We start from the raw sequence: 121,896 nt of genomic DNA, 5'->3' as shown, positions 1-121,896 counted from the left end.
ATAGACAGCTAGAAAGTGGTTTTTTGCTATAATAATACGTAATATACCAGAATACTTGAGAATTTGGTTTTATTATAAAATACAGTACTACAACATTTTGTGATATGGCAAAATATCTGACAGAATGTTCTGCTCTAAATTTAGATCTAACTGCTACAGATATGTCTTTGAAAGCGCTTCAAAGTACCCCTAAAGAAATATAATAATTAGCAATAGGTCGTAGAACCTGTTTTTGGCAAAAAAGGCATTTTTGAAGAAGCCTCTCATTTTGTGTGCAAGACTTTAAACGTTTTAGTTATATACAACACATAACTGGTGTGGGATTTAATGCTATTGGAAATTAGAATTTTAAAGTCATGATAACTAATCTGTAGTATTTGGTGTATTTTAAAATAAATTTATGTTTTTAACTGCATTTGTGCTGAGGCAAATGTATTGTAAAGAGTACAATTTTATTAATAATATGAATTTATTGAGCAGTTCTTCAAAATTCAATAGTACTTTAAATAATAGTATATATTCGTTCCTAAATACAGTTAGGAATAAGCAGTTATATTCTATGGACAGATTATTCTTTTGCATCCCCCCCCAAATAATTAAGGAATTACACTAGTTTACTAGTGAATGTGAAATGTATCATTAGAGAGGTGAGCTTTTTTTTTTCTCCAAAGATACAATCATATTTCTGTAAGTATTGTGAATTGTGCAGAAAAATCTTTTTGGTGAAGTAAATTCTATTCACTTGGGAAATGCACATTCCAAAACTAGCACGTGGTGTTTGACTATTCCCCAGTATATGGCTTTGCTAAATGATTTCCCCTAATAATTGGATTCTACAAAATCCATTTTAAAAATTTGTGTTAATTTAGCGCCATTAAATCCATGAGATTAAAATTCAGACTTCTTTTCCAAGTAGAGCTCCCCCAGATGTTCAAAGTTGGGAAGGCTGTTACCTGTTTAGGGAATGGACTACCCTTCCTAATCAGACAGATTCTAAAGCCAAACTTTTGTACTTAGAATGTTCCACTCCTACTTCTGGAAAGTCTATATGAAACTCATGGTATAATTTGCGTTTTCAAGAGCAAAGGGATTCTACTGCTGCTAGAGTCTTCAGAAGACATCTCTAATATTGAAACACTAAAGTGCTAAAAAACAGAGACAAAACAGATCATTTAAATCAATCTTATTTAAATACATCCACATATAAGCATTACGACAGTCAACGTGGACCAAATTCAGCGACAGAAGTTGTTTAACTGGTAATTGCCACTTCAGTACAGATCGTAAAACAAAACTTACGGGGGCAGCGTCAGAGGTCCCACTAAAACAAAGGCAAAAAGATCATTTGCTAAAGATTGACAGTTGTCAAGTATAGTGTATATCTTCTTCAAACTGACTGCTGTCACAACTACTTTACACACTTTACAATAACAGTATACATTAAAGCATGTAAATTAACACCACACACAAAATATTTTTTTAAAAAGCATTAGCAGGAACGGTATTACTCTACTTATGAAACTGTATTCCGTGTTTACACATACACACACTCAGATGTTTCTCCCCTCATCTTTGTAGAGTTCTCATCATTTCTGAAAGAATGAGAGGAAGGTGTGTATTTGGGTACTTTCTGAAAATCTGGTCCACGTACAAGACATTACAGCCATCTGCTGGTTTCAATTTAGTAGGTGGTTCTAGATCAAGAAGACATATCTTGGCTCTCGGGTGATTCTGAATACAAAGAATAAGTAGAGATAGGCTCTGAAAAGAGTGGAGGAGGGGAAGACACAGTTTTCCTTACGCAGAGACACTTGTGGCAATTTCCAGAATTCTTGTCCCCAAAAGTGTAGTAAAGAATGACCTCAGGTTTTTGTGAGGGCAAGATAATTAATGGGGATAAATACTCAGGGACAGAACCATTGTTCTGGTATCTTTCATGGGCCTGGCGGGGTGGGCGGGGGGAGGCAAGGGGTGTTAGAACACCTCGGTAGGAAAAAAAAATATTATAAGCATACCATAAATGTACCATGCCAGACTAACCATGTTGTTATAGTGGTAGCTGGGTAACAGTCACACTCAGGAGGTGGAACCTTACAGACACAGAACTCAACTTCCAAATAGGTTCCTTTACCCAAGAGAGTTTTCTCAGAGTCTGTGCTATGTTAGCACACCATGTAAATCTCCAAAAGGGGGTACAACAATAGAACTTTCCTAACTTATTTCATCACCGAATCTATTTTTCCACAGGGCAGCTCTTGATCCTAGTGTCCTGCACTTGGGGAAACACCGCAGTACTCAAGTAACATGTAGCGTTTGGTTTCCATTTTCTCTTGTAACAACAAAAATACACATACACTGTAGGAGGACCTTCTCAATACTGTGACACAGCAGAGGGACACTAGCCCTGCTGTCCAACGCAACAGCCAACCCACATGTGGCTCTTGAGCACTTGAAGTGTGGCTAGTCCGACTGGAGATGTGTAGTAAGTGTAAAATACACACCAGATTTTGAAGAGTCAGTACCAAAAACTGTCAAATATCTCATTAATAACTTTATATTGATTACATGTTGAAATGATAATATTTTGGATAGACTGAGTTAAATCAACTACATCATTAAAGTTAATTTCACTTTTTTCACACTTTTAATGTGGCTGCTAGAAAATTTTAAAACTACATATGTGGCTCACATTGGCGGCTCTATTTGTGAAAGTCACATCTGTTCTCTTCTACAAGATGGCTACTAATGGCTTTAACCTGGCAGCAGAAGTTTTAATGAAAATGAATGCTTAAGATAGACAACTCGAAGTATAACTAGAGCCCTCATTAATTACCTGGTAATTTATTAGAGAGCAGTTAACACACAATGAAGAGCCACTCATTAATGTTTACACTTGCATATATCTGTTCATTCAGATACATCTCCGAGCTAAATGTGGGGTTTTATTTCATATGTGATTCTGACTCTAAGTCAGTCTCTCTCCCTCCCTCTCTCTCTTTCACACACACACAGACACACCCACAAACTATTTCCTATAGGGACAAAAACAAAAAACCCAAACAGGAAACAAACAGGAAGTCCTTGCAAACTGTGTTTTCAGAGTCTTTGGCAGTCAAGGCTCGTGTATCTTTTTCCCTCTCTCCCTCTCCTTCCTGGATATTGTGTGTGGAGGAGAAAGGCAAGGAAGAAAGGGTCATCTGCTCTTTTAATCATGCTATTCACCAACCCCCACCCCGGGCAAAGAATAAAAATATGGATGATTTGGTTTTCATTTTAAATTATTTTTTCAAATTCAGTTCAGGGGGGGTAATGGGTACACAAACGCAAAAGAGGTGCAGGAAATTCTGCAGATAAGGGACTTTGTCATTTGTGGAGAAGTCCACGTGGAAATGACAAGGTTCAGTACTTTGAGAAAATAAAAACAAATATATTTTCCACCCCAAAGGCCTCATCCATCAGGCCTCAATTCATTACCACTTGCAATTAAAGAAACAAGGAGAGGGCACCCTCCCCCAGTATGAGATTTATGATAATGCAGGAGGCCCAGATATTTAATGTAGCATGAACTTTGTTTTTTTTTTATTTTCCCCACAGCAGTACAAATAAAATGACCAGGTTTCTTTATGGAGGAGAAGCAGGATAAACGCAGCCGTTGTTCTCCTCTCGTGAACAGCTGCACCCCGGCTAGCCTGTCTTGGACCTGTGATGTGACTGCAGAATGGGTCCAACTCCTTCCGCTGCTGACCTTGAGATCGGCCCTTCCACCCAGAGGGGAGTCCAGCCTTCCTGAGCCTGGAGCTCTTAGCTACCAACTGACGTGGATGGAAGAGATAAGGAGAAAGCCTGCCCTCCAGGTGACAGGAGGTCACATGATTAAGCAGACACAGGAAAAAAAAAAATCAGAACCTACTATTTAAGAGGAGAAGGAGAACAAGAAGTTGCTGAATCAGGGGTGGTTTGGGATTAGTGGTCCCAGGAAGCAATAAAACCCATGACTAAGATGACTGGTTTTTAGCAGCAATGAACGTGCCTCCACAACTCACGCTGAGATGCTGGGCTGAGGCAAGCTTTCCTCCACCCACCCCCTTGTCTGCCTTCTCATTTGCTTTCCTTGCCAAGTTTATGCCAAAATCACCCGGCCTTGGCGAATATGAGGCTTCGTCATTTCTCTATCGATTTGGGACAGTGTTTCCTTCCAGGTCCCCAAAGGAAGGCCTTATAATGCCGTGGAGAGTATATTTCTATTGCTCTATGTCATGCAGTTCTGAGGCCTGAATCAAAGTGCAGACCAAACTCAACTCCAAATTACTTTATTCCCCAGTTCATGTTTTCTCTGCAGACCTAGCCTGCAGCTCCTTTTCTCAAGTTACTGGCACTGTAATCCTTTGTTTCCAGTGAGCAAAATAAATATTTCCATTAAAAGGAGCTCCTCAGTGAACCAGCCTATTCATTTGTACTCAGCCCCAGTGAATCAGAACTTTCTGAGGCACAAATGCTATAGTCAGGACTGGTTCTAGAATATAAAGAACATACTTTGTGTTTACCCATCAAGTGATCCAGACTCCAAGCTCTGCATCCAGACAGGGAGATTCCATTTGGCTGAAATGCTTACTTGAAGTCATAATTGAGCATGGTTTTGTATGCACGTAATAGGTACTTAAAATATAGCTTCCCTTTTAAACATATAAAGGACCTGCCTATTATAAAACTCTCTTATATCCATTTTATCACTGACTACCCTGTGAGGTGGAGAGGGTGATGATGGTGATTATAGCTGCCCATGGAGGTCACCGAGCAAGGATTTGAGATTTCCAAAACAGGGCTCTTTGCATTACTAATGTTTTTTCTTTTAATCATGTGTTCCCTGAACATGGCTATAAATCACAAACTTACATTTGTTGCATTGAAATTAGTGAGATTTGCTCTCTACAGAAATTGAAACAATTTGAACAGTGTCTTGATTAAAATCTTAAGTGTGTCAAAGAAAGTTAAAGATACAAATTGCCATGGAAAAAGTTCCAATTTAGCACAGGCCAAGAAAATGACTCTGTTTCTCAGAGTTATCAGAAAGTGAATACAATTATCTTAATAGTGTAGTCAATTACCTAAAGAAGCACAGGGGAATATATGCTCTCAAACCTCTGTTCTCAGTTACCAGGTTACAAATGGAATAAAAAAGTAAAATCTGATGACTGAAATGGGATTAGGCAAAATAAAGATACATGGCAGGGGGTACATGAAGGAGAAGGTACATAATTGTGTTAATGAAACAAAATACACGGAGTTGTAATATTTTCCAAAACTTCCTGTTCTCCAAGTATAACGCAGTCTCCCCCATTGTTGAGAGATTCTTTCAATCTATCCTCAAATTTCCACTGTTACGTTCAGGTTTATAATTGTTCGCATCACATATAGTAAATAACATTAAAGTTATACTAGTGGTGGTGAAAATCCCCTCATAGCCTTCAAGAGGCAACACACTTCAGCGCTATTCAAAAAAGAATATTACATTGAAGGGAACAGCTTGGTTAATTAAACAAGAAGTGACATGCCACACTTTTCTACAGCAACACTAAAGGGTCTTTTTCCCATTTCTTGGGAAAACAAGATAGAAGAAGACCTACCCAAAGTTGTAATTCTACTCTCTCAGGAAAATAAAAACGTTCAACATGTTTAAGTGCTAAACAAGCTTACCCTTGTTTCTAATTTACTGAGGTGTCAATTCATAAAGATACAAACATGGCCTTTTCTTGGATTTGACAAAATGGTTGTCTTTTCACAACGATTAGCACAACAACATCCTGAGACTTTGGATCAATTACGTAAATCACCTTGAAGTGTTGCTGGACGATGAAAAAAGCATGCGTTCTATATAAAGCCCTGTATATTGAATGCTTATTACCGTCAGCCTATAGGGGTCAGATGAAATGAATTTAAATCCAGATGGTGGAAAGCAGCTACCACTCTCATTTCAAAAGGAGACTACTTTGTAGAAGGCATTTTGTCTTAAGGCTTTCTGAGAGGTCCTTGACCATTCATGAAAGAACTTGTAGAACCCAACTTTGGGAGTCACCTGAAAGCTGCTATTTATGTGGTATTGCCCCAATCTGAGTATGTTCAAAGATGAACAATTGAGGCCAATTTTATATACTTATATCTGAGGATGTGAAAATGAAACAATGAGCTACAAACGTGCATGCTTTTCAAAACCACTTTGTCCTAGTTTGTTCTGATGAGTGCAAACATAAAGAAAGTCAGAAAATATCCAGACAGTTCTTACCTTTCTTCAGCCCCAGATTCTTTGAGAATCTTGTGAATGCTAGAGATCCTCTTCCCAGAAAAAAAAAGCGTGCGCGTGCGCACACACACACACACACACACATTTTTAGGCAACAAAATATTCCCCAACTCCTCCCAAAGTTCATCTACGAATCAAGAAGTTAGGAACTACTGAACTGAATAAGCGCTTAGGTATCTATCTATCTATATATCTAGACATATCTAGATATATATACATCCTGATGTAAACCTAAGCACTTAATGATACATATTCTACATCTATCACGTATATCCAAATATTTAATGACTATTTAAATAATTGTTAAATCTTATACAGTATGCAATTTCCTCCTCACTCTGATATATGTAATTGACACTGACCAAATTCTAGAAAATGGATAAACTCATGTTCTGAGTATTGAAGTGACAGATGCTCCCACAATGTTCTGGAAACCACTATTTACTTGAAGTAGTTTTACAGCTTCTATGTGTTTATGGCAGGGCTGAATTTAATATGACAACTTGGCTCACTGGGTACTGTAGACAAATTCTAGTGGAGCCTGTGTCTTGGAGGGTAAGGTGATCAGCCAGGGAGTTCACGCATCTCTTAATCTTACAGTATAAAATTGAGCAGTGTTCTTTTCATAATCACTGGTCCCTTTCTAGGCCACTGGGTGCCTGTCCCAGGGGACACAGTATTCCATCCAAGGCGGAAATGACCCACCTTCGTAGTGGTTACCCTGATCTTTGAGATGAGTGATTTTTTCCACGAGTATATTTTACAGTTCAGCTAATAGCTTCATAGGGATTACATAAGCATTTAAAAAATTACTAACAATAGACAGTACACAGCTTATGCTTCAAATTGAGAAAAACACTTGACAGTATAACACTTGCTACAGTATTTGCTAGCCTGTGAATTTTGCTATTCTAATTGAGCTTTCGGAAAGAAAAAGGAACCCAGGAAGAGAGACGCTCTAAGACCTAAGGGAACTTGGAATTTGGGGGTCTAAACTAAGTTATGATATGATCTCTTTAAAGTGCCCAGGGTAATGCTAAAAAATAGAGATTCATATGCAAATTTCTCCATTCATTAAAAATCATGAATTTCAATAAGTAAAGGCAAAGGACAACCAAGAGTTTCCCTTTTTGTCCTTCGGCAACCTGACACGCCCCTCCTAGCCGTTTTAGCTGGGCAATTACTTTAGTTTTCTGATCGTCTTTATTTCTGAATTTAGGGGTGGAGGGCACCCACAAATGGTCAAATTCTCTCTCCAATTGCAAAGGTATTTTTGGCATTTCATTGCCATAGTCCACATTTCAATTTTGTTTTCTATCCCGCAAGTGAAAGACAGATGATTTCTCTTTCCCTTTTTCCTCTGATCTCTGGTCTCACATCTATTCCCTCAACTATTCCATCTCCAGGGGTTTTAGAAGAGTTGTGGTGTCTTTATGTTTGCAGGTTCTCACACTGTTCTCCCTTCAATCAGGTATCATGCTGCCTTCACCTGCTTGCTCCCTCCCTTCCTTCCGACAGCCATGTTAAGGTTCATGGTTGTAATACCATTGAATGTGGCTTATGTGGAAACTGCCTCAGGTAGTAGGCTCAGGAAATCTCAGGAACCTTCTGCAGGGCCACGGTGGGACACGGAGCCTTCTAAACAAAGACGCTGAAGAGAGGGAACTCAGCCTGGTTGGGCTGCAGCAGATCGATCAGAAAGCACACCGTCCCGGAGAAGCCTTCATACAAGCTGTATATACTTTCAAGGACCCGGGAACCAGCCTTGAATTCCTCGGTAAATAAAAATTCAGCAAACCTAAGAGAAGGAGAAAATATGAACAGTTTTCACATGAGTGTTTCCATATTATTGGCCCTGGGTTGCTTCTTCCTCCTCTCCGCTAAGTTCAAGTTTTAGCATCATTCTCTTTCCAGACGTGTATAATACCTGAAGGAAGCCTTCTTCCCTGTTAAAAAACGGAGAAGCCATTATGCCATTGTGTATGTTTCACAACAGATCATGCTGCCAAGTAAATTCAACTATTTTCAGCATTTGCAAAGCAAAGCAGTTTCTGAGGATTTCATTCCTTCTGTCATCCGATAATTAAAAGTAAAAAAGACAGATAAATAGCCATACTTTTATTTATCTTGAATAGAAGCAAGCTGATATAGGCCTCTGCCTTTAGAAAACATAAATATGCTGTGTTTCTGCAGGCATACTTTTTCTGAGCTAGGTTTCATTTATATGTGATACAGAGCAGAGACTGAAAATAAATGGGCAAGATTTTATACAATCTGTGCTTTGGGCAAACAAAAGAATAAGATGAATGGGAAAAGGCAAGCAACACTTTATAATCATGACATCAAACAGCAAACTCAGCTACAAGATAGATTATTTTTAGGACACCTGCCTTAAAAATAAATCACTGACCTCTAAATTCTCTATGAGAGATCTTTTTTTCTTTTACCTGTATTTGCCACAAAGCCTATTCAAATCATTTATAATGAGTAACATTTTTAGTAGCTTACAGGTTTTAAAGTGCTGTCACCTCTTTACAGACTTGCTCTACCCATTCCCATCAACAACAAAAATAATCACTAATTCAGAGGCTAGAGCTCACAGGTTGAAAAGGCCTGACAGCTGATTCTGCCGTAAATTTAGATTATTGCTACTACATAGGGGGTCCTATGAAGAGTAATTACTTGTTTGATCTTTTTAGGGCTCTTAGAATTGACGCTAGCTTAAAATAAATCAGCAGGAAACATACTGCAATTCTGTCTGGGACAATTTTTCTCTCAACTGTTTTCCTGAATATGCAACAATTTTTAATGGAAGTCAAAATTTTAAACAGTAGAATAATGATGCATCTTAAGAGTTAATTCAAAATTTGTAATTACACACTGAAACTTCGTGGTACAGCTTCAAGAGTCTTAACTGTTTTAGTGCTATGGATCCTTTGGCAGCCTGGACTCCTTCTCAGAAAAAAAAAAAGTCTTCAAATATGTAAAGAAAAATACACAGGATTCCCAAGGAAATTAATTATATTAAAGCATGGTTAGCAAAAATTTTTCAACCGAATTTGTGATACAGTGATATATGGATTCTTTATTAAGACATTAAATAACAAGATCTAGTAGTGGGTCTAATAACTGCTGACATTTCTAAGTAGTGATGGGAGTAAAACATATTTCACAATATCTGCAACAAGACTAATAACATGAGAATATCTATGACATCTATTGGTGACAGAGTCACAGCTACTGCGAATTCAGAATCGAAGGAAATGCTACATTTCAGCTTGACATGTAATACTTTTCTCAAGTAAATTCACGAATCCTAGATTGCGAAGCCCTGGTGTAGCAGGAAGAGGAAGGGCTTTGGGGTTGCAATATGCAACTCTGATAACTTCAAGTTAGATGACCTTTGGCAAATTTCTTAATCTGACTTTAAAACGGTGAAGTTGCAGAATTGCATAAGATTATCTGTAAAGATCAAAGATACCATATATTACGGCTCTGAGCAAAGAGCAAGCATTCCATACATGGTAAACAGAATTTTTTCACAAAAACATAGTATAGCAGAATATTTGTAAAATAGAGACACCCATCCCACCACATTTTAAGAGAAATCCACAGTTAATTTTGCTCCCTCCTCTGACCTTTTTCCCCCCAGGGTTAGATTTATTTATTACATTATTGAAATCAGAGTCTATAATATTTAGTATCCTACATTTTTTTATTTAAAAGTAATATGATGGGGTTTCCCTGGTGGCGCAGTGGTTGAGAACCTGCCTGCCAATGCAGAGGACACGGGTTCGAGCCCTGGTCTGGGAAGATCCCACATGCCGCAGAGCAACTAGGCCCGTGAGCCACAACTACTGAGCCTGCGCGTCTGAAGCCTGTGCTCCCCAACAAGAGAGGCCGCGATAGTGAGAGGCCCGCGCACTGCGATGAAGAGTGGCCCCCACTTGCCACAACTAGAGAAAGCCCTCGCACAGAAACGAAGACCCAACACACCCAAAAATAAATAAATAAATTTAAAAAAAAAGTAATATGATGAACATTTTTTGTGCTTTTCAAAATAACTTCTAAATGATATATAGCAATTTACAAGAGTACCAGCAATGTGTGAGAGTAGCAGTTTCATTGTATTCTGACCTATACAACATGTTATCATACTAAAGTGAAAATGATTGTTTCCAAAATCTACCCAATGGTGCAAAATTCAAACTAACAAATTCATTTTTCTAAAAAACTCTGTCAAAATAGAAGTCAGAATGGTAATTATGGAACTAATAAGAATTACAGACACTGATAACATTACATATCAAAACCTATTGACTATGACCAAAACTGAACTCAGAGGAAAATTCATTGATCTGAGTTGTTGTTGATGTTATAAAGATGGAAGGTATTCTAATTAAGCACTTTTTAAAAACTGTAGAAAATAACAAAATAAAGGGAAGGAACACTGGAAAACCAAAAATAAAGGCAGAAAACAATGTATTAGGAAGCAAAAGAGAAAAACAAAAATAATTAATAAAAACCAAAAGCCAGTTCCTTGAAAGGATAAGCAACATAGACAAAATGCTGGTGTGTCTGGCCAAAAAGGAAAACCATTAGGAATGTGAAATGGCATGTAATCACAGACATGGGAAATTTTAAATATTATGGAACTATACTGTTAGAACTTTATGTCAAACATTCGAAAATACATATGAACTAGATGCTTTTATAGTAGTTTATTCACTACCAAAAATAATTCAAAAAGAGGTAGAAAACCTGAATAATTAAATAATCATAGAAGAAACTTAAAAGGTGGTCAAATATTTTTCTGGAACCATAAATTCCAACTCTGTGTTAAAAGAGTAGTAGGCGATGACCAAGTAATGTTTATTCCAGGAAGGTACATATTGTTTGACTTTATTGTTTTAGGAACGGCCAAAGGAAGTCTCCCCAGTTTGGACCACACCATATTTAACTTTGAGTTATGATGAAGTGGAAATTTCAGTACACTAAACAATTAAATGCAATGCCCAAACAATATTCAGATATTACCCGCACATTTTCAGTCTTTACCTGTAAGTGAGAAATTTAAGTTGTCTGAAGGGCCCTGTAATCCCAGACTTATAATTAAGACTCTGTAAACTAGGACCAGTCTCCCAGAAAAATAGAGGGGTTGTTCTGATTCTTTTTAATAGGCTTTCTAGAGAATGACAACCCCGATGAAATTTATTCCAAAGGTGATATCACATTAGCCTAAGTAAGATCCCAAATGACTTTTTTCCCCTATATTTGGGAAATAAAGGGTCAGGTTGCAACCTAAACAGATTAGGGAGCCATGAGTCAAAATATATTAACAGACTTCCAAAACAATGGAGCTACAAATGGGGGACTCACATATGTTAGTATTTTTCCTTCTGTGCATACATGCAAATATCATAAAGGGTATTTTATGGTTTTTTTTAAAGATCGAATATTAGATAAATTGCCTTGGGAAGACCTCTCTGACAAAATGACTTTTGAGTGATGGTCTGAATGAAGTGAGAGAACTGGGACATATACGTAGAAAGTGAACATCACAGGTGAAGGAGACCAAAACTTCAAAGGCCTTGAGGTAGATTGTACCTGGCATCTTAACAGAGTCACAAGGAAGCCACTGTGGTGCAAAGAACCAGGAGCAAGACAAGTAGGGCATGATATCAGAGGCGTAATGGGAGGCAAGATCCTGGATGGCTTTTTGTTCAGAGAACAGACTTTGGCTTTTACTCTGATTCATGTGGGAAGCCATCAGATTATCCTGAACAGAGGAGTGTCATAATCCAACATGACACACATTATAAGAAGCAAATTTAAAAGATCACGGTGAAACACAGACTCACTCTTAATGAAATCAGCATAAAGGCAAGGATGTTTATTATCCTTATTTTTATTGAACGTTGTTATGGAGATTCTGACCCATGTGATAGGAAATGAAAAAAAAAAGAGTATATAGTTGAGAATGGAAGTAACAAAATTATAATTATTTGCAGATAATATGTGTGCCTACTTAGAAAACCCAATGGAATCTAATAGAAAGATTAATGGAGTTCAGTAAGGTGGCCAGATATATCATTTTGATATTTATCAAAACTAAGATGTTTGTAAGATACAATGCAGATTTATATGAGAGAAGGGCATCTTAGATTGCTAAACTGCAATAATATGTATGTTTTTTAAAGTCTTCATAAATGCCAGTAATAAATAACCTGAAAATATAGGGGAGGAAAAGATTCCACTCACAATCCTGGAAACATAAAATACATAGTAATAAAATTAACAAGAAACATACAAGTCCTTCTTCATAAGATCAAAACTTTACCAAATGACATTTTTACAAACTTAAATAAAGGGAAAACATACCATACTCTTGGATGGAAAAACTCAATATTCTAAAAATGTGAGTTCTCACTAAGTAACATATAAATTCATTGAAATTCCAATCAAATGTCTGTAGGATTTTTTTAATTTTTGAAAAATTGACTCTAAAATACAATTGGAAGAATAAATGAGAGAGAACAGCTAAGAAAAACTAGAAATAAATGAATAATGAAATATAGAAAGTCCAGAAACAAACCCACACATTTATATAAATTCAGTTTATGATAAAACTGGAATTTCAAATGATTGGGGTAATTGGCCAACAGATGTTATGGGAAAGTTTTGTTTTTTCATTAGAAAACACAAAGATAGATATCCATCTGACACTATTTTAAAAAGTAAGCTCTAAACGAATCAATGATTTAAAAGTTAAAGTAACTTCTAAATTGGTGGGAGAGATGGGTGAAGGGGTACAAATTTATTTTAAAAATGAAAATACATTGTAAGGCAATTATACTTCAATAAAGATGTTTAAAAAAAAATGAAAATAAAATCATAAAAGTATTAAAAGTCAATGTAAATTAATATTTTTATAATCTTAGAGTGGGAAAGGTCTTTTTAACTATAACACAAAGTCCAGAAATCTTGAAAGTTTGTCAACTTTATCAAGAAAAATACTTAAAATTTTCATCTGGCAAAAGACCATGAGCTAAGTTGAAAGAAAAATGGCAAAGTAGAAAAATATTTACATCATATATTAACAAAGAGTTACAGTCCTCAAAATAAGCATCACAATAGGAAAAAATGGGCAAAAGACAAAGACAGTTTAAAATGCCTCTGGATTTAACGACTTCAATTTAAAAATTTTTCTCATAGTGCACAGAAAGGTATGTGTTGGATATTTGGGACAATTTTGTTTGTACTAGTAAAGATTGCACATATACCAAGTGTCCATTACTTAAAGATTGGTTAAATTAATCATGGTACAACTATAATAAATAACTATATAGTCATTAAAACAATGAGATAGATCTATACAAACTGAAATAAAGGGTGCCCCTTAAAAACTGTTTATTTAAAATTATAAACTGCAAACAGTATGTATAGTACTGTTACACATACATAATTGTAGGATCTTATTAATATGTACATATAATACATACATACATATATATATATATAGGAATATGCATTCATGCATAGAGAAATGTCTAGAATGATATAACTCAAATTGTTAGTGATAGTAACAGTGAACACTTACATTGCAGTTACTATGGGCCAGGCACTGTTCTAAATGATAAATGAGGCCATTATGCTAAGTGAAATAAGCCAGTCACAAAAAGACAAATACTCCATGATAACACTTATATGAGGAATGTACAACAGTCAATCAAGCTCATAGAAGCAGAGAATACAATGAGGGCTGCCAAAGGCTGGAGTGGGGGAGGGGAAATGGGGAGTTTTTGCTCAATGGGTATAAAGTTTGTTACTGAAGGTGAATAAGTTCTAGAGATCTGCTGTCCAACATTGTGTCTATAGCTAACAAGATATTACTGTACATTTTAAAATATGCTAAGAGAATAGATCTCATATTAAGTGTTCTCACCACAATAAAAAAAAAAAATCACAAATATACATATCCTTTGGCCCAGTAATTCCACTTCTAGGGATTTACTTACAGATATACCCATACGTGAACAAAATGATATATGTACAAGGTTTTTCATCATAGCATTATAGGTAATGCAAAATATTAGAAAGAATCCAAATTGCCCTCCATATGGGCCTGGTTAAATAAACTATGGCTCATTCAGAAGATGTAATACTATGCAGCAATAAAAATGAAAAGTCCTTTATTTACTGATTTAGGGTGATCGTTAAGATAGCGAAGTGCTACCATTTGTAACAAAAAAGAGGGATAAAATATTACATATATGCCTATCTGCTTGTGTATATATACAGATATGTATATCCCTGAGAAGATAACTAAGAGACTGGTAACTATCTCCTGGGAAGTGAACTAAATTGCTATAGTGCACAGTGGAAGTATTTCTTTTTACACTTTAAAACTATGTGACTCTATTACCTGTTCAGAACATTAATTGTATTAACATTTGGAGAAAAAAAAAAACATGCAAAGAAAGGCTGACCTTTGGGCTCGGTAGATGTATTTAGAGTTTCCCGTGAGCCGGTATAGCAGCAGGAAGACATAGGCACTGCCAGCTACCCCGTGGCAAATCCCTGGCCCCTTCTTTAGCAGGCCCTTCTGCCACGTGAGTTCCCCACACCGGATACATGTGTCCAGGTACTGTGGTTTCTTGGAAACCAGATAAGCTTTTGCAAACAGATAGGCAATTCCTGTGAAAACATCAAAGACATTAGAGGTGATTTTCAGGGCTTAATACTATAGAGCGGAACTTCTCAAACTCTAAGAGGCTCACAAATCACCAATGTATTGGTAAAATATCCACTCTAATCTAGTAGGTCTGAGGTGGGCCCAGAGATACTGCATTTCTAACGACGGCCCTTCCGGGGACCACATTTTGAGTAGCAAGGCTATAGGATCTTCTCCAAGGGAGTCTTACTTTACCTGTGAGATTTAGTTTACGTTGTTTGAATTGTATGGTGATACTGGCCCTGAGAGCAAGAGTAACAAGTATCTAGATTGATAAAATCCATAATTTACAAATGTGTTAATATTTGATGACGCATACCCTGGTAAGCATTATGCATATCTGGCTTTTGGGAATGGCTAACTGTTTACACAGTTTGCCCATTCCCCCACGGATGTTCAGAATTTGTAATGTTAAAGTACTTATAACTACACACCTTTTCTTAAGAGCCAAACTGGGAGTCCTTCCAAAAACAACAATGATCCCAAGTGACCTGGCCAAGACTCTGGCTTCAGCTGTGAAGTGAGGCCCTCCCCACTTGATTGTTCCAAGGAAAGACACGTTCCTTCAAAACTCCTCAGCCAAGGCAATCTCAATTACACAGGCAGGAATGGAAACAAGAGAAGTGACAGCTATTAATAGAAACAATTTCCCCCGCGTTCCAGGTGCTCATATTCAGAGAGGAGATTAATAACACAAGATCACTCTCTCTCCTGCCTCGCCTACCCTTCTCGTATAGAAAGTGGGAAAGACTGGAATTTAGTAGATATTTTGACTAGCTCATCCATCAAGGTTATCTCTGCCTTTGTCTTTGACTAGCCTATTTTACAACTGTGTAAAGACAGAAATTACCTTGTAGAAAACTGACAGTAATGTAAATAATACCTGTCTCTAGAAACTCATATTCTGTCCGGTAGATGCTGCATTGGCTTCCCTCAGTCTTCGTGGAAGCAGCTAGTTTCTGCATCTATTAAGTAAATTCATGTCAGCGTTCCTAATAGCCTAGAAATATGTCCACTCTTTGGATTTTCCTTTGAACCAGTTGTAATACCTTTGTGGTTCCCTCATTAATTTATGAGTTAAAATTGTTGACATATGTTTATGTCTGTATGAGAGTCATGATTTTATTCTCTTTTAAAAATGTATCCTTTAACACTCCCTATGACGAACACGTAACAATGGGCTCTCCTCAGCCAGTGCTTTCCAGTCAACCACTGACAATGGTCACCTATGGCACTGTCCTCCTTCAGTTCTAGGAAGAAAGTGTCATTCCCACAAAGAATGATTTTTAAAAGAATTGAACTTAGTTAATTACACATTCATTCATTCACTGTATCCATTCATTTGAAAGTGCTCATTGATGATCTGCTGTATGCACAGCCCTAGGCAGGGCCAGCTTCATGGGCATGTGACCTGTACAGCCTCACAAAGGGCCTCCAGAAGGGCCCCACCCTGGATTGAATGCTCTGTTGTTGCCATCTTGAAATTCTTAATCATTTTTTAAAAAGGGGTCTGCATGTTTATTTTGTACTGGGTCCCCCAAATTATGTTGCCACTTCTGGCCCTGGGTGATATACAATAAATGCTAAACACGATTCCTGCCCTTCAGGAAGGCACTGTCTAGAAAGGGAGAGAAAAATATGTACTTTTGACTGATACATAATAAGACATGTAGTTCATGATGCTGTTGGGACATAAAATGAATGGCTCTGAAAATAATACTAGAGGGATCAGAAAAGTGGAAGTTCCCTGAGGGGAGACAGTCAGGGGAAGCTTTGATGGGAGTAAGGCTTTCTTCAGGACTGTATAGGATGCATAGGAAACTGCAGGCCTGAGGAGATGGAGAGAGAACATTCCAGGCATCAAATCAGCAAGGGCAAAGTTTCTAAGCCACAATAAACAAGTCACATGAAGACCAGTGGGGCAGTGTTCTAAGCAACAGGACCATGGGCTGGAAGGGTAGATTGGGCTCATATTTTGGATGATTTTACAAGTCCAGTTGGGCAGCTTGGACTGTATTCGTGGGCAGTAGGGAACCAGTGGGAGTGTTTTGTTGTGAATTGGTTGGTTTATATTTTTAATGATGTGATTAGTATTATAGACAAAATGCCCCACTGTGGGGTCAACCAAGACTGAAAGAAGGGCAATAGGGTAGCTATGAGCTGATCGTGTCAGCAGAAAGATGGCAAAGAGGCTAATGAAAGAGACAGCTCGCAGGATGGGTGGCTGTTTAGATATTAGTTGAGCACCTACTATATACCAGGACAGTAGTAGGTGCTAAGGTTTTTAAAAGCCCCTGCCAGGGCTTCTCTGGTGGCGCAGTGGTTAAGAATCCTCCTGCCAATGCAGGGGATACGGGTTTGAGCCCTGGTCCGGGAAGATCCCACATGCCGCGGAGCAACTAAGCCCGTGCGCCACAACTACTGAGCCTGCACTCTAGAGCCTGCGAGCCACAACTGCTGAAGCCTGCACTCTAGAGCCCATGAGCCACAACTACTGAAGCCCGCGTGCCTAGAGCCCGTGCTCCGCAGCAAGAGAAGCCACCGCAATGAGAAGCCCGCACACCGCAACGAAGAGTAGCCCTCGCTCCCTGCAACTAGAGAAAGCCCGCGCGCAGCAACGAAGACCCAACGCAGCCAAAAATTAAATAAATGAATAAATAAATAAATTTATAAAAAAAAAAAAGAGAAGCAGATGGTTTAAAAAATAAATAAATAAATAAAAGCCCCTGCCTTCATTAGTCTTTACAACCTAACTGGGGCATTCATTAGGCTACGTGAGGGGACAGAGGGGCGTTGAGGAAGCACAGAGGAAGGCTCCTAACCGACACCTGGAGGTAGGAAAGGCCCACTGGTGAAATGACACCATCTAACCTGGGTACCAAAGGAGGAGGAGGAACAGGCCAGGTGAACCGGAAGCCCTTGGTGCTCTATTGGATCCCTTTACTTTACTGGCAGGTGCCCCATCCCCCAGCGGCTGTGAGTTCACTGCTGACAAAGCTCACTGCTGCCCTCTTCTTGGGAGATATGGCCTCAGCCAAAGGGGCGGCTAGGCTATGCACCTCCCCCAGCAGGTTTTGGCCAATGATTGGCTGCCTCAAGACAGAGCAACTCTGTGGGGTCATCTGTGCCTCTTAGCTTCCCCCCCACTCAGAATCCAGGTGAAGCTACTCTCCAGGTGAGACACAGAGAGCCCTTTGCCACCCAGCTCCTACTCTGTCCTCCTGCCACTTCTCCCCCAGCCACTCATTTTAGTAAGGGCCTTCATGCCCTCCATGAAGCGTTTACTTCAGTGAAACCAAACCACCCCACAGTTCCCCTTCCTTCACCATGTGGTTCCATGCCTCTGACTGACTTTTCTTGGAACAAACTAAGAAAGGTGGGAACCTTTCTTAGTCTAACTTATCTCAGGCATCACCTCCTCCAGGAAGCCTTCCCAGAACCTGGAGGAGGACCAGAAATCCCTCCTTTGAGCTCCCATCACTCCTTATACAAACCTTAGCACTCACACAGTATCATATTAAAATTACCTGTTTTTTAATATAATTTTTAAATTGAAATATAGTTGATTTGTAATATTATATTCGTTTCAGGTGTACCGGATAGTGATTCAGTATTTTTACTGACTAAACTCCATTAAAAGTTATTACAAGATGACTATAATTCCCTGTGCTATACAATATATCCTTGTTGCTTATCTATTTTATACATAGTAGTGTGTATTTCTTAATCTCCTACCCCCATCTTGCCCCTCCTCCCTTCCTTCTCCCCACTGGTACCCACTGGTACCCACTAGTTTGTTTTCTATACCTGTAAGTCTGTTGAAATTACTTGTTTTCATGGCTGCCGCCCCTAGTATTGTGCCAGCTACCCAAGGGCAGGTACTCTGTCTTGTTCATTTTTGCTCCCCGATCTGTGGCATGGTGTTTGACACATGGCAAGGCCTCCACAAATGTCTGCTGACCCTATAATGTCCCATTTCTCACCCCAGCGCAGGCCGATGCTGAAGCGGAGGTGAAAGATGTGGAAGGAAGACGGGTTGAGATGGTCTAATTGCTAAACCAGGCCGTTAGCCCCAGGCAGCTTAATGGGTATTGATCCTATGGTTCTGGCCAGAGACAAAGGGCCTCTTCCTGCAGCCTGGATCATGGAATGGTACATGGACAGGACCTTGAAAAACTTCTACACCTATTGTCTCCTTACCTAACCTAATGAAATCCACAATAAGGTGGCTTAATCTAAAAGGAAAGGACGTTGGATTTCTTTGCTTTTGCTGGGAACGGTGTCATTTCATCCTGGGAACACTGATTATTGTGCTTTGACATGAAACCCGGAGGCAGCAATGATATATGTCTTTGTCAAATGCAAATGGGAAAAGGAATTATTACTTAAGAAGTATGGTTTGAGAGGCTAAATCTTGGAAACATGTGATCCAGCAGAGCCTCGTGATAGCCAGACTTGGCACGTTTCGTTTCAACATCCTAGAGAATCAGCGCACAGGTCCATTCTGGGATCCGGAATTTGACCGAAGCACGCATTGTACGGTGTGTGCTACAAAGCTTAGTGATCAAAGACACCTGCACTGTACAAGTACTTACTGTTCTCTATTCAAAGTCACCTATCCAGGAGCCCTCATGAAATGATTTAAAAAAAATATAGCTACACCTGTGTTTCACCCAGAGTAAAGGAAATGCGCTGTCAGTGTGACCACAGTAATGATGTAACATAATGCGATCTAGAGTTTCTTTTAGCTACAGCATTTGTTTTAATGATTTTGTAAATGACTTTTGCCCTGTACTGCAGAATCTTTAAGGCTAGGAAGGGGTCAGGTGAATCTGCCTGCTATACTTCGTTGTATTTAGTGAGAAAAACTCTACGCCGCACTGGGTATTTATAAATGTGGGTGTCTGCAAATCTTTTGGGCCATATCCCTCAGGAACGGTAAGGGTCCACAGGATTAAAGGGGTCTGTGGTGAAAAAAAAGACTGAGTTTCACTGCTCCACCTCAATACACTCCTTTCACAGATGAACAAAGGCACAAAAGAAACAAAGTGGTTTTCTCAAGGTTACTTAGTTGGTTAGTGTTGGAACTACAATTAGAACCCAGAGTTATTAACTTAAAGAGTCCAGAAGTATATTCACAGCGCATAAATGATAACCAAGGCTGTCACCTGTAGAGGTGGGTTGAAGGGAAGTCAACAGGAAACAATTATAGTATCATTGATGAAGATAAGGTATCATTGATGAAGTTCCACACTGTGGATTATTTCTGGCAGGTTTTTAATCACAGAATCAGTCTGCCGCCCCAAACCATCTGCACTGTTCATAAATCTACTCTCAAAAAATATTCTCCTCACATAAGTGAGAATTATTTTTCTAGGTCATCTCTTGTTTTAGAATTTTTGGAGAGCTTACTGTTGCCAACTTCAGAGGCATCTTGATGGTCTTTAACCTGCACTTATCAGATTTATAATCACTCTTGATGCTATTTTTAGCGCATCTCTTAAAAGGAAGACCAATACCCTTGAGATGGAAGTGCGGGTTGGCAGACATAATGGGCTCCATTTGGTTCTTTATTCATTTGTGAATTAGTTTATTTTTGGCAGTCCAGTGAATATGTGGATTGAATGATTTTGCCCTGCAACCTGCGTTTAATCTAACCAAGATACTGAACATGAATGATAAATGAGGATAAATAAAGTCCCCAAGGTGATGAATCCTATGCTGTACTATTATGGTCCATGATTTACAAAGACAGATGGGATGTGATGTACAGAGAGAATGGAATAACTGCCCTTCAAGAGCCCCACATCAATTAAGTGACCCAGCCACTCATTTTAGTAAATTATCTTCCCACTCTTCACAGGGCTTTTACTATACATTGAATCCTTTCAAAATAGGCTGTATTTAATTTGGGACATCTCCAAAATTCAAGGATCCTGGGGTGCTTGGAGGATACCCAAAGGCCTTTGCTGAAAATGATTAAAGGGAATAGGAAATGGGAGTGTTGAGCGTAACATGAAGAGATATCATTTCCAGAATGGTAAATAACTGCTGTTTTTCTTCAGAAAGTTCAAAGCAAGAAAAAAGTGGGCTCAAATGATCACTGGTGGGAATTAGCCTGGACATAGTGCACAATGCCCTGGCGCCGGTACAAGCACACATGGGGGCCTTTGAAGTCCTTCCTTCAGTAAAAATGGCAGGCAGAGAAAATATGGCCAATGGACTAAGACTTCTATTATTCGTCACCTCAAACTGTACTGAAGAAAAAATGAAATTCCAGTTGGATTAAAGAACATTAATTAGGTAAGGCGGGGAAAGGAAGTAATAAAAATCAGGTAACAAATGAAAGAGAAATCAAATATATTTTAAAGCTGTACTCATGGCACTGAAGCATAGCCTTGAAAATTAAATACACTCCTAATCAAAAAATGTGTGTGTTATTTTGGTATTTTAAGTCTCTCCTCTGGCCAATCGACCAAAATGCACTGTCTTTTTTGAATTGCCCCTTCTCTAAGGCCTAATTAGCAATGTAATGGGATTGAAAAAAAAAAGGAAAAGATGGGGTCTGATAAGTTTCCAGGCTCGATTCCAGAGAGTTCACTGCAAATGGCTTCTCATTTCTCTAGACTTTTCATTAGGTGATAATGGAAACCCTCATTTGGAGAAGAATTACAGAACAGTCCATCTTCAACCTTAATGTGCGTACAAATCACCTAGGGATCTTGTCGAAGTGCAGATTCGGATTCAGTGGGGCTGGGGTGGGGCCTGAGATTCTGGATATCTAACAAACTCCCGTGCCACTAATCCAGGGACCGCGTTTTGAACTGCCAGGTTCCAGATCCGCACTGTCCCATGAAGTTACTAAGCGCTTGCAACGTGGCTAGTCTGTATCAGGATGGGATGTAAGTATAACAGAGACACGGGATTGCAAAGACTGGATATTTAAAAAATATGAAGTCACTCGATTTTTAAATTGGTTGCATGTTGAAATAATATTTGGCGTGTATTGGGGTAGATCTATTATTAAAATTCATTTCACCTGTTTCTTTCTATGTTTTTAATAGGGCTACTAGAAAGTTAATTTCATATGTGGCTCGTATTATATTTTGTTGGGCAGCACTAGTTTAATTTGTATACAAATACTGTAGATAAAGATCATATAGTTTTTAAACACAGGATCATTTCTGGACATCCTTTACTGATGGAGACTTTCTTGGCTTTGAAAAGTTTCATCTTGACCTTTTCATCTCCCATGGTAATGGCATAAGATGAGAAATACCCTCACTTCTCAGAAAAGGCACCCATCTTTGGCTAAGCCCAGTGAAAGGCAATGCTATCAGATAATAACAGGAGTGAGACCTGGGGCGCCGTGGCACCAGTGCACCAGCTCGTTCTCCCTCTCGATGGCCTCGCCGAGCTCAGGTGGCCAGTTGCAGTTCTGTTCCTGCTCCATAAGGAAGTCCACGCTCTGCCACACCAGCTCCTGATCTGAGGGCTTAAGGTGCTCATGGTACGAAAGAAGCATCTGGAGGATGGACGACAGGCCATGAGCTGCTCCTATATAGACAAGCAAAGCATCATTAATTCACACAATTGGGAGGAGGACCAGTTTGAAGTCTGGGCGTTAAGTATTACAGATTGATGAAGGGGTTGGGGAAAGCCAGGCATTCTAGGCAAAAGGAACAGGCACAAAGGTTACAAAGGTATGAGAACACTTTGCCTGCTGGAGAATATGCTGGACAGAACCAGGGAAGGGAGAGATAAAGCTTGAGTTTGGAGAGGGAGGCAGGCAATCTACAAAGGGGCTTGCAAGTCATGCTTGCAAGGAGTGATGGGGAGGCACTGAAGGATTCAAAGGGGTAGTAACTAACTTTCACTTTACAAGCCTCGTATCTCAAAAGTAGTCATTGTGATTCAGTAGTCTGTTATTAATCCACTAATGTTAAAAACTCGAAACTGTCAGTGGCTGAATCCTGCTTCCCTGTGCAGAGGTACTACTGGCAGTGAGCATATAAGCTGTTAAACTTTCAGCAAAATTAGGCCAGTGAATTCACAATTGAGAATAAAGGATTTTAGTCTTTAGTGAAAGTCATTGTTAAAATAGCTCCATTTCTTTTTTTTCCTTTTTCTTCTTTTTTGTTTTAACATCTTTATTGGAGTATAACTGCTTTACAATGTCATGTTAGTTTCTGCTGCATAACAAAGTGAATCAGATATATGTATACATATATCCCCATATCCCCTCCCTCTTGTGTCTCCCTCCCACCCAAATAGCTCCATTTCTGACAGGTAGACTCTGAAAACAAATATGAAATTGTGCTTTGTAGTATCCAGCGATATTTGTTTTTAAATGGCCTTTTAAAGGGTTCCCACTGAAAGCAATAGTGATGACCTATGTCAAAAACAAAATCTTCCAGTCTTTAGCCAATGCTGCTGTTAGAGACTGCCTTCCTCCTCCAGGCCTTTGCCAACACCCTTACTCACCCAAGTATTCGGTTCCATAGTAAGAATACATCAGTGGGAATGGTTTCCTCTTTTTCATGGCATATTGCTTCCCGGAGTCCAGGATCGCCTGGCAAATTGATTTGATCTGTGCTGGGGTCAGCACCTGAGTAAGGAAAAGAAGCAGAGGTCAAGTCAGGATCTTCATTATTCCTCAGACACTGGATTTTCTTGCTTAAAAAGTCCATCAGCATATCCCCCCGTCCTTTTCCTATTTGTAAATAAGCTCAGCCCACCATACCTTTTTTTTAAAACCACTGATTCTCTCTTCATTGTCAAGTTTATCTCCCCTCTTCAGAAAATTTGCAGTTCTGATGGGAAACACACACCTTTACTGCTATAGGTTTTACTAAATGGCAGAGACCACCTAACAGCTGTTATATCATTAATCTTTGTCACAGGAACAAGAAGTTGCTCAGGAAAGAATTAAGACTGGTCCTAAGCGACCATGCTTAGCAAAGCTGTTACTTCTGATGTATGGCGCGGGTCTGGCTCAGACAATGGGCCTTCAGTTTGTGTCATTTCGACTGTGCTTATAAAGCCACAATTCTATGACAAGCTGCTGCATGACAGACCCTCTGGAGCCTTTTGCAGTCCATGAAGGAAACCAAAGTCCAATAAGGACCAAGGCAAAAGAACTTTTACTATCAAAATGATGCTGAATAGAGAACAGCTAAAAGGCCGTCTCCCATATTTTATTCAATCTAGGTACCGTAAGTTTTAGGGCTATACAGGTTAAAATGTTCTCAAGCCTACAAAGCATCATTGCATTTATCAGGGTTCTGCTCACGTTTGCAATGCTCTCTGTCTGCCACTCTGCCTCGGGGCACACTGGATGCTCCCTTTGGCACAGCACTTGTCGCCTGTTGCGTTCTGTCTCTTTCTACTGGATGATCAGATGCAAAGACTGTGGTGTCTCATCATTTTGGTATCCTTGGTTCTTGACTCTGAGCCCAAGGGGGACTTTGGTAACTGATGAGCGAGTAAGTGCCAGGTGGACTGCCATGAAAAGCAGAGCCCCCCCCCCCTCTTTTCTTTATTCACCCCTCCCTCCCTCTTCCCCTTCCTTCCACAGTTATTTCTTAAGCCCTTACTATAAGCAGGAAAGCCTGTTCTAGACGCTGGAGACACAACAGTGAACAAGATGACAAGACCTTTACTCTCATGAAGCCAACCTTCCGAAAAGGCAGACCTACACAGGAAGAGTACTAGCCAGAGTAACCAAAAACAGAAAAAATCACCTAAAGTTCAGCCTTGGCCTGACTGGATGAATCTGGGATCAAGGAACAATCTATTGGATTTTGGCCTTTCTCCGAAGACTCACACATCAAATTTTCCTACCTGATATCTGCCATTAGACTCATCCATTCCTTTTGAAATAACTAATGATTTCTTAAGTCATAACTTGCTCCTCTGATTTACACAACATTAGAAGGGCAAAATATAATCCAGGTTGTGGCCCCTTCAAATCTAGCATTTAATTTGGAAAAATAATCACATGAAGAGGAAGTTGTTCATTAATTAATTCTGCCAGTTAACATTACTGAGCTACTATTCCAGTGAGGCCCTCTAGTAGGTATTGTGGGGGAAACTCTAGAAAGCCTAGGACACATTTTTTTTCCTACAAGGAACTTACTATCCAGCACTGGAGATAGACATAGACAAAAGTCTACAGTAGAGTGATTAAAGTTCATGAGCCCACCTCACACCAGTCAGAATGGCCATCATCAAAAAGTCTACGAATAATAAATGCTGGAGAGGGTGTGGAGAAAAGGGAACCCTCTTGCACTGTTGGTGGGAATGTAAATTGATACAGCCACTATGGAGAACAGTATGGAGGTTCCTTAAAAAACTAAAAATAGTACTACCATACGATCTAGCAATCCCACTACTGGGCATATACCCTGAGAAAACCATAATTCCAAAAGGGTCATGTACCACAATGTTCATTGCAGCTCTATTTACAATAGCCAGGACATGGAAGCAACCTAAGTGTCCACTGACAGATGAATGAATAAAGAAGATGTGGCACATATACACAATGGAATATTAGTCACCCATAAAAAAGAATGAAATAATGCCATTTGCAGCAAGATGGATGGACCTAGAGATTATCACACTAAGTGAAGTAAGTCAGACAGAGAAAGACAAATATCATATGATATGACTTATATGTGGAATCTAAAAAAATGATATAAATGAGCTTATTTACAAAAGAGAAATAGACTCACTGACATAGAAAAAAACTTGTGGTTACCAAAGGGGAAAGGGGGGGAGGGATTAAATTGGGAATTTGGGATTAACAGATATATATTATTATATATAAAATAGATAAACAACAAAGACCTACTGTATAGCACAGGGAACTATATTCAATATCTTGTAATAACCTATAAGGGAAAAGAATCTGAAAAGGAATATATATATATATATATATATATATATATATATATGTAACTGAACCACTTTGCTGTACACTTGAAATACTGTAAATCCACTGTAATTCAATTAAAAAAATTTTTTTAATTAAAAAAATAGTTCATGAACCCAGGCAGGGGTGGAAAGAAACAGTAATGCAGAATATTTAACACATCAGCTTCACTAAGACTTCATCTCCTCATTTTCCATCTGGTTGCTCAGAAACAATTACGTCATGGGTTCCAACTTAAGTTTCCCTTTTATTAGGTACCTATCTTTGCCTCTTGGGTTTACTCCTCCTTTCTGCCTAGAAATCCTAAAGACCCTATCTTCCCATGCCTTCCCACCATCATTTCAGGGCTCAGCCTCGGGTCTTTCCTTAGCTGGACGGCACATTTCTCCTAAATGATTTCCTCCTCTGCATCCATTCGAATTGTTACCAAAGTTTCATTTGCCACTGACAACATCTTACTCTCTCTGTACCTTTATCAGCACCAACTGATCTCACATTTAGTCTTACTCTATGTAATATCTTGCATCATCGGCCTCATATCAACCCCTCCATCCTGGCTTACTCTCAGAAACCTGCCAAGAGCCTCAAAGGGCATGCACTTAAGAGGAGTCTATCCTGGTCCCATCCCATAATTTCCTGGGAATATATCTGGCTCTTCACCTGAACTGAGGTCCTGTATGCCACTATTGGTCTTGAATCCATGTGACAGAGGCAGTTTTTGTGATAGGAAAAGGCAACTGGATTTTCAGGGTACATACTCATTTGAATGACTAAAATTCTCCCTATTTGACTGCTGTGCTGATAATTGAAAACTGGATTATTCTTTCCTCAGCTGAACATTTATTCATGTCTGCTTTCTCTCCCCGCCCCACCTGCTTGTTTTTAACCCAGAAAAGGAAAATCAACTTTGGTTCTATGTGGTGCCCTCTTTCTTTTCATCCCTGATCCACAGCTCAGAATAGAGAATGAGTTTATAAAATATTTCAAAACTTCCCCGGTCATGCATCATGTCTGGGTGGTTTCCTCTTATCTCGCAGAAACACTGTGAAAAACAAAGAGAAACAGCGCTTGTCGGGCCGGATAAAGACCAGTTATGCGTGCAGTTCTTTATCGCTGGGAACAGACAAGACCTACCCTTGGTTTTATTGATCAGCAAATAAAAAGGGGAAAAACAGTGTACATGAAAAGTGTGCAGAGGAGAGCACTGAAGAAGAGGGTACTGGTCCCCGCCCAACACACAGTACGTTAGGAAGAAAGGAGATGAGATGCGGGGCAGGGGCTGCTTCGTGTTCTCTCATTTGTCTGCCCTCTCAGACATCCCTCCAGGCTGCACTCCCAGCACAGAGGAACACACGAGCGCACACACTTCCAAGAAGACGGCCTCCGTCTGTGCTGCTGAAACACTCTGAGGCCTTGGGAATGAGGAAATGGCATTTCCACTGGGGAAAAAAGTGACTGGGGATGGCAGAGAGCAGCTCCCTGCGCGTTAGGCCTTTATCAGAACAAACCCAAATTCCCTCTCCTGTATCTGTAGCACATAAGGCTATGCATGTGTTGATGTCTTGGATGGATTTGGTTCATTTTTTTAAAAGTTTTTAAAATTATAGTTGATTGACAATGTTGTGTTAATTTCAGCTGTACAGCAAAGTGACTCAGTTATACACATATATACATTCTTTTTTTATATTCTTTTCCATTATGGTTTATCCCAGGATACTGAATACAGTTCCCTGTGCTGTACAGTAGGACCTTGCTGTTTATCCATCCTATATGTAATAGTTTGCATCTGCTAACCCCAAACTCCCAGTCCTTCCTCCCCACCCCACGTTCCTCCTCCTTGGCAACCACAAGTCTGTTCTCTGTTTGTGAGTCTGTTTCGGTTCATTTGTGGTATATTTTATTTATTTATTTATTTATTTTTAAAAAAATATTTTTTTAACATCTTTATTGGAGTATAATTGCTTGACAATGTTGCGTTAGTTTCTGCTGTATAACAAAGTGAATCAGCTATACATGTACATATATCCCCATATCTCCTCCCTCTTGCGTCTCCCTCCCACCCTCCCTTTCCCACCCGTCTAGGTGGTCACAAAGCACCGAGCTGATCTCCCTGTGCTATGCGGCTGCTTCCCACTAGCTATCGGTTTTACATTTGGCAGTGTATATATGTCCATGCCACTCTCTCCCTTCGTCCCGGCTTACCCTTGCCCCTCCCCGTGTCCTCAAGTCCATTCTCTACATCTGCATCTTTATTCCTGTCCTGCCCCTAGGTTCATCAGAACCATTTCTTTTTTTTAGATTCCATATATATGTGTTAGCGTATGGTATTTGTTTTTCTCTTTCTGACTTATTTCACTCTGTATGACAGACTCTAGGTCCATTCACCTCACTAGATTCCACATATAAGTGATATCATATGGTATTTGGATTTGGTTCTTTAAATAAAAATTTGTTTTTACACTGAATTGAAATAAATTAAGATATCTCAAAAATACAAAGCAAGTCTCTGGTGGTTTGGTGTAAATATTTTCATTAGTTTAATCGATTCCCTTCGCTGATCCTTGAACGGAGGTGTTTGCTGTGAAATAGTCCCATTGGGCTGGGCTCTGAGTATGAAGAGCCGAGGGAGCAATAAAGCCCATTCTATGTTTCCTGGCCCCGCCTAAAGGTTGTGTTCTGATGGAACCAACTCCCTGCTGAGGAGAGATGACCTTTGTTAAGGAAATGAATGAAATGGGCCAAGCCACAGAAAGCCTGCCTCACCACAGACCCCTTTCCAGGGTTAAGTGTCCCGCCCACAGGCCCTCTGAAGTGGCAGTCTTTGCTAGCTTGATATCAACCACTGCCAGCATTAGCAAGCAACAGTCCAAAATGCCCAAAGTATGTGACTGCCCACTCAGATGGAATGCAGAAGGTCACTCCAATATCACGCCAAACACATATGTAACAGAGCAAGAATCTGACATTAACTTAGGTGATTTCCTCCAGCAATTTATTTCATCCACTCCTTTGCCCCGCCATTCTGGTGGTAGCACAAGCTTCTGCCTGAGAGAGAAAAAAGCCATTTGATGACCAATGAACATCAAAATGACTTTTTTTTATGTTAACTTTCTAAAAAAATTTTATTGGAGTATAGTTGATTTACAATGTTGTGTTACTTTCAGGTGTACAGCAAAGTGATTCAGTTATACATATATTCATTCTTTTTTTGAGACCCGTGGAGATAATAGCTCTGAGGAAAAAAGGCTGTTGAGTTGTTAGAAACTGGGTATTTTAGTACTTAAAGTTGATAATACAAAAAACAGACTTGAAGGATATGTAGAGTCAGGATGGAGCTAAAGCTGTTCAAGGTGGAAAGAGGCGAAACCAGGAAACTGAAAGTCAGTGTGGAGTTCCTGCTCTCCTAGCTCCACTCCCTTGTGCTAAGCATTAGGAGAGATCCTATAATCCCCCGAAAAGGTTTGGGGATCTATAGGTAGTTAGGATGTGTGTCCCTCACTCCCACCTGGAATTGGGGAGATGGCAGCCTCAAAGATGTGGCTCTTGTCTCAGGGTCTGGGGCCAGTAACAGAGATACCGCTGCACGGCATGTCCACAAGAGAGCCAGAGACAATCCTGAGTTTCCTGTGGGTACCATGGTGGAGCAGAAAAACATCCCATACCCTAAAGTAAATTTTTCTAAAAAAATTCACTACCCAAATTTAAAAGTTAGGGAAACTTTTTGGGTACAAAGTCAACATAAACATATGGTTAGAGTTTTACTTTTGAGGCCTGTTTGGGGCTTTGATTCAGTTGGAAGCCACTAGGTTACAGGTAAGAGCCAGGCCTTCAGGAAATCTCTGGAGTGGGTGGAGATGTACTTCAGGTGTCTGAAGTACAAAAACTCAGGGGAGCTGCTTTGATGCAGAAGAAGCTTAAAGAGATAAAGTAGGGCTAAGGGAAGGCTTTCAAATAGGAAACAGATCTTGATGAATCAGACAATTCATATTATGTGCCAGGCACTTTGAGAGAAGATATCATCTTAACAGCTGAATCATTTAAATAATGAAATATTTCGCATTTGTTTAAATTCTCAAAGTTATGATCTATAGGGGTAAGGTGGAGGGAGTGAATATTAAGGGCTTCACAGAGGGAGAGGGACATGAGCTTAAGCTTTGAAGGACAATTAGGAAGTGGATAAATGAAAGTGGCGGGGGGTGGGAGGGAGAGAGGGTATTTTAAGCTGTGGGATGATGGGGAAAACCCTGTGTATTAGGGCAATGCTTCTCACACTGCAATGTGCACACAAATCACCTGGTGCTCTTGTTAAAAATGCAGATTCTGATTCAGTAGGTCAGGGCCAGGAGAATACAGTTCTAACAAGCTCCCAGGCGAGGCTGCTGCTGGTCCCAGGACCACACCTGAAGTAGCAAGCGATGGGATTATAGGCGCACAGAGGCTGGTTGCAGCAGAGGATTTCTCTTGGGAAGGGTGAGAACTTGGAAGGAACTGTAGGAAGTTCCCAAAGACATTCAAGGAAGCAAGAGGCGGCACCAGGCAAGAACACTGCATACCATAATTTCAATGATCAGATTACCCAGAAAAGAGAAGCAGCGACAATGGGAAATTCTCTTCCAATATGCCATGTGTAGGAAAAGTGTGGCTAAATCTGCAAAACCCATTGGGGAGCTCTCTTAGCCAATGAGGCCAGGTTTATTTTCTTAATTAGTCTCCAAATGGGGCGCATGTGCTGGTGGAGAATGAGCAAGTCCCTTCCATCTGGTTTTCCTGATGCTCCCCGACCATCATTATGCTGGGCGATGAGGAATCGGAAGGGGGTTGCTCTACTTAATGATTATCTTCCAATCTTTTAGAGGGATTCAACAGAGAATTTCACTTATAAACACTTGGTCCCAGATACCATTTCAAAGTTGTTTCTTTTCCCTTCTCATGTCAAGAAACCCAAGCCAAGAAAACACTGGAAACTAGAAAAGAAAAACAGGTTTTACCCCATTCTTGCTGACTGACTGCTGGCTTGAAAGATTTATTACAAGTACCTGGTAACCCAGTCTGCACCAAGTGTCACTAGATGATTTCCTGTTCTATTTCTTGCAAGACAGGAAAGGTCTCAGAGCCTGAGTTTCCTTATCTACAAAAGGTGGATCACAATGACTTGCCCCACCTACCTCCTCAGGTGATGGTGAGACTATTATTAAAAAAGCAGTTCCCATTTGGAATTAGCAGATGCAAACCAGTATGTATAGGACGGATAAACAACAAGGCCCTGCTATACAGCACAGGGAACTGTATTCAGTATCCTGTGATAAACCATAATGGAAAAGAATATGACAAAGAATGTATATATATGTATAACTGAATCACTTTGCTATACAGCAGAAATTCACACAACATTGTAAAACAACTATACTTAAAAAGAAATACTTTACTTTCTTGTTAACTTTTATATTGGCTTTCTATTGCTGCTTAAACTTGGTGGCCAGAAACAACATGAATTTAGTCTCTGACCACACCCCAAATCGATGACATCAGCCTCTCAGGGTGTGGGACATAGGCATCAGTATTTATGAAAACTCTCCAGGTGATTCCAGAGTGCGGTCAAGTTTGAGAATCACTGAGAAACTTCGCTTCATCACTTTCTAGCAGTGTGGATTCAGGCAAGTTACTTATACTTTCTAAGCCTCAGTTGACTCATTTGTAAAAAGTATCGCTAATAAGACCTCCCTATCTCACTGGATTGTTATGAGGATTCCATATAAGACACTTAGCACAATTCCTGCCATGAAGCACGTGCGCAATGCAGTAAACTGGGGTTAAGGCAGACGTTGCAAGTCCAGCAGTGACTCAACCCCACCATTCAGCAGCACGGGCCTTGGAGGTCTGCGCTCAGACTCCCCCTCATAAAATAGCCCTGCTGTTGCTGCTCACCTCCCGCACCCCATCTTCCATCCAAGGACCAGCTTGTGTCAGCTTGCATTCCTAAGTCACCGTAACTTGTAAGTCATAGACTAGTAACGTATGGCTCTTCATGTCTGTGTATTTACTTTTCTTTCCTCATCACCACACTTTGGGCGTTTCACTGTCCCACTATCTCCAAACCACATTGCTTTGCTCTTTCAAAACTACTTCTCAAGTTTACCTGGTTTCTAGACAAGCCTCTGTCACTAACTTTGTTACTTTAGACCAATCACGTAACCTCTCTGGTCCTCAGTTTCCTCACCTGAAAAAACAAGGAGTTAAGCTGAGGTGGTCTTTAATGTGTCTTTCAGCAATAGTATCTTGTCATTTTGTGATTCAACACTTTACGGCAACCATTTACAAATCTATAAATACTTATTTGGGCATTAATTCTGGGACGTGGACGGGATGGGATGTTTCAGTGGTTTCATTTTGTACAGGCTAGGCAAAAAGCCCTTTGCAATGAGATTATAGCGCATGTTTAACTTGACCTCTATTCTAGGCATTTTATTTTATGAAGATGCATATTCTCCCATGTGATCCAGCAATCCCACCCCTGGGCATATATCCAGACAAAACTATAATTCAAAAAGATACATGCACTCCTATGTTCATAGCAGCACTATTCACAATAGCCAAGATATGGAAACAACCTAAATGTCCATGTACAGATGAATGGATAAAGCAGATGTGGCACATATATACAATGGAATATTACTCAGCCATAAAGAGAAACAAAATTGAGTTATTTGTAGTGAGGTGGATGGACCTAGAGATTATCATACTAAGTGAAGTAAGTCACACAGAGAAAGACAAATATCATATGATATCACTTATATGTGGAATCTAAAAAAATTATACAAATGAACTTATTTACAAAACAGAAGGAGACTCACTGACATAGAAAACAAACATGGTTACCAAAGGGAAAAGGGGGGGAGGGATAAATTGGGAATTTGGGATTAACAGATATATATTACTATATATAAAATAGACAAACAACAAGGACATACTGTATAGCACAGGGAACTATATCCAATATGCTGTGATAAACCATAATGGAAAAGAATATAAAAAAGAATGTATACATATGTATAACTGAATCACTGTGCTGTACAGCAGAAATTAACACATTGTAAATGAACTATACTTCAATTAAAAAAGTCATAACTTCTTACTAAAAAAAAAGATGCATACTCTCTTATGTGCTTTCTTCCTAGTAGAAAGCTTAGGGAACTAGAAGTTGTTTTAGCCTCTTGGCATTGGTTACTTGACTATCTGGAGTCTTTGTCTCCCGATGCCTCCAAAGTGAATGACTACGTTATTAAGGCCTGATGCGTAATTGACCATTTCACGTCAGACCCTCCTCTAAGCCACGGTTATGTCATTGCACTAGTCTCAAACCATGGTTCAACAGACATTTTTCAAGTGCTTGCTGTGTGCATGACACTGGGCTAGAGATTACAGGAATATAGAGGTGAGTAGTTGTGTATAGTCAGGTATCGAGTAAATGCCTTTCTTACTTGGAAAGGTCAATTCTGATTACATACTTATGGCTTATACTATTAGTTAGCCAGTCAACATCCATTCTCCCCTTATTCCTTGTTAACTGGGTCTCAATTTTATTAGGCTGACAACTGTGTTTAACTCCAGGTGATAGATAGTGAATATCAGCTTCAGCCAGTCATGTCAATCCTATTGTCCCTTGCCAGATATTCAGTTCTCAGACTTCCTTGAAGCTCGAGTTGGCTATGTGACCTCACTTTGATCAATGGAGAAATCTGCTGAGGTGGGAGCTTCTTGGAAAGCTTTTGATTTCATGATAAATGGAAATAAACTGGACAGACTTGGCTGTTACCTGCCTTTCCTCTTTTTGGTGCCTTGAATGTTTATGTGAGGTCTGGAGCTGTAGCAGCCATTTTATATCCTGAGGTAATAAGCTTGTGGATGAAACACCAACATTCACAGAATGATAGAGGAAAAAGATCTTGGGGGTTGTGGACATCGTTGGGCATCTGTACCACAACTAGGAGCACCTATCTCCAGACCCTTGTTATGAGAGAAAAAGTACTTCCTTTTTTAAAGTCACTGTTCATTGGATTACTTACAAACTCGCATCAACTGGGCAGCTGTAAAGTGCCAACCTAACAGCACTGCTAGCGTTCATTTCCCTGTAAAGCAATTTTTGCCCACATATTTCTCTGTTTCCATGGAAACCTCTAGCTCCGGAGCTCTTTAAAGTGAGGCTGACTGCCTGAGTGGACAAATTCAAATGCAGTTTTCAGTGCTGGCTGTACTGAAAAAGGTTGTGATTGATTTTTCTTAAGTGCTATCCTAGAGCCCAGAGACAAAGCCTGGCAAACACACTGTCACCTTGCTGCCATCGCCCTGGGTGACCTTCCTACTCCTTCCACTTATCTTGCTCCAGGTCAGGGACAAGGGACACTCTCCAATCTGCCCCCAGGATAGTAGATCCTCCAATCCTCAAAGTCGATTTGGGGAGACAGAGAGGAGACTTGCGGGAGCCTCAGCAACAAGTGCTGTGAAGCAATCTTCTTCTTTACCAGGAACCACTGTCACCCCAACTTAAGTGACAGTATTATGTACTACCTGCCCTGTCACTTGAGAGAGCTAGTCACGAAAATGGTCCTAGAAGAACAATATCTGAGCCATTTGTGACATTTTAAGGCTCAATAACTCTTTCACCTAGATATTTTTGACAAAATAAGCTAGGAGGGTTTCTTTGCCATGGGCCTGTGGGATTGATGGGTGCCCTGAAGGTCACAAGTGGGGGAGAGAAGGCAGATTCTTTAAAACGGCTTACATCTTTTTGTCTTTTTTCCCCCAATACCTTAAAATACATTTTAATAAATGTGTTCCTGGGGGGTGGGATGAAATGGGAGATTGGGATTGACATATATACACTACTATGTATAAAATAGATAACTAATGAGAACCTACTGTATAGCACAGGGAACTCTACTCAATGCTCTGTGATGACCTAAATGGGAAGGAAATCCAAAAAAGAGGGCATATATGTATGGCCGATTCACTTTGCTGCACAGCAGAAACTGACACAGCAGTGTAACGCCAACTATACTCCAATTTAAAAAAAAAAAAAGTGTTCCTTGGGGCTAAAGGAAGCTAAGGCCCTGAATAGTACCTTCTCTGCATGCAAAATAAAACCTAAGCCTATTGCGGGGGTGGGGAGGACTGGGTGACTGTGGCTGGGAAATTTGGAATTTCTGGCTTTGTCATTATATGGCCCTGAACGAGTGATGTAACCTCTCTGCCTTCACAGTCTTCATTGGTAAAATGAGGTAGGTGACCAAGTAACTTCCTGAGACCTTTCTGGTTCATGATGGTTTATAAGTATGTATCTAACTTTCCTTCCTCCTCTTGTATTCATTGAGGCATTGGAGGGAATCCTCTGTGTGATCCTGTCCAAAGTAGTTTCGTTATGGTGACACCGTGCTTTCAGGTACTTCGAAGGGAAAATGATTCTGGTTTTTTGTTTTCTGGTTTCTTTTCGGAAACAGTTGTAGCCAGGGGTCTTTAGGAGAGCTAGCTTATAAGATTCCGAAAGAATCGCTTTCTATATAAACAACATATCCAAAAAGGAGATTTGAGGTGACCTGGGCATGCAGGTATGCTGAAGGGAGTGGCCACCCCACAACCTCCCCGCACCCCACCCCATTAGGGACCAGGCAGCCAGGATGAACAAAAGCGTCTCTGTGACTGCTTTCAATTTTCATTTTAGGCCGAGGGGAAGGAGGAGAAGAGAGGGTCTCAGGAGGAGCTGGCTCTGTGGCTGAAGAGGAGAGAAGAGTGAAGTAAATTGACACCTTTGCTCTGTTAAGGACACGAAACTCCCCAAAGCCGCTTCCTTAGATTTCAGTATCCACAAGTTCCACGTGGTTGCTGTGGAATGAACACAGCTAGGGAGGCTTCGTCCTGGTCCTTACAAAGGCTGGGGTGAACCACCGGGTTATATAACCAGTACTAAGCAAAGCAGGATTTACAGCCTTGTAAGTTAGTGACTAAGGTCTTTGTCTTATATAAGGTTTATCCTGTAAATGTTAATCGAGCCCTACTATGGCTCACTCAGAGAATATCTGTCAACAAAAGAGAGAAAAACCTCTGCCACTGTGGAGATGACATTCCAGTCTGAATAAATTCATATTATGCTCCATATTTTATTGCCCCCAATATGCCTTATGCGGCCACTTTCCATAATTTGTTATTATTTTAATGGGGCTGTCTTCATAAAGAAATCAATGTTAAGTAAATTGTGTGCCACACCTCAGGTTGCCTGGGGAAAATTTAACAGGAGATGAAATCCATTCACAGGCTCCGATGTTCAACTGAGGGTAATCACCGAAAGTGTAAGGATGTACATAGGAGAGAAATGGCCAGCTGGCCAGTTGCTATAGCAGATGATTACATGGAAAGGTTTAAAAACAGAGCTCCCAGTCTATATGAAGATTTTATAGGAGGTAGGACTGAACACTCACCTTTTTTTAAAAAAAAGCTCCACTCAGGATGCTGGGACACAGACATTGCTTTACATTGCAAATCCAGCATGATTTAGTATTGCAAATAGCACAGGTGGTTGGAACAAGGAACTCAGCTTAATCTTATGTGGTTCATGTAAGCTGTGCTGTTGCTATTCCTGGTCATGGACTAGACTCTTAATTATAAGCTTGATGCCAGGAACCATCTCTATAAATATGCTTCATGAGTTGTAACACAAAATACTACTGACCATTTACCAATTTTTCAAAAGCACGCATCTCCATGATACTGAGAGAGGAGCCCCATGTTTAATAGGTAAAGGGGGAGATACATTAAATATATAATTAGTTATGAAGAGGCACTTACAAAATAAGGTCTCCCAACTACACGATGATGGAACAACTCCAGACAAAACTGATCCACGTGATAAATGCATGTGAGATAAATAGATTTACTGTGAAAGATGTATAATTTGGACTTCTACTACAGTACATCAGCGTCCAAAGGAAAGAAGTACCTAGGTCCACTAGTATAAGAATGTCCACAGCAGCTTAATTCATAAGCTTTATTCATAAGACCTGGAAACATCCTAAATGTCCATCGACAGGAGAATGAATAAATTTGGAATATTCACACAATGGAATACTACTCAACAATAAAGAGAACAAATTACTGATACATACAACAGGGATTGGATCTCATGAACATGCCGAACTAAAGGAGTACTTGCTATATGATTCCATTTATGTGAACTTCAGGAATACGCAAACTCAAACTATGGTGACAGAGGTCAGAAGAGTGGTGACCTCCAGTATCTTTTTTAAAAAATTAATTAACTTATTTATTATTTATTTTTGGCTGTGTTGGGTCTTTGTTGCTGTGCGCGGGCTTTCTTTAGTTGCGGCAAGCGGTGGCTTCTCTTGTTGTGGAGCACAGGCTCTAGGCGAACAGGCTCAGTAGTTGTGGCTCGCGGGCTCTAGAGCGCAGGCTCAGTAGTTGTGGCACATGGGCTTCATTGCTCTGCGGCATGTGGGATCTTCCCAGACCAGGGATCAAACCCGTGTCCCCTGCATTGGCAGGCGGATTCTTAACCGCTGCGCCACCAGGGAAGTCCCTCCTCCAGTATCTTTTGTGTGTGTGTGTGAGGCAAGTGGTACTAACTGGGATAAAGGGACTTTCTGGAATGATGGAAATGTTCTTTTTCTTAATCTGGGTAATAAATATATGAGTCACAGTGAAATCATTGAACTATGCAGTTAAGATTCATACATTTTGCTATATGTAAACTATACTTCAATTTTAAAAAGCAAAATAAATCAAGGTATTGAACAGCTTATCTATCAAATGATAGAACAAATGGTTTAGCTGTTCATTAACACATTTTGTCTGAATGTCAAGGTCCTTTGGTCGGAAGACACGAACTTTGCTAGGTATCCTGAAGAAGGGCCTTCCTAAATCTTGTGTGAAATTAAAAAAAAAAAAAAAGGTGGGCTCCCTTCCGGGCAGATGAATTGCATAAAGTGGCACATTACCTCTGGGCTGATGCAGCCCCAGGCCAAGGCTTAGTGACCAAAACACTGAGGCTGGATTTCACTTCCCTTGCCCTTTTGGCCAGGTGCCCTTGTGCAGGGCACAACCCTGCCAATCACACAGGGCTGCCCAGTTCTCTGGAAGGAAGCTAGGGATCTGAGGGCAGCCAGGCCTGAGAAGGGAGTCACACTGGAAGCCAGAAAGCTGCCAGATCCCAGGCAGTGTTCTCTCTTTTGGTGACACTGGTCTCTGCCTCTCTCTTTCACCTTCTACAGACCCATTTTCTCTCCTTCTCTATGGCTGAAGGTGACCTCCATCACACCATGATACACACCACCTTCCAAGTCTTATAGTGTCCCTCAGGTTTAGTCACACTTCAGGATCAACTAGAACCACTGAAACCTAATTTCAAATCCCTGAGAGAGAATCTGATTGGCTCAGCCTCGGTCAGGTGCATTCACCCCAACTGCATCAATATGGGTGCAAAAATCCACCCAGAGAGGGAGGGGTATGGTGTTTCACAAAGAACTGGGATTATTTTGAGCTAGGCAGACTTCCCTAAAAGGGTCTACTACACTCTTAAACTACTAGAAAATCCGACTTCCAGTGGCTTAATCAAATAAAAGGTTATTTTCGCACATTAAAGAAAGTCTAGAAGTGGCTGACTGCTGATAATGTTTACTGGTTTGTGATGTCACAGCCAGGATGTCACAATTCTCTCTTCCTTCCCTCATAATGGCTCATAGGCACAAAATGGCTGCTGTAACTCCAGGCGTCATGTTTATATTCAAGGCAGGAAGAAATGGGGAAGCCAGCACCAGTCATGCCCATTTTCTCAGGAAAGCAAAAGGTTTCCCCGAACTCCCGAGCAGACTTATATTGACATGTTATTAGCTAGTACTGTTTGACATAGCCACCCTGACAGAGAAGTTGGAAAACCAAATAATTATCCGAGAACATTGCTATGCCAAACAAGATTAGGCTTTTGTTAGTAAAGACAACGTGGAAAATGAATATCTGGCAGGCAGCAGTGTCTGGCACCAGAAAGAACTATAGGAATCCACATTCTCTGAAAAATTTATGTTAGCCATTCATGATCATGTCTGAACGCAGGTGATGGAAAGCACACTTAATTCCTTTTTTAAAAAAATTCACTGCTTCTCACCACACGCTGAGCCACTCGATTTTGCACTCCACCACCTAGGATCCTTCGGCTAGGATTGGCATTCTCTCTCAAAAGCTGTCAAGGCAGGTAATTGGTCAAGGCAGGTTTATCAGCTCCCAGTCTAACGGTCCAAGCGCTACACAAATGCCTTTTTGACACCAAAAGACAATACAGGATTACAGGAAGCATGATTAAAGGAGCTCTGCTTTCTCTAATTGTACTGCTATTTCAGAAGTGATCTCAAAGATAATTATTTCGATATATGCAAATAGATCCTATTCCGTTTAAAATCTGTTCCTTAGTGTGAAACAGGTGTAGGAGTTGAGGTGAGAGTGAGTAGCCAACCGCAGGCAGGCTCACCTTTCAAAGGAATGGGTGGGACTAGATGACTTCTACGAGTCCCTACATGCCTGATATTACGCTTTCTAAACGGTCGGCAATCACAGTCTCTCCAAACCACTAGGGACATTTCCAAGAATCAAGTGTAGATTAGCGTTACCTTTCCACCGACAGACAATGTATTCTATGAGGTGAGAAAAGGGGCATGGGAAAGGACAGAATGTACCTACCCACATGGCGAGTGGAGAAATTCAAATCTTCTAGCTGATTTCCACATACAAATAGAATTGTGTTCAAAGACAACGACATTGCTTTTTATGTTTAAATATTGTACTTATCATATATACATTTAATGACAAAATTGGGGGAGAACCATGTTAATCATGGGGGGGAATCTTGTTTAGATATTTGTTCATAAAACCTACATTCATGTTATTGCATACTTATATATGTTAATCTTGTTCTTACTTCAACTCATATCCTAACTTCAAAGTTTAAGGAAAAGAATAAACTTTGGGGATCCATTTATAAACCAATATGAAGAGGAATTCTAAACCTCTACAGTTGGAAACTGAAGTAATTATCTGTGATTCCCAGGGCAAATCACTTTTGCTGTCTGGATCTCAGTTTTTTCATCCATGAAATGGAGACCTTAAAAGCCCTTTCTTGCTCTAAATTTCCAGGTTTCTATCATTTCGTTAAAGAAATTTACCAAGGTCAGAGTTTGCTCTGGTGGCTTCACTTCAAGTTCCCAAGGTCCCCATGCTGCCCTGAGTCTGACATCTCTTCATTTAATTCTGTGAAGTTCCCCAGGATTCTGTTAATAAAACCCCCTTTTAATTTTATTTTTGTAAATGTTCAGTATAGAATTCCAAAGGATTATAAGAATGATGCAAAATTTCCCATATACCATTTACCCATAGTCATCTTTTGTTAACATTTTGTCACATTGGCTTTATCATTGCTTATTTTCGAAGGGGGAATTTTAGAGTAAGTTGCAGACAGGATGCCCCTTTACCCCCCAATACTTCAGTGTATATTTCTTACAAACAAGGACATCCTCTTACCTAACTACAGTGTAATTATCAAAAACCAGGAAATTCAACATTGATACAAATATTTATTGTGTAATCTATAGTCCATATTTAAAATTTTCCAATAATCCCACTAATGCCCCTGAAAGATATATATATATATACACACACATACATATACATATATGTGTGTGTGTGTGTGTGTGTGTGTGTGTTTTCTGTTACAGAACCCAATCCAGAATCACACATTGCATTTAGTTGTCATGCCCTTTAGACTTCATTAATCTAGAACAGACCCTCAGCCTTTCTTTGTCTTTCTTGACTTTGACATCTTGGAAGAGTACGGGCAATTTATTTTATAGGACGCCCCTCCATCTGGATGTGTACAGTGTTCCTCATGATTAGATTCAAGTTATGTATTTGGGGCAGAAAGCTCCAAGAAGTGATGTCATGATATTTGATCCATACTGGTGCCCACCTCCACCCTTTTAGAATTAAGCTACTTCAACTTGAATTTCCATCGTCTGAGACTTTTTAAGTTACGACTAATTTAAGGCTTGAGTTGCTGAACACACACAAGCTCTTTTAATACTGTCTCAACAGTAAGGTGTGTCACCACTTAGGCCTGGCTACATCCCAGCTGGACAGGACCAGAACTTAGGCATCTGGGCCAAAGAAGACCAGCTGTTAAAGAGACTCCGGGAGTCATGTGAGTCAGCTAAGTTGGTGGAGAGCAGACAGGTACAGGTCCAGGAAGTCGGAGTCCACGAGGTCAAAGTCGGCAAGCGCCAGTCAACAAGGAACGTAAACACTGATTGCAGGGCAGGGATTATGGGCTCATTGCCTGGCATTATAAAGCTGATGGGTGGAGCTGGCCCTGGGCCCATGGGTGTTAGTCACAGACCTCAGATGAGGGCAGGAGTAAGGTGTTCCTGCCCATGGCAGCTTCTGAGGTGCCCGCACTCTCTCACGTACCTCAGGCTGGGCATTACCGTGTGAGTCCCCTTACTCCAGACCAACGCTTCTCGCATTTGAACATGCATCTGGATTCCCTGCGGATCTTGTGAATGTGCAGAGTCAGATTCAGTAGGTCTGGAGGGAGGCCTGAATTTTGTGCATTTCTAACAAGTTCACAGGTGATGCCGGTGGTGCTGGTTCAGACCATACTTGGAGTTCCAGAACTGTCGGAGAAGACTGTTGCTGGCTGTGGCAGAAATGGAGGTGCCAACACGACCACACGTACCTTGGAGTCATCATTATTGTGAGATTCCCCTCTACTCTAAACACCATCACACAGAAGCTTCTTTGAGTCTACTGATTCAGAATTCACTGAATACCCTACTGAGTCATTTAAATCCAAAACGTGACTCCCAAAAGATAGAGAGGTGAAAAAGAAGAAGACGACATATTTGGCACCCTGCCAAGCCAGAAATAAAGTGGAACTCCATAAACGTTAAGCAGTGAACAGTGGCTTTATAAAAAATAACTTCACATGAAATCTCCTTTTGATGGCCCTGGAAACATGTGTGTCCTGAGAAAGGGTGGCTCCCGCCCCTGGCAGGGGCCAGTGCTGGCTTTGCAGCAATCCTCACTTTTTCTACACAAAATTATAGTCTACCTCCATAACATAACAAACCTGGTGACTCAGGTTAATTTCCTTTTAGCAAGCACCTCTAAATAGGCCTGTCACAGCCTTCCCATAATACTCCCAGATGTTCTAAAACTCAGAAGGTTAGAATTGAAGTAGCAAGGGCATTACTCACAGGACACAAGAACCTGCTTATTATTAACAAATCAATAAGTGGTGCTGGGAAAACTGGACAGGTACATGTAAAAGTATGAAATTAGAACACTCCCTAACACCATACACAAAAATAAACTCAAAATGGATTAAAGACCTAAATGTAAGGCCAGACACCATCAAACTGTTAGAGGAAAACATAGGCAGAACACTCTATGACATAAATCACAGCAAGATCCTTTTTGACCCACCTCCTAGAGAAATGGAAATAAAAACAAAAATAAACAAATGGGACCTAATGAAACTTAAAAGCTTTTGCACAGCAAAGGAAACCATAAACAAGACGAAAAGACAACCCTCAGAATGGGAGAAAATATTTGGAAACGAATCAATGGACAAAGGATTAATCTCCAAAATATATAAACAGCTCATGCAGCTCAATATTAAAGAGACAAACAACCCAATCAAAAAATGGGCAGAAGACCTAGATAGACATCTCTCCAAAAAAGACATACAGATGGCCAAGAGGCACATGAAAAGCTGCTCAACATCACTAATTATTAGAGAAATGCAAATCAAAACTACAATGAGATATCATCTCACACCGGTCAGAATGGCCATCATCAAAAAGTCTACAAACAATAAATGCTGGAGAGGGTGTGGAGAAAAGGGAGCCCTCTTACACTGTTGGTGGGAATGTAAATTGATACAGCCACTATGGAGAACAGTATGGAGGTTCCTTAAAAAATTAAAAATAGAACTACCATATGTCCCGGCAATGCCACTACTGGGCATATACCCTGAGAAAACCATAATTCAAAAAGAGTCATGTACCAAAATGTTCATTGCAGCTCTATTTACAATAGCCAGGACATGGAAGCAACCTAAGTGTCCATCATCGGATGAATGGATAAAGAAGATGTGGCACATATATATACAATGGAATATTACTCAGCCATAAAAAGAAACGAAATGGAGTTATTTGTAGTGAGGTGGATGGAGTTAGACTCTGTCATACAGAGTGAAGTAAGTCAGAAAGAGAAAAACAAATACAGTATGCTAACACATATATATGGAATCTAAGGAAAAAAAAAAAGTCATGAAGAACCTAGTGGCAAGACGGGAATAAAGACGCAGACCTACTAGAGAATGGACTTGAGGATATGGGGAGGGGGAAGGGTAAGATGTGACAAAGTGAGAGAGTGGCATGGACATATATACACTACCAAACGTAAAATAGACAGCTAGTGGGAAGCAACCGCATAGCACAGGGAGATCAGCTCTGTGCTTTGTGACCACCTAGAGGGGTGGGATAGGGAGGGTGGGAGGGAGGGAGATGCAAGAGGGAAGAGACATGGGAACATATGTATATGTATAACTGATTCACTTTGTTATAAAGCAGAAACTAACACACCATTGTAAAGCAATTATACTCCAATAAAGATGTTTAAAAAAACCCCAAAAAACAAAAAAAACCAATTCACAATTCTGGCAAATTCTTTAAAGTCAGTCTCTTTTGTAAGGCTCTGTTTTGAAAAGGCAAGAGTGCCGGTTGGTATTATAGCTCTGTGGCAGGTAAATTTAGGACGTGGCAGCAGAAACACTGGGTGAAAAGCCAGTCTAGCCATGCAGCAAATTGTTGATTACATTTGCTTTCAATTAAAGGGAAAGGATGTTCAAGTCTTGAGGACAAAACCTGATGTTTTATTCCAGCAGAGGGAGCCTATGAAACAGCCAAACATCAACCCTAAAATACCAGTGTTTGTATGCTCTTGTCAGACTGAATTAAGTGTCATGTGCCAAAAAAAGAAAAAAAAAGTTACGGTTTATTGAAGCATGAAAGCATGACAATGACCTTGAAATGATGGTTTCAGGTGTTCAGTGAATAAAGGGATTGCCTCCTCTCGCAGGGAGCCTTGATGTTGACTTCTCAATCCACTCATCAACCTCAGGGGAAGCCAACATTACATCACATGCCACACCTGACTTGGGGGAGGAACTCATTAGTGAACAATCAGAATTTGGTTGTGGGGGCAGGGGAGGGCCACCTACGGTACATGGTCTATGTTTAATCTTCATACCAATCCAGAGCAAAGAGCCCTGTGCCATCTGGAAGATGAGTAAACGAAGGTTCTAAGAAGCTAGTGATTTGTTTACGCTTACACGTCTAGCAAGTGCGAGAGGTTGGATTCTTATTCTAAATCTTCATTCTACTCTTACAGGATTATACACCCACACCTTTGTCACATAACTGCAGTACTTCCCATTGTGGGCAGAGCATATTTCACTACCTTATTTATTGATGGTCTTGGCCATGTGAACTGCTTTGGTCAGAGGAATGTTAGTGACATAAGTAGAAACTTTAAACATGCTTGCATAGTTTGTCTTGTTCTGAAACACATGAAGTGGGCCTAAACCCTACTCATGGCCTGAAGCAGAGCCACCCCACCCCCTCCAGATAACCTGCAGACCATTAGCAAGAAAAATCAATATATGTTAGTTATTGTAAGTTACCGAGATGTGGGATTGTTTGTTACAAAGCGAATCTGACTAATACAACAACACTGTGAAATATATCTAGCCCCAACTTGCAGATAAGAATATGGAGGAGTTGAGGAATTAAGTGGATTACTCAAATAGGAAAATAATTTCCCAGGGGCACCCAGCAGGGTTCTCCTGATGTCTCATTGGCCAAAGCTGTGTAACATGGCTAGCTACAGCTGCAAGAGAGGCTAGAAAAGCATCTGGTGTTATAAGCCCGTACTGTGGGGACTAGTGTCCACCAGCATGGAAGGAAGAGGAGATAGTTTTTGAGCAGGCATTCAACAGTGTCTGCCGTCCCAGTGTTGTCAGGCTCCAATGTCCATTATCTTCACTAGTTCCCTATATTGTGTTCTATCAGAGGTAGGCAGAAGCTACTTGGAAATCCCTTCAACTTGACCTTGGTGAGCTCAATATGGTAATGTGACTTGGTCCGTCCTTTTGCACTTGCCATGAGAAGAACATCTTCCAGGTAACCGACAGCCCAAGGAGAATGAGGACACACACGGAGCCAACTTGAACCCACACGGAGCTGCCCCAGGAGTGAGGAAAAATAAATGTTTGTCATTGTAAGCCACTGAGATTTAGGGGTGTTTGTAAGAAATTTTAAAATGGTAACAATGTTTTGAAGTTCACCCAGTACCACCTTGCTATCAATTCCAGACTCCAAACTAACGGTAGAGGTGAGCTCCGATGTGTAACCACCCAGGGGAGTCTGCACATGGCAGTGCATGTAGCTACCTTAGTCAAAGCACATTCCAAAGAATCTTCTAGGACATCCCCCTCTCCCCACTGCCCTCAGTTTGACTGGTACACAGTACTGTGAGTTTTCTTCCACTCAGAGACAGTTGAAGGTGACCAAATCTCACATGGGAGTGCCAGGAAAGTGCTGAATGTGGGGCGATACACTTCTGGGTGCTACCCAAGGCCCATCATGAGGAGGAAGTGACGGAGGTCAGGGTGGAGGTCGACTCCTTAACCATCACCATCACCATCATCTCCACCGCTGTTGCCCAACTGCTGCTATTTCAGTAAAGTGTGGTATGGTATGGCTTATCCCTCCCAAACTTCAGGTCAGAGAATCTTTTGAGAGAAAGTTGGTAAAAAGAGCAAAGAAAATGCCAGAAATGTGCTACCCATTGTATCTTGGCCACAACTGGTACTAAAATAATGTGTGAGATATTAGGTATACAACGGCTAATTTAAAACTTGGCCTCTATTCCCATGGAACTTACAATCATTTAGTATAATAAAATAATTTCCAGATGGATAAAATATTTAGACAACATTTAAAAAGTAATCAGAAAAGTTGTAGAAGAACACACATTAGGAATGATTTTACATATGTTGGCAAAATATATGACAGACGATATTAACATTTAAAATTTCACAAACCAGTCAGAGAAAGAGTAACAATTCAAAGGAAAAAGGAAAAGGACATGAACAAAGAATCTGCATATAATGATATGCAAAAAACTTAATAAAACTTATGCAAAGATCACCTTTGCACATAATTAGAGAAATGCAAATTAAAATTAGATACCATGTTTAATCTAGCAGAGGGGCAGAAACGGGTGAGTAAAATCTGTAGCACAGGCAACTTGTGGGGAAACACTCATACACTATTAAGGGGGAAAGTAAATAGGTGCTGCCACTTGGGAAGGAACTTCACAACACTGATCAAAAATTGTCTTAGCAATTTCAACAAATATTCGGTCCCAGGTGTACGAAGATATATGTATAATGCATTGTAGTGTTATATACAATGGCAAGAGACTAGAAACAACCAAAATGCCTGTTACCAGGGTACTAGTTAAATGAAGTGTGGTACCACCCACTCAATGAAATATTATTCAGTAATGAAAGGTATAAAGTAGATCTAGGTGTGCTGATATGGAAAGTTCTCCAACTTATCTGGTTGGATTAAAAAAAAAGTAGAGTGTATAACAGTGTTTGTAGCATGTTCCACTCACACGTGCATGTGTGTGGTGGAGATGTTAAAATATTCCTGGGAAGATTTACAAGGAACAGGTAAAATTGTTCACTCATGGGGATAACTGGAGACTGAGAATCTGAGGTGAGAGGAGGACTTATTTCTCATTTTATGTAGTCGTCCCTCGTATCTGCAGGGGACTGGTTCCAGGACCCCCGCAGATACCAAAATCCTCGGATGCTCAAGATCCTTATATAAAATGGTGTAGTACAAAAAATACGGTCGGCCCTCTGTATCCCTGGGTTTCCCATCCCCTGATACAACCAACCGATCTGCAAATCCGTGGACGAGAAACCTGCGGATACGGAGGGCCCAATGTGTACCCTCTGTACACTTGGATGTGTGTGTTTACCAAGTACATGCAATATTTTTAAAAATGAAAATCTAGTTAATAAAAGTAAAAACCGAACAGTCGGGGGGCTTCCCTGGTGGCGCAGTGGTTGAGAATCTGCCTGCCAATGCAGGGGACACGGGTTCGAGCCCTGGTCTGGGAAGATCCCACATGCCACGGAGCAACTAGGCCCGTGAGCCACAACTACTGAGCCTGCGCGTCTGGAGCCTGTGCTCCGCGACAAGAGAGGCCGCGACAGTGAGAGGCCCGCGCACCGCGATGAAGAGTGGCGCCCGCTTGCCACAACTAGAGAAAGCCCTTGCACAGAAACGAAGACCCAACACAGCTAAAAATAAATAAATAATAAAAATTAAAAAACAAAACAAAACAAAAAAAACTGAACAGTCCCTAAAGGTATACAGGAAAAACAAAAACAAAACCTAACTGCCTTTCTATTACTCTAGAAAAATTGATTCATTTAAAGGGATAACCTTTTTTTTTTTAACAATGATCTAGTGATTAGACTGCAGAAGGCTGAATTCCCAAGGACTATTGAATTTCATTCAGTAGACAGAGAATGACCTGAAAAGCAAACTAATGACAGTTTTTCAGTCAGCAAGGAAGGTAGGGTCATTTACGTAACTCTGAGGACACATGAAAGATAATGTCTGCATTATCGTCATGGCTCAACTTCTACTGCAGAGAGGCAGAAGGAACAAGACCCTCAGGTTACCACTGTGGTATGACTGGTCCAGGGAGAATTGAAGTGTTTCTTAGGCACTGAGCCATTATGAAATTTCTAAGCCGTCACGTCTGTTAAATCAGGGGGAAAAACTCCATAACATTCATTCTCTCCTTAAAATAAAGTAGAAATAAGTATGCTAGGCTTTCATGGGGGTAAATGCAGGGCAGCTGCATTCTCAGGAAGAACTGAACTGTACCTGGTTAAGGAAACCACACTCCATGCCCCCAAAACTGCAGATCAAAAGGTGCCACTTGTATGGTACCTTGTTATCCATCAGTCAACGAAGAGGTGGTTAGTGCGTTTTTTACATCCTCAAAAGAAGCGAAGGAGAAACAGTGCAGTTGGATGTGATACGGTCATGCCTAATGGGAATGTACAGTTTCATTGCTGGGAGAGAATTAGGCCTTCACTTGGTGCAGGACTGGAGACAAAGCGTATTGGCAGTTGGAGAGGCTGGAGAAGGCTTCACACGGGATTTGGAACATAAGCTGTGCCTAAGGGTAAAAGTATCCAGGTGGGTAAAAAGGCACGAGCGAAGGCCTAGAGGTGGAGCGCCAGCAAATGGAGAAAATGGCCCCCGGTGGCATAGTATATCACACTCTGAAGGAGAGACAGAGAACATTTGGGCTGAGTACAGAAGCTCTGTCCACTTTGCAGCAGGCTTGGAAACCATGCGGAAGTGTGCAACTCATGGGTTACCCTAGTGTTTGCAAAATTCTGTCCTACTCGATGATAATAGATGATCTATGGTGGGGGGGGGAGGGGAGGGCACGGTCCTGGTCCTTGTGGTTAAATATTTGAGAAGTGTTAAGCTAAAAAAAGTGGGGTTTTTTTTCCCCCAACGTAGAATTTCTCAGTGTAGCATGGATCTCCAAGAGTGGGTCAGAGTTTGCGAAGAAAATATTTGACCAAAAGTCCCCCTTTTTGCACAACCTCCAATTACATCACGACTCTGGGGAACACCAGGGAGGCAATGGGGAACCCCTTCCAGAGAAAGGGAGGGATCCAAGGACAAGGTCTATAAACTATGGCTTGTAAAATGAGTTAAAGCAGTGGTCCCCAGCCTTTTTGGCACCAGGGACCGGTTTCGTGGAAGACAATTTTTCTACGGACCAGGGGGCGGGGGTGGAATGGTTTTGGGATGATTCAAGCGAATTACATTTATTGTGCACTTTATTTCTATTATTGTCACATTGTAATATATGAAAGAATTATACAACTCACCATAATGCTGACGGGAGGCGGAGCTCAGGTGGTAGTGCGAGCGATGGGAAGCAGCTGTAAATATAGATGAACCTTCGCTCGCTCGCTTGCTCGCCCGCTACTCACCTCCTGCAACCTAACAGGTTGCGGACCAGTACCGGTCCATGGCCCGGGGGTTAGGGACTCCTGAGTTACAGTATGGACATGGAAACTTTGGAAGCTCTCCGTGATGAGTACCCAAATTTCTCCCCAACTTGAGTTCCCCTCTCACGTACATACAATCCTAACGCCTTTTCACCAGCCTAAGAACTGGTGAGATGCCATGTGGGAGGTCCATCCTGGGAGGGGGGTGGCTCTTAGAATAAAGAGGGAGCTGAGAATTAGGAGGTAAAACAGACGGTGAAGAGCAGCAGGGGCTCTGGCAATAATGATGTCTTGGGAAAGACAAAGGAAGATGAGACCAGCCTTGACCTCAGAACTGGAAACTCTCCTTGGGGGCACTGGAGAGAGATGCATGTGAGAGGAGCTGATGGCAGGTGCTCTGGCTTGGGCTTCTGGGGGCGGGGCTGAAGGGATCCCACCAGTTAAGGGGCTTGGGGCAGGAGCTGAGCTAGATCCACCCCAACAGAGCTTTTTCCATCTCAAGCTTCCAAGGGCCTCCACATCCCTGGGATACGGTGGCTCGCTAAGGTGGACCACTTGAAGTTCAAGGTCAACAATTTCAAGTCCTAAAATCAGAAGGACTGAAATGCTGGACATAGGACCAGACACAGGCCAAAACTGGTTTTTCACACATGAATATTTTCTGCAAGAAAGCAAATCATTTTCTTGCAATTGGAGAGAAGACATAATTCTCACGCGAGCTGAGGAAAGTAAAAAAAAAAAATCACCAAATATTAACTGAAGGTGATAAAATGTTATTAATATTCTATTTAGAATGCCGCTTTTAATGTTTTGATTCAGTGAATGTGAAAATATCTGTAATGGGTTGCCATTGAGCCACCCACCCTTACCTCTGCCGTAAAGATGACCTTCAACCAGGATTTCCTTTAGCCTCTGGGTTTTCTGGAACTGAATGCCTACAGCTAGAGAAAGACTACATAATTGATCTTCTTCAGAATCAACCAAACACCTTGAATTTACATGTTAAGCAATAGTATGTCTGTGTCCGGCAAATACTGTGTCAAGCTGTGCGTAGAGTCTGAAAAACTAATAAAAGACACAGTGCATGACCTCAAAGTATGTGTAATTGGACAAAAGGGGCAGGGCTACACAAATACTGTACTACCCACCAGAGCTGTAGACACTGCCTCAGGAGCAAAATAATGGAATGAAAAGGACAAAGGTACTTGTTACTGAGATACCCAAAGCCGGCCTGGTCCAATCTGGAAACGATGAAATCTTGTATTAAGATTTTCTTCATTTGGATTTAAATGAGACAGGGGAGCTACTGATGTGACAGAAACTAGGATGTGATCTGTGGGGATCAGCGTCGAGAAGTTGTAAGCTAAGGGTCGGTGCCACTTCACTGGCCCTTTTAGGTCATTCCAGGAGTGCTCTAGAAGAACTCGTGTGATGGCAAGGGCATCTCAAGCATCTCTGGCAAGGACACTCCTTTAAGTCGGGCATGTGGGGTTCAACATTAAAGAACAGCCAAGGATCCAAATGATTGTACTGGAGACAAGATCTCATTTACCAGTTTTCAACAGTTGCTATCAAGGGTCTGAAGGTGTTGAAGAATATAGGTGAACTCCTCAGTCCTGGCCATAGTCTCATGGTTAGTTCTATAGTCTTGGCCCCATTTGCAAGTGCCCTGGTGGCACTTGGATGCAAAATGGCCATAGGCATGCTGGGATCTCTGGTTCTGGATGTGGGGCTACCAGCAATTAAGAACTGCATGGGCACAGAAGAGTTTGTGTTCCAGTGGTACCCAAATCCAGGCTACACTGGACTTAAGTCCTTGGAACTTCTCTGCAACTTGCCCCAGCTTCTGTAAGACCACACAGACTCTGGAGCTGGTCCCTGTTTCCCTGGACTTGATGGGAACTGGGTAGATGAAATTCACTGACTCTATCACAGGTCTGAATATCTGCCTCCTTTTCTTCTTTAGGAGAGGTTTCATCCTTCAGCAGCCAAGTGGTACCCAAACCTCCAAGTGTGCCCTGTTGGTTGTAGTTGTCTTCCCATGTCTGAGACCTCAAGAGTCACCTGCTCTTTCGCCTTGGGCCTTCCTTCTCTGGAGACACCCACACACTGCATTTCATCCTAGAAGTTAGCTGGGTTTTAGGAAAGTAGAGATCCAGAAAACCCCAACTGGTCGATAACAATGAGCACTTGAGGCATGGCCGATTAGGAGGGCTACAGGGAGAGATGAGGAAGCCAAGCTGCGTCACCTCAGGATGTGTTTACCTGCCTTTCTGGGGCTTCCCCATTTTACGCCTTCCCAGATGTGCTCCAGAACTCTCTCCTCGGCTAAGTATTCAATGAAGAAAGGAGAGATTTTGGCAGAAAATTCAGAGGGAAAAGCATTCTAGGTAGGCATGACAGTGTAAGCAATGGTTTGGTGTCACGCTTCAAGTGCTCTGATGAGGAGAAATGAATGGAGCTTGTTGATGGACTGGGATAAAGGAGAGAGAAGACGTGATGACACGAATAAGAATCTCTGAGTACAGGGAGGGCTGAATGGAGGTTCCGTGCAGCTGTTTTTCATTTGCAGAGAAAATGGGATAAGAGGAAATTTCCACTGAGTAAGAGGAAATGATCGTAACATCTGACAATTGGTCAAATGCAAGAAAGTGGAGAGACCAAAGCCAGTGTCGTAACTTCCCCTTTTTGCTTCCTTGATCAAGGGCAGATTTTTGTCACTAGTAACTAGTATTTAATTAGCAAGTTTCCAAGTTTAAAAAATAAAGCATGTCGCCAAATGAGGACCATATAACCTAAAAATAACTTGGCTCAACCAAATTTTGACCCCACCTTTGTCAGTGTCCTTACCAAAAAAAAAGTGATTTTTTCTATAAATTCTATTTCACATTTCTTCAGTGTCTCATTTACTCTCTCTCCATCTTCCCTTACTTGGGTTTCAGCTCAGTGTGGCATGAACTCTGCTAAATTTAGGAAGATCCGGTTACATCTCTAAGTAAAGGGTTTTCTGCAGACAATCCTGTCAGAAAACATCCTCAAGGAGAACTTATTATGAGGTAAAAGGGGATGGGAACAAGGGATCTTGACCACTGGCAAAAAAATGAACGTGTTTCCAAATGAGAATCTGTGTGAAAGCGCTATATAAATGATAATAGTGGTAAAATTATAATAATTATTATTCAGTCTTTTGATTCCATTCTTTTTTCTTCAAACTTAGGATCCCATGCACAAGATTGAATATAGGTATATAATTTAGTCCCAGAGTTTCTTTTAATACACTATTCTACACAATCATCCCTTCAAACAGAACAGTGAGGTTGAAATATTCCTTGAAATCACCCACCTTCCCCCACTAAATTCCAGTGGTGTAAGAGTTAAGTGACTAGACTGTGACCACTGGGAACAAGAGTGGGAGGGGAAGGCCCCAGAGAAAGGGAAGTGGAGGTTTGGAATATGGGATGTGTTATGGACTAAATTATATTGCTCCGAAAAAGAGATGTTGGCAGTCCTAACCTCCAATACCCGTGGGTGTGACCTTATTTAGAAATTGATGGTTAAGTTGAGATCATTATGGTGGGCCTTAATCCCATGTGACTGTATTCTTATAAAAAGTGGAAACTCGTCATTGAAGCACTATTCACAATAGCCAAGACATGGAAGCAACGTAAATGTCCATCAGCAGAGGAATGGATAAAGAAGATGTGGTATTGTGTGTATATATATATATATATATATATATATATATATATATATATATATACACACAATGGAATACTACTCAGCCATAAAAAGAATGAAATAATGCCAACTGCAGCGACATGGATGGACCTACAGGTTTTCATACTAAGCAAAGTAAGTCAGACAGAGAAAGACAAATATATGATATCACTCATATGTGGAATCTAATTTAAAAAAATGATATAAATGAAGTGATTTACAAAACAGAAACAGACTCACAGATTTCAAAAACAAACTTATGGTTACCGAAGGGGAAATGTGTGGGGGGGAGGGATAAATTAGGAGGTTGGGATTAACATACATACACTACTATGTATAAAATAGATAACCAACAAGGACCTACTGTATAGCACAGGGAACTATACTCAGTGCTCTGTAGTAACCTATATGGGAAAAGAATCTGAAAAAGAATGAGTATATGTATATGTATAACTGAATCACTTTGCTGTACACCTGAAACTAACACAACATTCTAAATCAACTATACTCCAATAAAATGTTTTTAAAAAGTGGAAATTCACACACAGATGGACACACACACAGGGAAGACAACGTGAAGGCATAGAGGGAATACACCACGTGAAGATGAAGGCAGAGATCCACAAGCCAAGGAGCGCCAAAGACTGCCAGGAAACCACCAGAAGCTATGGGAGAGGCCTGGAACAGACTCTCCTTCTCAGTCCTCAGAAGGACCCAGTCCTGCCCACACCTTGGTCTTGTACTTCTGACCTCCAGAATGGTGAGACAATACATTTCTGTTGTTTAAGCCACCAAGTCTGTGGTGTTTTGTTATATCAGCCCTGGGAAACTAGTACAGGGTGGTAAGGGCAGGAGGTGAGGAGGCAAACCACTTCCCACAAGGAACAGAGCTCCCCTTCCTCTGGCCGTTTCCCCACGAGGCTCTCCTCAATTCCTGTTCTAGCGACTCAGGGTCAGGAATAGGATTAAGAGGTGCGGGGCCCCATGTGGCATTTTCAAAGCCCACCACCATAAAAACAAGCACGTGGACCCAGCCTGGATCATTGTATTTCCCATACATACCTGTGAAGTTCCAGTTTGAGGCCAGATGAGGGACCTTGCTAACTGTGCCTCATGGTCTCCTGCCAGGAGAGGGTCCCAAGGAACCTCGGGTGTGGCAGGGTCAAAGGAGCAGGGCCTGGGGCATCGTTTCTCAGTCTGGCCTTCAAGAGGCCCTTTTGGTACAACATGGTGACTATAGTTAACACCGCCGTATGGTATATTTGAAAGTTTCTAAGAGAGGAGAATCCCAAAAGTTCTCATCACAAGGAAACAAATTTTTTTTTTTGTAACTATACGAGGTGATGGATGTTAACTAAACCTATGGTGATAATCATTTCACAATATATGTAAATCTAATCATTATGCTGGATACCTCAAACAGTGCTGTATGTCAATTATATCTCAATAAAACTGGAGGGGGGAAGGAGAAAGCAGCAGCAGCCCTCTTTCAGCTGGGGTAGGCCAGAGGCTGAGCAGGCCAGCTCCAGGCCTCCCATCCTACTTCTGACCAAAGCAGCTATGCTCTCCTCTCCTCTGTGAATTGGGCTTCCACAGAATAAAAATAAATGTCTGGAAATTCCTTTGTAAGACCCCTACACTTCAGTCAGACTCATCTGGTAACTATTCTTCACACACCCTCCACTTCCCCTCTCCTGGAAACGCCCGTACTCCTGATTTCACCCACTGAAGTCCTCCTGTGCCATACAGTGTTGGCGGATTACTCCAAAGCTCTGTCACTTACAAATACTTATTCCCTGCTTGAAACAAGCCCAATTCTACATAAGTATTGGGCTAGGATTCCTAGAAGCCACGGAGGGTAGACCAGCCCCTTGTGGTCATCTGCCCCAGTCCTAGTCAATGGGGCGAGGGGGGAGTTTGCTAGGAGGCCTCTAGGAAACAGCTGCCTCCTTGATAAGAAAGCAGAAGGAGAATCCTTTGGCCCCAGGGCCCTCTGCGTCTTGCATTTGAATACAGTAGGGTGAGGATGGGATTCCTAGCTTACCACAGCCACCTTGTGACCGTAAGGGGGAAAAAAAAGAGGGCAGACATCCTTCAGTACCTGAATCAGCGCTGGAGGCCACCTACCTCCAGGCTACTTCTTCTGTAAGAAAGAACCACCCCTCTTCCTTAACTCCCTCTCAATCAGGTTTTGTTACTGACAGCCCAGGGCCTGCCTAGCCGATACATTTCCTATCCTCCAAGGCCCTCTCCAGGAAGCAGATTTCCCTACCTGCCGTCAAGCAAAATTTTGCTACCTCCCGTCCTTCTTTGTTCCCACAGTCACATCTGTTAACGTTCCTTCTTATCACATTCGGTTATTCATATTCAAATTTCATTTTTTCCTTTAAGTTGCAGACCCTTGAGGACAAGACCTTAGTGTGTTCTTCCTCTGATACAAGTGATCTTTTAAAACAGTGCTTCTAAAACTTTAATGTGCCTACAAATTACCTTAGGATCTTGCTTAAAATACAGATCCCTGGGTCCCAACCACAGAGCTTCTGATTCAGTGGGCCTGGGGTGGGGCCCAAGAACTGTATCTCAAACAAGCTCCCAGACGGTGCTGATGCAGAGCCCAGGGCCATTCTTTGAGGAAACACTGCTCTATGGCACTGTGTACCTTTTGTATTATCCTTGTCACACACCAGCTCTTGCTGTTAACCTCTTTCCTTTTTGTACAGTATCTTCAGTAATTTTGTGAACACCTTGAGGGCAGACACCATGTTTTATGTTCCTTGGGACCTTCAGAGTACCTAACACAGTGGCACTCATCAACTTTTATTGAGTAACTGAATGAAATGAATGAATGAGTGAGTGAGTGAAGTGAATACAGCCACTAATCTTCAGGTCTAATTTCTCATTCCCAGCAGTGACTAATATGAGACAACTAGTACCTCAACTGACATTTCTGCAGAGAGAATAACAGCTTCAGAATTCTAGTCAATAAAATACAGCCAAGAGTCCTTTTCTTAACACTGGACCCCATTACAATGTAGAGATGCTAGGATTTCACCCCTGATTTCTGTTGCATGAAATCACATATTTTTTATAAGTCACATATTTTCTATTACACAGTTTGTTCCCTCCAGTTCTGAGCCAAGAAGTGTCTCTTAAAATAATCTAATAAGTAAATACATTTTCTTCCAGGTAAATTCTCTTTGTCACATATACAGTCATCCCTCGCTATTCACAGGGAATTGATTCCAGGACCTCCCACAGCTACCAAAATCCGAGGATGCTCAAGGCCCTTACCTACAGTCAGCCCTCCTTATCAGCAGACATGGAGCCCATGGATACGCAGGGCTGACTGGATGCATTATCTAGCTGGAAAACATTGTCCAGGGTGGTGGGAGCGCACAGAGAGCTCTTCCCGGAACCTATAATTGTTGAATTGTTGCAAGGAACATGAAATTTCATTCTTATTTTGTTCCGACGGCCTTGTTCTCAGGAGGCCCCTCAGGGAGTAAATCTCTGTTATCAGGACAGAGTGGCCGATGAGAGCTTGAATCTCATCCACCGCACAATTGCACTGGGCCTGGCTGGGGGCAGGGGTCAAGGCTATTCGTGGAAATATTTTCTTTCCTCCAAAAAGTGGAAAACAATCGCTTTGCTGATGACAAAAGCTTAAATAGTGGCATTATTTCCAAATGAATATTGCTTCTACATCTACTGATACTGCTGTTCAGTTTAGTAAGAAATATTCATGTCAGCAGGATGCCACATCTGTGCCACTTTTTCCAAAGCAACAGACACACGGAAAGGTAACCCCAGTGAACACTTGCTGAGCTGTTTCCTTTATGTTCTATCAACAGCAAAGGTGGAAGGACTTGCTTAGGCCATGAGAAGAAAATGCGGTCAAGATAAAAGCTGATAGTGGATTCAGTTCCAAGGTGTAAAAAGCACCGACGAAAGATATGTGATTACCTCGGTTCTATTCATTATATTCCAACCTCTGGCTACACAGTGGTGATCTGTTAGACCCAGCACCCAATGCTTACTTATGGGTGCATTTTACTGAGTGCAAGTTATACCTTTACTTACTCACTCAATAGCTGTATACCAAGGACCCAAGCATATTGGTTAAACCACCACCTTTGAGACCCCATTGCATGAATTCTAATTATAGCTTCACTGTGTATTTTCTGCGAGAAGCTGGTGAAACCACTCTCCTCTCTGAGCCTCGGAGTACTCACCTGAAAGTGGGGACAGAAATAGAAACAATCTCACAGGGCATGTCCTTGCTACTCAAAACGTGGACTATGAACCTATAGCATCGACACCACCTGAAAGCTTGTCAGAAATGCAAAATCTTGGGTCCTACCCCAGATCTAGGGAGCCAGACTGCATTTTTAACAAGATCCCCAGGTGATTTCTACATGCGTTAAAATTTGAGAAGCACTGGGTAGATGATAAAGAAACAGCCTCTGAGCCCAAATTTCTTGAATCCTGGCTCTACCAGTTACCAGCTGTGAGCCCTTGGTACGGAACTGAACTGATGTGTGCCTCAGTTTCTTAACCCATAAGATGGAGATAATAATAAAAACTCAACTCATAGGGCTGTTGAGTAGAGTAGATGAATGAATGCATGCAAAGAGCTTAGAAAAGAGGACAGTGCATAAGTGTTCAGTAAGGCTGTTGTTACAGTTGAGGATTAATTAAGTTTTAAACGCCGAGTGCAGTAAATAACAAATGTTAGCTGCAGTGGACAAAATACTGTTGGGTATTGTCAGGAAACAGATGATTAAAAAATAGACCCTGACCTCATGACACTTCTGACCTGGTGGGACTAATTCTGTTTACATGTGGTGCCCACTTAAAAATAAAAATAATCACAAATAACAGTCTTTCAGACAAATACCATATAATATCACTTAGATATGGAACTGAAAACACAACACAAATGAACCTATCTACAAGTCCGAAACAGACTCACAGACATAGAGAACAGACTGGTGGTTGCCGAGGCAGAGGGGGGTGGGGGAGGGATGGATTGGGAGTTTGGGGTTAGCAGATGCAAACTGGTATATATACGATGGACAAACAGCAAGGTCCTACTGTATAGCACAGGGAACTATATTCAATCTCCTGTGATAAACCATAATGGAAAAGAATATGAAAAACAATGTATATATATGTATAAGTGAATCACTCTGCCATAGAGCAGAAATCAACACAACACTGTAAATCAACTATACTTCAATAAAGTAAATTAAAAAAAAAAAAGTAACAGTCTTTCAGAAGTACCCATCCAATAGTGCTCAAGGCATCTCTGCCACAGCCTGGAGTTTAAATGATGGATCTCAATTGTAATACATGAACCAAACTTGAATTAATACTGCTCTAGACACCATGGAGTGACTAATATGGTGGAAGAAAAAGCCACATTCCTTGACTTCTTCATTTTTAAGCAGTTCTAATATAAATTGCTCCCTGCAATTTACAAAGCTGACAACATGCAAACGAGCCCTATCTAGAAAGTCCTGTAGAAACAAGTTGATTCTGTCTGATGGGGGGAAAGGGGCTGAGCTGATTCTACACATCTGCACCATTTCCTATGATAAGATGTGTCCTCTAATGGTTCTCAAACTTGGCTGGCTATTAGAATCATCTGGGAAGCGTATCTAAAACACTGATACCCAGGCACCACCCCTGCAGAGACACTGATTTAACTGCTTTGGAGTGGGGCTCAGGCATGGTGGTGTTCAAGGTTCCCCAAGTGATTGTAATGTGCAGCCGTGGTTGAGAACCCCTGTTATAACACACATGAAGCCCAAAGGTGCCCCCAGTTATTGGAGGGAATTAGCAGAAAGTGAACAAGAATCAAGGACAAAAGAGCAAGAGAAGGGAAGGCCACCAGGAGGGATAGCTAATAGCATTTTGCTTCTATGTCTTGGGAATCAACCACCAGGAATGTGGCTTTGCTCTACCAGGCCAAGTAGGGGTTTTGTAAATTTGACTGAGTTCCAGGCAGACATCACAGGTCCAAGCAAAATCAGAACCCTGACGAAACGGGAGGAGGGGTAGAGTTCCAGAAATGGAGGACTGAGAAAATGGGGTAAGAGTAAACCATTCAAAAAAGTTGCCATGACATTCATGCCCTCTAACTCACAGAGCCTTGCAGGACCATTCTCAAAACTTATTTTCCTTATCAGCCAGACCTGGAAACAATCCACATGTGAGCAGAATGGGTTAAATATATTGCAATAAATTCACTCAGAACATTGCAAGTAATGAAATAAAGCATGAGGTGCCGCTACACTCAACAGCATGGATGAATCTCACAGGCATAGTGTTGAGAAGGCTGACACATTAGAACACAGACCACATGGTTACATTTACATGAAATTCAAGAATGAGCAAAACTAATCAATGGTGGTGGAAGTCAGAAGAGTGGGTACCTTCTGGAGGAGGTGCTGACTGGGAGGGGTCTGAGGGACCTGCTGGGTGGGTGCCACAAAGGTGCTGTATCCTGCTCTGGGTGGGGTTACAATGTGTGCACGCACGTACACCTGTTCGTTGAGTTGAACACGTGTAAGATGGGTGCATTTTACTGAGTGCAAGTTATACCCTGACAAAAAAGAAAAAAAAAAGAAATTTATCTGCTATTATTATTACTCACTCAATATTTATTAAAAACCTATTCTGAGCCAGGTCAGGTTCCAGGTGCTGGATACAGAGGTGGACTAAGCTGCCCTCTTGGCACTTACATCCTAGTGAAGAAGGCAGACCATCGGACATAAATGCATACATGTAACATGTCATCAGGAGGTGACAAACGCCACGAAGGAAAGTCAATCAGGGTAAGGGGCTGCAGACCGTGTTGGGGGGAGGGGGGCACACTATTTTAGACGGCAAGGTCAGAGAAGGCCTTTCTGAGAGGGCAACGTTCCAGCAAGTTCAGGGTATCCAGTTTCCAGCCCACAGCAGATTAGAAGCAGTGCATTAGATGAGGACAGGAATGTCATTTGAAGGCAGGCAAATTGACAGAAGCAAGGAGTGTCAACTGCCAGCCAGGGAAGGACGCAGGAGCATCAGCTAGCAGGACCAAGCACTCAGAGGGCCCAGCATGAGGGCCACATACCCCCCGCTCCCACTTCCACAGCCTTTAGGACATCCCTGCGACAAAGCTCAAAACCGCCTTCTGTCCTATCACGCCTCTTACTGCATCAGCGCCATTTCCTGGCCTTTCCGTCACTAGACGGTGAGCATCTTGAAGGCAGGGTTTTGGTCCTGTTTGTCACTGTATCCTCAGCACCTACCACACTAAGGGACACAGCAAGGCAGTCTATAAATATTTACTATCTGCATGACTGTCTCCTCCCAAAATACTGCTAACAACACTACTATTTCCAGAATTCTCTGTGCAAGCGTGTACTAGAATTTAGACTTCAGGATGAATAATACATCAAGTTTTAACTTTTATGACTGGGTGTTTAAAACAAGAGAAAAGCTCCAGACATCTGGGAAACTGACTTACAGGAAACTCCTCATTTCCCGAAGTTGCTGGGAAATGAGATGCTCCTGGGCTAATCAATCTTGCCTTGACATCACCTGATAGCTCTCTCGGTCTCTCAGCCTGGAGAAGTGGTGTTCAAACTTCAGGATGTATATGAATCACACACGAGGGGCTGGTTTGAAATGAAGGCTTCCAGGCTCTATCTTTGGTGATTATGATCCACTAGGTCTGGGATATGGACAAGAATGATAATAAAAACAACAACAAGCATCACTGAGCACTAAGTAATTGCCAGGCATCATTCTATATGCATTTCATGTTCTCTCCCATCTAATCCACAAAACAATCATATGACACCCTTTATAGATGAGGAAAATGAGGCACAGAAGGCTCAGGTAACTTGCCCAGCGTCATACAACCAGTGAGGAGCTCTGGGATTCAAACTCAGGCAACTGGACCCAAAGCTCGGAAGCACCCCAGTCTATTGCCACCCGGCATGTATTCACATCAAGCAGGCCAGGTATATTGGTGCTGGAGGAGCATCACTTTAAGAACACTGGCCTGTATCAGTCTTCTTCAATTCCTTCATCCTCTAGCTATAATTACTATGACCTTGACCCGGGCCATTCAAGGAACCCTTCCATTTCCCACATCAGAAGGGGACGACAGGCCCTATCCTCTTTGTTTTAAATGAGAGGATGACTCAGATGTAGAAAACAAACTTATGGTTACTGGTGGGGGGCGGGGGAAGGGGGGAGGGAGGGATAAATTGGGAGACTGGGACTGACATGTACACACTACTATATATAAAATAGATAACTAACAAGGACCTACCGTATAGCACAGGGAACTCTACTCAATACTCTGTAATGGCCTATATGGGAAAGGAATCTAAAAAAGAGTGGATATGTGGATATGTATAGCTGATTCACTTTGCTGTACACCTGAAACTAACACAACATTGGAAATCAACTATACCCCAATAAAAATTTTTTTAAAAATGAGAGGATGACTAGGCCTGCCTCCATGAGAAGGATGGAATATGACACAAACCATGGTGAGATAGGTAAGCAAAGGCATCCTTCTAACCACAGTTTGGGATGGGAGACAAAAAATTAAAAAAAAAAAAGGAAACCACCAGAGCCGTGGAGCAGAGGAGATGCACAAGGGCTGGGGTGCTGCGTGGGAAGAGGAGGAGAGGAAGCTAGTCGGCATTCAGCAGTTTACTTTTCTGTCTTGGGCTGAAGCACAGTCTCATGTGGGAGACAATGTCAAGATGGGTACTGTCTGCCTGAAGCCTTCCTTTGGCTTCGTGAGTGTGTTTGGTCTGGGCACGGGGCAGGCTAGAAGTGTCAGGGTTAATGCCCCCAACAAACGAGGGACAGGAACTGGTGGATAAACACTCCACTCTCCTCATTCCTCCTAAGGGACAGCTCTGGGGTGTGTCCTACACCATCTATCAGAAGTCCCCATGGGACTGTGCCCCAGAAGCCCACGGGGGAAGCGGCTCAGTATCATACACTTCGTTGGCTTTCCTCCCTTCCCTCCCTTACTTTCTACTCCCTCACTGTGCTTCCTGAGATCATCTCCCGAGTAAACTACTTGCTCCCAAATCCTTGTCCCAGGGTGCACTTTAGTGAAACCCAAACTAAGACAAGGAGTATATACAATTAATACAGTGCCCACTACAGGTGAAGTTCCAGAATCGGTGAACCTCTTAGTGTGTTAGGGAGGGCCACTGCTGGTCGGAAAGGCTGCTGATGAACACTTGCAACTTCCGCCTCTCTTGTGTAATTCTTTTTGACTCTCTCCTTCCCAGCTCTGTGACCTGAAATGTTTAAAAATGGCCCAAACTGTCCTCTTAAAAAAAGATGGGAGAAGATTAGGGTTGCTGCTTCTAGGACTGGACTTTTAGTAAGGGCTAAGCATTCTGTCTACAGGGATAAAAGGAGGAAAAGAAGCAAGGTGAGAAGCACTGAGACATCTGTTTGACTTTTGTAAACACCAATTCAAAGCCTAGACCATGCCTTAGGTTTCCCTGTGTGGCAGATCACCCAAAAATGTCTATCCACATGCTTTTCCAGGGCCTTTCCATTCCCCTTCTCCTTGAGCCTCAAAGGACACCGTGATTTGTTTTGACCAGAGTACTTCAGAAGTGACAGTATATGACACCCGAGGCTAGGTCATGAAATGCCATGCACTTTTGTCATATTCTCTGAGGATGCTCACTTAATCCAGCCACCATGCTGTAAGGAAGCCCAAGCAGTCCATGGAAAGGCCAATGGGGAGAGAAACCAAGGCTCCAAGTCCAGATGAGCTCCCAGTAGAGAACCAGCACCAACTTGCCACCCATGTGAGTGAGCCATCTTGAAAATAATTACTCTAGCCTCAAGTTGAGCCCTCCCAGCGGACAAAAGCAGAAGAAAAACAAGCCCTCCCTGCTGAACCCTATCCAAATTGCACATTTTTGAGCAAAATAAAAGATTGTTATTTTGAACTACTGAGTTTTGAGGCAGTTTGTCACACAGCAATAGGTAACTGATACACTCAGTTTCCCCAGAATGGAAAGGTGACTCAGAGTTTTGTTTTGTTTTTTTTAAATGTTACTTTATTTATTTATTTATTTTTATTTTTGGCTGTGTTGGGTCTTCGTTTCTGTGCGAGGGCTTTCTCTAGTTGCGGCGAGCGGTGGCCACTCTTCATCGCGGTGCGCGGGCCTCTCACTATCGCGGCCTCTCTTGTTGCGGAGCACAGGCTCCAGACGCACAGGCTCAGTAGTTGTGGCTCACGGGCCTAGTTGCTCCGTGGCATGTGGGATCTTCCCAGACCAGGGCTCGAACCCGTGTCCCCTGCATTGGCAGGCAGATTCTCAACCACTGCGCCACCAGGGAAGCCCGGTGACTCAGAGTTTTTACCAGAACCTTTTTTTTTTTTTTCTGAAACCACAGTATATTTTTCCCTTTTTGAGGCCTGTAGTCTCAAGTTCTCCCCGGTACCTCCATGCCCCTATTTCTTTCACCACTTCCGCTGGAGCAGTGTGGAATGTTTCCCTTCTCACCAACAGCAAGAGCCCTCATGTGACTGTAAATATTTGTTAATTGATAGATAGGCATAATGTTCCTCTTATCCCATCCAGGCTGGTTTCCTTGGAAACCTAATTTTCCATGGATTCCCTTGACTCCCTCTTGCAAACAAATTTTATTAGAGCAAAGACTGAATCGTAGGTACTTTGAGTAAACTTAATAAATCCAAGGACCCATGTGGTCTAATCTTGGAGCAGTGTCTCTTTTAGTAGCTACAGACCATCGAAAAAGCAGCTCTTTTCTTTGTCTTTCAAAACATAGTAATAGAGATCCCTTCATAACCCACATAACACTTTCTCAACCCCTTCCCCAATCACTAGTTCCTTTGTCTCTCACAGCTGCTTTGGAACCTTTTACACACAAATGATCTCTTGAGCCCCAGAATCCTTTTGGGTTCTTTTCCTCCACTCTGTCTTCTCTCCCCTTCTCCCAAAACCTTGATTTAGTCTCCAGGCCAGCAAGGAATAATTTCTTCCTACTCTAGGAAGGTGAAGGGGACAATTTAGAGGGATTCTGAGCAGGCAAATATGGGTTTCTTTTCAGCAGGTAGGAGATTTCTGAGAAGAGGCAGGAGGAAAGGTTGCGACCAACAATTTTGATTTTGTCTCAATATATTATAAAGCATCCATTTCAATCTAACTAGCTAATGAATACCGACAAAAAGATAAAAAGAAATAAAGATAAACTTTATATTAATGAAAAGATGTGCTTAGAATCTACCATGAGAACTTGGTTTTTAGATATCATCTTACTATCAGACAGTCTTCACATTCTGTAGCACCAAGGAAAACGTAAAGCACACTTCTGGCAACAAATTTGTTAATTGGCCCAGAAAAACAAAATTTGGAGGGATAAAATTCCTGCTTTAAGTTCAATTCTCTTTGTCAGCTCAATTAACCAATTTTTTTGTCTGCAGTCACCATTTCTGGCTCTCTTTCTTCCTATGTTAATGGGAATGCTCAAGATGAGTAAAGGCAACTCGATGATTTCCTGGTAATGATTTTGATTCTGAAGAGGTATTTACAATCAACCATTATTCCATATTTTAAAATACCTCTTAGGGATTTTCTTTTCCTTGGCACTGATTTGCTGTGGTCCCTTTTACCCATTACCAGGCCCGCAATGGGTCATAATTCTGAGTCAGGAAAGAAATTTACCACTTGGGCTAATAGTAGAAACCTTATTTAACAATAAGTACAAGTACAATAGGAAAAGTAAAATTACTAACAGACCTTCTATTCTCTGAGTATGAAGATACTCAGGAGTAGCTAAAATCAATCAGTCAGTCATTCCCTCTTCCCCTGCAGAAAATTCCACATTTATTCTTAGTTTCCTCACTATCCCCTCCAACCCTTGGACCAGGACCAAGAGCATCACCTGGGAACTTGCGAGAAATGCAAATTCCCTGTCCCTATCCCAGACCTATGGAAACAAACTCTGAAGTAGGACCCAGGAAGCTGTGTATTATCAAGCTCTCCAGGTGATTCTGATGCCCCTAGATTTTGAGAACCACTGCCTTAGACCAGCGGTCCCCAACCTTTTAGGCACCAGGGACCAGTTTCACGGAAGACAGTTTTTCCTCGGACGGGGGCAGGGGTGTGGTGGTGGTGGTTCAGGCGGTAATGCGAGCGATGGGGAGCGACAGGTGCAGCTTTGCTCGCTCGCCCGCCGCTCCCCTCCTGCTGTGCGGCCCCGTTCCTAACAGGCTGCGGACTGGTATCGGTCTGCGGCCCGGGGGTTGGGGACCCCTGCCTTAGACCATATCATTGGATCAGAATGGCACAGCAACCTGAAAGTGAAAGAACCTGAGTTCTCTTCTGTGCTCCGCTTTAGTTTACTGTGTGGCTGTAATCAAGTCCCTGCACCTCTCTGGACCTCAGTTTTCTCATCTATAAAATGAAGGACATGGAGCAGAAATTCTTTTAGGTCCTTACCAGCTCCAGAAAGTAACAAAGTCACTGTCCTCAAGAGCTCTGGCCGAGTACTGTAATATCCTGCCGTATGATTCCCTTTTTTCGAACATGTCAGTTTTGTTTTGTTTTTTTTAAGTTTCAGGAAAGGCTAACCCAATCTTGTCAAGATGACTAAATACTTTAAACATCTAGAAGCTGTATTTAAAACGTTTCTGTCAAGACCAAGTCATTTGTTAAAGTCGCCGGTGAATGCTCCCTGACAGTTTTCTCCCCCAGAATTTACCATTTCTCAGCCAGAAATATTAATTCATCTGATCAGTCCGGCAATCTTGATGGGCAATTATTTTTTATTTGCCCTAAGAGTAGATTCATAATTCCTTCCATTCAGAAGAATATTCTCCCTATACAAAAGTGACTCAGCATTAGTTAGAACTGTTATTAATATGCCAACCTAGCCTATTCTATTGGTAGGAATGAAAGATCAACACATTCTTGCAATAATATTAAAACTTAATTTTGATGACAAATGTTACATGAGATTTATATTCTCAGATGGTACTATGATATGCATTTTTAAAACCCTTCATTCTTTTTTCCTGCTGATAAATGCAATTTAGTATTTTTGAGCTGAGACCAATCTTAAGCCGAGACATAGAATATAGGGCTGGGCGTTCTTTGCTGAATTTCAACAAATGATTCATTCCATCAATTTGTCAAACTTCAGAATGTGACAAGCAAGCCTTCTATGAAACAGATAGGCTTTCCAGATGGGATGAAATCCTGACACAAGTAGTTTTGAAATTAGCTTAATCTTTCATTTACTGAGGGAACGAGGAATGAAAAACTGAGGTTTTTACCCTGAAGAGTCACTGATGATAGGAAAACTACAGAGCTTACAGAGTCACAGTGAAAAATGGTTCAGGATCTGGAAACAGAGAAGGAGGAAATGTATATCGTGTGAGGGGAAAGTCCTTTCACATGGCCATTTTGCCTTTAAAAATAAACACTAGAAGAAGAAACTAAGACATTGCCTGCATAAATGTCACAACCAGATGCAGGTCAAGTCAAATGGTCCACAACTAGGCCAGTTTTCATTCCAACCCTCGGCACCGTAGGATGGCAAAAAACAAACATGGGAAGAGGAAAGCCAGGATCAAAGGACCTGGATCCTCCCGGACAAATGGACTTGTGAGGGTGTGGAGGCCAGGCTTGTTTCAGGTCCCCTGGACAGGGGCTGTCTGGATGGGAGTCATACGTATATGGGCCTGCTGCTTCAGGTAAAGCCCCGTAGGGGTAAATCAGGAGACTATTCCTCCTTTGTGAGGTATTTCTGCCACAGGGAATAGTCCACCCAAGGGCCTGTGTTCCCTCTCTTTATTCAATAAATATTTGTTGAGCACTTAGAGCACTTACTATGTGTCAGACACTGCTCTAGGGGGCGCATGATGGCACAAAACAAAGATCTCTGTCCTCAAGGAGCTTAGATTCCTGCGTGCTATGGAGAAGAATGTTATCACAGCAGGCCCGAGACTGCCATTCTTAGAGAGGCCTGTTTGCAAGGCTGGCCTTGGCTGGCATTTGAGAACTTGGATTTCTGGACAACCACGCCCAGGGCTAGTAAAGGTGTGCCTCAACTGTTCGTGCAAACAATATAGTTTATTCTGAACACCTGCTTTCCTTCTGGGAGTCTAGAATTTTGATACGTGCTGGGCAGAGGGCGCCTACATGACCAGCCCCTAGTAAAGACCCAGAGTGCTGAGTCTCTAATGGGCTTCCCTGGCAAACCACATCTCCCATGTGTTGTCACAACTAGCTGCCAGGGGAATGAGGCGTGTCCTTTTTGACTCTGCAGGGAGAGGACCCTTGGAAGCCAGTGCCTGGTTTTCCCCCAAATTTCACTCCGGGCACCTCTTCCCTTCGCTGATTTTGCTTTGTGTCCTGTCGCTGTAGTAAATCATAACCATGGTTATGACTGTGTACTGAGTCCTTTGAGTTCTCTGAGTGCATCAACAATCCTGGGGTGGTCTTGGGGACCCCCAAAACACAGGAGGAAGAGGTTCAGAAAACATGAAATTAATATGATAAATGAGTATCTAGTATACTAAAAGGTGATGAGCATTAAGGAGAGAAGAGAATGTAGAGCGGGGAAGGAGGGTTGGGAGGTTGTGGGGAGGGGCACAGTATTCTGTATTAAATAGGAGGGTCAGGGCACGTTTCGTAGAAAAGGCGCCATCTGATCAAAGACCTGAAAGAGGTGAGGACACTAGCCAAAGTGATGTGTGAGGGAAGAGTTTTCTAGGCAGAGGGCACAACTCATGCAAAGGCCCGAACGTGGGAGGGTATCTGTGTGTCTAAGGAACAGTATAAGGAGGCCGGTGTGTCTGCAGCAGTGAGAGCCAGGGGGAGATAGGCAGGAGATGAAGTCAGAGAGGTGAGGCCAGGAAGGGAGGATGCCCAACATATACGACCTCGTAGGCCACCATGAAGATAACGTGAAATAAAAATGAGCAGGATAACTAAGATGAAGTCAAGGGTGGGTAAATACACAAAAATATGTACACCATGGACCTTCATAGTTGGTAAGTAGGCTGTGTATTTGTGTTGGTCTGAGGGGAAAAAAAATCTCAGGTGTTGAGTCACTGTATTTCAATCTTAAGGCAAGAACTATGGCAAAAGCAACCATATTGGGTTGACCCTTGAACAACATGGGTTTGAACTGCACAGGTCCACTTACACGCAGATTTTTTCCCAATAAATACGTACCACAGTACTACATGATCCGAGGTTGGCTGATCCCATGGAGGTGGAACTATGGATATGGAGAGCTGACTGTAAAGTTATAATGCAGAGTTTCGGCTGTGCAGAAGCTCACTGCCCCCAACCCCCATGTTGCTCAAGGGTCAACTGTAATTGCTTAATAATTGGGTTAAATAATCACTATCCATTTTTGGCTCTTGATGTGAACAGCAAACAGCAAAAGCACATTACTGAACACCACCACACTGTTCTGGCGTCATTCTGTAGTTATATACATTTAATACCTAGCATTGGCCTTCTGGGAAGGGCAGGAGGATAAATGGCCTATGATACCCGTGAGGTGAAGGAAGCTGTTGGGGACTGTTTACGGCAGCCCTAATGAGAGATGCTGAAGGCAAGGGGATGTGGAAAGCTCCTCAGCACCTGCCCCACCCCCTCTCCAGCACACCCACCTCCCCACACCTCCCCAAAGCCTAGAACCCTGAGAACACACATCCACACCCAACACACGACTTCATGCTGCCTCTGACATCACACACTGACAGACTGCAAGGCTGGCCAAAGTCTTTCCCCCTCTGCATCCCGGCCCTTGCAGTTTTACTTTGTAGTTCCTCTCATCAAGAGGTGGAGGCCAGCTGACTACCCTTTGACAATGACTGCCCATGTGACTTTGCTTCAGTCAACAGGCGTGGAAGTTGTGATGCAGCACTTCCGAACCAAAGCCTCCAGAGGCCTTGCGTACTTCCGTCCTCACTCTTGGAGTTCAGTCACCCCAATCACCCCAGCCATCAGCTAGCCAATGGAAAGACGTACGAGTGAGGCCACCCCAGACCAGCCAGTTCCAGCTGACCTTTCGCTCAGTGCAGACACGTGGGCAAGCCCAGCCACGATCAGCCAAGCCTGGCCCAGACCAGCCAAACCACTAGATGGACTCGGAAGCACTAAGTCATAACCAAAACAGAAGCCAGGAAGTTTTAAGGTTCTTTGGCAGCAACAGATAACTGAGACACATGCCCAAGCTTGAATGTCTCTGCAAAAGCTCTCCAGATGCCTCCTGACAGGGGCTTCAAAGTTGAAATCACTGCAGAATCTCTCACGGGCTCTCTCAGGACAAAGGCAGGTCTGACAACCATTTCAAAGCCGGAAGGACTTGGAGGGAGGCCACTCACTTTAAAGATGGGATGCTTAGCTTCGGAAAACCCTTACATTTTGGCTTGAGAGTCAAACAATTGTCACGCGGCTTCTCCTTCTCCTCCCTAGGAGAAGAGCAATTGAAATGTTGGAAACAGTCCCTGTTCAAGTACAACAAAGGGCAGATTCTCTCACAGCTCAGGGAGGCTGGCCTTTGGCAAAGCGGGGAACAGCAGGAAGGGCACAGACGCCAGAGCAGCTGAGAAAGAACTCAAGGCCTGGGTGAAATGCAGGCAAGCTGCCCAGAGGGGAGACTGGCAGCGTTTCAATATCACAGCCTCATTTTGCAGAGCTCAGAGAATATTCTCATCTCCCAAGAATAACAGAGCTGCCCACTTCACTGTATGCTTCTTGGGCAGCGACATGTCAAGTTAATTGAAAACCTGAAGGTATCCATGCCCATCAACCTCCATGCTTTTTTCATTCTCCTCAACTCCCCACGTTTTTTTTTTTTCGCTTGACTGCTGCACCAGGTACCCCCTTCTAATCATTGTGCTCTGAAAAGAAAAGGTCAAGATATTTTGAGTGCCTTTTGAAGTCACACCAAGAACTCTCTCAACATGAGTCGAAGAAGTACAGTGAAAGCAGGCATAATGTTCCCATGAAAATGGGGATCATAAGATGAGAGACGAACTCAAATCGAAGCATCACAGTGGGCTGCTTCAATCTGCGTCTGTTTACTCGGTACCATGCACGGTGAGGAGCAGGACAGGACACACTCCTTGCCCTTTGGAGTCTGAGGCCTTGGGTCTACCCTCAAAGAGCCCTCTGCCCTGGCAGAGCTCTGGACCCAAAGTGCCAAGCGCTATGATGGAAGCAGGTTCCAGGTTCTAGGCAAACACAAAAGAGGGAGTCGTGCTTACAGGTCTGTCAATAAGGGCGGAGGCACTGATGTGAAATCAGAGCACAGCACTCCGACGTTCACCTCTTCCAGGGTGTGTGAGTTCAGGTCATCCATTTGGAGGTACACACGGAAAACCCTAAAACTCTACTTTGTCTTATCTCTGCCACACAATCCCACCAGGACCCCAACGGGCCTTTAGACCTGACACAAGCTATTCCGCATTCTCTTTGGAAAGCAGGAATGGGAAGTCTGTGTAAGAACTAATCTCCTGATTCGAGACAGAGCAAAATAAGCGCACCCATCTCTCTTCCCAATCTCCATCTTCTGCCAGACTTTCTATGGGAATCTGTGAAACACTTCTATAGCCTTTAGACGAATGAAACAAAATGAAAAGTTGTCTTTTATTGCACTTTTCTCCTCCAAATTCTAAAATCTGCACCACACAAATCATCATTCCCTCTCACCCAGTGACCAGGCTACAGATAAAAATGTATGAGCTAATGCAGAGCCAGAAAGCACAGAGAGAGAGGATTAAACAAGGCAATCACCTTCAAAATGTTACAAAGCCAAGGTGAAAGGCCTGATCTTGACCATATACACACACTGTTTTTAATCAAGAAGGAGAAATACATCACCCTCTCCCCCACCAAACCGTATTTTCCTTCATCTTCAAAATAAGAATGAACTCCTAGCAACTAAATTATTTTAATAAGGTTAAATGAAGAAGAATTAAAAAAGCAGTTACCCAGCTCCACAGTGGGCAAAACCCTAATCTAATGCAGGTCTAATTAACTCTAATTGATGCAAAAGGTCATCTAAAAATCAACAGAAAATATATAGTAACATCATTGGAAAGATAGTCATTATTTAAGAATCAATGTCCAAAGAACGTTTCTAAAAGGAATATAATACCCCCAATATGTTCATGTTCCATGTTGCTTCATTCTTTATCAAAAGACCTTATCAACTGCTCCTTATCAAGAACTGAATCTTGAAGTGTCCCAAGAGGCAGTCTAATTATAATTAATAGTACAAGGGTTTTTTTCCAAATCTTTAGGGATTCATTAAGCTGACAACAGAAGCTGTTTAATACCTGAACTGTCAAATAGAATTGCAGGATAAGGGGTACCACCATATTTATGACTTTGGAAATTCTGTTGTTGAATTTCCAAACTACTCTGTGAGTACAGTGTAATGTCCATTACCTTTCCTTTTGATTTTAGGTGTAATTTGTGCCTTCAAAACCCAATATGTATATTTATCTCACCCGGAGGAAATGGAGTTTGGATGTTGAAAGGCTGTTTGACCTTTGCTTCTTCACTCTACCAAACCCACCCCCTACCCCCAGCAGACAGTGGCTCTCTCTCTTAGTAGTGAATATTGGATTCTGCTAAGAACAAAGTTGAATCACAGAGGCAGGGACATTTTACTTCTAGTTACTTTAGGTGTGGCATATAGTTAGTTGCTTACCCAATATCCATTTATCCTTCTTTCTTCCTAATAGAAACCCAGCAGTTTTCAAGGTGGCCCAGATAAATGAAAGCTTTCCCAGTCTCCCTTGTGTGGCCATGCAACCGCCCTGGTCAACAGATACAAGGAGAAATTTGGTGATGTCTTGGACAGCTTTTGCTTCCCTGGTCAGTTCAGACATACTTAGTACAGCCTTCCCTCTGCTTCCTACCTTGAATATAATCATGGTGTCTGGAGCTTCCCCACAGATTCTGCAACTATGACCTGGGAAAGACCCTGACAGCACCAACTCATTTTACAAATACCAGCAGCCATCTAATGCCAGACCTCTTTACATGTTAGAATAATAAGCCTAATCTGTTTAAGCCACCGTAGTCAGGTTTTCTGTCACCTACAGCTAAAAGCACTGGTAAGTGATACATTTGGCCAGGAAAGGAATCCAGCTTCCACCCTCAGATCTGAGTAGATTTCGTTGTTTGAAATAATCCCTGTTAGGTTATGGTAATTTGCTCCTTGGGAATAGAAACATATGAGCGCCTCGCAGTAAGCAATGGCCGCACACAGGCTCTAATAATATCTCTTATCACTCCTGTTTCACCCAAGACCAAAGCAAGCAATGAAACCGTTTTATTAAAGCAGTACTTGGTCTCATGCACCACTGATCACTGATCACAAGCTGAAGTTTAACAAAGGAAAGCTGTGGCCTTCTGAGGACATCATTAAGTGGCACAGCACAGAGTCTGCATCGTATCTCTTTCCTTGGGATTTGGGGTTTTCTTCTGATACAACGCTATGGAATTACTTTCAATATGACATTCATGACAACTCTTCCCTCAACAGCATTTCTTTTTTTTTTTTTTGGCCGTGCGGCGCCGCTTGCAGGATCTTAGTCCCCTGACTAGGGATCGAACCCGTGCCCCCTGCAGTGGAAACGTGGAGTCCTAACCACTGGACCTCCAGGGAAGTCTCCCAACAGCATTTTCTGATGAAAATAAAGTTGACCTTTCTAATGACCAAGGTAAAAAGTTCTTAAAGGACACAGACATAAAAGCAGTAGTTGCTAATGTGAATACTGTCCACGGAGTAAGCAGAATGTTTTTTACTAAATGAACATAAAGAAGCAGGCAATGCCTTTAGGTGACCAGGCTGAGCTTCTGGGTGAAGAGCTATACCAGTACCCCACTTGCTAGTTTGCAAGAAGGGGTACTCTATGAAAGCACACTGTTCAAAAGTGTTCCGCAAAGGACCATTCAGTGGAACACTGGCATCACCTAGGAGCTTCTAAGAAATGCAGAATCTCAGGCCCCATCACAGACCTTTAATAGATTCTCCAGGTGATTCAGATACATTAAAGTTTGAGAAGCACTGGTTTAGAACACTAAAAAAATGTTCCTAACATAACACCTGAAATCAGGAGATGTTAATTACTCCCACCCCAGCGAATGGCAGGCATTGCCCAATATTCAGAGGGTCACAAATGTTGCCTGTGGACCTTGCAAGGATTTACGGCACTTGCCATGGCAGCAAGAAGGAAATTTACTCTGCCTGCGGCACCAATGATTAACATATTTGGCTCACCTAAGGATATTAATTTTCCCCTAAAGGGTCATTTATCAAGGTCTCTGAGGTTAATACATATTCTTCGAGACGACAGTGATAACAAGAGTTGTTGCTGGGAACTGTGCAGTGGATATGCAATACCAAGTTTTCATGAAGATGCTTCCTCCTGTCTCACCTCAACAAGGCAACACAAATAGCTCAGAAGTCTGGTGTGCGGTCTGGTCTATACCACTGGAAAGGGTTATCTTGGGCACTGGTGCTATTTGATCAGACCCTAAAATGCTGTCAATGGATTGTCCATGGCATTATCAAAAGAACTGGGAGCTTATTTACGCCCAACCATGGCATCAATTCACTGAAAAAATAAAATGCACATTTTGCTCTTCTAAGGAGAGTGTGAACATCTAACCAAATACGATCGCATATACCTTGCAGCCTACGTTGATTGTGACAGCCCTGAAAGTCAGTGGTGTTCTGAACGGTGTACCAAGGAATGGAGATTAAAGAAACTCAAGTTTAGAGAAGTTATTCTAAATTCAGTAAAAAAAAAAAAAAAAAAAAAGTGATCACTGGAAGCAGGAACTTTCCAAGAGAGCATCAGGATTTCTTGTCCTACAAACCAAGCCGGAAATCCTTGGCGATAAGCTTTCTGCTTCCAGCAATACGGTTGTCTAGGGCAGTGGCTCTGGAACTGTGGTCCCTGGGACAGCAGCATCAGCATCATCTGGGAACTTGTTAGAAATGCAAATTCTCACACTCTATCCCAGGCCCACCTAAAACCTGTTTAATGAGCCCTCCAGGTGATTCTGCCCGAAGTTAAACTTTGAGACCCGTTAAGATCAAGGCTATCTACCAACTATCATTGGTGAAAGACCAATTTTGTTTATTTCTAATACATCATGAACCGATGTTTTTGTAAAATAACATATTGATATATTGCCAGAAAATAAAACTAAAAAGACATATGAAATATGAGTCCCAATTTTTTTTATTAGATCCAACTGACAAAAAAATTACTTGGTATGATTACTAAAAAACTTCCTAAATGCTTAACTCTCCATTTCTGTACTTATATCCTTTTAGACCAGGAACAAATTTGCAGAATGGCACTGGCCTGCAAGCCACACTTTCAGTAGCACTCATCTGGATACTCAGAAAGGCCTTTCCCTATAACAGAGGAACTGCATAATTTTATTGATTCTAAGATGCACCATTTAAAAAAAATTTTTAATATCTCTGTAATTAAAATGTATCTCAAAATCACTATCTGCCTAGATGCAGTAGGACTTAGCTCTCCTGGTCTGTGCATGGTGCATCAAAACCTCCAAAATGGGTGTCAAGCACTTGGAAAAATTCCAGAGACAAAGTGGAACACTTTTTAAAGAACTGCTGCATCACCAGTGCTTTTGACAGCACAGAGGATGATATTTTGCAGAAAAATCACAGATGCTAGTGACTCTAAGGAGAAAGTAATTAAAGCCTGTTGTAGTATGAATGTAAGAAAGTGTTGTGAATATCATAAACCAATTTATTTTGCTTATATTTTTCTTCTAGGTATACACAAGAGTGATATATGATAAAAATCACTGTCTAAATAACTCTAAACGAGCTCTTTCAATAAGTGTAAAATGCTAGTGATAAGAAGTATTATGTCAGTTTAATGGACCTTTTTTTTCTTTCTTACTGGTACACAAAAAATGCATCTTAATTTGGCAGAATCTTGTAATTGATTAAATACCGCATATCCTTTATGAGACTTATTCACCAGTATATAGTTAGGCTCAAATACAGCAAGGGGAAGCCCCAAGTCCCCCTAAAAAAGCAAAACGAAACAAAAAACTTGAGCAGAACCATATGTGATAAGCCAGGCAAGGTCGCCCTGAGGGCAAATGTTGCTATCTCCTGCATCAAGCTGGGGACACCAAGGAAAAAGGCTAAAATGGTTCCAGGCTGGCAGTATCCCTGAATCCCAGAAGCAGCGAACACAGATCTCTGCAAAGAAGCATCCTCAATTTAGACACCACATATTAAAATCAACCAAATATATGTACATGGTAGAAGATCAAGGACCCAAGGAAACATGCCCCCATAAGGGACAGCATGCAGAAACCACAAACAAGAAAATGACACCATCAAGGACTTCCAACATTTACATTACCAGATATGAAGTACCCCCCAAAAATGCATTAAATGTTCCCCCAAAAAGGTCAAATCACAAAACTTAACAAGCAATATGAAACCATGAGAAAAGCTCAGCTGGAACTTACAGAAAAGAAACAAAATTGATAGATGTAAAACTCAACAGATGGGTTTAATGGCAGGTGAAACATGGCTCAAGGGAGAACTGGTGAACTGGAAGATAGATCTAATGAAGTTACCTAGAATGCAGCACAAAAAAATAAGTAAATGGAAAACATAAAAGAGAGGATAAGCAACATGAAGTGATACAAAGATGGAATATACGTGCATCTGGATCTCAGAAGGATGTAGAGCAGGGGTTCTCTACCTTGGTTGCACTTGTGGAGCTATAAAACTATTGATGCCTAGGTCCCACCCAGGACATTCTGATTTAATTGTTCTAGAGCATGGCCTGGGCTTCAGGAATTTTTAAAGCTCTTCAGGGGATTCTAATGTGCAGCCAAGGTAGAGAAGCACTAATATAAAAAAAAAAAAATGGCGAAGATCACTAACTTGATTTAATCACTCTTCTTAGAAGTGATGTCAAAAGCACATCTGGCAAAAGAAAAAGTAGATAAATAAGACTTTATAAAAATTAAAATTTTGTGCTTCAAAGGAAACCATCAATACAGTTAAAAGATAACCCACACAATGGTACAACATATTTGTAAATCATATTTCTGATAAGGGATCTGTATCCAGAATATATAAAGAAATTTTACAACTCAATAATAAAAAACAAATAACTTAATTAAGGGCAAAGGATCTAAAAAGACATTTCTCCAAAGATGTGCCAATAAGTACATGAAAAGATGTTCAACATCATTAGTCATCAAGAAAATACATATCAAAGCACAATTATATACCACTTCACACCCGCTTATGGCTATAATCAAAAAGTCTGATAATAGTAAGTGTTGGTGAGGGTGTGGAGAAACTAGAACCCTTGTATGTTGCTGGTGTTGATGGAAAATGGCACAGCTGTTTTGGAAAACAGTCTGACAGTTTCTCAAAATGTTAAACATAAAATTACCATATGACCCAGCAATTCCATTCCTAGGTATACACCCAAGAGAAGTGAAAACATTGCAAAGAGATGTCCACAGCAAAAACCTATACAAGAATGTTCACAGAAGCATTTTCCATAGTAGCCAATAGCTTTTAATAACTCAAATGTCCATCAACACATAACAGGATGAATAAAATGTGATATATCCGTACAATGAAATATATTTGGTAATAAAAAGGAATGAAGTACTGATACATGCTCTAACATGGATGGACTTTGAAAACATTTTGCTAAGTGAAAGCAGCCAATCACAAAAGACCACATAGGGTATTGTTCCATTCCTATGAAATGTCCAGAACAGGCAAATCCATAAAGACAAAGAAGTAGATTAGTGGTTGCCTAGAGCAGTGGGAATAGGAGGAGGGGTTGGGTGGAATAGAGGAGTGACTGCTAACGGCATCAGGGTTTCCTTCTGGGGTGATGAAAATCTTCTAAAATTGATTGTGGTATACATATAGCTGATTCACTTTGTTATACAGCAGAAACTAACACACCACTGTAAAGCAATTATATTCCAATAAAGATGTTTAAAATAAATAAATAAATAAAATCGATTGTGGACAACCCTATGGACACATTAAAACCACTGAATTGTATACTTCGAATGTGTGAATTGTTATATCTCAGTAAAATTGTTAAAAAATGAAGAGGTGGTATTTGAAGGGCCAATGACTGAGAAATTGCCAGAACTGATTAAAGACACAAATCCATAAATATAAGAAGCACAACCTATAACAAGGAGGGTTATTAACATGAAATCTACTCTAGACACACTATGGTGAAACTGCAGATAGCCCAAAACAAGGAAATCCCTGGCAATCAAAATTCAGAGGGCATTGCGAACACACTGAAAGCATCATAGCACCTCAACTGCCAGAACTTCAGGAGAAGAGACTACTCAGAAGGTAGCACCTTTGGCCTGAAATCTCTAGAAAAAACAAAACACTAGGCAGTAACAGAAATCAAAAGAGTATTGTTCTGTCTTTGATTCACATTTGGCCAGGAACACGGCTTGCCTAAAGAAAAAAGAATGCCTCAAGCTTGAAAGCTAAATGTCAAAAGCCATTTTACACAGTTTTAGTTAGAATCTCTAAGAAGTCACCTGCACCAAGAAGAATTGGGGACTTTTCTCTGACTGCTAAAAATACTGATGGGGAGTTAGTTACGTGTTGGTCAATATTCAATAGTATACATCAGAAATAGCTGTGCCATACAGGGTACCGCCTTGCTAATTAAAAGCTCATGCTATCTAAGATGAAGAGAAATATTAAGTCACAGTATGCTGTAGAAAAATTCTGAGGGTACATTTTTCCTTCTAATTTCTGATTTAGTTATTTCTTCAGGTATCTGTTTATTCACTATGCGACGGACGTGATGAGGTATTCATTTCTTAGCTGTAGTAAAAGTATACTTACTGAAAATTGGCTTTGATTCTTCTACTCCCCTACATATTCTTATTCATAAATATTTACTTTAACAGTTGTTTGAGGAACGGTATTTCGATATGCAATTAAAGGGACAGTTTTCTACATTCAGTTCTCCTTCTCTGGAAAAGCGTAAGTCCTTCCAAACAAACAAAAAAGAAATTCTAACAGCTGATTATGTGTCTACATCTGTCAATGGTTAATTTATCAAGAGTGAATGCAAGTTTTAAAGAGAGAGAGATAAAGGTTGAGAAACACACGCAAGTTTTTATCACCTGCATGAATGTAAAAGTAACAGATTATTTTAAAAACAAAAACCTTTTTAGATGTCACGTACTGTACAAGTCCAGACATAGAGTTTCCTAAAAAGTCTATTAAATGTTAACAATCGGACAGTTCTGTGTGTCAGCACAGAAATGCATAAGTGGATCATTTTGACCTATCACAAGCTGGGCACTGTTCTCATTTTGTAATGTAAAAGTGGTAGAATTTTACCACCCCTTGGCTGTCACAAGGCTGAGTGCAAATGAAAATATGACAATATGCACGACCAATCAACTATCCTGTCCATCAGGTATTTCATCCTACGTGGCTCTGCTGTCAGACCCATAAAAGCTAAAACACATTTCAATAGGAGCTCCTTTTAAAATGTGGGTTGTCCCTTCTTGAGCCTCAAATAAAGGGGATTATTTAGTTTCATGAAATTAAAAACAGTTCATCTTCATTCCTTCCTTCCTTCCGTGAATATGTATTAAGAATCTTCTGTTTGCCGGGAGTCTGCCTATTATTCAGCTCAGTAGTAGTAAAAACGGAGCGGAGATGAAGAGCTTAGAGCTGCCCCAGTCATGCTGCAGGCAAGGCTCCCTCGGAAACATGTAGGATGGAAACAAACACGATATGTGCATTGAACAGTACACCCAAAAAGGGCAGCCAGAGGTGCCAGGGAAAGGGATCGATTGAGAAAAAAGGCTTGTGAGAAAAATAACAAAAGATCCCACATGCCGCGGAGCAAGTAAGCCTGTGCACCACAACTACTGAGCCTGCGCACCACAACTACTGAGACTGCGCGCCACAACTACTGAAGCCCGTGCGCCTAGAGCCCGAGCTCTGCAACAAGAGAAGCCACCGCAATGAGAAGCCCTCGCACCGCAACGAAGAGGAGCCTCCGCTCACCGCAACTAGAGAAAGGCCACACGCAGCAACGAAGACCCAAAGCAGCCAAAATAAATAATTTTAACAAAAAATAACAAAAGAAACTCAGGTGGTGTGAGGCACTTCCTGCTGAGCACCCTTTCCCTCACCGTTTGCCATCCACTTTCAGTCCCCACACTTAATCATCCATGCTTGGCTCCAATATCACACCCCCAGTTTTTTTTTGCCATGTTCTATTTGGGAACTTGTCACCTGTACCTGAATGCCTTCCAGACACCTCCTCTCTTTGAGTTTTCAAGCTACTATGTGGAATCTGGGGTGAGAGTGAGCAACTAATTTGGTCCTGAAGCCCCAGAACTGATTCAGAAGCTCCACCTACTCCCTCGAGGGTTCTCTCAACAGAAACAATTATTTGCCATTTATCAGTCAACATTTATCGGTATATCTAGGGAATGGGGAACTTTGTTTAACACTAAGGGTACCACCAGCCCAAGGCAGCAGAAAGAGCATGAGTTTGCAGAAGAACTTGAGTTCTAGACTAGATTTAACCCCTTATCAACTGGGGACCATAAGTCCCATAGGTAAGTCTTGGTTTCTCTCTTTTGTCTTAGATTCTCAACTGGCTGGTTCCTACCAAAAGTATCCTGCTTGGGCAATAAATGTTATTATCCTACTTCTCGACCCTACGTCCTCAGGAAAGTTACTCAACCTCTCTGCAATGTTTTTTATTTTCTGTTCAGAAAATGGTAGTAGTAATAATATGTAACTCGAAGAGATATTGTGAGAATTAAATGGGACAGCTTACGTAAAAAGTACTTCGCTGACTTAATGTTCTATATAATAATTAGTTACCACTGGCTGCAATGACTTGGAAGCATTTTAGAATCTTGGAGCATCTTAGAGCTACTGCCTCGAAAAAAAAAAATTATTCTTATTCTGCTTTACGTAAGTGGTTCCACCAGTCTTCATTGTATTCTAACCATCTATCTTTTCACTTTTAATTTTAACTGGGCTCTCTCCTCCTTCTTCTTGGGTAGCAGCTTAATAAATATAGCTCTGATCCTCATTATTTTACTCAATACTTTATTAAGGAAGGCACAACTATTTAAATTAAACCATATGAAGATATTGACACAGAGCTATTCGACCATTCAAACTAATAAAATGTCATCATTAAATCCTAATTTAGTATTATTTATAAGAATAAAACGCATATATCAAGCTATATTTTTGATGGGGAAATATCTGTTGACAAAATTTATCTCTATGTGACATCAATTCTATTATTAGGAACATTCCATAGATGTTCTCTGAGAACAATCATCGAGCAGGAATAAGATATATGTGAAGAAGAGAATATGGAGAAATCACAGCTAAAAAGCACAGGTGAGATTAAGAAAAATAGTTCTTATTTTCTTGGCATTTATATTTCTCAAAGAAATACATGTGCATAACTTAAAAAGTGAAGAGTTCTTTAAAATAATAGCAGGCTCCTGCCCCACCCCTCCCCATCCACATTCTGACTCCTCCAAGGCAAAAACTGAAAACACTTTTTTGGCATTTTTTTCTAGCTACTTATCTTCATATTTCTAGATGAGATGCTTGTACAGCTATTTCTTGACTTTTCCATCAAAGGTGTTATCTATTAATTTCCTAACATGGAAGATGAAGACTTAGCTCTCTTATAATCTCTCCACACATACATTTCCTTTCCCAAATACCCAAAACAGTTACATCACTTTTTTTCCCCAAACAATATGAGGTTAAATCAATATTCATTAAACAAAGCCATGTGCAGTGATTACCATTTCCCTTCTCCCTGTGTCCCCCGCACAAATTAATAATTTCCTTTTTTAAAAAAAATTTATTTTATTTTTATTTATTTTTGGCTGCATTGGGTCTTTGTTGCTGCATGGGCTTTCTCTAGTTGCAGCGAGCAGGGGCTACTCTTTGTTTTGGTGCGTGGGCTTCTCATTGCGGTGGCTTCTCTTGTTGCGGAGCACGGGCTCTAGGCACGCAGGCTTCAGTAGTTGTGCCACGTAGGCTCAGTAGTTGTGGCTCGCGGGCTCTAGAGCACAGGCTCAGTAGTTGTGGCGCGTGGGCTTAGTTGCTCCGTGGAATGTGGGATCTTCCCGGACCAGGGCTCAAACCCGTGTCCCCTGTGTTAGCAGGCGGATTCTTAACCACTGCGCCACCGGGGAAGCCCAATTTCCTTTTCTTATTATATTGTTCGGTTTTCTATTTTGTCTACACCAAATTCATGCCCGAACTTTCCAAAAAATTTGCAAAACTCCCCTAAAAGCTGTTTGGCACAGCCAAACATATCAGGTAAGCCGCCTGTTCTATTTTTTGTTTTTTCTCTTAGCATCATCCTGGCTGTAGCTCTGCTTCAGTACTTACGAGCTGCCTTCAAGGCCTGATACCCAGCTGCCATCTCGGGCTGTCCTGTACCATCACTCTCGAAGTTTTCTGATCCCACCTGCATTGGAGCTCCAGGTTTTGAGAGCTCACATTTTCCTATTTCTTGGTTCATTCTCCCATCGCAATGGACCCCCCTCAAAAATGTTTTACCAGCTCTTGCAGTGTTCCACATGGTGGCTGGTTCATTTGGAACGTCTGGCCCCTAAGTTTTTTTAACACATTCAGTGAAGCTAGATTACCTCTGCCTCATGCTTTTGAAAGAAAAAAAAATGTTTTGTTTTTTTGAGAACTTGCAAAGATTTTTTTCTACTCTCGCATTTGATAGTTTTGGCTGCTATAGAATTCTAGTTGAGAATTTTCTTAGTGAACTTTGGAGGTCTTGCTCCATTGTCCTGTAGCTTCTTAAGTTGCTATTCAAAGTCCAGTGCAAATCCTTTTAAGGAAGCAGTTTTGTTTTTCTTCTTAGAAGCGTTTAGAATCTCTTTTTATTCTTTTTCCATCCAACATGCTGGTGGGCCCCTTAAATCCAGCAACTCATGTGCTTCACGTTTGCCCCACTGTTCCAGAAGCCTTGAAGTACCCAAAGGGTCACACCCCCCACGCAGCTGTAGTGAATTACTGGTGGGAGAGCGACACCTCTAGTCAGGACAAACTCTGAGATGTGATTTACACTCCGGAGCTCCCCTACAGAATGAGACAGAAAGCTGGGGCTTAGCCTAAAATCACAGCTTTGTTTTGGCTTCTGACCCTTCACTGTTTCCCCCACTCCCATACTGGTTTCTCCTGAGAGCTCCTCCTTAATGGAGCGTGCCCATATCTCAGAGTCAGCTTTTGGAGAACGTGGCCTAAGACCATCATCTAGTTGCTCGGGTTTGGGAAAGGATCCGGGAGTCTACCCACTCTATCAAACTTGTAAATGACCGAGTTGAAGTTGAGTCTTACGGGCTTCTGGAACTTTGGGACCAATGTACAGCACTCTCCCGTGCTGCCATTTTTATTCAATCTTAAGCTGAACTTCAGAAACACCCTGAGGTTCAGAGAGCCAAGTTAAAACTATCCTTCCAGATGGCTTGGGGTACAACTCACTCTCCTCTTGGCAGTGTATACGTTACTAGAAAAACATGCAGAAATCTAACCTGACTTAAATCTCTAAAAGAAGCTCTGCAGTCTGAAAAATGTGGCTTTAACTGCTTGACCAGCTGTGTGATGACAGGCAAGTTACTGAACGTAAGTCCCAGTTTTCTCCCCTGAAATGGATATAATATGTTAACCACAGTGCCTGTAATATAGTGAGTCCTAGCTTTTTATATATATATATAAATTTATTTATTTATTTACATTTTATTTTTGGCTGCGTTGGGTCTTTGTTGCGGCGACCGGGGGCTACTCTTCGTTGTGGTGCATGGGCTTCTCATTGCAGTGGCTTCTCTTGTTGTGGAGCACGGGCTCCAGGCACACGGGCTTCACTAGTTGTGGCGAACGGGCTCAGTAGTTGTGGCTCACAGGCTCTAGAGCACAGCTTCGGTAGTTGTGGTGCACGGGCTCAGTAGTTGTGGCTCACGGGCTCTAGAGCACAGGCTCAGTAGTTGTGGTGCACGGGCTTAGTTGCTCCACGGCATGTGGGATCTTCCCGGACCAGGGCTCGAACCCGTGTCCCCTGCATTGGTAGGCGGATTCTTAACCATTGCACCACCAGGAAAGTCCGAGTCCTGTCTTTTGAGTTCTTTTCTGGTGGTGGTGATAAGTTTGTGGTACTACCACCACATGCCTTCACCCAGTTCCCACATTTCAGAGATGCTCGGCCAAGGTTAAGGGTATGGTCTAAGGCAGTGGTTCTAAAAAAGTAGTCTCCAGGCGAGCAGCAGCATCAGTGGAACTTGTTAACATTGCAAAGTCTCAGGCCCGACTCCAGACCTACTGAATCAGAAACTCTGGGGATGGAACAAGCCCTCCAAGGGACTCTAATACACCCTCAAGTGTGTGAAACACTGACCTAAGGCCACAGATCAGAGAAAGATATAATAGACCCCCATGGAGATGAAGGCCACAGACCTAGAGCCACTTGGTATGGTATTGAAGATTGTAAGCAGAACTAACGATTATACATGACAATTCAATGATTAGGGATAAGAACTCATAATGATGCCTGTACTAATAGAGTAGTATAGTTTATACATATCAAGATCATCATGTCATAAATGAATATGAACAGCAGCTAAAGAGTAAAACATAGATTTAAGTTTGTACAATTGACAGTGAGTCTATATGACATAGCCTTGAAATGCAAATAGAAAAGTACATTAATGCAAGAAAAACATAATTTCTGGGCCCAGAAGCTGAAGAAACACTTGGAAGAATCCTTAATTGTATTAATCCTTTTCTGAAACAAGCTACCGACTGTACATGATCTGGAACATTTGCTGAGGAAAACTCATTTGAAGTTGTCATTTCGCCAGAGGCACAACTACTGAAATTTGTCTGAAATTCTGAATTAGCGCCATGCAAGCAAATGATCTTTAGAAGCAAAGAAGAGAACTTAAGAGCAGGAAAGAGGTCCTTGAATCTACCACTCAGATTCTGGGGGAAGAGAGCAAAAAGCAAACATTCCAACATCACCTGCATAGCAATTTACTGCCGATAAAGCCAATTAGGTGATTTACTCTGAGGAGTACAAATCAGACACAGGAAAGCCAATTCCTAGATTAAGTTTTCAAGGAGCCTGAAATTTTAAAAAGAGAAAAGAACACCCTCCTGGAGGAAGCAAAGTGCAAAGGGTAACTTGCATGGCTTCGGGTTTCAGGGGTGATGACCAGCCACTAATTTACTTTGACACATAATCTCTGTGAGCTGCTCAGCTTAATCTCCTGTGTGGCAGAGCAGAGGATATTTCCCTCCAGCCCTTTATGGCCTCTGTTTGAAGATCTCAAAGCTTTGCTGATGTGTTCAGGGGCATAGCAGCTCTGACTACCACCACAGGGAATATTAGACGGGCTGAATGTCCAAAAAACATACTTGTATTATTTAGTCAACACAGGGTCTCACATTAATCACAATAATACTCAAAATACTAATAAAACAAGGACTGACTTATACAGAGTCTTTACTCTGTGCCTAGCAAACCCTCTGCTAAGCATGTTACATGCACATTCTCAGTGGATCTTCATACCACACCTATGAAGTGGGTGCTGCTTGTGTTACATTTTGCAGATGAGGAAATCAAGCCTCAAAGATGCTAAGTAACAAGGCTGAGGTCAACCAGCTACTGTGATGGAGCCACGATTCAATCCCAAGGCTATATGACTGAAAGCCCTGTTCTTTTTAAGTAATCTCTTTTTTTAAAAAAATATTCATTTATTTATTTAATTTCGGCTGCACTGGGTCTCAGTTGCAGCACACAGATCTTTAGTTGCGGTATGCGGCCCTGGGCTTCTTAGCTGCCGCCTGTGGACTTCTTATTTGCGGCATGTGTGCAGGATCTAGTTCCCGATCCAGGGATGGAACCCAGGCCTCCTGCATTGGGAGTGCAGAGTCTTACCCACTGGACCACCAGGGAAGTCCCAAAAGCCCTATTCTTAACCATCATCTTTTAATGCCTTCATTGAGACGCTAACCTATTTCAACAGCTGCAACTGGTGATACACGTGCAATTCTCTTTGCCTTACAAGGAAAGAGGAAACATTTTAAAGAGCAAAATTATGTTACTGAAATGTGCATGAGAACAATACTTCCTTTCTGGTTGAGCACTGGTTCTCTTCAGCCTTAGATAGCTGTAAAGTCTGTTAGGAATGTGACTCCCTCCTAAAGTCACTGTAGGAGCGGAGATTCAGCTGGTCCCCACAGTATTTGCTTTGAGATTGGTGATGCTTCGGTTGCCATGGACACCAGACTTCAATACACCACTGAGCACGGGGAATCCATTCCATGCAAAGCAATGGAGCCAGCAGATGGATACAGTAACAGCTAACTGCACATAATGCTATGACCAATATTTGTTTTGCCACCTCTCATTCAGATGATGTTCTCACCCATGAAGTCTGTAAGACTGCCTCTCATCTGGGAAACAGCTTCTTTATGGCCCAGGTAGCAATGCTCACACTTCACAGTGTCAAAGGCATTCATTTGTCTGGGTTGCTGAATGTGTAAAGCTATTCAGAAAAGGCAATGTGACCTTACACAAAACACTTCTTTGTTCAGCTTGCTAAAAGAAAGAATGGATCAAATGACTTCTTGAAAATTCCATTTGTCCAAGTGGCTAGCACCCCAAGAATAATGAGTCTGTTAACTTGGTAGGTTTCCTTAGTAGCTAAATCCATAGAGAAAGTAACTAGGAAAAGATAAGAGGTACTTAGATATATATAAATAACGCATGAGAACAACATGTTTTTCTTTGAGACAAACCAAACATCCAACGTCCAAGGCATTGTACTTAATTAGTGAATGTAGGTCAGAGAGTAATCAGTAAAAGTGAATCACGAAGAGAAATGCTTATTTGGACACATCATGGACTGTTGGCAAGTTTACTAAGAGACCATCACCACATGGGGATATTAAAGGACCCCCTCCACACATGGAGGAAATCCACTGTGTGTTGTGTAGGAGCCAGTCGAGTGACAAACATCTCTCATTAACCAGCAAAGAGGAAATTAGCCAAGTTAATGAGAAATTAATACAATCTATCATTTTCACCTTCAGAAGTCAATAAATATAGTGAAATTCCATTAAAACCACCTTCTTATGGAACACTGGGAGGTCAGGTTATTGGCAAAACAAATAATTCAGTACATTTAAAATAATTTTGGAACTTCCCTGGTGGTCCAGTGGTTAAGACTCTGCACTTGCGATGCAGGGGGCACAGGTTCGATCCCTGGTTGGGAAAGTTCCGCATGCCACGAGGTGCAGCAAAAAAATAATAATTTTTACTATGCACATTTCCCCAATTTACTTCTTCAGTAATAAGAAAATTATGAACCATGCTCTCTCCAAATAATTACAATACGAATGATAAGTTTAGGTTTTAGTGGAATGTATATTAGTAGATTAATTAAAAGGGGTAAACAAGTTATCTCTAAGGAAATCCAGATTATTCTGTGTTAAATCACTGTATCAGAAAAAAAAAAAAGGAAAAAAGTCTACGCATCTTCAATTTAATTTAGGGTTGGGGCAGCACTCCTTTATGTCACACAGGTAAATTTAATTGAATGATTCTAAAATGAGAGTAGTTCTATGAGCATCATGTTTTCGATCTGATCTGCGAATGATAGTGTCTCTTATTATGAAAGGATTTAAAACTGCTGGAGCCTGGTCTATTTGGGCCTTTAAAGAAATGTAAAAAACAAACAACAGCAGCAACAAAATCCTTGTGTATATAGTGCAAAATTACATTTATCAGAAAAAAAGAAATCCATGTAGTCACCCAGAGTCCTTAAACCTGCAAGAAGACGTGCCAGGCAGTGATTCTTTCCTTCAGCGTCACCCACGAATTGGAAAGCTGATACTCTGGCATTTGTGGAAGAAATCATTTTCAGTACAAAGGCCAAACGATGAAAATCATGAAGTTTGGCGGAGGCGGGTGGGGGGCATCAGTCAAATCTGTTGACAGGCAATCCCATAAAATTGAAAAAAAAATTAGTGATTTTAAGCTTTTTACTCAAATCTTCTCAATGAACCAGCAGCAGCAGCGTTACTTGGGAGCTTGCTAGAGATGCAGTATCTTGGGCCTCACCCCAGACCTGCTGAATCAAAACCTGATTTTTACCAGGATCCCCAGGAGATCTGCGTGCACGTTAAAGTGTGAAGAGTGCGCACTGAAAGCACAGATTTGGCGACCAGCCTGTGGGGATGGAACCCCCCTCTGCCACTGACTAGCTGTGTAACCTGGAACAAGTTCCACAGCCTCTCTGTGCCTCAGTTCCCTCACTGGGGAGGATGGAGATAGTACTGGTGCCTAGGTCATAAGTATTAAATGACATAATATCTGTAAAGAGCTTACTACAGTGTGCACAACAAGGGATCAAGCAGTGCTAGTTCTTATGTCCTTTTAGCCATCACAGGGTTCTGGATCAAGAGTAACAAAGGATCTAAGATGCAGCCCACAGAAGTGCCCCATTTCCTGAGAGGTCTATAATCGAGCAATTAGGAACTGGACTCAGCTTACAAAAATCCAGCTTCCCCAACCCGCTGTCATTTCAAGCCAAACTGCAGGGTTTACTTATGCAATGAACAACACACAGCTGCTTACAAAGCAGGGACCACTCAAATTCAGACTGAGTGAAATCTTGCATATGCATTTTGTTCAGTGAGTGCTGAATGGAACGATAAGAGGACACATTTCCTATCTGAGAAATTTCCATCCTCATTTTTTACCCATCAGTTTGTCATATGCTAAAAAGTCTCATGAAACCTAGTACTGAAAATAATGTGGGATTGCAACAAAAAGAATAAAATACCTAGGAATAAACCTACCTGAGGAGGTAAAAGAGCCGTATTCAGAAAACTATAAGACACTGATGAAAGAAATCAAAGATGACACAAATGGAGAGATATACCGTGTTCCTGGATTGGAAGAATCAATATTGTGAAAATGACTATACTACCCAAAGCAATCTACAGATTCAATGCAATCCCTATCAAATTACCAATGGCATTTTTTACAGAACTAGAACAAAAAACCTTAAAATTTGTATGGAGACACAAAAGACCCTGAATAGCCAAAGCAGTCTTGAGGGAAAAAAATGGAGCTGGAGGAATCAGACTCCCTGACTTCAGACTATACTACAAAGCTAGTCATCAAGACAATATGGTACTGGCCCAAAAACAGAAATATAGATCAATGGAACAGGATAGAAAGCCCAGAGATAAACCCACACACCTATGGTCAACTAATCTATGACAAAGGAGGCAAGGATATACAATGGAGAAAAGACAGCCTCTTCAGTAAGTGGTGCTGGGAAAACCAGACAGCTACATGTAAAAGAATGAAATTAGAACACTCCCTAACACCATACACAAAAATAAACTCACAATGGATTCGAGACCTAAATGTAAGACTGGACACTATAAAACTCTTAGAGGAAAACATAGGAAGAACACTCTTTGACATAAATCACAGCAAGATCTTTTTTGATCCACCTCCTAGAGTAATGGAAATAAAAACAAAAATAAACAAATGGGACCTAATGAAACTTAAAAGCTTTTGCACAGCAAAGGAAACAACAAACAAGATGAAAAGACAACCCTCAGAATGGGAGAAAATATTTGCAAACGAATCAACGGACAAAGGATTAATCTCCAAAATATATAAACAGCTCATGCAGCTCAATATTAAAAAAACAAACAACCCAATCAAAAAATGGGCAGAAGACCTAAACAGATACTTCTCCAAACAAGACATAAAGATGGACAAGAAGCACATGAAAAGCTGCTCAACATCACTAATTATTAGAGAAATGCAAATCAAAACTACAATGAGGTTATCTCCTCATACCAGTTAGAATGGGCATCATCAGAAAATCTACAAACAACAAATGCTGGAGAGGGTGTGGAGAAAAGGGAACCCTCCTGCACTGTTGGTGGGAATGTAAATTGATACAGCCACTATGGAGAACAGTATGGAGGTTCCTTAAAAAACTAAAAATAGAATTACCATATGATCCAGCAATCCCACTACTAGGCATATACCCTGAGAAAACCACAATTCAAAAAGACACATGCACCCCAATGTTCACTGCAGCACTGTTTCCAATAGCCAGGACATGGAAGCAACCTAAATGCCCATTGACAGACAAATGGACAAAGAAGATGTGACACATATATACAATGGAATATTACTCAGCCATAAAAAGGAACGAAATTGAGTTATTTGTAGTGAGGTGGATGGACCTAGTGTCTGTCATACAGAGTGAAGTCAGAAAGAGAAAAAAAAATATCGTATATTAACGCATATATGTGGAATCTAGAAAAACAGCACAGATGAACCAGTTTACAAGGCAGAAATAGAGACACAGATGTAGAGAACAAACGTATGGACACCAAGGGGGGAAAGCAGTGGGGGTGGGGGTGGTGGTGGGATGAATTGGGCGATTGGGATTGACATGTATACACTAATATGTATAAAATAGATAATAAGAACCTGCTGCATAAAAAATAAAATTCAAAAATTCAAAAAAAACCAGTTTAGATTATAAAATGTAAAAAAAAAAAAAGAAAATAATGTGGGAAAACAGGCACCCCCAAACGCTCATGGAGGGAATGGAAATTGATGTAACCTTTTTGGAGAACAGTTTGATAATCTCCATCAAGTGAAAAATATCTATAAACTTTGACTCAGCAACTGGGTTTTAAAAATTGATCCTACATATATACTTGCAACAGAAAGCAAAGATACATATACAGACATATGTATGTATGTATATGTTACATGTAGATGTTGTATACGTATATATGCACATTATATGTACTAGTGTGTATACTTTAAAGCATTAATTTTGATAGCGAAAAAGGAAAAAAGTTTGAATCAACTTAATGTCCATCAATAATGGTTAAATTATGGTATAGCTATTAAATCAAACCAGTATAAAGAATGAGATCTCTCTACACAGTAATGTGCAAAGATGCACAAGGCACATAAGAGAACAAGCTGTAGTGTGTGTATGTATATATTGGGTTGGCCAGAAAGTTCGTTTGGTTTTTCCATCAGATCTTACGGAAAAACCCAAACGAACTTTTTGGCCAACCCAATACACACACACACTCACATACACACAACACACATACAAAATATCACATAAATGGATAAAAATATAGGTATTTTATATACCCAGAATATTTCTTTAAAAATGTTCAAAGAAGACATTTTTTTAAACATGCATACCTTGTTTTATGCACTTCATTGTGCTTCACAGACATTGCCTTTTTTTTTTTTTTCTTTACAAATTGAAGGTTTGTGGCAGCACTGTGTCAAGCAAATGTATCAGAGCCATTTTTCCAACACCATTTGTTCACTTTGTGTCTCTGAGTCACATTTTGGTAATTCTCCCACTATTTCAAACTTTTTCATTATTATTATATTTGTTATGATGGTCTGTGATCTCTGATGTTACTATCATGATTCGCTAATGTTAGGCTGAGATGGTTAGCATTTTTTAGCAATAAAGTATTTTTTAACTAAGGTGTATACATTGTTTTTTTAGACATAATGCTATTGCACACTTAACAGACTACAATATAAGAGTAAACATAACTTATCTGCACTGGGAAATCAAAAACTTCATGTGACTTGCTTTATTGAGACATTCACTTCATTGCAGTGGTTTGGAACTGAACCCACAATATCTTTGAGGTATGCCTGTATATCTTTCTGTATCCTCTTATTGTTTGTGTTTACCTTGTGAGTACGACAGTGATAATTTTTAAGAACAACTCAGGGAAAAAACTCTCAAACAACCTAACATTTACACCTCTAGGAACCAGAAAAAGAAAAAAAACTAAGCCCAAAGTTAGCAGAAGGAAGGAAATTATAAACAAATATTAGAGCCAAAATAAATGAAATGGAGAACAGGAATACAAGAGAAAAGAATCAATGAAATTAAGAATTGGTTCTTTGAAAAGCCAAACAAAATTGACAAACTTTTAGCTAGACTAAGACAAAAAGAGAGAGAAGACCCAAAATTAGACATTAAAGAGGAGACATTAAAACTGTTCTCACAGAAATACAAAATATAAGAGACTACTATAAACAATTATATGCCAACAAATTGGACAACCTAGAAGAAATGGATAAATTCCTAGAAACATACAACTTACCAAGACTGAATCATGAAGAAATAGAAGTCTAAACAGACCAATAATGACTAAGGATATTGAATCAGTAATAAAAAACCTCTCAACAAAGAAAAGTCCAGGACAAGATGGTTTCACTAGTGAATACTACCAAACATTGAAAGAAAAATTAATGTCAATCCTTCTCAAACTCTTCCAAAAGAAGGAGGGAACATGTCCGACTTCATTTTATGAGCCCAGCATTACTCTCATACTAAAGTCAGACAGGAACACTACAAGAAAAGAATACTACAGGCCAATATCCCTGATGAATATAGATGTAAAAATTCTCAACAAAATACTAGCAAACTGAATTCAGGAGCACATTAATGGGATCATACCCAAGGATCAAGTAGGGTTGATTCTTGGGATGCAAGGATGGTTCAACAAATGCAAATATGTGAGGTGATGGATGTGTTAATTAACTATATGGTGAGCATCCTTTTACAATGTATACATATATCAAGTCACCATGATGCACACTTTAAACATCTTACAATTCTGTTTGTCAATTATACCTCAGTACAGCTGAAAAAATGAAAATAAAAATGTATACATAGTACAAAGGACACTGCATGGCACATAGTCTGTTCAATAAGTAATTGAATGAGTGAGTAAATAAAAAAATGTTTTCCTCTAAAAATGTGATACATCACATTAATATAATGAAAGATAAAAATCATGATCATCTCAATAGATGCAGATAAAGAAAGAATCTGACAAAATTCAACATCTTTTAATGATAAAAAGTGAACAAATTGGGTATAGACAGGATATACCTCAACATAATAAATACCATATATGACAAGCCCACAGTTAACATCATACTCAATGGTGAAAGGTTGAAAGCTTTTACTCTAAGATCAGGAACAAGACAAGGCTGCCCACTCTCACTCTTATTCAACATAGTACTGAAGTTTTAGCCAGAGCAATTAGGCAATAAAAAGAAATAAAAGGTATCCAAATCAGAAGGGAAGAAGTAAAATCGTCTGTTTGCAGATGATATAATCATATATATAGAAAGTCCTAAAGAGTCTACCAAAAAACTGCTAGAATAAATGAATTCAGTAAAGTTGCAGGTTACAGCATCAACATACAAAAATCAGTTGTGCTTCTGTACACTAAAAAAACTACCTGAAAAATAAAGAAATCCCATTATAATAATAACATCAAAAATAAAATACTTCAGAATAAATTTAACCAAGGAGGTGAAAGATCTATACACTGAAAACTGTTAAGATTTGGATGAAAGAAATTAAAGATAAATAAATGGAAAGACATCCTGTGTTTGTGGATCAGGATTGATATTAAGATGTCCATACTACCCAAAGCCATCTATAGATTCAATCCAACTGCTATCAAAATTCCAATGGCATTTTCACAGAAAGAGAAACACAGTCCTAAAATTCATACAGAACCACAAAAGACCCCGAATAGCCAAAGCAATCTTGAGAAAAAAGAACAGAGCTAGAGGCATCATACTTCCTGATTTCAAACTATATTACAAAGCTATAGTAACCAAAATGGTTATCGTACTCACATAAAAACAGACACACAGACCAATGGAACAGAATCGAGAGCCCATAAATAAACCCTCACATATATGGTCAACTAATACTTGACATGGGAGCCAAGAATACTCAATGGGGAAATGGTAGTCTCAATAATAAATGGTATTGAGAAAACTGGATAACCACATGCAGAAAAATGAAACCGGACCCCTATCTTACACCACTCACAAAAATTAGCTTGAAATGGATTAAAGGCTTAAACATAAGACCTGAAAATGTAAAACTCCTGGGAAAAAACATAGGGGAAAAGCTCCTTGACACTGGTCTTGGCCATGATTTTCTGGATATGACACCAATAGCACAAGCAACAAAATCAAAAATAAGAGGAACTACATCAAACTAAAAAGCTTCTGCACAGCAAAAAGGAACTACTAACAAAAAGAAAAGGCAACCTATGTAATAGGAGCAAATATTTGTGAACCATAAGAGGTTAATATTCAAAATATATAAAGAACTCATACAACTCAACAGCAAAACAAACAACTCAATTAAAAAAATGGGCAGAGGAATTGCATAGACATCTCTCCAAAGAAAACATACAAACAGCCAACAGTTGGATGAAAAGGTGTTCAGTATCACTATCAGGGAAATGCAAATCAAAACCACGATGAGGTATCTCCTCACACCTGTCAGAATGACTATCACCAAAAAGGCAAGAGATAACAAGTATTGGTGAGGATGCAAAAAGAGAACCGTTGTACACTGTTGGCAGGAATGTAAGTTGGTACGACAACTACGGACAGCAATATGGATGTTCCTCAAAAAAGTAAAACTAGAACTACCATATGATCCAGAATTCCCACTTCTGGGTATTTATCCAAATGAAATGAAAACAGGATCTGGAGGAGATATCTGCATCCCCATGTTCATTGCAGCATTATTGACAATAGCCAAGTGGGAGGTCATGAGACAGACCTTGGTAAGGGAGCCAAGGGGCAGACACTTTGGTAACCACCCAACAGCCATTGCCCTCCCCTTTCTTCTTGTCAGAACCTGCATCCGCTAGAGGTCAGAGGTTAGAAATGAAGGATATTAGCCTTTTCGGCATCCCCAGAAACTAGAAGTGGCCGGTGCTGGGTTGTTAACCAAGTGCTGGGTAATGAGGCAGAAGGGAAATTCTTCAAGGATAGAATGTTCCATACGATAAGAAAAAAATTCAAAGAAAAAAACCTCAGACCCAGTTGTATGGGAACACAATGCTTGGAATGGCAGCAGCCATCTTGCAATTTTGAAGAGTGATACAGCTCACACACCCAGAATAGCAGAGAAAAAGGTTGGAAAGGGCTTGGGTTCTGATGATTTTCCTGAGTTGCTGAACCAATCCTGTAATGACCTAGCTCTACACTCCTTGTCAAGTGAGGTAATAGTGTTCCCATTATTTAGATCAGCAGTCCCCAACCTTTTTGGCACCAGGGACCAGTTTCGTGGAAGACAATTTCTCCATGGGGGGGGGGGGGGTGGAGGGGGGAATGGTTCAGGTGGTAGCGAGCGATGGAGAGCAGCAGATGAAGCTTTGCTCTCTCGTCTGCCCGCCTCTCACCTCCTGCTGTGCGGCCCAGTTACCTGATTTAGATCACTTTCTACTGGACATTCCATTATTTGCAGCTAAAGGCATCCCCGCTTAGACAGCTGCCAACCACCTGCCTTAGGAATGAGCTAAGGACACAACTAACAATCTGGCAAAAGGTGTTTTCCTTTAATCATGGCAGTAAGATAGATTCCTTGTATTGGGTATAATTTTCTATGTGATGTTCAGAATCACTTTTGATTTTTTGTTAGTAGGTGCAAAGGGAAATAACACTGATTTCATTAAGCAGGTACTTTGTGCCAAGCACTACACTAGGCACTTTATCTAGGGTGAGTCATTGCAGCAACTTCCAGAACAGTCCCCTTTGGGAAAAGAAAATCACATCTGTATTTTCTTCAATCTTATTTAAACAGCTTGACATTTCCTTTCATTATGAATGCAGACCACGAACCACCAGGAGTACTTGTGACTTTGCCACCTATAGAAATCAGATATATTCATGTCACACTGCAGTTGTTGAAGATATCTTGAAATATCATTGACCCTCATGATACAAACGTACAATAACCCTTAGGCCCCGCTGCAAAACCTTATTGAATGTGTTAATCAAGCAGCACATATGCTACTGCATCACACATTTTTAAAATGTTTTGGTAAACGAATGTTAATATAATTAGCTTCCTTTGTAATCCTGTGTATTTTATGCATCTAAAAATGTTCTTCTAAAAAGAGGTACTGTAGGTTTCACAAGATTTACAAAGGAGTCCTTGGCACAAAAGGGGTTTAGACCCCCTCTAATCAGCCCCCCTTGTGAACCTTCTTAATACTGGTCAACCCATTACCTACACAGAAAACCAGGGAAATCTTTTTTTGAAAGGTGAATAAGACGAAGACATTCCCGTTTCAACCTGAAACAAATGCGAACTCCTGACTTGGACTGCCCCGGCCCTGCAGGATCTGCTTTTCCCCTGCTCACAGCTCCTACCTGGTCTCTAGCCCCCTAGCCCTTGCGCACTCTGCTCCAGCTGGGCAGGCCACCTTCCTTGTCTTGGAAATCTCTAAGCAGTTGCCCACCTCGGGGGCTTTGTCCCTGCTGTCCCCTAGGCCTGGAATGCCTGCCCTTAAGGCAGCCACTTCACTCTCATGCTTCAGTGATGAGCTAGGACGTCACCTCCGCAGAGAATGCTTCCCCGCTAATGTATGTCAGGCAGCACCCCTCCCCTCTCCCGCCCCGCCTGCACTTATTTCCTGTTTGCCTCCTTCCGAGCCCTTCTGACAACATAACTATATATTGATTTTTGTTCACTCCTCAATCCTGGCATCTAGCAAGGTGCCTGGCACACGTGGAAACCTGACATTCACTGAATGAATGAATGACAGACTAAGCGAAGGAGGAAGCTATTATTAATCCATTTTACAAGTGAGGAAATTAAGGCTCCAAGATGTTAAATTATTTGTCCAAGGTCACCCGGGGGCAAAAGTTATTATTTTAACTGTGGTCCCTAGGCCTCCCCCTTAATCCCTCCACCATACTTTCTAACTTCCTTTTCCCTGCAACATTTCCACCAATCTGGAAAGAGAATAGACCCAATGCAAGTTTTTATGGTGTGATTTCTTGAGACTTTAGTGCTCCGTTGCTCAAGGCTATCTGCCTAACAAACCCTCTAAGCTATTTCCCTTGAGTATTTCCAGGAGGGCCAAATTAACCAAAAATATATTACCTGGATAGAGTGGTTCGTTCTGTCTCTATGTATGTCTCTCTCTCTACATACACACACTTTTTTTTAATGTATGAATCTTATAAACAAATACAAATGATAAAATCAAATGTAAGGAAGAAAATTCAGAAAACGGTAAATGAAAGACGAAAAACAATTAGACAAACCCAGGGCAAAGTTTAGTACGCAAAAACACACGTGATAAGGTATTGTACCTAAGCTGTGTGGACCACAATTCTGCCATATGCTTCCTAGTAGCCAACATAAAGTGAGAAACACAGTTACACAACTTATCCTGGAGATTTAAAAAATTCAATCAATTTCCAGGAGGAGCACAACTCTTCCTGTTTCGAAGCCTTGACAGAAATTCCTCTTGTGGATCCTTATAATGAAAGCATGGGAGGATACAGCGATCAGTCTTCTAAACTAAAACCTTACAAATAAATATATCAAGCTTCACAAAACGGTGTCTTAATAGACATGGCTGGTGTAATGCCGAAATCTATGCAGCACTGTATTGCCCTGCTGGTCAAAGTGTGGGCCCTGGACCAGCGGCATCACCTGGGAACTTGTCAGAAATGCAGAACCTCAGGCCCAGTCCCAGCCCTGCTGAATCAGAATCTGTATTTTATTAACAAGATCTGCAGGTGAGGCCTATAATGTTAAAGTTTAACAAACACTGGTCTAGTGGTTAAGTTTGATTTGAGGTCAAATTTGTAAGAAACTAGTATTCATTTATTCACGCATTCAACCAATATTTACTGATATCCTGGCAGTAGGAAAGGATTTTTTTAAAGTTTTTATTGAAATAGGAAAGGATTTTTTAAAACATTAACACCAAAAGCAGCACCATAAAGGAAGATATTGATAAATGGGATGCCATTAAAACTGAGTGATGAAGCAAGCCACAGAGTAGACAATATTTGCACCACCACCAAAACAAGGAAAGCTGAGTACCCAAATATACACCAGGCACTGTCTAATGCTTAAGTACAGCAATAAAAGAAAAACCCTCTACTCTTAAGAAACTTACATTCTAATTAAGAAGACATAAACAGGGACTTCCCTGGTGGTGCAGTGGTTAAAAATCCACCTGCCAATGCAGGGGACTCGGGTTCGAGCCCTGGTCCGGGAAGATCCCACATGCCACGGAGCAACTAAGCCCGTGTGCCACAACTACTGAGCCTGCGCTCTAGAGCCCGTGAGCCACAACTACTGAGCCCACGTGCCACAACTACTGCAGTCTGGGCGCCTAGAGCCTGTGCTCTGCAACAAGAGAAGCCACCGCAGTGAGAAGCCCACGCACCACAACGAAGACCCAATACAGCCAAAAATAAATAAATAAATTTAAAAAATAAAGTATGTTCTGTTATTTAAAAAAAAGACAAACAAAATAAGTAAAATGAAGTAAGAAAGGGGCATAAGTCAGGGGACAGGTGGCAGTTTTAAATAGGGTGGATAGGGAAGGTCTCATTGAGGAGCTAACTTGGACAAGGTCAGGGAGCTTACCATAAAAATACCTACGGGAAGAGTATTCCAAGCAGAGGGAACAGCGAGTACAAACACTCTGAGACAATAAATACCTGAAACAGCAAGAAGGCTGGTATGGTTGAAGCAGAGTGAGCAAAAAGTAGAATAGGTAAGCAGGGGCCAGATCACATGGGGCTTTGTCAGCCATTTTAAGGATCTTAGCTCTAACTGTGAGTGAGATGAGCAGCCACTAGAGAAAAGGTAATAGGGAGCCATTGCAGGATGTTGAGCAGGGTAGTGACATAATGAAAAGTGTTTTTAAGAAACCTAGTATCTCAGAGGTACATGGAATGGCTTGAGTGAGAGAAGCCAGCTCAGAGTACATATATTGCACTAATCCCAGTATAGGGTGATTCATTCATTCAACTACTTATGAGATGGCAAAGATGTGCCTAGTAGGGTAGGGAGGAGCTAGACTAGGGTGGTAACCGGGCCAGAGGAAAGTGAATATAAATGACATTGGAGGAAAAGAAACCCAGGACAGAATGACAGGTTATTTATAGAGAAATGACAGAAGTTCACAATTCAATTTAATCAAGGTTTATGGATCATCTACTGAGGGCAAAGCCATATGCAGGCTAGGACATGGGGGTGGGGATGGTGCAGAAAACTTGTATTTTCCCCTCAAAGGGCTTCCAGCCTGGCATGCTTAGCCTCTGCCCTGCACCTTTCAAGCCTGAACTTCTTGGGTTACCACAGCTGAGGCTGGCACTGAGACTAGCTGATTTGCTCAGGCTAAGAGACGGGTTTTGTTTTGTGTTTTGTTTTACTCTCAGAGCTTGTTCCATGTCCTGGGAGCAGGGGCCAGAGCACCTCAACTTGATTAGTATAAAAAGAGAGATCTGGTTTGGCAGCAGGGCAAAAGAGAGGTCTTAATAAATGTCTTTGTGGATCAGCATTGCAGACTGGCCCTGGGCCACCAGTCTTGGGGCAAGGAGTCCTTCTGATCTGTTGCCACCTGCGTAGCCTGATGGGTCTCCCACCCTGCCATTCCATTCCAGAGAAAAGCATAGAAAGGGAAAGCAGCAAGTTTAAGGAAAACAACTGGGGGAAAAAAAAAAAAAACCCACGAATTTGAAAATTGCCTGCCGCCAGACAGCAAGGTCTGAGGAGCAGATGCAAATATAATGCAAATGATATGTAAACAGCCCTGTGGCCTTCTCAAAGGTTTTATACAACTGGAAGGGCCCTTGGGAAACCGCTAGCAGATAACAGTGACTCAGAAGCAGAGTGAACTATTTCAAGACAACCTGGTCACACAGCCTTTTGCTTCCCTGCTAGCACAGTGCAGTCTTTAGTAATCTTTTTTCTCACTTGAATTAACCTCACCTGCTATAAATTAAAACAAAAATCAAGCCTGCCTCTGTAGAGGTTATCCAAGTTAATTACACTTTAAAAACACTGTGTGCCTTTAATTTTTCTTCAAACGCCGCTCTCGCCCAAATAGAGCCAAGTTAAATGTGTCACTTCCTCCCTAGAACAATATTTGGCTCCAGTGGGTTATGAATGAAAGTGCCTCTCTTTCAGTTCTAGTTACTATGATCCTTTGGAGGATTTTTTTTGCCTACTCTACAGGAACTGGCACATTCTCTTCTAATATCCACACGCTGTATTCAAAGTGAATCCGGAAAAAAAACCCCACCCCATATGTAGCTGTGAAATCCAATTCACTTCAAGGAGCCCCTGGAAAGCTATTCATTAAGAAAACCTGCCCTGTCAAGTATGCTGTCGTCTTGACAATCCTAAAGACGCACTTGAAAATGAAAAAAACAAAAACACATTGAATTACAACGGGGTAAAATTCTGTCTACATTTATTTAAAAGAGGACACCCCATCAGATCTGCATTTTATAAGAGCCATGAAATGAACTGAATAGAAAGCAACACAGGAAGCACATCAGACCTATAGCTGGGCAGTTATTCTGGGTTACAGACCTGGGGGTCGCAGAAGCAACTTACCTTCACCTTAATGATGGGAACAATAATAGCATAATCAGCCCCCCAAACTTCTATTATTTTCTAGTACTCTAACATTCGAGGGTGCTTCAGCTTTTGACAGGAGGGTCAAAGGAAGGGAAATCTCTTTCATTTGGGATAAAAAAAAAAAACCTCACTTGAAAGGGCCTCCAGAACACTACTGGGCAAAGAGGCTTTTGGGGAGGTGCCACGTCCGCTGTAAAACACCAGCAAAGCGCAAAGGCTCAGAATCCCAACTGAGAGACTGAGAGTGGGGCGGGGGGAGAGAAGAGGGAGAGGGAAAAAACCAGGAGATAAACCTCAAATAAACCTCAAGAGACTCAAGAAACGACAATGTCAGACAAAGAGTAACAAAGAGAGGTGGAGAACAACCAGGGGCGGTGTTCCCGGAGCCGCGAGTCCGGGGCAGGGCGGCGGGGCAGGGCCGGGCAGGCGGCGAGCGCCGCCTCGCGGCCGGGGCTGCCTCTTACCTCCTGGGCGAGTTTCTGCTTGAGCACGAGCGCGGCGCACAGGTAGCCCGCGCGGCCCACGAACAGCTCGTCGGAGCCGCACTCGAGGAAGGAAACGGGCGCGCAGACGGCGCACAGAGACCGGAACTTGCCCAGCGGCTGCACGTAGTCGGACCGGCCCAGGGCGTGGTACACGAGCGTGGCCACGGCGTACACGCCCGCGCCCCCGAGCAGGAAGGCGGCGCGGGTGTCGGCGTCCGGCTCGCCCCACTCCTCGGCGCGGGCGCACGCGTCGATGAGGCGCTTGGCCGAGCGCAGGTAGCGCTCCCGGGCCCCGGCGAAGAGCGGGCTCTGAGAGACGTGGTAGAGCATGTAGGCCACCCCGGCCACGCCGCCGTACAGCCCTCCCTGGCAACTGCTGGCTGCGGCCGCCGCCCCCCGGCCCTCAGCGCCGCCCCCCAGCGGGGGCAGCTCCTGGAGGATGCGCTCGATGGTGGCGGTGACCAAGGGCGCCACCGCCTCCTCGCACTGGCCCGCCAGCAGGCTGCCCTGGTAGTCATCGAAGCGGTTGGCGAAGCAGCGCTTGGTGTCCATGCTGCCGCCCGTGCCCCCCAAGGCCGGGCCGGGGTCTGCCGGAGGGCGCGCCCTGCGGTCCCGCGCACCACCTCTCGCTCTTTGAGGCACTCGGATGGCGGTGGATGCGGCCGGAATGGAGCGAGGAGGCTGAGACGGGAGGTGACAAGAGGAGGCGGGCGCGAGGAAGGAGCGCGGAGCGGATTGCCAAGTGGGGCACCGGATTGCCGCGAGGCTCCCGAGTGGCCCCGGCGAGCGCGGGGGATGCGCGTCTCGCGCTCCCCTCGCAGAGGCCGCGCCCTCGCCGAACCCGCCCCCTCCTGCGCCGCCGCAGCTCGGCCGCCTCTTCTAGGGGCCGAGGTGATCTCCGGCAGGACCCACGCGGGGGCCGCGCCACTCCTCTCGCTCCGCCCCCGGCTCCTCCCCTCTCGGCGGAAGGCCAGGAACGCGCGGAACACCGATGCGGAACGCTGAGGCTGGGCATACGCACACCTGGCGGCGGAGGCGAAGACCTCGAGTCCCTCGTGTACTCCAGGGTGGCCCTCCTCGAGTCAGCAGATCAGCAACACCTGGGAGCATGTTAAAACTGCAGCAGCTCAGACTTCACCCCAGACTTAGTGAATCAAAATCAGCATGTTTAGCAAGATCCCCAGGTGATTCGCATGCACAGTAAAGGTTGAGAAGCCACTTAACTAGTAGAGGCTACTGGGAAAAAACTGAGCGCTCTCCTGAAACTTGTTTTTCGTCTTGGTTAACTTGGCTTTCTCATGCTGAGTGTTTCATCCCAACGGCTGAGGGATTTGAATGCATCACGCACGTTTCGTGCAGTAAAACGGTGAAATGCCCCATAGGGTAATTTTTTCTCGGCCTTGGCTGTCGTGTTGTTTTTCTTGGACTATCCAGGAGTAAAAGTTCAAAGAACCACACCAGGATAAGGTAAGGGATGGGGGTTCTGTCTTTCTCCTACTCTAGAGATCGCCCCCGACCCCCATTCATGAATACTGAGCGCCCCGTAAATGTCTTGAGGCCATTAACTAGTGAATATAAGGGTAAACGCTGCTGAGAATTTTAATTAGGCGTTTTGACCCTTTTCTGTGTGTCCTTAGTTACTTCCTTCCCTCCTTTCCTTCCTTCCCATGTTTCTTCCCTTCTGCTCCAACCCCCCCAACACCCGCCGCAGGCGTATTGAGTGTCTCCTATGGGTCCTGGACCCTGAAAATAGATGGATAAACAAAATAGACATGGTCCTAGACCTCTTGGAGCTTACAGTCCAGTGGGAAAGACAGAAAATGAACAATTAAACAAATGAATTGCCTTTCTTTTGCTCAGCTGTTTTGAAATAATTCTTCCTTTCCCAAAGTGTTGACTAGTGAAGACCAGAGCTCACCTTTCCCAGGGGTATTTGCATTTTGATAGGGACGGTGCAAGACACAAAAGAATGAGTGATTCATGGAAAAGTTTCTGACCCTTTGTTGGGAGAGCAGCAGCTCCACTTACTTGAAAGGCCAGTTTTGCTTGGAGGTAATTTTTTTCCTCAAAAGTGTTAATTGTCGCAATGATTTGGAAGCAGAGATTAAATAGGCTGTCCCTCTGTCCTTGCTTGATGTATTCTGGAGAAGGAGTTCAGTTTGCCAAGATGACCGCCAGGACTGATACATCCATAGAGCGGATGGCATGGCCTCCGTTCTCCTGTAACGTGCCGAAACAGGTTCATTTTTAATTATAATAATAAAAAGCTAAGTCCACTTTTAGGCAGGGAGTGTGATGGGCTACCGGTATCAAAGGAGCATCTGGAATGTTCTGTTTCTCCTTGGGGCTTCTTCCTCATCCCTCAGTCGTAGTAGGCGTTAGGAGTGATTTTTGCCCCTTTGGGCAAGGAGACATCAAATGCAAACCTGCATAAGCAGAAATGAAGCCTTATTCTACTTTATTCCTCTCCACGTCACCCTCGTCATGAATCTAGAGGCAACTCTGTTCATTCTGGCTCTGATTATCCTTCCACACAGCCCAGCACCAAGGTAGCACCAGCAGCAATGAAAGGGACTTGGCTGATAGCCTTCAAAATAAAATAGAAGCAGGTCTCCGAGAGAAGGAGCTCTGCTTTTTTCCCCACTTGTGTTCCCCTCCCACCTCCTGCCAAAAAATGCTGCATAACAAGCAATCACAGAATCTTGTAGCGTATAATAATAAGTTTATTGCTCATGCGTCTGGGATCTTGGCTGCGCTCTGGGGGTGGGCTGGCTGTTGCTTGGGGAGACTGGGTTGACTGGGCTCTGGTCCACACGTGTCATCCTCCAGCAGTTCAACTCCGGCATAACTGCATGGTAATGGCAGAGGGGCCAGAGCACAAGAGGAAACATGCGAGACTTCTTTAGGTCTGGTCTCAGAGCTGACACACTCTTGTCTGCCTTATTCTATTGGCATATTACATCAGGAAATACAGGGTGTCTTTATGTAACTCCAAAGCTGCATGACAAAGGGTGTGTATACAGGGTGAGGTGAAGTATTAGGGTTCCTAGGGGTTTCTTTTCTGCAGTGATGCCCACAAGTAGAACAAAGGTCGCAAGATGGATGAGAAACAGCCTGGTTTGGGAGAAGCAAGAAATTAGTGGTATCTAGAAGCCCTCTTAAACTCACAGGACAAATTAACCCTTTTACCTGTAAACTTCTTTCCCAAAGACCTTGCCACTTTGTTGCACAATCACCTGGCAAAATCTCAGCGCAGAACCTTCTTCAGGACGAAGTTAGCTAGTTAGACCACGTGAAGCCTCGCCTCTAACTGTCATTTACTTAATTTGCAAGCAGTGTTGTTTATTTTAATATCATGACTCCACTAGAATATACTCTCCGTGAGGGTAGGGCTTTTTGCTACATTAATTTACTGATCTGCACCAAGAGCCTGGAATAGTCCCTGGCACATGTAGTAGGCACTCACTAAAAGTTTGTGAAATGATGTGTGAATTGCCATAAGAGAACCGTTAGCCAGGTCACCTGGGGTGTAGCATGCAGTGAAGCCTTTATTGAAACTTTAGCCTGACCTGATTAAACTCCCATTGTTTTCTTGGATCCTCTTGCTCTTTTGAATGTGAGGATGTAAACATTGTGCAGTTTCTGCCTCCTTACTTTGTTTCTCCACGAAGTCTGGTGACCTCTATACTCTACCTTGAATTCAGTGACTTCACACATTCTATTTTTAATAACAAACCCTGCGTGGGAGATTATATTTTCCAACTACGGCCCCAACAATATCTGCTCTGACACATGCTCCTCTACAATGTGACCTTGACACTCCTCTCATCAGGAGTTAAGGTATGTGCCCCCTGAGTGGGCTGAGAATCTGAGTGGGAATCTGAGTGGGCTTATGACTTACTTGTAACCAATGGAATGTGATCAAAATGACACTGCATGTCATGCAAGCCTAGGTCATAAAAAATGATACAGCTTCCCTGTTACATGCTGAAACACTCATATTTGGAGCGCGGAGCCACCTGGTAAGAATCTAAGAGAGGCTGCCATTTTGTGAGGAAGTGCAGACAACATGAAGAGGCCATTTGTAGGTGCTTGGATCAACAGCCCAGCTGAAAGAATCAACTGACAGTTATGTGAGTGAGCCACCTTGGATATACAGCCCAGTTGAGCCTTCAGATGACTACAGCTCCATGAGAACCCCATCCCAAACCATTCCAGAATTCCTGACCCACAATATTATGAACAAAATAAAATAGTTGTTTTGAGCTACTAAGTTTTAAGATCATTTGTTATTCAGCAATGGTAACTAGAACATCCTGCTAGCTTCCCATCATCCAATGCCATAAAGTCCCTGTAATCAATAGTGCACTCAAGAGGCTTTTTATGGAGGAATCTAAGCAGGGAGACAGCAAGTACTCAGGCACACAGAAAGCTGTGTTCCAAAATAATCTACTTGGACTCTTTAGAAGTAGCACTGACCCCACAAGAAATATGCAACCTATACAAAACTTGCCAAAGCCATTTATTTTGTCCTTACCTGCAAGACTTTTCCTGATATTTACAGAATCTCTAGCAGCATTTGCTGACAGGCAGCTCCCAGCACGTGGTTTCTGTGATCCTGCTGAATTGCCCAGTTCCTAGCTCTTACTCAGTATTTCCTTAGTATGCAGATTATGGAAAACTATGGATGGAAAATAGTTTTAGTGGGTTCATGAAGGAAATCATGTAAAAATTATGCAAAACTATCCAGGAAAAACATATTAAAATTAAAGGGCTTCTCTTATGAACATCATTGCTCTCTAAGGGTGAATATGAAAAAAAAATTGTTGTATAACTGTCAAACCTCAACATGTAAGGTTTAGTACATTTTATGGGATAAACCATCTTAAAATTACTTTCAGAAAGTTTTCCAAAGTTTTGCTCAAAGCGTGCGTTTTGAAAATGGTTTAGATAACTGAATCAGTGCTATGTCCAGTCCTTATAGCACATTCTCTTTGGAGATGCATCTCTGATTTTTAAAAAATTTTTACTTTATATTAGAGTATAATTGATTTACAATGTTGTATTAGTTTCAGGTTTACAGCATAGTGATTCAGTTACATATATACATATATATATATATATATATATATATATATATTCTTTTTCAAATTCTTTTTCCATTTAGGTTATTACAGAATATCAAGCAGAATTCACTGTGCTATACAGTAGATCTTTGTTGGTTATTTATTTTAAATATAGTAGTGTGTATATGTCAATCCCAAACTGCCAATTTATCCCTCCCCCCACCTTTCCCCTTTGGTAACCGTAAGTTTGTGTTTTAGGTCTGTGAGTCTGTTTCTGTTTTATAAATAAGTCCATTTGTATCATTTTTTTAGATTCCGCTTATAAGGGATATCATATGCTATTTGTCTGACTTACTTCACTTAGTATGATAATCACCAGGTCAAACCATGTTGCTGCAAATGGCATTATTTCATTCATTTTTATGGCTGAGTAATATTCCATGGTATATATGTACCACATGTGCTTTTTCCATTCATCTGTCGATGGACATTTAGGTTGCTTCCATGTCTTGGCTATTGTAAACAGCACTGCAGTGAACATTGGGTTGCATGTATCCTTTCGAACCATGGTTTTCTCTGGATATATGCCCAAGAGTGGGATTGCTTTATCATATTGTAGTTCTGTTTTTAGTTTTTTAAGGAACCTCTGTACTGTTCTCCATGGTGACTGCACCAATTTACATTCCCACCAACAGTGTAGGAGGGTCCTCTTTTCTCCACACCCTCTCTAGCATTTATTGTTTGTAGACATTTTGTTGATGGACATTCTGACTGGTGTGAGGTGATAGCTCACTGTAGTTTTGATTTGCATTTCTCTGATAATTAGTGATGTTGAGCATCTTTTCATGTGCTTTTTGGCCATCTGTGTGTATTCTTTGGAGAAATGTCTATTTAGGTCTTCTGCCCATTTTTTGATTGGGTTGTTTATTTTTTTGATATTGAGCTGCATGAGCTGTTTGTATATTTTGGAGATGAATCCCTTGTTGGTCACATCGTGTGCAAATATTTTCTCCTATTCTGTGGGCTGTCTTTTCGCTTTGTTTATGGTTTCCTTTGCTGTGCAAAGGCCCAGGGATCGAACCTATGCCCTCAGCAGTGAAAGTGCAGAGCCCTAACCACTGGACTACCAGGGAATTCCCGCCATTTTGTTAATTGTTTTGGATTTGTTTTTGAAGGTCTTTTTTTCTTCCCTTCATCTTTTGTTCTCTTGTAATTTGACGACTAACTTTACTGTTGTGTTTGGATTCCTTTTTCTTTTTTGTGTGTGTATCTATTGTAGATTTTTGGTTTGTGGTTACCATGAGGTTTTGACATAGTAGTCTATATATAAACAAGATTGTTTTAAGTTGCTGGTCTTTTCATTTCAACTGCATTTCCAGTATCCTGCATTTGTACTCTCCTCTTCTCACGATTCCAGGTTTTGATATCATATTTGCATGTGGATGATTTCCTACCTTTACTTTATGTTTGCCTTTATTGGTGAGCTTTTCAATTCATAATTTTCTTGTTTCTAGTTGTGGTCTTTTCTTTTCCATCTAGAGAAGTTCCTTTAGCATTTGTTGGCAAGCTGGTCTGGTGGTGCTGAATTCTCTTAGCCTTTGCTTGTCTGTAAAGCTTTTGATTTCTCCATCATATCTGAATGAGAGCATTGCTGGATACAGTATTCTTGGTTGTAGGTTCTTCCCTTTCATCACTTTAAATATGTTATACCACTCCCTACTGGCCTGCAGAATTTCTGCTGAAAAATCAGCTGATAACTTTATGGCGATTCCCTTGTACATTATTTGTTGCTTTTCCCTTGTTGCTTTTAATATTTTTCCTATGTATTTACTTTTTGTCAGTTTGATTAATATGTGTCTCAGCATGTTCCTGCTTGGTGTTATCATGTATGGGACTCTCTGGGCTTCCTGGACTTGAGTGACTGTTTCCTTTCCCAGGTTAGGGAATTTTTCAGCTATTGTCTCTTCAAATATTTTCTCAGGTCCTTTCTCTCTTCTCCTTCTGGGGCCCATATAATGCGAATGTTGGTGTGTTTAGTATTGTCCCAGAGTTCTCTGTGACTGTCCTCATTTTCATTCTTTTTTCTTTATTCTGTTCTGTGGCAGTGATTTCCACCATTCTGTCTTCCAGCTCACTTATCCATTCTTCTGCCTCATTTTTTCTGCTATTGATTCCTTCTAGTGTATTTTTCATTTCAGTTATTGTATTGTTCATCTCTGTTTGTTCTTTAGATCTTCTAGCTCTTTCTAGCATTTCTTGTATCTTCTCGGTCTGTGCCTCCATTCTTTTTCCGAGATCTTGGATCATCTTTACTATCGTTACTCTGAGTTCTTTTTTAGGTAGATTGCCTATCTCCACTTCACTTAGCTGTTCTTCTGGGGTTTTATCTTGTTCCTTCATCTAGTACGTATTCTTCTGCCGTCTTGTCTAACTTTCTGTGATTGTAATTTCCATTCCGCAGGCTGCAGGGTTGTAGCTCATCTTGCTTTTGCTGTCTGCCCCGTGATGGGTGAGGCTGGTCTAAGAGACTTGTGCAGGCTTCCTGGTGGGAGGGACTGGTTCCTGCCCACTGGTGGGTGGAAATGGGTCTTGTCCCTCTGATGGGCAGGGCCATGTCAGGGGATGTGTTTATCGGGCAGCTGTTTATTCAGAAGACTTTAAGCAGCCTGTCTGCTGATGGGTGGAGCTGTGTTCCCACCCTGTTGGTTGTTTGGCCTGAGGTGTCCCAGCACTGGAGCCTACAGGCTGCCTGGTAGGGCCAGGTCTTGGTGAGAAAATGGCAGCCTCTAAGAAGGCTCACTCTCATGAGTACTCACCAGAACTGCCGCTGCCAGTTTACTTGCCCCCGCAGTGAGCCACAGCCACCCCCCGCCTCTGCAGGAGACCTTTCAATACCAGCAGGTAGGTCCGGCCCAGGCTCTTAGGAGGCAGCTGCTTTTTCCCCTGTGTCCTGGTGCTCACGAGACCTTATATGTGCCCTCCAAGAGTGGAGTTTCTGTTTCCCCCAGTCTTGTGGAATTCCTGTGATCAAACCCCACTTATCTTCAAATCTAGATTCTCTGGGGGCTCCTCCTCCCAATGCCAGACCCCCAGGCTGGGGAGCCTGACGTGGGGCTCAGAACTTTCACTCCTGTGGGAGAACCTCTACAATATAATTATTTTCCAGTTTGTGAGTTACCCACCCAGCAGGTATGAGATTTGATTTTATCACGGTTGCGCCCCTCCTACTGTCTCATTGTGACTTCTTTGTCTTTGGATGTAGGATATCTTTTTTGATAGGTTCAAGCATTTTTTTTTATCAATGGTTGTTCAGCAGTTAGTAGTGATTTGGGGGTTTTCATGATGGGGGATGAGCTCATTCCGCATCTTGTCTCCACCCTCCGGTCAAGTGGTTTGTTCAGATCTGCGTCTTCTGGTGTCTAAGAGCCAAGGAGCGTGGTGCAGCCAGCTTACCGTTCTCAGTTCTCCCATGGCACACCAACAGCTGCCGCCTGGGACAGCCCAGCTGGGGCCTTGGGGCTGCCTCTCCCAGCCCAAACCGGGTGCCACATCTCTGATTTTTTAGCTCAGCAACCTAATTGGAGATTTCTCCTGCTTCTGCTCTTTCATCCTCTATAGGCTCTTCTCAAAATAGCAGCCAGAATGATATAAGCCGTATCATCTTCTAACTGATGATATCAATGTTTCACATGTCCCTCAAAGTAAAATTCAGAGTCCATAGGATGGCCTAAAAGGCTCACAGCCATCTCACCCTCATCACTTCCCCAACTTCTCCTCTTTTTCCTCTTCCCCTTGCTCTTTCAGTTCTAGCCACACTGGCTGCCTTGATGTTCCTCAAACGTATTAGTCATAGCCTTAACTTAGAGAGTTTCCTTTGCAGTTTTCTCTTTCTGATATACTCTTCAAAAGATATACTTATGTCTTGCCCCTTCAAATCTCTCTCAATGAAGTATTCCCCGACTTCCTATTTCATTTTATTTTATTTATTTTTTAAAATTTTGCTACACAGAATGGATAATTATCATTTTTAAAAAATTTTATTTATTTTTGGCTGCATTGGGTCTTCATTGCTGTGCGCAGGCTTTCTCTAGTTGTGGTGAGCGGGAGCTAATCTTTGTTGCGGTGCACGGGCTTCTCCTTGCAGTGGCTTCTCTTGTTGCGGAGCACGGGCTCTAGGCACGCGGGCTTCAGTAGTTGTGGTGCATGGGCTCAGTAGTTGTGGCTCGCGGGCTGTAGAGTGCAGGCTCAGTAGTTGTGGCACATGGGCTTAGTTGCTCTGTGGCATGTGGGATATTCCCGGACCAGGGATCAAACCTGTGTCCCCTGCATTGGCAGGTGGATTCCTATCCACTGTGCCACCAGGGAAGTCCCCGGACTTCTTATTTTAAATTACAATCCTTCCCCCAACCACTAGTGTCTAAAAGGTATTTGCTTAGTGTCCAAAAATTTTTACTGATTTATGTTTTTTCTTTTCTGTCTCCCTGCACTAGAATGTCATCCCCATGAGGGCAGGAATTTTCATCTCTCTTGTTCCCTGCTTTATCCCCAGCATCTAGATTAATGTCTGGCACAGAATATTTGCTCAGTAGATATTTATTGATGTCCGTGATACCCTTGATAATATCAAAAACTTCCACTGATCCCAAACTGATGGCTGAGCTTTGCTGTCTGCTTTCTTGACCAGTTTCCTGATTGTGCTCCTCTGCACAGGCGGCCATAAAAACGTGCATTTTTAACATTGGATTTGATTCTTTTTCTTGTCTCTTTTTCTGTACCTCCAGTATTATCAATTTGAAGCTTTTTCTAGCCATTATAAGTCAAACATGATCACACACAGTAATGGCAGAATTAGAAACCAGGTGCAATAAGTAAGTGCACTGGCACTCATTGCTCCATCTGAAGGACGGGCAGCCCAGTTTGATCAGTCACATTGGCCAAGAGCAAGTAATAATGCACACCCTACCGTACTGGATGTGAGAAAAATATATTTACTGTTTTTCTATGGGTACGATAATGTGTGTGTATGTATATAAGATTTGAATGTACTATAGTAAACCATTGCTGTATGGGACAGTGCTAAAACAGGTATGCCTCTATTTTATTTTATTTTTAATTTCTATTTTATATTGGAGTATAGTTGATTTACAATGATTTGTTGGTTTCAGGTGTACAGCAAATTTATGCCTCTATTATTTTTTTAAGTCTTTATTGAATTTGTAACCATATTGCTTTTATTTTATGTTTTGGCTTTCTGGCCACGAGGCATGTGGGATCTTAGCTCCCCGACCAGGGATCAAACCCACACCCCCTGCACTGGAAGGCAAAATCTTAACCACTGGACCGCGAGGGAAGCCCCTATATGCCTCTATTTTAAATTGATGGATCTGTGTTGTTACCTTAAATTGGCAAGTGGAGATGGAGGTGTTCATTTGGTTAGAGTAAATTCTTTTAACTTGAAAGTTATAACAGTTTCCTACATGTAGTCATTTCTAAGGTTTTCTCCAATATTCAAGATATTAGGAGGAAAGGAGTGATTAAAGATCTCTATGGTGGTATAGTTCAACAGATGTCAAATAATAACGTAGTAATGAATAATGCATTAACATTTCTGCTCTTCATCTTATGATAAACCAATATTTCTATTTCTGCATCTATATAGTTCTCATTGTTGGAAGAAGTTCCAATATCAGAAATATAACATAGAGTTTATTCTCTGATACAGTCGATCTCTAGACATTTTCATGAATGTAAGTGGTGGTAGTTAAAGAATCAGATATGTCTCAAATAATTTATATTGATTTTGACTCTGCAGTGCCCATGCTTACACTTTTCCAGCTGTTCTCAATGTGAGATGACTTCTCAAGATAGCTTGACCCAGCGTTCCTATGAGGTATAATAAGGAGTGATACCCAGAAAGAACCTGAGTCTTAGCCCATAATCCAAAAGGCAGAAAAAGCCATTACCAGATGGCCAAAGAAAAATAACTGCTTTAGGTTGGCAAAGATTAAAAGAATTATGGAGCTGGAAGGATCCAAGAGATCATTAATTTAATCCTTTCCTTTAACAATAAGGAAACTGAGATCCCTGGCAGTCATACAACAGGGAGTCACTGAATGGTTGTAAAGAGGAGAGTGATGGGATCATATCTGTGATTTAGAAAGATTATTTTTCTGGAAAATTGGACAATATATTTGAAAGGAGTAAGATGTATTGGGATGGTAAGTAGAATAGTCAAGAAATGAGGAAATCTGAGCTAGGTCTGTAGCAGGAAATATGGAGGGACTTAGAACGAGTCAAGAGATATTATGCAGATAGGATTTACAGGGTTTGGTGACCAACTAGATGTGGGAGCAATGTAGGATAAGAGTCAAAGATTATGGCTGTTTTCTGCTCTGGACAATTGGGCCAATGGAGGTGCTCTACACCAAGCCAAAGGATACAGGTAGTAGAATAGGTATGGGGCAGGAGGGGAAGGACAATGGCTAATACAGTTTTGAAACTGTTGAGTATGACTTTATAGTCTTATTATGGGATATATATAGATATAAAATTACAGCACTTAAGTCCTGAAGATGCACTCCAAATTCAGTAAGACTGACTAAAGGAGGCTGATGGAGGTAAGCTTTGGAAATGGGATAATATAGTGATAATATGGGAAAAGGCGTGCAGCTAGACGTCAGAACGAGGTCTGTTGTGCTTGCCAACCCAGCTTCCATTACATTCTATCAATAATATCTTGAGTTTCCTTTGAAAGACAACCATCCCGTATTACCATAACGTGTGATTTGAGTGGAGCTAAACGATTTCCATGTTCCCAAGGGGAAGCATATATCCCAGGCCTGCTCTAGGAGAAGTAATTTTGAGCTTTCTCCGCTAGAAACATTGGGAAAGCTGGGATTGCTAAAGTAAAAGGATTAAACTTACAGCTTCTGGTGGCCATCCTATCAAGCCGAGGATAAAGCCACACAGTGGGAAGCAGAACTGAGTAATGGACAAAAAGTGTGACCTGATGACATTGTTGGCATGCCTGTACCTGGCCTTATCTGAAGGACTATTCAGTTATAAGGCCCAGTACATTTTTTCTTTTGCTCAAGTGGGTGACTGTCATTTGCAAAAGAAAGAGGTCTGGACTGATTCGGGTTTTTGATCATTTAAAGTAGTTGCCGTGATTTGTTTAGAGAAGCTGGGTAGGTAGGGAGAGGAACAAGGGAAAATGTTTGGAACAGTTGTAGAAGTCACGTTGGAGGACATGATTGAGAATAAGAGCTTTTTGAGAACAGCTCTTGAGAAATGAATTAGTGGAGGTGTTGCATTGAGACCTGATGTCAAATTCCTGCTCCACCAAATCTAACTGTGTGACCTTGGGAAAGTTATTTAACCTTCCTAAACCTCAGTTTTCTCATCTAGAAATTGGTAGTGATAATAGAATCTGCCTCACAAAATGGTTAGGATAAAGCTTATAAAGGGTATAACTTGTTGTCTAACACTGAATAAATGTTAGCATTTGTCCACAATCATTATTATTCTGCATGTAGTTCCTTCAAAAAGTGAATTCCCACTGCCTGCTTACCACCTAACCTCTTGTATCTTTGTCTTTTTCTAAATTGGTTCTCCTTAGAAGAGAGTCATGGGGCAGGGGTGGGGGGTTGTTTTGCTTATTCTTTCTCAATGATTCCTAAATCAAACATGTTCCATTTACAAGCTTAAAGAATTTTTTTTTTTTAGTGTGACAAATTCAACTTCTAAGGTGAAAAGAGAGATTATGCTGTGTTTTTCAGCCTTGATGTGATCGCCGGTAATAAAGATTCAAGTTGACAAATTTTTGTTGCTAATGCATAAGACAGAATAAAATTAATCTTTTTCGAGGTTTTCTGGTTCTACAGTGGTACGAGTGGGCAGGAAAGTAAAAACATGTGACATAAAGCCATGCTGGTGAGCGTGTCTGCAAAGAGGGGTAGGCGGGCACTACATGAGGGGGATATTTGACTCAGTGGTTTTCGATCTTTTAAATACAGTGGAAGATTTCCACCATTTCTCCTTACTTTATCACTCTCTCACAACTTTTAAAAGAAAACCTGCAAGATATCTTTGGTTGTTTGGATTATTTGAGCTGCTTCTGGAAAGATTGATAGAGAAATTTGGTTTTATTATTGGCTGGAAGTTGTACAAGACAAACTTAGTTAAGAAAAGAAATCAGTATTTTCAGTCTTTAATTATATTTTCTCTTTCAATTAAATGTTCTAGAAAAACGTCAACATTATCTTTCTCTTGAACATGCAGGTGAGAGTGGCTCATACATGGTCACTTGAAATTCACAATTAGAACCTCCACATAACTGAACCTTTAGGCCACCACTACTCAGTAAAATTGGTTTTTATTCAGATGGGGACATTTAGCCTTTTTTCTGTCAAGAACACCATACATTTGGACTTTAAGTTTCGCATGAGATATACAAAATTGGAATTCAGATATAGAGTACTAGTGAATGCAAAAGAGATAAATAGGTAAGTATATATAAATGAGGAGTGTAAAAGCATCTGAAAGATTGGCCTTCTGTAAAAGGGAGCCTGGCAATAAGTCAGTGGAATAGAATATCATGACAGTCTAATAGGTTCCTGCTGCCAGATAAATGTCATGGAAAAGCAGAGATATTTATCTCGTCTCAACATTTATTTTTAAATCTGAGGTCTATTATCTCTTCTAATGGCTTTATTTCATTTACCAAGTGGTTAAATATAAATAAAATGAGACCATTTATTTAATACAAGCTGACTTGGGTTTCTGATGCAGACTTAGTTTCCAGACCAAAGAAAGATGTGGAGTATGAGGGATTAACATCTGGATGTCTGTTCTGTTCTTCCTAATTAACCAAAACAGCATGAAAGCCATTATTTTCCTATGGGTAAAAACAACAAAAAATCAAAGAGGAGGACTTGCTTTCCTGGAGACTACACTTTTATGCATTTTCATCATTTTAAAAAATTTTTTATTGAAGTATAGTTGAATTACAATGTTGTGTTAATTACTGCTGTATAGCAAAGTGATTCAGTCATACATATATATGCATTCTTTTTCATATTCTTTTCCCTTATGGTTTATCACAGGATACTGAATATAGTTCCCTGTGCTATACAGTAGGACCTTGTTGTTTATCAATTCTATATATACCAGTTTGCATCTGATAATCCCAAACTCCTAATCCAACCCTCTCTCACCCCCCTCCCCCTTGGCAACCACCAGTCTATTCTGTATGTCCCTGATTCTGTTTCTGTTTCATAGATAGATAGATTCTGTTTCTGTTTCACCCCGCTCCCCCTTGGCAACCACCAGTCTATTCTGTATGTCCCTGATTCTGTTTCTGTTTCATAGATAGGTTCATCTGTGTTATATTTTAGATTACATATATTAGTGATACCATATGGTATTTGTCTTTCTCTTCCAGACTTACTTCACTTAGTATGATAATCTCTAGTTGCATTGGTGCAATCTCTAGTTGCATCATGGTGCTGCAAATGGCATTATTTCCTTCTTTTTTATGGCTGAGTAGTATTCCACTGTATATATGTACCACCTCTTCTTTATCCATTCATCTGTTGATGGACATTTAGGTTGTTTCCATGTCTTGGCTATTGTGAATAGTGCTGCTATGAACATAGGGGTGCATGTATCTTTTTGAATTATAGTTTTCTCTGGATATATGTCCAAGAATGGGATTGCTGGAGCATATAGTAATTCTATTTTTTAGTTTTCTGAGGAACCTCCATACTATTTTCCACAGTGGCTGCACTAACTTACATTCCCACCAACAGTGTAGGAGGGTTCCCTTTTCTCCACTCCCTCTCTAGCATTTGTTGTTTGTAGTTTTTTTAATGATGGCCATTCTGACCGGTGTGAGGTGGTACCTTATTGTAGTTTTGATTTGCATTTCTCTAATAATTAGTGATGTTGAGCATCTTTTCATGTGCCTATTGGCCATCTGTATTTCTTCTTTGGAGAAATGTCTATTTAAGTCTTCTGCCCATTTTTGGATTGGGTTGTTTGTTTTGTTGTTGTTGAGTTGTGTGAGCTGTTTGTGTATTTTGGAAGTTAAGCCCTTGTCGGTCGCATCGTTTGCAAATATTTTCTCCCATTTCATAGGTAGTCTTTTCGTATTTTTTATGGTTTCCTTTGCTGTGCGAAAGCTTGTAAGTTTGATTAGGTCTAATTTGTTTATTTTCATTTTTATTTCTATTGCCTTGGGAGACTGACCTAAGAAAACATTGGCATGATTTATGTCAGAGAATGTTTTGCCTATGTTCTCTTCTAGGAGTTTTATGGTGCCATGTCTTATGTTTAAGTCTTTAAGCCATTTTGAGTTTATTTTTCTATATGGTAAGAGGGCATGTTCTAACTTCATTGATTTACATGCAGCTGTCCTATTTTCCCAACACCACTTGCTGAAGAGACTGTCTTTTACCCACTGTATATTCTTGTCTCCTTTGTCGAAGATTAATTGACCATGGGTGTGTGGGTTTACTTGTGGGCTCTCTATTGTGTTCCATTGATCCATATGTCTGTTTTTGTGCCAGTATCATGCTGCTTTGATTACTGTAGCTTTGTAGTATTGTCTGAAGTCTGGGATGGTTATGCCTCCTCTGTTCTTTTTCTTCAGGATTGCTTTGGCAATTCTGTGTCTTTTATGGTTCCATATAAATTTGAGGATTATTTGTTCTAGTTCTGTGAAAAAGGTCATGGGTAATTCGATAGGGATCACATTAAGTCTGTAGATTGTTTTGGGTAGTATGGCCATTTTAACAATATTAATTTTTCCAATCCAAGAGCATGGGGTATCTTTCCATTTCTTTGAATCATCTTCAGTTTCCTTTATTAATGTTTTATAGTTCTCAGCATATAAGTCTTTCACCTCCTTGGTGAGGTTTATTCTTAAGTATTTTATTTCTGGGGTTGTGATTTTAAAAAGTATTGTTTTTATACATTCCCTTTCTGATATTTCATTGTTGGTGTAAAGAAATGCAACCAATTTCTGTAAACCTTGTATCGTGCTGCCGTGCTGAATTTGTTTATCAGTTCTAGTAGTTTTTGTGTGGAGTCTTCAGGGTTTTCTATGTATAATATCTTATCATCTGCATATAATGACAGTTTTACCTCTTCCCTTCCAATTTGGTTACCTTTTATTTCTTTTCCTTGTCTGATTGCTGTGTCTAGGACTTCCAATTCTATGTTGAAGAGAAGCTGTGAGAGTGGGAATCCTTGTCTTGTTCCAGATTTTAGTGGGAAGGCTTTCAACTTTTCACCATTGAGTATTATATTGGCTGTGGATTTGTCATAAATAGCTTTTACTATTTTGATATATGTTCCCTCTATACCCACTTTGGTAAGAGTTTATCATGAATGGATATTGAATTTTTTCAAATGCTTTTTCTGCATCTATCGAGATGATCATGTGGTTTTTGTCCTTTCTTTTGTTTATGTGGTGTATCACATTGATCAATTTGCATATGTTGAACCATCCTTTTGAACTTGGGATGAATCCCATTGGTCTTGGTGCATGATCTTTCTTATGTATTGTTGGATCCAGTTTGCTAATATTTTGTTGAGAATTTTCACATCTATATTCATCAAATATATTGGCCTGTAATTTTCTTTTTTGGTGGTGTCTTTGTCTGGTTTTGGTATCAGGGTGATTGTGGCTTCATAGAATGTCCTTGGGAGTGTTCCCTCCTCTTCAGTTGTTTGGAAGAGTTTGAGAAGGATCGGTATAAGTTATGTTTTTTTTTTTTTAAACATCTTTATAGGAGTATAATTGCTTTACAATGGTGTGTTAGTTTCTGCTTTATAACAAAGTGAATCAGTTATACATATACATATGTTCCCATATCTCTTCCCTCTTGCATCTCCCTCCCTCCCACCCTCCCTATCCCACCCCTCTAGGTGGTCACAAAGCACCGAGCTGATCTCCCTGTGCTATGCGGCTGCTTCCCACTAGCTATCTATTTTACATTTGGTAGTGTATATATGTCCATGACACTCTCTCACCCTGTCACATCTCACCCCTCCTCCTCCCCATATCCTCAAGTCCATTCTCTAGTAGGTCTGTGTCTTTATTCCCGTCTTGCCACTAGGTTCTTCATGACCTTTTTTTTTTTTTTCCTTAGATTCCATATATATGTGTTAGCATACTGTATTTGTTTTTCTCTTTCTGACTTACTTCACTCTGTATGACAGACTCTAACTCCATCCACCTCATTACAAATACCTCCATTTCATTTCTTTTTATGGCTGAGTAATATTCCATTGTATATATGTGCCACATCTTCTTTATCCATTCATCCGATGATGGACACTTAGGTTGCTTCCATGTCCTGGCTATTGTAAATAGAGCTGCAATGAACATTTTGGTACATGACTCTTTTGGAATTATGGTTTTCTCAGGGTATATACCCAGTAGTGGGATTGCTGGGTCATATGGTAGTTCTATTTGTAGTTTTTTAAGGAACCTCCATCCTGTTCTCCATAGTGGCTGTATCAATTTACATTCCCACCAACAGTGCAAGGGTGTTCCATTTTCTCCACACCCTCTCCAGCATTTATTGTTTGTAGATTTTTTGATGATGGCCATTCTGACCGGTGTGAGATGATACCTCATTGTAGTTTTGATTTGCATTTCTCTAATGATTAATGATGTTGAGCATTCTTTCATGTGTCTGTTGGCCATCTGTATATCTTCTTTGGAGAAATGTCTATTTAGATCTTCTGCCCATTTTTGGATTGGGTTGTTTGTTTTTTTGTTATTGAGCTGCATGAGCTGCTTGTAAATCTTGGAGATTAATCCTTTGTCAGTTGCTTCATTTGCAAATATTTTCTCCCATTCTGAGGGTTGTCTTTTCGTCTTGTTTATGGTTTCCTTTGCTGTGCAAGAGCTTTTAAGTTTCATGAGGTCCCATTTGTTTATTTGTGTTTTTATTTCCATTTCTCTAGGGGCTGGGTCAAAAAGGATCTTGCTGTGATTTATGTCATAGAGTGTTCTGCCTATGTTTTCCTCTAAGAGTTTGATAGTGTCTGGCCTTACACTTAGGTCTTTAATCCATTTTGAGTTTATTTTTGTGTATGATGTCAGGGAGTGTTCTAATTTCATCCTTTTACATGTACCTGTCCAGTTTTCCCAGCACCACTTATTGAAGAGGCTGTCTTTTCTCCACTGTATATGCTTGCCTCCTTTATCAAAGATAAGGTGACCATATGTGCGCGGGTTTATCTCTGGGCTTTCTATCCTGTTCCATTGATCTATATTTCTGTTTTTGTGCCAGTACCAAACTGTCTTGATTACTGTAGCTTTGTAATATAGTCTGAAGTCAGGGAGCCTGATTCCTCCAGCTCCATTTTTCGTTCTCAAGATTGCTTTGGCTATTCGGGGTCTTTTGTGTCTCCATACAAATTGTGAAATTTTTTGTTCTAGTTCTGTGAAAAATGCCAGTGGTAGTTTGATAGGGATTGCATTGAATCTGTAGATTGCTTTGGGTAGTAGAGTCATTTTCACAATGTTGATTCTTCCAATCCAAGAACATGGTATATCTCTCCATCTATTTGTATCATCTTTAATTTCTTTCATCAGTGTCCTATAATTTTCTGCATACAGGTCTTTTGTCTCCTTAGGTAGGTTTATTCCTAGATATTTTATTCTTTTTGTTGCAATGGTAAACGGGAGTGTTTTCTTAATTTCACTTTCAGATTTTTCATCATTAGTATATAGGAATGCAAGAGATTTCTGTGCATTAATTTTGTATCCTGCTACTTTACCAAATTCATTGATTAGCTCTAGTAGTTTTCTGGTGCCAGTTTTAGGATTCTCTATGTATAGTATCATGTCATCTGCAAACAGTGACAGCTTTACTTCTTCTTTTCCGATTTGGATTCCTTTTATTTCTTTTTCTTCTCTGATTGCTGTGGCTAACACTTCCAAAACTATGTTGAATAATAGTGGTGAGAGTGGGCAACCTTGTCTTGTTCCTGATCTTAGTGGAAATGGTTTCAGTTTTTCACCATTGAGGACAATGTTGGCTGTGGGTTTGTCATATATGGCCTTTATTATGTTGAGGAAAGTTCCCTCTATGCCTACTTTCTGCAGGGCTTTTATCATAAATGGGTGTTGAATTTTGTCGAAAGCTTTCTCTGCATCTATTGAGATGATCATATGGTTTTTCTCCTTCAATTTGTCAATATGGTTTATCACGTTGATTGATTTGCGTATATTGAAGAATCCTTGCATTCCTGAAATAAATCCCACTTGATCATGGTGTATAATCCTTTTAATGTGCTGTTGGATTCTGTTTGCTAGTATTTTGTTGAGGATTTTTGCATCTATGTTCATCAGTGATATTGGCCTGTAGTTTTCTTTCTTTGTGACATCTTTGTCTGGTTTTGGTATCAGGATGATGGTGGCCTCGTAGAATGAGTTGGGGAGTGTTCCTCCCTCTGTGGTATTTTGGAAGAGTTTGAGAAGGATAGGTGTTAGCTCTTCTCTAAATGTTTGATAGAATTCGCCTGTGAAGCCATCTGGTCCTGGGCTTTTGTTTGTTGGAAGATTTTTAATCACAGTTTCAATTTCAGTGCTTGTGATTGGTCTGTTCATATTTTCTATTTCTTCCTGGTTCAGTCTCGGCAGGTTGTGCATTTCTAAGAATCTGTCCATTTCTTCCAGGTTGTCCATTTTATTGGCATAGAGTTGCTTGTAGTAATCTCTCATGATCGTTTGTATTTCTGCAGTGTCAGTGGTTACTTCTCCTTTTTCATTTCTAATTCTATTGATTTGAGTCTTCTCCCTTTTTCTCTTGATGAGTCTGGCTAATGGTTTATCAATTTTGTTTATCTTCTCGAAGAACCAGCTTTTAGTTTCATTGATTTTTGCTATTGTTTCCTTCATTTCTTTTTCATTTATTTCTGACCTGATCTTTATGATTTCTTTCCTTCTGCTAGCTTTGGGGTTTTTTTGCTCTTCTTTCTCTAATTGCTTTAGGTGCAAGGTTAGGTTGTTTATTCGAGATGTTTCCTGTTTCTTGATGTAGGCTTGTATTACTATAAACTTCCCTCTTAGAACTGCTTTTGCTGCATCCCATAGGTTTTGGGTCGTCGTGTCTCCATTGTCATTTGTTTCTAGGTATTTTTTGATTTCCCCTTTGATTTCTTCAGTGATCACTTCGTTATTAAGTAGTGTATTGTGTAGCCTCCATGTGTTTGTATTTTTTACAGATCTTTTCCTGTAATTGATATCTAGTCTCATAGCGTTGTGGTCGGAAAAGATACTTGATAAGATTTCAATTTTCTTAAATTTACCAAGGCTTGATTTGTGACCCAAGATATGATCTATCCTGGAGAATGTTCCATGAGCACTTGAGAAAAATGTGTATTCTGTTGTTTTTGGGTGGAATGTCCAAAAATATCAATTAAGTCCATCTTGTTTAATGTATCATTTAAAGCTTGTGTTTCCTTATTTATTTTCATTTTGGAGGATCTGTCCATTGGTGAAAGTGGGGTGTTAAAGTCCCCTACTATGATTGTGTTACTGTCGATTTCCCGTTTTATGGCTGTTAGTATTTGCCTTATGTATTGAGGTGCTCCTATGTTGGGTGCATAAATATTTACAATTGTTATACCTTCCTCTTGGATCGATCCCTTGATCATTATATAGTGTCCTTCTTTGTCTCTTGTAATAGTCTTTATTTTAAAGTCTATTTTGTCTGATATGAGAATTGCTACTCCAGCTTTCTTTTGATTTCCATTTGCATGGAATATCTTTTTCCATCCCCTCACTTTCAGTCTGTATGTGTCTCTAGGTCTGAAGTGGGTCTCTTGTAGACAGCATATATATGGGTCTTGTTTTTGTATCCATTCAGCCAGTCTGTGTCTTTTGGTGGGAGCATTTAATCCATTTACATTTAAGGTAATTATCGATATGTATGTTCCTTTTCCCATTTTCTTAAATATTTTGGGTTTGTTATTGTAGGTGTTTTCCTTCTCTTGTGTTTCTTGCCTAGAGAAGTGTCTTTAGCATTTGTTGTAAAGCTGGTTTGGTGGTGCTGAACTCTCTCAGCTTTTGCTTGTCTGTAAAGATTTTAATTTCTCCATCACATCTGAATGAGATCCTTGCTGGGCAGAGCAACCTTGGTTGTAGGTTTTTCTCCTTCATCACTTTAAGTATATCCTGCCACTCCCTTCTGGCTTGCAGAGTTTCTGCTGAAAGATCAGCTGTTAACCATATGGGGATTCCCTTGTGTGTTATTTGTTGTTTTTCCCTTGCTGCTTTTAATATGTTTTCTTTATATTTAATTTTTGATAGTTTGATTAATATGTGTCTTGGCGTGTTTCTCCTTGGATTTATCCTGTATGGGACTCTCTGTGCTTCCAGGACTTGATTAACTATTTCCTTTCCCATATTAGGGAAGTTTTCAACTATAATTTCTTCAAATATTTTCTCAGTCCCTTTCTTTTTCTCTTCTTCTTCTGGGACCCCTATAGTTCGAATGTTGGTGTGTTTAATGTTGTCCCAGAGGTCTCTGAGACTGTCCTCAGTTCTTTTCATTCTTTTTTCTTTATTCTGCTCTGCAGTAGTTATTTCCACTATTTTATCTTCCAGGTCACTTATCCTTTCTTCTGCCTCAGTTATTCTGTTATTGATCCCGTCTAGAGTATTTTTAATTTCATTTATTGTGTTTTTCATCATTGCTTGG

General features: G+C 41.2%; 1 protein-coding gene across 4 annotated transcripts; it reads right to left on the bottom strand.

The window, feature by feature from the left end:
* Positions 1 to 1,629: 1,629 nt before the first annotated feature.
* LANCL3 (LanC like family member 3) lies at positions 1,630 to 105,212 on the bottom strand. Of its 4 annotated transcripts, XM_082378222.1 has the most exons (6): positions 100,086 to 105,212; positions 23,517 to 23,640; positions 22,392 to 22,589; positions 14,788 to 14,995; positions 8,226 to 8,244; positions 8,023 to 8,096 (listed from the first exon to the last, which is right to left on the bottom strand). In XM_082378222.1, exons 1-6 carry the CDS (start codon positions 100,656 to 100,658, stop codon positions 8,088 to 8,090), a joined length of 1,131 nt encoding a protein of 376 aa, XP_082234348.1. In that variant the 5' UTR covers positions 100,659 to 105,212; the 3' UTR covers positions 8,023 to 8,087. The 4 variants fall into 4 exon arrangements, with proteins under 4 accessions (XP_082234347.1, XP_082234345.1, XP_082234348.1 ...); XM_082378221.1 differs by lacking the exons at positions 8,023 to 8,096; positions 8,226 to 8,244 and adding an exon at positions 1,630 to 1,731; XM_082378219.1 differs by lacking the exon at positions 8,226 to 8,244 and having other exon boundaries at positions 4,826 to 8,096.
* Between the last annotated feature and the right edge of the window lie 16,684 nt (positions 105,213 to 121,896).

Source organism: Balaenoptera borealis, assembly GCF_965194805.1.
Source record: "Balaenoptera borealis genome assembly, chromosome: X".
In the NCBI taxonomy this organism is placed as follows: domain Eukaryota; kingdom Metazoa; phylum Chordata; class Mammalia; order Artiodactyla; family Balaenopteridae; genus Balaenoptera; species Balaenoptera borealis.
The sequence above is the reverse complement of the archived record's forward strand: the minus strand, read 5'-3'. Positions and strand labels throughout refer to the sequence as shown.

Coding starts and splice junctions, on each gene's coding strand:
- LANCL3 (XM_082378219.1), bottom strand. CDS start 100,658: ATGGACACCAAGCGCTGCTTCGCCAACCGCTTCGATGACTACCAGGGC. Junction 22,590..23,516: donor CTATGGAACCGAATACTTGG/GTGAGTAAGGGT, acceptor TTGTCTATATAG/GAGCAGCTCATGGCCTGTCG. Junction 14,996..22,391: donor CTGGTGCCACGGCGCCCCAG/GTCTCACTCCTG, acceptor ATGTTTTCACAG/GAATTGCCTATCTGTTTGCA.